This window comes from Berghia stephanieae, chromosome 4 (assembly GCF_034508935.2).
Source record: "Berghia stephanieae isolate SIO BIC M18660-M18661 chromosome 4, UCSD_Bste_1.3, whole genome shotgun sequence".
Taxonomy (NCBI): Eukaryota; Metazoa; Mollusca; class Gastropoda; order Nudibranchia; family Aeolidiidae; genus Berghia; species Berghia stephanieae.
The window spans coordinates 35,650,864-35,755,863 of record NC_088363.1 but is presented as its reverse complement, the minus strand read 5'-3'; the positions used below and the strand labels follow the sequence as shown (position 1 = coordinate 35,755,863).

Below are 105,000 nucleotides of genomic sequence, written 5' to 3'. Positions count from 1 at the left end.
ACCAATTGAGCTTTTATTTAGCGCAATATTCACTGAACGTGCTCAAAGCGCTTTACAATGGGTCCCTGACCTACAGCGACATTTAACATGTAGGACGGTACAAAAATGGAGAAGAAGAAGGAGGAGGAGAAGAGGGAGGACGGGGAGGAGGAGGAGAGGGAGGACGGGGAGGAGGAGGAGAGGGAGGAGGTGGTGAAGCAGGAATAACAGGGAGAGGATGATGAAGAGAAGGAGAATTATGAGTGGGTAGATGTAGGTGGACAGGAGGAGAAATATTGAGCTGATTTTATTTGGAGTAAAATGACATTGATGCGAGGTGAAAAAGAGCTAGTGGAAGAGGACATGGAGTGAAATGAAATCTGGACATGAACTCAATCTTACATAATATATTGGAGTTATAACAAGCCATGAAACTCACAGACTCCAAGGTAAAAAGGGTTCAGGAAGAAGAGAGAATGATGATAATGATGATGATGATGATGATGATGATGATGATGATGGTGAGTGGGAGGAGGAGCATGAGGAGGAGGAGGAGGAGGAGGAGGAGGAGGAGGAGGAGGAGAAGGAGGAGGAGGAGGAGGAGGATAAGGGTGAGGTGCTGGTGGTGGTGGTAGTGGTAGTGATGATGATGGAGGAGGTGGAAAAGAGAATGAGAAAAACGAGGAAAAGCAAGGGTAACAGGAAGAGAAGGATGAGGAAGACGAGGATAAGTGGGTACAAATGAGGAGGTGAAGACAGACAAGGAGAGAGAGAGAGAGAGGGAGAGAGAGAGAGAGAGAGAGAGAGAGAGAGAGAGAGAGAGAGAGAGAGAGAGAGAACTGATTTGGAGCAGGAGTAAGCCATAGAGAACATGGAGTGAAATTAAATGTTATCTGAACATGAACTTAAATCCTACTCACTGAATCCATACCATGCCACGAAACTCACAGATTCCAACGTAAAAGAGTTTTTAAATAAAATACATTAACCCTTGGCACTCTGTGTTCGATTGCCAGACCTGCCAACTTGGAGTTGGAAAAAAACTCATAATTTTCAGGTATATTAACATCTGGACACTAAAACTTTTTTTTTATTATTACCAATTTGTCCTTAATGTTAAAATGTTGCTTTTCACTCCTTTATATACTAACTCAGGCAACAAAACTTTGTTTTCCAGAAAGTTTATTGAATTAAAAATGTTTATACAATTGTCAGTGTGGAACCGATAATTCGGAGTTCTACGAATTTTTGTAGTAGTTGGCAGGTCTGCTTTAAGCTAACATTGTTTTAAATCGGTGCGTCTGCCCGGGAAAATCACGGGTTTGAAGGAAAAGTCGCTTTTCAAGGTATTGGTTGTATATGAATCTGCTCTATCTGCTCTTTAAGTTAAAAAAAAAAAATAATATTTTTTTTGGGGTTTAATACGGTTTTCAATTTTGTCGTACTCTTTGAAAAATAGGTAGACTCTATTTACATTTTGGCTAAAAAATTCGTCCTTCAAATATCGATCAATTAAAATGCCCCTCATCTCGGTAAAAGTTCTCAAACCTTGGAGTACGGCAGAATTATCCCTTTTTTTTAAATCTAAAAAAAACAAACAAACAAAACAACAATTAAAAATACACAAAGAAAAAACAAGACAACACCAACCCCCCCCCCCCCAAAAAAAAAAAAAAAACCCAACAAAAAAAAACAACAAAAAAACAAAAAAAAAAAAAACAACAAAAAAACAAAAAACAAAAAACAAAAAACAAAAACCGAAACAAAACAAACAAAATAAAGTAAATAAATAAATAAATCTGACGAGAGTGATATAAATTTTAAACTATTTGCGTCTTATCCGTGATGTCCACAGGCAATAATTAGGCCAACGCATTATTTTCTCTCTCTCACCATAATATAGACTAATAACAGCAATGCGACTCGCAGCTCAATGTGAAGACCACGTCGCATTTCTATAATTTAATATCGGTTCTTTACTATGAAAAACGGTAAGTTTTTAGACCAATAACAGCAATGCGACTCGCAGCTCAATGTGAAGACCACGTCGCATTTCTATAATTTAATATCGGTTCTTTACTATGAAAAATGGTAAGTTTTTAGATTAATAACAGCAATGCGACTCGCAGCTCAATGAAGACCACGTCGCATTTCTATAATTTAATATCGGTTCTTTACTATGAAAACGGTACGTTTTTCTTGCAGTTGTTACAGCTTGACAATAATAAATAGTGGAGTCATCATAATATTATTATCCCGTCTCGTCGTAAAAGGGTTAAACATGCAAATAAAGTGGGAGTATAATTTACACCATGTGCTTGGTGGAATCAGGAAGGAACGTGTTCGAAAACAGATGACGCAACTTCTCAACTTGAATCTATAGCTATGTCAAATGTAAAAAACAAAACAAAACAAAACAAAACAAAACAAAAACAAAGCTGTTCTTCAGGCAGAGCCATGAGACCAGAGTTTACCTCAGTTTCTATAGCGTGAACAGGACAATAAGAATTGTTTGCTTGACTTGCTGCCCTTTGGATTTTGGATATGACGCTGGTCTATCGTAGAGTAGGTACTTTCCGCCAGATCTAAAAGACTCGCCGAGGAAATTGTTTACATTATTTGCAAATAAGCACACGTCAGTACCTACTATATGTTTATTGGCTAATCTAGATTTATAAAAAAAAAAAAAAAAATTTAAAAAATGAGCGTTTATATATCCACTAAACGTGGTCAACAGCAACATTTAACATGTAGGACGGGACATAATGCATGTTAGGCGATATTACAATTTTTCGGACAGGTACTCATTTTACACCTGAGTACGGTGAGATAATGTGAGTAAAGAGCCTTTTTCCAAGGACTCAACTATGCGCCGAGCGCAAGGCTCGAACCCAGGACCTTCCGATCCGAAAGCGAGTGTCATACCACTAGACCATATAGCCGCACAAGAATCTTTTTCTTCTTCGTGTAAGCCGACTGACTCATACCGGAGCCATCGTTAACTTACAGCCTGACACTGACCAGAAAATGACGTCAAAAAACAAGTCTTTGGCCACAAAAGAAAACAAATTGTGAGTTGTATTCAACAGTTCCACCAATGGAATCACTTGTTTCCTTGAGCACTACTAACAACTCACTAGACGCTGCACAAGCGTTAAAAATGACGTCAAACTATAAGTCCTAGATGGTTCTAGTGTTAGCCTATAAGTTAACGATGGTTACGCTCAGACAGAGCTACACCTATCGATACTATGCGTTTAGGTAAAATACTCACATCCGTCGGTCAGATGAAACATACCAATAAAACACAAAACTGTGATTAACATTTATTTAATCTAATGTTTTCAGTCTGATTGATATATTTTAGTTAAAACAAATCACTAACAAGCGGTCTTAAAACAATAACAAAGAGCTGAGTGACGTCGATTACATTCCTTCAATACGCTTCAGCAGTCGTGTCGTCACTTCCCTCGTAATGACGCATGGTAACTTAGTAACTAGCTCTAAACTATCGGAACAATGGCGGAAGCCCTTATGAAATATTTCTCCGACGAGCATAAAAGCGTATCCAGAGGGGACAAAAAATTTATAAATCTGATCATGTTTTGACTTTTACACACTCTGATCACAAGACATATGAAAAGTTCTTGCCAGCATGAAGAATAAAAAGTACCGATTTTCTTTGTTTAGAACCACGATGGCCGCCGTTGCTGGGCGACGTGACATCAGACTTTTGAATCCAATTGTCGATGCTGTCTCCCACCCCGACTCCCCAACCCCCTCCTCACAAAAAAAGGAGAGAAAAAAGAAATTGTTTCTACATTAAAGAGAGTATGTAGCGCATCTTCAATGTTTTAATTTTGCTAAGAATAATGATAATAGCTTCCAATAATAAAATATATCAAATGTACATTATGATCGAGAATTATTCTTGAAGAATATCCGAATATGTAATTTCCTTAATAAAGCCTTTTCCCAAAACGGTTACATGGTAGGTTACAATTGACAGGGGGCAGCGTGGCTCAGCGGTATGGTCTTTGCTTCGTACCCCAAAAGGTGCCGAGTTCGATCACCTGCCGCAGCGCTGTGTGGCCTTGTAGCCCAATTTGCGGCGCTTCGCTGCCTGCTGACGCCTGGGTTATTCCAGGCTTCCCTTGGAATAGACCCTAGAGACAAATTTCCCCATATGGGATGAATATAGGGAATTTAATTTAATTTATTTATTTTTACATCCAAATATACAAACATTACCTCTCCAAATAAAGAAAAAAAAGACAACAAAACAGAGAAAACAATAAAAAGAAAAGAGAAAAACAAAATCAAAGAGAAAATCAAACAATAAAACAAACAAACAAAAATAACAAAACAAACAAAATAATTGCAGTTCGTTATAATTCATGGCTGGCGGAAAAGAAAAAAAGAAAAAAGAACAAAATAAAACAAACAAAACCAAAACAAAATAAAACAAACAAGTAAACAACAACAACAACAACAACAACAACAACAACAACAAAAAACCCAACTCCCAACAAAACAAGCAAGCAAAAAGCAGCAAAAGACACAACGAAAAAAATAAAGAAAAAGAAAAAGAAGAAACAAAAAAAAAAAAACCAAAAAAAAAAAACAAAAAACAAAAAAACCCCCAAAAAACAAAAAAAACAAAAACAACAAAACAAAACAAGACTCTACCATTTAGCAGGCCGGCCTATTCTGAAAGAAACAACTCAAAACACGTATTTGAAATTTTGTCCAGAAAAAAACTCGTCCTTCAGATACCGATCAATTTTAAACGAGCCTCACATCCTGTCCAAACTCTCAAATCTCGGACTTCCGTCAAGTCTCAGGTTTAAGAGTTTCTGGGAAGCTGAGGGTTATTTTAATAGATGGATATTTGAAGGACGAGTTTTCTGGCCAAAATCTCAAATACGTAAAACCCCAACAAAACAAGGCAAGCAAAAAGCAGCCCGGCTGGCCTATTCTGAAAGAAACAAAACAAAACAACGTATTTGAAATTTTGGCCATAAAACTCGTCCTTCAGATATCGATTAATTTTAAATGACCTACATCCTGTCAAAAACTCTCAAACCCAGAATTTCCGTAAATAACCACGTTTGAAAGTTTTTGGTCAGATAAATGTTATTTTAATAGTTCGATATGTGAAGTACGAGTTTTCTGGCCAAAATTTTAAATACGTATTTTTTGGGGGTTTTTTTTCGAGTTCTTCAGTATTATGATATCTACAGACACCTGTACACAGGAATTCTTACACTCGCCTTTTTCTTACTCATCAATAAGAATAATATTATTAGGGTTTCTAGATAGTGCTATATTATACTACTATACTACACTCTCTTGGGCATCTGCTAGTGGAAACGAATGTTCATGATAATGATGATGATATTATTATGAATCATAGCTCAAAATATCAACCATATTATATTATTATTATTATTATTATTATTATATTTATAACATTTTATCGCCATTGGCATTTTGGGGGAATACTAGAGAATTTTGAAATGTATTGAATGTTTCTACTCACGACTGACTCATCATGGCATAGATATGTGGTGAGCAATAATTTGTCTTGATCGAACCCGATGACGCATCGTTCTGTAATGGTGCCGATGGTGGTGGTGATGATGAAGATGATGATGATGATCACGACGACGACGACGATGATGGTGATGATGATGATAATGATGATGACGACGACGATGATGATGGTGATGGTGATGATGATGATGATAACGATGACGATGATAATGAAATATTTAATTTAGAAAAAAAAAAGCGAGTAGAAATCACAGGTTTCCATCCTGGGTTGAATTAAGTTAAAAAAATTATTCTGACCTTACAATCCACATAGCAGCCAATGGGTATCTGGTTAGATCTTGCGGAAAGTATTTTGTTCGATAGGCTAGTGTTTCATTCAAAAGATAAGAAGTAACCTATTTTTATATACGATCCGTCTATCACCGCAGTGGCCGAACTAATCTTCGGCTTAAGGTGTTGATAATAATAATAATAATAATAATAATAATAATAATAATAATAATAATAATAATAATAATAATAATAATAATAATAATAATAATAAAAGGCGAGGAACATTGATTTTTTTCTTTCTCTATCTATCCATCTGGTACTGTTTCATGGGCACTTCTTGTTCAGATCCTTATTTACTTCTTCGAGCTTCAAGCAGGGACATTTACAGTGCAAATTTTCATTACACTACGGATTTAGGTTAAAGGTCAAAGGTTTCAGTTGAAGGATGTGCAAATAATGAACGATCTAAGCGGCTATAATGTGGTTTTGTTGTATAGCACTCGCTTTCGGATCGGAATGTAAGGGTTCGAGCCTTGCTCAGCGCATTGTGGAGTTCTCGAAGAAGGCTCTTTACTCATATTCTTGTGATATGACCCTCGCTTTCGGATCGGAAGGTCCTGGGTTCGAGCCTAGCCTCGCCTCCCTCGGCGCATTGTTGAGTCCTTGGAAAAGACTCTTTATTCACATTCTTTCATCGTATTCAGGCGTAAATTTAGTACCTGGTCGTTAACAGCGTTGTCTTTGTATCTGAAAATTTGTAAGATCGCCTAACGGGCGTCACGTCACGTCACGTTCTATATGTTGGTGTTGGTCAGAGATCCTTTGTAAAGCGCTTTGATAAAGCTCAAGCTCAGTGCCAGCAATACTCTTGGGTTCAACAAAAAAGTAAAACAAAGGGGAAAACGCTCTTGCACAGAGTAGATCCTAGAGAGCATATTGAATTGGGTGAAAATGAATTTAACATTTTCAAGACAGGACAAACAAGAGATAGATAGCTCAAACGGTAGAGTCACGCTCTCACCGGCCAGGCGGAATTGTCGTACGCCGCGAAAATTTTTTATTCTCTATTGTCTTCTAGCACTTTCCTACTCACTTCATCTCTTGTTGTTATCAACATAAGTGTCTGCTCCACTCACTTTTCTGAATTAACAAGACAGGGCAAAATACTTTACAGGGAATGTTTCGGGGTACAAACCCTTCCAAAGCCAATAACATAAACAGGAGCTTGCAAAGTAGACGCAGGGAGATGACTTACGTGGGTAAAAATAGCATCTCTCAGATTAAAAACTAGAGGTGCCTAAATGAATCAATAAGATGGAGAGAAAGATAAAGTGAGTAAATGTGAATAAAGGAACAACACAAAAACAAACGACGTTTCGGCCTTTGACCTTCGCAGATTAACACACGCACACACACACATACGACTATTACTACTACTACAATTTAAAGTAGGCTACTGTTGCTTCCGCTGCTGCTACTGCCACTAATGATTATACTAATACCTACATCCCTGATATTTTGTATTTATTTTCCAACAATAATCTACACTTTATTTTATTTCACTTTCTATACTGCATTACACAGTTCCTCCCCGCCTCCCCTCTTTCCACTTAATTCATTACGCACTTTTTATAAATTTATATTGTTCTACTTTAATTCGTGCTTCCTCACAAAGTAGCATACTATTTCCTGCCCATCAATGTTTTTGTTTATTCATCCTAATAACGCCACTACCACATTAGCTCATTCGTCTGTTTGCTTTGCTTTTGTTTTTTAATGGTTTTACGGCGCTTGCAACACATTAAGGTCATATCAGCGCCAGTAAAAAGGAAGAAAATGGGATAGTAAAAAGTTCTAGAATTACAATTAAAGCACCCAAGAAAAAGTAAGACAAAGGGGAACTAGGAACAAATAGGGATCAGATGTAGATTCCAAGAGCATACCACCAATGTACTTAGTTTGAAAACCTACAAGTCTCATCCAGACACAAGCACAAAATCCAACAAAGAGGAACACACTCAAATGCTTACATTATACATTCAAAATAAAAATAATAATACATAACAGAGAGATGATTTACAAGGAAAAAAATATCATCTCCCAAAACCATAACTATGCATTTGACTGTTTCCCTCCCAGCCAGGACTCCGACCAGGGCCAGGAAAAAACCAAGTAATCTCATTCCAAGACAAAGGCAGAAAGCATGTTGGAAAACAGATATAAGGGTATAGAAGACACAGTATGTACCTCCCTGCCCTCTATGGGAGGTCAGGATCCCCACCCAGAAGTTCTAGAATTACAATTAAAGTACAAAAGAAAAGGTAAGACAAAGGGGAATTAGTTCAAATAGGGAACAGATGTATCTTCCAAGAGCACACCGTCAAAGTACTTAGTTTGAGATCACCTAAAAGTCTCATCCAGACACAAGCACAGGTCCAAACTAAGAGGAAGTCACTCAAATGTTTACCAATCATATAATATAATATGTAACTAAACATAATACAAAGCATAACAGAGAGATGATTTACAAGGAAAAACATATCTCCCAAAACTATAACTATACATTCGACTGTTTCCCTCCCAGCCAAGGAACTCCGACAAGGGTCAAGACAAAACTAAGCAATATCTTTCCAAGACAATGACAGGAAACAATTGGAAAACGGGTATAGGGGGATAGAAGACACAGCATGTACCTCCCTGCCCACTATGGGAGGTCAGCATCCCCACTCAGCCATTCGTCTGTAGCGTTTCATTCATCCTGCTTAGTTGATAAAGGGGAAAACCGAAACGTCCGTTTTATGTTTTCGTATATTAAATTGAAGCTTGCATTCAATTTCACATTGTTATTTTTTTCATAACTATTTTAATAAACAGAATGGAAAGGAAGATTCTTAAGATTACGGCGACTTAAAAGAGCGAGGATGGATGATGATCATTATTGACGACCAGCATATCTATATTTAGACTAGAAAATATAATGCAACCACTCTGAAACGAAAATATGGTTTTACATTTCCGAACGACAAAAGACATCAGGCAGGGTCCATATAACGACACAAAATCACATGGAAACGGCAAATAATGTAGGGGGATAGCAAGACGGTGACCCTATGAAGAATCAATCCACCTATGCAGGGACGGTGACCCTATGAAGAATCAATCCACCTATGCAGGGACGGTGACCCCATGAAGAATCAATCCACCTATGCAGGGACGGTGACCCTATGAAGAATCAATCCACCTATGCAGGGACGGTGACTCTATGAAGAATCAATCCACCTATGCAGGGATGGTGAGCCTATGAAGAATCAATCCACCTATGCAGGGACGGTGACCCTATGAAGAATCAATCCACCTATGCAGGGACGATGACCCTATGAAGAATCAATCCACCTATGCAGGGACGGTGACCCTATGAAGAATCAATCCACCTATGCAGGGACGGTGACCCTATGAAGAATCAATCCACCTATGCAGGGACGGTGACCCTATGAAGAATCAATCCACCTATGCAGGGACGGTGACCCTATGAAGAATCAATCCACCTATGCAGGGACGGTGACCCTATGAAGAATCAATCCACCTATGCAGGGGCAACTAATGGCTCCCCCCCCCCCCCCCCCGCCCATTAGAGAATTCGACACAAAAATAGCAATTAATTTCGTTAGTATCAGCTCATGATCATAGGGAAAGAAAAATAGTCGACAAGTGGAAGGAAAAAAGGAAGACAAAGAAGATTTGACGAAGGAAAAGACAGAAGTCATTCCCTGCAGCATCCACCTACCGAGGTGCCCAGCATGCGACCATCCAAAGTCTTACTCAATTGTCACCACGGGATCCGCGTGTAAAATGGAGACCTTCATAATATAATCTTTATTATACGACTGGCAACATCACTACTTCTTCGATGCCAATAATTAAGGAAAGAAAAACGTTTAAAAAAAAATTAATAACCCCCCCCCCCAAAAAAAAAAACCCAAAAAAACAAAACAAAATAAAAACAACAAACAATTGATTGTTGTCAATATATTATAATATATTTATTATGGAATTCATTCCTGATATTGCATACGTAATTAAATCTTTTGTGTGATACATCGATTTATATACCGTGTGTAAAATGTGTTATTTATAGATAGCTCTACAACCATGTGACACTATGACGTAATACAATACGATACAATATAAAAACAATAGAAAACTCGTTCTCTTACAAATTGTTTTTGTTTTTGTTTTTAAGGGTTTTACGGCGATTGCGACACGTTTAGGTCATTTCGGCGCCAGTAAAAAGGAAACAAGAAAAGGTACCCAAGAAAAAGTAAGGCAAGAAGACTGGTTAAAATAGGGAACAAATGTAGATTCCAAGAGCAGACTATCAGTGTACTTAGTTTGAGATCACCTAAAAATCTCCTTCAATCACCAACGCAGGATCTCGCTGAGAGGAACACACTCAAATGCTTACAGAATACATCCATAACATAAAACATAACCAACAAAACATAACAGAGAGATGATTTACAAGGGAAAAAAATATCACCTCCAAAAACTAATACTGAACATTTAACTGTTCCTCTCTCAACTAAGGACTCCAGCAAGGGCCAGGACAAAACCAAACAACCGCAGTATCAAGACAAAAAAAAAAAAAACCCCGGAAAGCAGCCCAGAAAAACAGATATATGGGGATAAAAGATACAGCTAGTGACCTTCTGCCCACCTTGGGAGGTCAGGAATCCCACCCAGGTTCTCTTAGGGTATCCGGCCAGGGCCAGGACAAAACCAAGTAATCTCATTCTAAGACAAATACAGAAAGCATGTTGGAAAACAGATATAGAAGGATAGAAAACACAGTAAGTGCCTCCTTACCCCCCCCCCCCCCCCCCCCCCCCCCTATGGGAGGTCAGGAACCCCATCCAGACTTAAATCTTGCTTAATTCTTAAAAATCTTCATTTGCATACACATTTTTCCCCCCAATTTTTATCATTAGGTAAGTGTTTAAGACCTAGCATTATTAGTAGCAGAACTATTTCACCTGTCAGATTAGACATATCAATTAGCACAAGAGATTTAATTTTAAAAGAATATAGGCACTGACCAATATTAAATTAAAATAATATAAAAAATAAATAAATCAAAAACAAAACAAATAATTTAATACAAATAATTAAAAACACCTCTCAAAATCCTCAAAAAAACAAAAAACCCAACAAAATACACCCCTCCCAAAAAAAAAATAAAAAAAAAAAATAAAAAGCTACAACAAAAGAAAGTAAAAATAGAGAAAAACAGCCTAACCAATAAGACCGACGTGCACTTTTGTAGGTCTGATAACCCAATTCATTATGGGCTCATTGTTGTAATGGAAATCTAAAAAAAAAAAAGATGTAAAATAGTGTCCATTACAACAATGTTATAAACTAGGTCCATAATTGCGTTCGGATGTCAGACCTGCATATATGCCCACGTTGAATAAAATCAACCACCACAACAATAGACTGCACCCAAAATCCAATGTTAATGAAATAGAATTTGTAAGAAAATAGAGATTCGATTATTACGAAAATAAATAATTGAGAAGATGCAGTAAAAAGCAATTCTAGTTTAAAGACAGTGAGAATCCATATATTCAGAGCAGAGGCATCCGCAGGACTTTTATAAAAGAATATACAGGGGTTGGAGGGGGAGAAGGGGATGGGGGGATCTAGATATATATTTTGATATGCAACCTCGATCTTGTAATATATACAGGTGAATGAGATGTCAAAAGCATATCTATAATCACACACGATCAAACTAATAAAAAATTTGAGTTTCTGGAAATTTGAGAGAAAAAAACAAAACCTCCTCATTGTAAGGATATCGAAATCAAACTCGAGTATGATATTTTGTCTTAAAATTCCATTTTCAGTATCAGAATGATCTCACAACGATACCCGATTGCAACCGTTGGTAACTGTAACACCATGTATCGATGCTGATTGGTATTCATGTTAAACTGGCCATTTGGTATCAATTTGAAAATATCAATGTTAAGATCATATAACGCAACATTTGAATTAATTAGAAAAAAAAAAGATAAGAAAAATTATGACATTTTCAATTCAAGGCCTCCCAACCTAACCCCCCTCCCTCCCCTTCCGCAAAAAATAAAAATAAAAATAAAAACAAACAAAAAACTAACAGCATTAAAAAAAAACATCAACCAAACAAGAATACAAATTGTGAGGAGATTTGGGACACTTGCAACACTTATGATCATTTCAGATCCAGTTAAAAAAAAAAAAAGGCCAGAAAAATCATTAAAAACAAAAAAATAAAAAAACAAAAAACAAAACAAAAATAATGAACAACCATATCAAATTATCACATATTGAAATAAAATATAAAACAAACTAAGTGACGACTTCTGGAAAGCTCGGTTGTAAATCACAATCTAGAAAAAATGTACAAATGTGACCCGTTGTCTCAAAATGGTATTGTATCGGGAAGAACCAGGTGCTGTGGAAATTGACTTTCTAGCCACAAATATGAAAAAAACTTGGGTTTAACTATATTCGTTATGGTGCAGAATAAAAATAATGTCTTAAACTCCGTAAAACTCGAAAGTTCAGATTTCCTTTCATTTTAAATTTACATTCAGTTTTTTGAAGGTCTGATTCATCAAGACACAAAATCGTTTTGGTCAAGTAGGCCACAGATATTTTCTCTGAAATTTGTTATTCTTTTTTCATATATCCGACAAGCACAATTGTTTGTTGTTTTGTTTTTAAGGGCTTTACGGCGCTTGCAATTACTTTTAGATCATAATATCCAGTATAAAGGAAGAAAATTGGATAGTAAAAAGATTCTAGATGTTCAATTAAAAGGACTTCAGGAAAAAGTAAGACAAAGGGGAAATGGTTCAAATAGGGAACAGATGTAGATTCCAAGAGCACACTATCAGTGTACTTAGTTTGAGATCACCTAAAAGTCTCACCCAGACACCAGCACAAGATTCCACTAAGAGGAATACACTCAAATGTTTACAAATAAAATGTTAAAAATTAAAAAAAAAACAACATTCCATAACACAGAGATGATTTACAATGAAAATAATATCTCCCAAAACTATAACTATACATTTGACTGTATTCCTCCCAGCCAAGGACTCCGGCCAGGGTCAGGACAAAACTGTCTCATTCCAAGACAAAGACAGACACCAATTAGAAAACAGATAGAGGGGTTTATAGAAGACACAGCATGTACCTCCCTGCCCACTATGGGAGGTCGGGAACCCTGCCCAGACAACCACAATTCTTTGTGAACATAAGTCTTGTTTCCACAACCAATAAATAACTTTGTTAAAATCTTTCAATAATCAAAATATATTGAATAAATAAATAAGATACATTTATAAATAGATATTACAATAACCAACTAATATAATAAGTAAATTTCAAATAAAGAAACAAATAAATTATCAGATCACAAAAACGCTTTCTTAGGCCATTCATCAAATGAGCATTTTTGTGAGAAAACAGCTTTCATGACTAGTACAATCAAACTTCAAATTGAGGATGATATATATTTATGTACAGTGTAAAGTCAGAACCTATGAGGACATCTCAAGAAATATTCCAAAGCAAATTTTGTTTTTTAGGTTTCGTCTCTGTTTACCAATGAATACCAAAGGCATTTGTTTGTTTTTTTTGTTTTTCTTCTTGGTTTCGGTTTGGCTAACCGATCAAAAATGCAGAAAAGTGAGTGGAGTAGGTACTTGTGTTGATAATAACAAGAAATAAAGTGAGTAGAGAAATGTCACAGGACAATAGAGAATAAAAACTTTTGAGGCGATGAGGAATTGGAACCCATGACTTACTGTTACGGCACCTCCGCCTGGCCCTGAACAGGATGGTCTACAATCGACACTATTTGTTTTTGTTTTTATGGGTTTTACGGCGCTTGCAACACATTTAGGTCATATCAGCGCCAGTAAAAAGGAAGAAAAAAAGGGGAATTAGAAACAGATGTAGATTCCAAGAGCACACTATCAAAGTACTTAGTTTGAGATTACCTAAAAGTCTCATCCAGACACAAGCACAGGTCCCAACTAAGAGGAATACACTCAAAGTTTACAAATCATAAATAATATGTAAACAAAACATAATACAGTGCATTTCAGAGAGATGATTTACTAGGAAAAAAACATCATCTCCCAAAATTAACTATACATTTGACTGATTCCCTCTCAGCCAGGGCCAGGACAAAACCAAGTAATCTCATTCCAAGACAAGGACAGAAAGCATGTTGGAAAACAGATATAGGGGGTAGGGGGATAGAATACACAGTAAGTACCTCCCTGCCCACTATGGGATGTCCCGAACCCCACCCAGCAATCAACACTATCCACCACTCAAAAAATGGTTTCAAACACAGTACCTATTTTGAGTCCTTCTTGCGACTTCATTTCATGTCATCAAAAATGCAGTATAATTCAATATACTTTAAAATCCAACATTCTGATTGGTTAGTCAAATTGATTGGTTTGTAAATTTAGACCTGTAAATGAGCTCTATAAAAATTGACTGAAACTCTTCGACAAACTGAAGATTCAATTATTTTTAAAAAAATAAGGGCATCATTGGAGAGGAGAGTGATAAATACAATATATCAAAATAGTGGGTGTTATTTCTTACTGGAAGTATGACTGCCATAATTTGATGTAGAAGGAATGCTAAATAAGCATGTCATTCATATAGGTAAAGATGACTTCATCAAAGTCATATTCCTGCCTCTGGAATTTTTTTGACATAGAAAAATAATCACCATTATCATCTTTAACTTCTAGCCATGACCAATTGAATTTATTCCTCACGGGACTCACATCTTTATCGATGCTCGACAAGTCTGAATTGCGATCCACGAACAGCTCAGCCATTGTGAGAACATTAGAATAATGTAGCAATGAGCAAACTTGATTTTCAATCAGTAAATGACAGAGAAAAAAAAAACTTAAATAAATATGACTTCAGGCCAATACACTGAATTATTAAGTAGAAGTGAATTCAAGTAGAAACTTCGGCAGGCGTAGCGGAAAAATTCAAAGAATTGAAATGAAGGTAAATCGCCACAAAACAGCAAGCTCGCTTGGGCTTGAGCAAAACAATGCCAGAAAACGTCCTGATTTGCACGGGAATTAATTAGGCTACTTACCATTGTTCCTTATAATTAGGTACCCAATCAGTGAAGAAACGGTCAACCAGTTTGTTTACAACGTGAGGCAATCGAAAATGTGCTTGTAGCAATCTATCCTAACTTTCGATTTGAAGATGTCTACATAACGGACTTGCGGTATTCGCAATTTACTTTATCATACTTTTGAGACTCCCCAGGTAAATGTGGTCAATTTTGGCCTAGATGAAACAGTGAAATTTATCGCTCGGTGGCTCAGTTAAAATTGGCTACAGTTGGGATCACGACGGTTTGGAAAGTGAAAAATAATTTAACGAAGGATGTGTGAAAATACCCAGGGAAGTGTTCAGACACGCCTTTTAAAAAAAGCGTCGCTTTGTCTTGGCAATATATACATCGTTAATATAAACGGTCCCCATGAGCTATGCGTAGCGCTGTGGAACACTTCTAATTATTTTACGGTCATTCGACTACGATTTGTGAATTCTTTCTTTTTTTATTTCTTTCTTTCTTTCTTTCCTTTTTTAAATATTTGAGTTTGACAAATTGACTGATTTCAGTTAATTGACTGAGAATTTACAGGTCTATAAATTGCCTTTGGGACATTATCATAGGTTCCAACAGTACCTGCATCACCCCTATTAAGGCTAAGGACAGACATAGAATGCTGCACAACATCATGGTTGTGTTCTAAACAAGGTGCACATAACAGCAGGCCTGATGACTGAATGCAATTAAAGGTTTGATTTAACATTGTTGTAATGGACAATACTTTTTGAGAGTATTTCCATTACAACAATGAGCCCATATCAATTTGGGAAATCAGACCTGCAAATAAATTTATGTCAGTTTTAATTCTTGACAGGCGTTCGATTTTACTTTTAACTGCCATCACATTTTACATCTTAGGAAAAACGGGTTAGAAAAAAAACCCAAAACACGACATATAATTGTGTAGCATTCTATTTGTGCCCGCTATTAAAAATCACAGATTTGCTGACTACTGACAAATACAGAAAATCTTTACTTTTATCAAGTAAAAAAAAGGGGGAAGAACTGGATTAATTTACAGAACTAACTCCTTACAATTGTTGATCTTTGTTCCCATGCCCTAAAAGCTTTACAATAATTACTTCTCTGCAGGACACAAAAAAATAAAAAAATAAAAAGGATATAATAAAAAATTCAGAAACAGACTGACAAATGAAACCTATTAGGTGCTTGAACATATTTTTGAACAGAGACAACAATCAGAGCTGCCTACTATTACGAAAAATTCGTAGCATTACGAAATTTTGGTTACAATTTCAGAACTTCATGCGCATCTCTTAGTCCTAAAAATTAATTGAAAATGAGGGCTGATGCCATAGAATATATACTTTTTTTTAGTATCTTAAACTTCAAGTTGAAGTGTTATTTAATTCTTGTGAGGGTACAGTGTTTATTTTTAAAGTTAACCAAAGATAAAGCGAAGTTGACATCACTCTGGTCTTTGTTATTGTTTTTTTGCCATCCACGTTTATGAGTACTTCTCACTAAAATGTATGAACCAGACTATAACGTTCATTGTTACACATAGTTTTGTGTGTTAGTCCGTTATACTTAAGGATGGCAATGTTTTGAGCTTCTAAGCCAAGTGCATACATCTATAGCGACTACCATTTTTATCTCCTAAAAATGACGAATTTTACTGAATTTTCAAGCAGGCAGGTCTGCAACAATGTGTCACATTAGAAGAGGAGTGAGGGAAAAACTCCTGTAACAGGACAATGGTTAACAAAGCGTGGGCAAAGATTATATGAAATAATATACTAGGAAGACACTCTTTCTTTGAAGTGAAAGCTATGAATGATACCATTATTATCATTCAGAAAAGTGAGTGGAACAGACACTTATGTTGATAATAACAAAAAAGAAAGTGAGTCAGAAGACAATAAAGAATAAAACTTGCGCAGCGGCTATGGGGGCTCGAACCCGTGACCTTACTGGTACGACAACTCTAATTGCCGGTGAGAGCATTACTGTATCCAGGATAGCTCAGCCGCGAAATTGTTTTTCTCTATTGTCTTCTGGCACTTTCCTACTCACTTCATTATTATTATTGCATACAAAGTAGGATTTCTTATGTGAAACATTCCTTAACATCCAATCCAGTTATTTAATTATAAATATATCACACAAAAAAAACAAAAAACATCCATCAAACATTCCATTGCATTGAAAATACGAACTTCAGTGATTCAATGTATTAAAATAAAAAGTGACCTAGAGCTTCAATTAAGAGTTAACTTGGAGTGAAAGATGAGATTGTTTGTTTGTTTTGAAGGGTTTTACGGCGCTTGCAACACATTTAGGTTATATCAGCGCCAGAAAAAAGGAAGAAAAAGGGAAAGTAAAAAGTTCTAGAATTACAATTAAATCACCCAAGAGAAAGAAAGACAAAGGGGAACTGGGAACAAATATTTTTTTTGTTTGTTTGTTGCTTTAGGTCTCTTCCAACACAATTGAGGTTATACGAGAGACCGCTGAAACAAAAAAACAAGCAATCTAACAAAAATAGTACAAATGTAAATCAAAATCATAACCTAAAGATATCATAAGCTAAATTATAAATAACCAAGAACAAACAGGCAGAAGATTTACAGAAAAAAAAATATCCCTGTCAAAAATACAATCACAAACCAAAGAAGCAGGATAGGCTAGTAAAGAGAAGAAGAAACGACATCACTATCGGATCGTACATCCATGCGAACATCATAGGTATATGATTCAAGGGTGATGCTCCCATCCAACCACCCGCTGGGAACAAATAGGAATCAGATGTAGATTCCAAGAGCATACCACCAATGTACTTAGTTTGAGATCACCTATAAGTCTCATCCAGACACAAGCACAAAATCCAACAAAGAGGAATACACTCAAATGATTACCTTATACATTCAAAATAACAAATACAATAATACATAACAGAGAGATAACTTACAAGGAAAAAAATATCTCACAGAAACAATAACTATGCATTTGACTGTTTCCCTCCCAGCCAGGACTCCGGCCAGGGCCTGGACAAAACCAAGTAATCTCATTCCAAGACAAAGACAGAAAGCATGTTGGAAAAAAGATATAGGTGGATAGAAGACACAATGTGTACCTCCCTGCCCGCTATTGGAGGGAATTCAATAATTGATGAAAATTACACCATAAAACGTAGTGAACAAAAAAATTAATATAAACAGCTTCCAAAAAAACCCCAACAAAAACAATATTAAACAAAGCGTTTTGTTTCAAAACCCTTCTTCAGCCATTAACAAAAGCAATAAAAGCATTTATACATCCAACGTTCAAAGGGACATTAAACTAGTTTGAGACATTGGATCTCAAATGTGTGGCTGGCTGAGAAAACCCGGGAAGATGCGCAAATGTCACACGTTGAGTTATGTATGCAGTGGTGTATACTACATCTTTTTAATCATTTACCACATTAAATTTTCTTTCTGTCTATTAGAGCCTTAGTTATGAATTTTTTTAGAATACAGGAAACACTTTATCTTCGATTTTGGCTCATATTTCGAATCGAAATTTGCCGCATCTTCCTGGGTTTTCTCAGCCAGCCTCACAAATATCAAATAAAATCTTATGATCGTGTGTGTGTGTGTGTGTGTATCATATTATCATCATAACAATTTAGTCGTAGGAAAGTAAGGGATGTAATCTCTCTCTCTCTCTCTCTCTCTCTCTCTCTCTCTCTCTCTCTCTCTCTCTCTCTCTCTCTCTCTCTCTCTCTCTCTTATATATATATATATATATATATATATATATATATATATATATATATATATATATCTATATATATATATATGAGGTGACAGTTCAATAACTGAATTGAAATATGAGGAAGCTTCTTGTAATATAATATTGTAGTATATATATATATGTATACATGTGAAGGCAGTTTGTATAATGTAATATATATATATATATATATATAGAAAAAAACAAAACAAAAATATCATAGATGTAAATATAACGAGATTAAATCCTATATTTTGTATAAGGCATTGATATTGCTTGTAGGTTAGCTGGGGGTGTTACAAGGAACAATAAGTCATAAGGAAGATATACATTAAGAAAAACCAAAAAAAACAAAAAAAACCCACACACAATTTAAAAAAAACCCTAAACCCCAACCCCCTTTAAAAAAAAATAAATCCCAAAACAAACATTCAAAACACTTCTTCAGACAAAAGAAATAAAAAGGAGATAATTTCAAAAAAGATAATTAAAAATAATCAAATAGCTACTACTTCACTGATTATATTTAATGTCCTGGAAGGTCGTGGGTTTGAGCCTCAGTCAGTGCATAGTTGAGTCCTTGGAAAAGGCTCTTTACTCACATTCTCTCACGGTGCTCAGGTGTAAAATGAGTACCTAGCCGTTAACAGCGTCTATGTCGGAAAAAAATTATAATATCGCCTAACAGGTGTCATGTCTCGTTCTGCATGTTACCTGTTGCTGTTGGTCAGGGACCCCTTGTAAAGTGCTTTGAGCACATTTAGTGGATGTTGCGCTGTATAAAAGCTCAATTTAACTCATGGTCAACAAAATTATTTGAAAACTTTCATCTCATCATAATGTCCTGTGGGTTTCGTTGTAATGATAGTTAAATAAGAGTATTCAATGAATTGTTTGTTGATTTGTATTTAAGGGTTTTATGGCGCTTGCAACACATTTTGGCGTGTACAATTAAAAGGACTTAAGGAAAAAGTAAGAAATAGGTGAAATGGTTCACATAGGGAATAGATGCAGATTTCAAAAGCATACCATCAGTGTACTTAGTTTGAGATCACCTAAAAGTCTCACCCAGACACCAGCACAATATCCCACTAAGAGGAATACACTCCAATGTTTACAAATCATATGTTAAAAAACAACAGTCCATAACAGAGAGATGATTTACAAGGGAAAAAAATATCATCTCCCAAAACTATCACTAGACATTCAACTGTTTCCCTCCCAGCCAAGGACTCCTGCCAGGGTCAGGAGAAAAAGTAAGTAATCTCATACCAAGACAAAGACAGAAAGCAATTGGAAAACAGATATAGGGGTATAGAAGACACAGTAAGCACCTCCCTGCCCACTATGGAAGGTCGGGAGCCATTGAAAAGGTCTATAATAATAAAAAAGAAAATTCTATTTGAAACAAGCTAGTCCCATTGGAGACATAAAAATTACTCTATCAATATCAATAAAGTTCCCATAGCATTAAAAAGTTGGACCCTCTTTTAGGAAAAAGGAGGATGGAGCGAAACACAGATCACAAGTTTCAAAAGTAAAGTAAGCTAAAGAGGGCCAGTTTCTATAGCATGAAACGGACAACAGTAATTATTTGCCACCCTTTGGATAAGACACCAGTCTATTGCAAAGGACTTTTCACTAGATCTAACGGACCAAGCTACCCAATTATTGCTGGGTGGATAGAAAAAAAAAATCTCTACTACACACAGAATCAATCTCGGTCCTGTTGCATGTGAAGTGAGTGCTCTACCAATTGAGCTATCAGGACCCCCCAAATATATAGGTCAAATGATATTTTTTACCCAAAATTTTAAAATCTTAATATATAAATAAATACGTGAAGTTAAAAAATTATAGCTCCTAATACGATATTGGCACTTGACTTACGTTTCTAAAATAATCACAGAAAAGTGAGTGGAGCAGGCACTTATGTTGGTAACAACAAGAGATGAAGTGAGTAGGAAAGTGCCAGAAGACAATAAGAGAATAAAATTTTTTCGCGGCAGTGATGGGGGTTTGAACCCGCGACCTTACTGGTATGACAACTCCGCCTGGCTGGTGAGAGCGTGACTCTACCGTATGAAAAAAAATAAAATAATTTTTTATTCTCTATTGTCTTCTGGCACTTTCCTACTCACTTCCTCTCTAAAATAATCACAGTTGGCTGCTCTGCAATGAAATATTTTGAACAAATTGTCTTGGCACAATCAAAAATTGCAAATGCTAAATTTCCTCTAAAAAGTCTCCTTTTTTAAAAAAAAAACCCTCTGAAAGTCTGAAAACAGAGACGGAAGCATTAATGAAATTTACAAAATGAGATACATAATATTTTTAAAATCAATAAAATGGTGCAATCAGTAGCTTCTGATGGCAATGAAATAGATCTAAAATATAAAGGAAAAAATAACAAAACAACAAAAACATATCAAAACTAATCAGTTTGCTGTCTGTACATCAATCAATGAATGCTGTATAAGAATGCTGTATTGTAACAAATTAATAGTCTTGAGAAATGAGCTAAGATGGGTTAGACCAGTTAGATAAATTTCATCACCAAAAAAAAACAAAAAAAAAACAACAAAACAACCCCAAAACCCCCAAAACAAAAAATAGCACGAAAAAAACAAAATAAAAACTAAAACAATAAAAGACAAATGAAAAAAAATCCCACAAAAAACCCTCCAATTTAAAAATAAAAACAACAAAACAAGAAAACATAAGATTCTGTGACGGTGACAAATAACAAGAATAAGTTCAAGTTAAATAAATGCAATATTATAACACCAAGCAGTAAAATTTGACTCACTTATCATAGTTGAAAATCAAATTCATTCTGGCATTTCAAAATAGAAATGGATAAGAATGATGGGTAAAATTAACACTGCTGTATCACGATGATACATATTTTCTTTTCCGTCTGAGTTGCGAGAAATGTGTATTGTCGTTGTACAGTAAAACAAGCAGATTACATATTTTCAATTTGTATTTACATGGGATTTGTTACTTATTGAGAACATAAAGTTCAAAATAAAAATTAAAAAACCAACAAAAAAACAAAACAAAATTTTTAAAATTTCAATGGACGGCATTTGATTTTAGTATATTTATGTGTTCGTTTTTAGGGTGTTTAACTGACACCTACAACAATGTCAAGCCGTAATAGTGTCAGGGGGGAAAAAAGAAAATTATTGAGACAGACAACAGATCGAGAATTCCGTACCGAATCAAAAGTAGAATTAAGTGGACTTGTTTCAAAAGAGAATAGAAAACAGAACATCTCAGTAGCAATATATCTTTTGACTTTGACTAAAAGCATTGTATCAGGCATTTATATGTTACAGTGAATGACATAATCAATCGGATGGTGAAAAGGTTTAAACTGCGATATTGCCAAGTTTAGTTAGAAGGTCAATTGTTATCAAAAACGAATTTTTGTCATAAATGACTAAATCAACCCTTTTTGTACATCTTTGGGAAACATCAAAGCCTAATTTCACCTCTAAATATTTTTTACAGCTGGTCAAGTTGAAAAAGTATGAAATTTGAGAAAAGTTGCTGGATATATTTCCCATACATCTGACCATAACTTCATGAAAAATCACCCGATTTCAAATAAAGATTAAAATGCTCTGGTGAGCATATTCTTTCAGAAAATGCAAAAAATGCAAATCCAAAATTTTCACCTTCCGCCTGATTATGTCATGCACTGACACATATAACAGAAAGATCATTATCACAATGAGAAATGAAATCTACCAAATAAAAAAGCATTGGTATATACCGTTTCCTATTGTAGAAAAGGATCCGAGCCAGGGCCTTGGTGAGATGATATTACTTGAATTCCAAAACAAAGACATAGAGATATGCTCATGGGGGAAAAGTCAAAGGCCCCAAATCAGCCGTAAGTTTGTGGAATGAGGACGACATTCAGACTAAAATCTTTGTTACTGATGGAACAATTAATTTTGTTAAATATTAACCAGTTCTGCTTAGTTGTATGCTCTTTGCAACAATGTAAAATGATTAGTTTTGTGTTGAAGGGTGTACAAGTTGCTTTCAACAAGTGAGGTGCCTTGGAAAATGTAAGACAATTGATATGGACAGCGCGGCTCAGCGGTATGGTCCTTGTTTCGTACCTGAAAGTACTGAGTTCGACTACCAGTCGCGCTGTGTGGCCTTTTTCAAGTCACCTAGCCTCAGCTCACTTTGCGGCGCTGCACTGCAGCTGATGCCTGGGTTATTCCAGTCTTCCCTTGGAATAGATCCTAAAAAAAAATTTATCCTTAGGGATAAATAAAAGGAATTCATTTTTATTTTCATAAATCAATGATTCAAAGTCGGCATTGTTAAAAAAAAAAAAGAGAGAAAGAAAAAAACTCTAAAATTGGTATGTCATTGATGTTCTACTGATACACTCACCCAAAATATCTCCAAAACCCAACTCACCCAACACATATGTTGAAAGCCCAACACTATCCAACAATCTCCAAAACCCAAAACACTCAAAATATGTCCACAATCCGACACACCCAACGTATCTACTATACTCCTCAAAAAATTTAGGATGAAATAATATCAGTGTTTTGAGTCTTGTTAACATAATAAGCATAGCATTAGAGGTTTTAGTTTAATAGAAAGTTATACTAGGGATAAAAATCTCTTAATTGAAAGATGTTGAACAACATACCCCACTTATGAGTAGAAATTGTATTGTGAATATTCAACAAAACAGAAAAACAAAACAAAACCCTATATTTTCTACATATCACATGTAATGTTCTCACTGCTTCCATCTTTTCATAGGGAATGTTTTACAAGGACTACAGACTTTCTATGCTTTTACCCATTGTGTTTGCTGTTGTAAGGTGTAGTTGACTGGCATGTTGTAATAAAATCTCTGACAAATTCGTCAATTCATAAATATTAAAATAAAAAAAAACCCCCATTATGGCTGGCCCAAAATCATGTTTTGATATTTCATACAGGTTTGTAAAAGTAAAAACGTCCTTTTCCATTCTTTATGGAATTGAATAAAAAGCTTCGATAAAGAATACAACATATAACAAGGAAAAAAAATAATCTGGCAATATGAACTTTCTTCAGCTCAAAACAAAATCAATATCTAACCTATAGTCTGCAAAAACCAAGAGTGAACAAGGAAGAGAAGATGACGTATTTCCTTCCTTCTCTCTAGATTATACAACTACTATAACTTCCCTCACAGTCCTCTGGCCAAAGGAGCTGGAGTTTATCCCAGTTTCCTGAAGCGTGAAAGGGGCAATAACAACTGCTTGCTATCCTTTAGATGGGACATTACTTTATAACAACTCTAGATTATATTGTGTCTAAACACTGCTAAATTTTGTATTTTGTTCGCTGAGGAATGAGTTTGAGCCAGATTGCTCCCAATCATACGTTTGTTCTTCAATAAAGCGACCTCATCCATTTTTGACCTTTAAGGTCTAAAGTAACCCGAAGCAGAACATCTTGTATTTACTCTCTCTCGCTCCATCCTTCAGCCTACATACCATGCAGTAATTTTCTCCTATCCTTTATAAAGGATTAGTTATCGCCTATATCAACCCACTTTCTTTGTAATCACCTTTCCTTGGGGAATGTTTTTTGAGGTCTTTCGATTTATCAGGCTTTTCACCACTGCTACTGACTTTCCTTTGCTTGTTTTCCTGTTGTGTTTTTTGATTTTGCTGTTGAGAGATATGTTTCTGTTGTTGTGATTGCTGAACTCCATGTTGCTGTGACTGTACATGTGCAGGTGGTGGTGGTTGTGGTTGAGGTTGTGGTGGTGGTGGTGGTAGAGGTTGTTGTCCAGTGTCTGGAGTAGGCAGTCGAATGAGTGGTGGTGGTGGTGGAGGAGGTGGTTGGTTGTTGGACTGTTGTTGTGATGTAGAATGATGACCGTTGTCACCGTTTTCTTCTTTTTGTGATGACTCTTGTGGGATGGAGGGTGGGGAGGACTGTGCATTTGTCTGGTGCTCCATACAGGATACAGGGTGAGTCCAGGTTGTTGTTTGATTCAAATGACTGGGAGGAGAAAAATAATACATGTAAGCTTACAACTCAAAACAGTATTACTTCTGTGAATTGTAGATGCTAAAAACTGAATATATCGTAAACATTTATAAATTGAGTTAGGTTTTCATGATTTTCATACTTAATTGAGGAAAAAGAATATGATTCTTTCACTTCTTTGTATATATCAAACAAGTAATTCTTATAGTGCCCAATAATATTACGAGCATGCGAGTATTTGTTATTGCACGATAAAAATATAACAGTTTAATAAATACAAAGAAATGAAAGAATACGTTTATTCCACCCCTCCAAGTAAGATTCTTAGATATTTCGTGACCAAATGTATGTTATTAGTACTTCTATTCACTATCATTTGTATTTTCTCCATCTACTTGAATGGCAATTTGACCCAAAAAATAAAAATGTATTCATGCGCACCAAATGATTATTTTTAATTGCCAATCAGCTGTCTTTAACACCATATTGCACACCACTGACATGTGCAAAAATATTCTGCAATCTGCAATCGTTGAATAACATTTTCATTCAAGGCATTCAAAGCATTATTCAACGATTATGTATTTACTAAGGAATGACAGGGTTCTCCAATTCCGAGGGCTGGAATAATATAATTTCTTAAAGTGACAAAAAAACTGCAACTTCATGTTCCTGGTCGTTTTAAAAATCAAAACATAGAAGTCGTCCTCCAGATTCATAAGACCCATTGAGTCTGAGTTGTCCCAATTTCGATAGTGTTAAATGAACAGTACAATTGCTCGGTTCCTTTTGGATAGAATACCAGTCACAAAGTATTTTCCATAGGATCAAAACAAAACCATCTAACCGATCACAAATTGGGTGGACAGTTGAATGAAGGAGGATCAGAAAAACAATATTCTGGATCTATAATTGTCCTTTTATTTGTGGGTAAATGCACTGACATTGAGATATCTGGACACAATTTGATCAAAACAAAACTTACACATATAAACTTTTGTCTTTTAAATGAATCAGATTTTCATTCACACTTTTTCTATGTCTTACAGTCTAAAAATGTAAAGAATGGCATATGAGACAATGTAAGACTATGAAGAAAGTAAATTTAATTTTAAAAAAAGAATACCAGAAATCAAATTGTGCAACTATGTGGTCGTGGTATGACACTCGCTTTCGGATTGGAAATCCTGAGTTCGAGTCTCACTCGGCGCATAGTTGAGTAATTGGAAAAGGCTCTTTACTCATATTCTCAGGTGTAAAGTGAGTACCTGGCCGTTTAACAGTGTTGTCTCTGTCTGAAAAAAAGAATTGTAATATTGCCTAACAGGCGTCATGTCCTGCCCTACATGTTAAGTGTTGCTGTTGGCCAGGGACCCCTTGTAAAGCGCTTTGAGCAAGTTTAGTGGATATTGCGCTATAACATAAAAGCTCAATTAAAAAAAAAAAATATCTGTGAGTGGGATATTTTTATTTTCCAATGGTGTGTGTCTGCCATTGGATCATGCACCACTTTTCAGAGCTCATCTTGCACCTCTGCCTGGTACATCATTTTTCATTATTTTTTTTCCTTCATTTCATTTTTGAAGCACAATGGCCTTGCTTGAATGTCAACCTCTTGAAGACCTGAGATGCACATTCCTCCCACCAAATCCAAGCATCAGTAACACACTTTATAGTCACCTGGAACAACTACAAAAGACGTCTAACTTCTACGTCATGGCACAAGACCGAAGAACGAGAGCTCAGGTAGTCGCTGGTTCGGATAAGTAAGTAAGTAAGAAGCACATTGGCAAAAACATTCAAGATGTCCACTTACTTGATGTAATAGCGTACACCTTCTGATGTGTAGGCCTCCTCCCAGCCAAAGGGCAACGCTGGGGTCAAAACATTAAGTAAAATGGTTAAGTTCATTTCAACGAAAGAAAATCTTAATTTTAAAAAAACAATGGAAAAAAGATGCTATGAAGAATTTTATTTTAAACTCTGACATGTCAAACCACACACAATAATATGCATTATAAGCTTTATAGTTTGGATCAATAACCTTTATATCATTCATCTGATATTACATACATCAAAACTGATGTAAATGATTTTTTAAAAAAACAATATAAAAACAAAAAAAAACAACAAAAAAAACCTCAGAAAACAAACACAAAACACAAAAAAAAACCCAAAAAACAAATCATCTGTATCTGTATCTGTATGGTTGGCGCTGAAGACACCAATGGTCTGGTTGTATTTCAGCGGCGTCCTCATTGGGCGCGGGCCCATGTCAGTCGGGCATTGAAATCGTTTAGGTGTGGCGCCATGATGACCAGTTCATCCAGCCCATAAAAAACAAACAGTACAAAATAAACAAAACAAAACAAGTAAAAATTTTCCACCAATTCTGACTATTCTTCTTTACTGATATTTGTAAAAGGAAAACACAACCTTCTGTCGATGGACAGACCAACTACACATCTGATAGTCTCCATTTTGGCAAAGATGTCAGTGAATACGACATACCAATGACTTCATTGTAGTTACCTATCCTAAGTTTTATTTTTTCCTCTGTGATCTACAACCATTGTAAAAAAAAATTTAAAAAAACCCAAATGATTCAACTTCCATTTTCATTAAATTATTTCTGCATTTTCGACATGCACAATGTGGATTACAATTCAGAAAAGTGAGTGGAACAGGCACTTATAAAAATAATAATAATAATAATAATAATAATAATAATAATAATAATAATAATAATAATAATAATATAATAATAATAATAATTTATTTCATCCTTTCGGAAATTCTTTGCCCAGACCTGTGGTGTATAATAATACATTGATATTAACAAGAACTGAAGTGATTAAGAGAATGTTCAAAGTAAAATAGAGAATAAAAACTTTTGCAGCAATGGAGGGTCAAACCCATGGCCCGACTTGAAACATGGTAACTATCTTGAGTCCCTCTTGAGACTTCTTGAGGTCATGAGGTCAACACACAAATATGTCATTTTTATCTTGCTATTGTCAGTGATGGATTGTTTATTATTATTATTATTATTATTATTATTATTATTATTATTATTATTATCAGATGTGTAGTTGGTCTGTCCATATTATTATTATTATTATCATTATTACTATTATTATTATGATTATTATTATTATTTTTATTATGATGATGATGATGATGATTATTATTATTATTATTATTATTATTATTATTATCATCATTACTATCAGTATTATTATCATCATTATTACCACTATTTTAATTACTTTTTTTTACAAGAGCTGTAACCTAACAGTAATTGCCTATTTGGACAATAAAGATTATTATTATTATTATTATTATTATTATTATATACCACGAAGTGTCACATATCCCTCCAGCAGGTCATATGGAATCAATCACAAAGAACATGTTAGGCTGTCAACTGACTGAGTGCAATCAATTTCCTCTCCGATTCGTCTTGCCCTCCATTTGACCTTTCCTCTCAGTCGGTATCTTGTTTTATCATAACAAAGTGAGTGCAACTGACTCATTTCAGTTGTCGAACGGTACAGGAATCGAATGCGAACGTTTTATCTCAGAATTAAAAATTCCTTTTAATTTCCTACCAACAATGTGAAACAATACAGGGAGTTTCTTTGTTGTTTTTAGAACACCTTTGGATGATCAGTTCTCACTAAATAAATGTTTGAATAGTAATATAAACGTTTTAGGTTACACATAGTTTTGTTTGCTGGTATGTTTCATGTGTTTCTTGTGAGTAGATTACAGAAATATATGGCGTCTATGACACACTCATTATTCACGAACAGGAAATGGAATGCACTCAGTTTACAGTCTTACCTGTTTGCGGCCCTTTTTGTTTTGATGCTCTTATAATATCTATCACTGACAATAGCAATTTGAAAAGGATGTTAGACTATTGCAAAGTACTTTTGACCTGATTTAACAGACACAGCTACCCAATCACTGCCGGATAGACATGGGATTGGGGGGGTCAGAAAAAGTCTCGACTTCACCCGGTATCAATCTCGGTACCTTTACGAGTGAAGCGAGTGCTCTACCAACTGAGCTAACGGGATCATCCATCCCAAATTTACTCTATTCGTTATGGGATATGTTATGAGATAAGGCAGCTATTCATTTTTCAAAAACTCTTTGATAATTTTAATGATAAATAAATTCCAAATAAAAAATATATCCGCTTACCGACAGTTTCCATGAGGGATCGTGCAAGCTTTATCACATCCCTGCCCTCGCTTGCTAGTGATGATATGGCTTTTTTCTTCTGGGCCTTTGCCTTTGCTACATCTCCAACTCTATGAGACAAATTGGGATCAAATCAAGACATTGATAAACAAAGGAATTCTCTCTCAAATTGTTTTTTTTTCTCCATCAAAATACTGGGGAAAACAATCATTGATACAAATAATAAATGCATGGAACATAAAACTAGCTTTATACAGTTCAGTTAAACAGTTTATTTAACTCATTGAACACAATTCACAAGTAGTAGAGTGAAAACCAGCATATCTTTCACTGCATTATAGCAGTCTTGTTTTTCCACATTTTTATTTTTAAACAACTTATCAGAAATATCAATGGTAGAATACGTTTTCAGAAGCTCCATCATCATCCATCACGGCTTGTGCTCTTGAGCACGTTGCCGGTCAGCTGTCTCCACGAATCACGATCCTCTGCGGTGCGCATTAAATCTGTGTTGCTTTTAAAATCACATTTGGCCATTCTTAGGTTATTTAAATAAGTCATTCTTTGTCTTACTCTAGCTCTCTTTCCTTCGATCATCCCAGATGTTACCAACTTTTCTATTCCATCTCTTCTCCACACATGTCCCAGAAACCGGTTTACGGTTTCAGAAGCTTACAATTCAGTGAATTTCGCCACTTTTTGCTGTTAAATTTTCTCCAACTGGCATTTCACTCAACCCAGAGCTGCTTAGTTGAAATTTCAATAATTCGTAGTTTCCAAGAGAAAACAAGAAAACTCCACTTTAAATAGCATTAGAAATAAATAATTTGCCCTCAGCATGATTCAAAAATGCTCCAAAGACCTTTTAAAAGAATCAAAGGAACTAAACTTTCCTTTTCAACAAGATTTACTGATTCAAAAAGCAATACACTTCTGTAGCTGGAGCCAAAAATCGTATTTCTACGAATTTTTCGTTGTACTAGACAGGTCTGCTCAAACCCCTATCTCATGAGCTACTTACTGTGGAGACTTCTCAAGGCTTGAAAGGACTTCCAAAGAGTACTGGGTGGGGAAAAAAAAGCAAAATATTAAAACGCTTCTTCAGCCAACAACAAAAACAATCTCACTTTGACACAAAATAGAGGTAGTTATGCGGCTATGTGGTCTAGTGGTAAGACACTCGCTTTCGGATTGGAAGGTCCTGGGTACGAGCCTCGCGCTCGGCTATGGTTGAGTCCTTGGAAAAGGCTCTTTACTCACATTCTCTCACCGTACTCAGGTGTAAAATTAGTACCTGGCTGTTAACAGCATTGTCTTTGTCCGAAAAATTATAATATCGCCTAACAGGTGTCACGTCCCGTCCTACATGTTAAATGTTGCTGTTGACCAGGGACCCCTTGTAAAGCGCCTTGAGCACATTTAGTGGATATTGCGCTTTATAAAGCTCAATTATTTTTTTTAGTTGATCTATGTATGATTAATTGAATCTAATTGAATTCTATGTATCTGTTGTTTGATGCATGTGAGGGTTCACAGCGTAAAAAACGCGCAATCTTGTGAAGAATACACGTATTAAAAATGTCTCAACTATCAGGAGCCTCTGTGGTGAAGAAGGTCTGAAGTTCAATCCCCAGTCGAGGACGTCTGATTTTTTGGGATTTTTTTTTCTTGTATTTTTCTTTCTTCTTTTGTCTGGCAACTTTCATACACACTTGTTCAGTTCTTTATTTTAATACTCTATATAATGAAATGCCTATCCTAACAAATATTGTAAGGAAGAATAACAATGAGGTGGAGCCTCACTTGCTATCCTACTTACCTCTAACAAGAAATGAAGTGAGTAGGAAAGTGCCAGAAGACAACTGAGAATAAAATCTTTGCAGTGGCAATGGGGGTTCGAACCCGCGACTTTACTGTAGGACAACTCCACCTGGCCGAGGAGATTGTGACTCTACCATATGAGCTATCCATGACCCCCCCAAAAAGTCGCTTCAAATTCTAGTCTATCTAGAGCCACTTGAGGTCACGGATTCAACACATACAAACGCCTGGAAGCTAGTTCACCAGCATTTAAGCTAAATAGCCAATACTATAGTTATGGCCTATCTCAATTTATCAAATTAACATATAAAGTGTTGCTATTGGTTCTTGGTTGTATATTTTTACATTTTTGTGCATTTGCATATATTATATATGTATACATTGTCGCCATAGATTCTCAACTTATACATTTTCATGCATGCCACGTCTGTAAACGAATTTCCATTTTTTAAAAATGAATAAAGTATATTTTATCTTATCTTATCTTATACTTACTTCTATGTGTTTGACAAGCTTTTCTGTGGCAACTTCGTAAGTTTTGATACCAGATTCCGCCTTCTTGAGCTGACACACCAACACTGCCAGACGTTTCTGCATATTCAGGGTGTCCTGTGATGGTAAGAAACAGATTCATGTCAGACGAAGCAGAAAGAAAAATGCAAGAAAAAAAACAAAAAACAAAAAAAACCATCCCAAAAAATCAACGTGCCTTGACTGGGGATCGAACCTCAGACCTAATGATTACAATCAGACATGTAACCATAACACCACAGAGGTTACCCGATAGTCGGGACGATTTATATTTAAAAAATTAATTGAGCTTTTATATTGGGCAATATCCACTAAACTTGCTCAAAGCACTTTACAATCAACATGCCTCGACTGCAACACATAAAATGTAAGAAGGGACATGACGTCTGGTAGGCGATATTACAATTTTTTTTGACAGAGACAACGTTATTAACAACCAGGTACTCATTTTACACCTCAGTACATTGAGAGAATGTGAGTGAAGAGCCTTTTCCAAGGATTCAACTATGTGCCGAGTGAGGCTTGAATCCAGGTCCTTCCGAAAGCGAAAACGAGTGTCATACCTCAATCACATATTGCTTATATTGTTCTGATTTCTCTGGGAGGGTCGATTTCTTGTATTTCTCTCTCTCTCTGCTCTGTCTGGCATACACCAGACTTGCTTAGTTAAGAAATTTTACAAAATACGACGATTCACTTCAAAACACTGAAGTGAACCTGATGCTAAAAATTCAATATTGAGCTTAAAAAGTAGTCCATCAGACCCATGGAGCCGGAGTTTATCCCAGTTTCTATAGTGTGAAACGGACAATAGCAATTGCTTGCTACCCTTTGGACAGGACACTGGTCTAACATAAAGTACTTTCTGCCAGATCTAAGAGACACAGCTACCCATTTACTGCTGGGTGGACAGAGTGGGGGGGGGGGGAGTCAGAAAAAAAAAAAAATCTCGACTGCACCCGGGTTCAATCTTGGTCCCTTTTCTAAGTAGTCTCATTTCAAGACAAAGACAGAAAGCGTGCTGGAAAACATATGTAGGGGGATAGAAGACACTGTAAAGTGTCTCCCTGCCCACTATGGGAGGTCAGGAACCCCACCCAGGAAATGGGTTATAAATAGGTAACAAGCCTACACCTTGTACCAATTAAAATCTATATAATTCCTGATAACTCTCTAAGACAAGCAGAAGTAAAAATGTTACAGCGTTATCTGTTCCGGTTTAAACTCCTTGGAAGTGTGTGACCAGTCCTCTGGAGGACTAACAATGAATAGATTACATATTGAATCATAAGGTGGCATAACTATTTTAGTACAAGGATGTATAGGCAGCTTCTTATGATTACCGGGCTTAAAAAGGCGAGGATGGATGGTCTTTATGATGATCAACACTTATTTAGGCTAGAAAATAAGCAGCCATCAGTCTGAAACCAGATCAATTGTATACAAGGTATGTATCCAGTCCTCCAGAGGACTGCTTTCACACTTCCAAGGAGATTGGAACCGGTATTTGACATCACACTATTTCTCCCTATTGAAACTAAAGTAAATCTACCCCATGGTTCAATGCAAAACTTACAGACTTGGCCCCCTGGAGCCTGAGCTGTGCTACCTCATTCTCCAGCATAGCCACTACCTCCTCATAGTCCCTCTCTGTTTGCTGGGCCCTGAGCTGGGCCTGCTCTGCCAAGTGGAGCTTGGTGCGTAGAGTTCTGCCTTCTTCAATCACAGTTTGGGCTTGCTGCATCGGGTCGGAATAAATAAAAAAAATAGAGTCACGAATAAGAAAAATGATGATGTTGGAAGTTTTTGTTTAACAAACTGATTGCCATAGTTTTTGCAATCAATAAAAATTAATATAACAGCTTAAAAAAAAAGAACAAAATACCAAACATGGAACATTTCGGGCTCAAAACCCTTCTTCAGCAAACAGCAAAGAAGACATAAATACATTACTTAATTCCAGATAGACGACAGAGATCATCATTCTTTCTGTTTAAAAAAAAAATAATTTTTTAACCTAAAGCGCCAATATTTGCATCTTACGGGGTAACAGTAATAATATATTACTACCCTGTAATCTCATTAGTTTTAAATTCAATGAGAAAAAAAAAATTAAACATTAAATTTTTTTTTTGATTTGCTGTCTTGATTAGCTTGTACACAAATCACAACTTTAATGATAACTGTAATAAAGAATTATTTCAAGAGCCAGGAAAAATGTACATTAATACAGACTAAAAGCTTTCTAGCAAAACTGTCACGCTAAGTAAAAATGTCAAATAAAGTACCATACCTTTCTTATAAATAACAATTGCTCCTCTGATTGTTTGGAAGATGAGTTCCTGGTCCTTAATTCTTCTTTTAGTGCTGCTACCTCTGCTCGGAGTGCATCTCTCTCCTTGACAACGTCTTCGATGCTACCATCATTACCAATGAAAGTTACACTGGCTCCCTAGAGGAAAAGATGTTAAGAGGAGGAGGAAAAAAAACCCCAGAAAAATAAATTTAGATTACAGTATAATAATAATAATAATAATACTAATAATAAATAATAATAATAATAATAATAATAATAATAATAATAATAATATAATAATAATAATAATAATAATGATAATAATAACAATAATAATAATAATAACAATAATAAAAATAATAATAATAATAATAATAATAATAATAATAATAATAATAATAATAATAATAATAATAATAATAATAATAATAATAATAATAATAATAATAATAATAATAATAATAATTTATTCATCCAAAGGAAATTTTTCGTACATAATCTGCACAGACTGATAAACAGAAATGAAACAGCTTCTTTTTTTTGAATGGTAACACTTGAACATAGTACCAATTAAACATATAATATTTAAATAGCACCAACATCTTAGTGCTGGCTGTTTGGTGGGAAGGAAACTTGTACCATATCTTAAACAAAATATATTAAAATATACAAATGAGACCATTTCACTAAAAGCTAATTTTCCAGCAAACCCCCCCCCCCCCCACTTTTGCCCTGAAAAAACAAACAAACATACACCCACCCCAAAACAAAAACAAAACAAACAATCCCCCCCCCCCCCTTACAATCTTAAATCTAGAACATCTATATCGTTTTAGAGTAAACACAAACCCCAGAAAAATTTAATCCCGAACCACTGGATGTCCAGCTTGGGAAGAACCTGTCAAGTTTTAAAGGCCTTTAGAAAATAATGTATTTTTTAAATAAAAACTTCTTACCTTATTCAGCCATATATGAGATTTACATTATATCTGTATTATTTATCACGTTTTCCATAAAATATGTGTAGTTGGAGCGAAGTGGTCAAATGGTTAAGGTATTGCACTGTGACCTGATCCTGGGGTTCGAGTCCCACTTCAGACACTTTCATACTTTTTGTTGGACAAGATTATCAACACCCAATTTGCACACTTGGACAACAAGGGTGATTCCTGTTCACATCAGACATCTTGTTTGATGAATTATCTATATTCTTTCCTGAAATGCCTAGGCAACGGTATCCTTTTATGTCATGGTGGAAGGGCATCATTTTTTAAATGTGTAGTCGCACAGGCAAATAGTGTGAAATATGAAAACATGACTTTTCTATATATTTGTTTCTTTTGCCTCTGCTGGCAACTGTGCCTTTAAAATTTTGATTTTAGCTAAATTAGAGGCACAAATTAGACCTTTTAAATCCAAGAATAACACATAGAGGAATATTACCTGTTGAGAGAATCCTGTGACGTGATGTGCCAGGGGTGTCATTCTGCCTTTTAAGCCCCCCATCTCACCACGGAACAACGTCTTGGCCATTCTGGCAAATTCTGGAAATCAAAGCAAAAAATATGTTTGTTTTTAAGAGTTTTACGGCGCTTGCAACACATTTAGGTCATATCATTGCCAGTAAAAAAAGAAGAAAATTGGATAATAAAAACAGTCTAGATGTACAATTAAAAGGACTTGATGAAAAAGTAAGACATAGAGGAGATCGTTCAAATAGGGAACAGATGTAGATTCCAAGGGCACACTATCAGTGTACTTAGTTTGAGATCACCTAAAAGCCTCAGCCCGACACTAGCACAAGATCCCACTAAGAGGAATACACTCAAATGTTAACAAATCATATGTTAAAAAAAAAAAAAAATAACAGTACTTAACAGAGAGATGATTCACAATGAAAAGAATTTCATCTCCCAAAACTATAACAATACGTTCAACTGTTTCCCCTCCAGTCAAGGACTCCGGCCAGGGTCAGGACAAAACCGAGTAATCTCATTCCAAGACAAAGACAGAAAGCAATTAATTGGAAAACAGATTCAGGGGGATAGAAGACACAGCAAATACCTCCCTGCCCACTATGGGAGGTCAGGAACCCCACCCAGAAATAAAAATGTAATAACAATAAGCAAAAAGACCCTCTTAAAATTTTTTTTATTTATTACAACTTTGGTGAAGACATAGTACCAATTAAGACAACCAAGGTTACATTCATTTTACACCAGTTTCAAGTATTTATTGGATTTTTATTGTGTACCACAAGCCTCTACATGAATTTCCGAAAGGATGAAATAAAGTATTATATCATTGTTAAATTTTTATTTAAAAAAGGGTTCCTAACTCAAAGTTATTTGTGCTGTGAATAAAATTCTTTTAAAAAAAAATTGAGCTTTATATAGCGCAATATCCACTAAATGTGCTCAAAGCGCTTTACAATGGGTCCCTGGTCAACAGCAATATTTAACATGTAGGACAGGACATGATGCCTGTTAGGCGTTATTACAACTTTTAGGACAAAGACAACGCTGTTAATGGCCAGGTACTCATTTTACACCTGAGTACGGTGAGAGAATGTGAGTAAAGAGCCCTTTCCAAGGACTCAACTATACGCCGAGCGCGAGGCTCGAACCCAGGACCTTTTGATCCAAAAGCGAATGTCATACTACTAGACCACATAGCCGCAGTATAAAACTATCAAATAGAAATACAAAAGGAATGTTGTTCCCCCCCCCCCCAATTCTACAAAAAAATTAAGAGAAAAGTAATGCTCAATAATATATTTCTTCACATACTCTTGTTTTAGTAAATAATAATTTACTATTGTATTCACTTGCCTTCAAACCGAACCATTCCATCTGCATCGACAGTCAGACTTTCTCGCAACAGCTGGTGCTTATGGGGCGTCAACTCTAATCCTAGCTTTGACAGAGCCTGCGATAGAGAAAGAATGGAATGATGCTGGGACTTAAGTTAGAATACTGTTGGAAATGAAGTGAATAGGAACGTGCCAGAAGACAACAGAGCATCAAAACTTAATGGCAGCGATGGAGGCTCGAACCCACGACCTTACTGGTACGACAACTCCGCCTGGCCGAGGAGATCGTGACTACCGTATAAGTTATCTACGACGTCGTGGATAGTTCATACAGTATATGTGCTAAAAGCACTTTATGACGAGTTCTAATCCAATAGCAACACTGAACATGCAAAAGACATGATGTCTCTGAGGCTCTATAAATTTTTATTTTTCTTTCAACAAAGACTGCTTTTAACGGCCTGGAACTCATTTACATCTGATAACTGCAAAAGAATGTGAGTATATAATCTTTTCCGAGGACTCATCTTTAAAAATGAAAGGCCTCTAAAGGAAAATGACAATATGAGTTATTAAAAAATCGGATATATAAATCGATGGTCCAGCGCCTGTAAATAAGGATAAAGACCAGATCGGGAGAGAGGTGCAAAAGCTAATTCTATTTGCTCTGCTCTACTAATGCTTGATTCAGGCTTGAATTGTGAAAGATTTAAGAATATCTAACAAAGAACGTGTTCCTTATGAAATGAAAATTTGGCTTTACAATGGTATGCTGACATTGAATAAGTGTAGTTTGGTCAACAACAGACCTGAAACAATGAGAAATAAAAATATTCTTAAGAAAAAATTCCAAATTTCAAGAAAAAAAATCAGTATGAACTAAAAAATATATCTACTAAGCAACTTACAGCTTTTGACATTTGAATTTGACCAAATTTAGCTAAAAAAACAACAACAAAAAACTCCCCTGTATGAACAAATTATATCTTTGTAAGCAGTAGGTCTGTAAATACATTGATTAATTTGGAAATTGTGGCAACATAAAGCAAATATAAAGATTTAATTCTTATATCCTATCTGTTAAGCAACTTACAGCTTTTTGAATTTGACCAAAAAACCTCTAAATATAACAACAATAAAAAACCGCCTTGTATTATCTTTGTCAGCAAAAGATCTGTAAATACATTGATTAAGATGGAAATTGTGGTAACATGAAGTAAATGTCAAGATTTAATTCTTATATCCTATCTGCTAAGCAACTTAAAGCTTTTGAATTTGACTAAATTTGGCTAAAACTAACAAACAAACAAAAAAAAAAAAAGAAATTGAGCTTTTATGTAGCGCAATATCCACTAAAATGCTCAAAGCGCTTTACAAGGGGTCCCTAGCCAACAGCAACACTTAACAATGAGAAAAGACACCTGTTAGGCGATATTGCATTTTTTTTTTGGACAGAGACAACGCTGATTACGGCCAGGTACTCGTTTTACACCTGAGTAGGTACAGTGAGAGAATGTAAGTAAAGAGTCTTTTCCAAGGACTCAGCTATGCGCCGAGTGAGGCTCGAACCCAGGACCTTCCGATCCGAAAGCGAGTGTCATACCACAAGTCCACATAACCGCACAACAACAACAAAAAAAAACCCTTATATTATCTTTGTCAGCAGCAGGTCTGTAAATACATTGATTAAGTTGGAAATTGTAGCAACATGAAGTAAGTGTAAAGATTTAAATTCTTATACCCTATCTGGAAAAACTGGCAACTCACAGCTTCTAACTGATCTATGTGTAATTTCAGATTGGGATCTTTCATCAGTTTCCTGGAAAGCATGGAGTCCAGGGTATCGACAGGCGTCTCTCTGTCCACAGCCAATCCTGCTGCAGTCAGACTACGATTCAAGTGAGAATTGCTGGAGGCAGACGCATCCATCAAATGGTTGGCTACCTCACTGCTGTGACTGGACGTCGGACTTATATGACCGTTGATGTTGGTGGAGGACAGACCTGAGTATATTGAGTTAATGGACAGTAGAGCTGGTATGAATGCTGATGTAATGTCAAAGTTCGTTGTGTGAAAATGTGAAATACTGTTATTTCCATCAATCTGCCCAAACAAGATTATTTTAATCATATATCCATAACTGACGAAGGCCTTGGGCCTTAATATAATTTGTTTCAAGTTGCTTTCAGATATCAGTGAGCAATTGTTGTATTGTTCTTTTATCAATTAGTATATGGTCTTTTTTTTATAGGAAGCATCAAAATGTTAAAAAAAGAGTAAGGGTGAATTTTTACTAAACTGGCACATTGATGGTGACTACAGTACCAAGAAATGTAAAAAAAATAATCTTTTTATCTTATCTAAGGCTGTATATAGGACTTACCTTTTAAATTGGCACATTGATGGTAACTACAGAACCAAGAAATGCAAGAAAACAATCCTTTTATCTTATCTTATCTTATCTAAGCCTGTATATAGGACTTATCTTTAAAATGTCTAATACAATAGCACATAATTACAGAATCTCAAATCGAACAAGCAAGACCAACGATTTTCTGAAAGACTTAATGGGGGCAGCATGGCTCAGCGGTATGGTCTTTGCTTCTTACCCAAAAGATACAGAGTTCGACTACCCGCTGCGCAGTGTGGCCTTGAGAAAGTCACCTCACTTTGGCTCACTATGCGACGCTGCACTGCGGCTGACGCCCAGGTTATTCCAGTCTTTCTTTGGAAGAGATCCTAAAGACATATTTCCCCTTGGAGATGAATAAAGGGAACTTTATTTAATTAAATTTCTTAATAATACACTAAAGCGGAATGAGAAATGAATTAACCAGGTGATAAAATCAATGTGACCTTTGGAGTGTCAAAAATGACCTTACTCAATCAAGTCGTAAAAAAGTATGTAAATATCCAGAAAAAAAAATATTTAAAAATTCAGCTCACCTCGATCCATGGAATCAGGGAAGTCTAAACTTGATTGCTGTTAGAGACATATGATGACAAATATATAGTATTAACTTTTTACTTATAAATAAATTGAGGTTTTATAAAGTGCAATATCCACTAAACGTGCTCAAAGCGCTTTATAAAGGGTCCCTGACCAACAGCAACACTTTACATGTAGGACATGTTAGGCGATAATACAATTTTTTTTCGGACAGAGACAACGCTGCTAACGGCCAGGTACTCATTTTACACCTGAGTACGGTGATAGAATGTGAGTAAAGAGCCTTTTCCAAGGACTCAATGATGTGACGAGTGAGGCTTGAACCCAGGACCTTCCGATCTGAAAGCGAGTTTCATACAACTAGACAACATGCCGCACTTAACACCAAATAATACAACGTATAACTCACAACTTTTTTGAACAAAGCAATAAATTAGGTTATTTTAAAATCTTGATAATTTAGCATCTAAAAAGACATTTTATCATTACAAAGGCCCTTCAATAAACACAAGTTAACTATAATCAATTATATCTTTAATAAGGTCCACAATAACTTTTAAGCAATAATATTGTAAAGGGTTTCAAAACATCGCAGCTTCAATAAAAGTAATCCAAGCATTAGTGGGAAAAGTGTGGTATGGGGAGTCAACAACAAATCAGCCACTGCTAGGAATAAGATCGAAGTAACATTTAAAAGATACTGGGGAGCACTGTGGCATAGCGGTATGGTCTTTGCTAGATAAAGAACTGAACAAGTGTGTAAGATTTGCTTTGTCTGGAACCTTTCATATACACTTGTTCAGTTCTTTGATCTTACACCAGTGACTGCTCCTTAATTTCTTAATTTGATATGGTCTTTTCCCTGTACCTTGGAGGTATTGAGTTCAAATCCTCCGCTACACAGCGCAGCTTTGAGTGAGTCAGCTTACTCAGTTCCCTTCGTGGTGCTGCATTGAAGGTGATGCCTATGTCATTCCAGACTTGCCTTAGAGTAAACAATACTCAAAAATTCCTTCTTGGGGATAATAAAGGGAACTTTCTTTCTTTTAAATCTTTTTTTTTCTTTTTTCTTTCCTCATCATCATCATCATCATTCATGTGTATTCTTGATTTGCCTAAATAGCGCCAGTCCCAATTCATAACAATGAGATAAAAAAAAAAACCGTTTATCCATATAACCAAAATTCTTTTCTACCAACCTTGAAAACAGGATCTTTCTTAGGAAATTCAGTGCCTAAAATGATGAGGAAAATAAGACATTTCAAATACAATATATTATACCCTGCTTTTCAAAATCAGGGGTATTTGAAAAATAAAAAAAAACACAAAAATGATTAAAAATTATACATAAAAACAACTGAATCAAACTTTAACAAAATTAAGTCATTTAGAGTTGTCCGATGTACTGATAGTTGTAATTGTCTAAATATACCGCTGGACTGTGGCTGAGTACTTTCCACCACTGAATTATTATTTTTAATTTTTTTTTTCTGAATATTCACATACTTTTTCACGACTTGAATGAATAAGGTCGATTTTGACAATAGAAAGGTCCATTGGTTTTATCGCCTGTTTAATTCATTTCTCATTTTGCTTTAGTGTATTAAATCTTTCAGATCATCTTTGGTCTTGCTTATTTGATTTGACATTATGTAATTAATTGTGCTATGGTATAAGACACTTAAAAGATAAGTCTTATATATACAGCTTAAGATAAGATAAGATAAAAAGATTGTTTTGTTACATTTCTTGCTACTGTAGTTACCATCAATGTACCCTTACCCTTATTTTAACATTTTGATGATTCCTTTGTATTATCTATCAAAAAGGACAATGTGCTAATTGATAAAACAACTATGCAACAATTGCTCACAGATATCTGAAAACAATTAGATTACATATTAGACCCAACTACCTGGTTGCTGCTGTGTGGGTAAAAAAAAACAAAATTCTTACAAAGTTGGGAATCAAATCATATTTGCTTGTGTGCGAGTCTGGTACTCGCATTATCAAACTATATTAACTCACTCAACCCTAACACCGATTATATCAATATTTTACCCGTGTTACTTTTGCCTTTGTACAGATGTCCTTGTCCCATGCCTATTTATTACATTTTTCTGAGACAAATTATCGACTTAGTATCAAAGCTAATGTTTTCAATTTTTGCATGTTAATGATAGTTGAATAAAACTATGCACATGCTCATTTTCAATACACTTTTTTCCCAATTTTTAAAAGAAGCAAAAATCTCTAGGATTGAGTGAGTTAAACATATAGGAGTTATTACAAAAGAACAAGACATAAAAGTAAAAATTCTTGACATAAAAGTAAAAATTCTTATAAATCATACTAGCGATCTATTTATTATCTACAATCAGCTGAATACTACAGTATTATGTGATTGTTAAGTGAATAATTTTTTTTTTTAATCCTGCACAATTTTATTAAAACATCCAAAGAACTGAGAATATAATAATTTAAAAATAGAAATAAATCAGAAAAGCAGTGGAGTTTAAACACAAGAAAACTGACCTATTTCAGTCAAATTACTTGCATTCTTACTGGAGCTGGTTAGGGTGCTATACTTTGACTGGAACTCAGCAAACTCTCTCCTAGGATGAAATTGAAATTAGTGATACGTTAAAATCCTTCTCATTTATAGAAGTTATTTTGACATATCAATAACACCAGGAAAAAACAAGCAAGGTGGGATAGCCAAAAATTTAATAGAATTAGTCATGAGTTTAGACCCCAAGAATAGTAAGACAGAGATGGCAAACTCAAATTAAAAAAAAAAAATGAAATTAGAGGTTAAAAAAAGCTTTCTAGGTCTAGTATGAGAACATCCAAAAGATAAACCCCCCACTTATGAACTGGATGTGGATGCTCAAAAATCGTTATGGTTGTACATAACTAACAACAACATATCTTTTATCTAGCCATAACCTACAAAAGCTTAATGGTCGTCGTTAGGACAGCTGGCACCATACAAAGAAAACTGAATGTGTTTGGCCATACTCCAAAAGAGCGGATCTCTTTTAGCCAACTCTGTTTGACCATACCGTATTCCAGCATATTTTCTCGTACCAACAAACCAGGAAACATTAATGATTGCATTTTATTGTTTTGTTTTTAAGGGTTTTACGGCGTTGCAACACATGTAGGTCATATCAGTGCCAGTAAAAAGGAAGAAAACAGGTTCGTAAAAAGTTCTAGAATTACAATTGAAGCACCAAAGAAAAAGTAAGACAAACGGAAATTGGTTTAAATAGGGAACAGATGTAGATTCCAAAAGCACACTATCAGTGTACTTAGTTTGAGATCACCTAAATGTCTCATCCTGACACAAGCACAGTACTCCACGAAGAGGAACAGACTCAAATGTTTACAAATCATATATTATATATGTGAAACAAAAATAAATACAACGCATAACAGGGAGATGATTTACAAGACAAAAAAATATCACCTCCCAAAACTATAACTGTACAGTTGACTGTTTCCCTTCCAGCCTGGTTATCTGGTAATCTCATTCCAAGACAAAAATAGACAGCACGTTGGAAAACAGATATAGGGGGATAGAAGATACAGTAAGTGCCTCCCTGCCCACTATGGGAGGTCAGGAAACCCACCCAGGATTGCATATTAATACCTACAAATTTATACAGAATCAGCTCAATGAAAATCATAAAGACACAATCAATTTTTATTTTTGGCCACAAATCATCAAAAAGTCATTAAAACAAAAACAAACGATAACATTAGGAGGTAAAAAGTTCATTAATTTGGAAAATCTTGAAAATTATGTTAAAAAATGATGCCTTCAATTAAAAAACAAAACAACAAAAGATGTAAAAATGTGCATTCTACAATTGATAAGAACAGGAAATGAAGTAAGGAAAGTGCCAGAAGATGATAGAGAAAAAAAACTTTGCGGCCTTGAGGGCTAGAACCCAAGACCTTACTGTTACGACAACTCTGCCTGGCCATGAGAGGTTTGCTCTAAGGTCGAAGCTGTCCACCAATCAAAACAAAAGTGGTATCATGCCTCGTGTCTATCTTGATCAAATTTCCCGCCTTTTTGAGGTCATGGGTTCAACACACAATCACAGCAAAGTTTGTTAGCCAGCATTTAAGCTTAATAGCCGTATTCTCAACAGAAACATATGATATAGAGACGATAGAGAGATTGATTAAGCTCTTATATTGAGGTTGAATATTAATTCTACAGTTGGGACATTCTTAATTGTCATGGACCCAAAGCAATACAGACAACTAATAAAACCATGACCTCATTCTGAGTTTTCAGCAATTGAAAAGCAGGCTAAGAACATCAAATAAAAAGCAGAAAATAAATGGATGAAAACTAATTTAGAAATTTTTCACCAAATCTACAATTACTATGAGAAAAAGCTAAGAAAAATGATGTCAGAATTCTAAAAGTAGTTATTTTGATAGCACATTGTATGAAATAATAAAAAGTTGCAGGAAGACATTTTGATCAACTGTCACAGCTTTAGAAGAAAAAAAGATAAGAATGAGATTATACTAAATATTAAAACAAAGGGATCCCCGAGGATTTATATTTTTGGTCTGCTTTGATGGTGAAGAAAATGATATCCCCAATACATAACCATGGGTGACAGCAGGTTGAAGTGCTGAAACCTGAAACTATAATCTCGACACTTTGCCAAACCTGAAAAAGTTCCTACTGAAAATGCGGCCTAAACTTTACTCTTATTTCATCACCGTTTTTATACCATTATGACCTGCATTGGCTGCCTGTTGAGAAAAGGATTAAATTCAAAGCTTGTGTTTTAGTGTATCGTTGTCTTGAAGGTACTGCCCCTTCCTACCTTTCGGAACTAATTGAAAGATATTCAAAACCCCGCCCCTTACTTTCGGCCAGTGATTCCACAAAACTATTTGTCCCTCGAATTCGGAAAAATGCTGGAATGAGATCCTTTTCTCATTTCGGACCCTCTATTTGGAATGCCTTACCGCAGAGCATTCGTGAAAAAGAATCTTTGTCTATTTTTAAACGTTTGCTTAAAACATATCTGTTTCGATTTTAGTAGATGGTATGAGAGGCAAGATAGGTTTGGTTTGTGTTGTGTGTTGTGTTGTGTTGTGTTGTGTGTGTGTGTGTGTGCTTGTGTGTGTAAATGATTATGTTTCAGCCTAAGTAATTTGTAATTTAAGCGCTTAGAGTCTGGTGTCTCTGAGTTATAGCGCTATATAAGTTTTCAGCATTATCATTATTATTATTATTATTATTAAATGATTACACAGCAAATATATTGACACAATGAGGAAATTAATTTGATTTTAAAACCAACTTATAATACACCGAAACTGGAGGTATTTGACTTCGAGATATCAAGAAACCGGAATTCCGGCATGAACCGGAAAACTGGCACCCATGTACATAACGTCAACTCAACAAACCTTAACTGATGATTATATGTTCAAAAAGTAGTCCATGAAGCCAGTTTCTATAGCTTGAAATGGACAATAGCAATTTCTTGTTTGCTACCCTTTGGAGATCTCGACTAAACTCGGGATCTATCCCAGTCCCTTTGAGTGTGAAGCTAGTGCTCTAACAACTGATCTATCAGGATACTGTGTTACAAAAGAATTGAGTATTAAAATCAGTTCAGAGAGGTATCAGAAGATAAAATGTTAAAAAATATTTTGCTGATTTCTGTTAAAAAACTTTCAGCTAAATATACTTGACAAATTACTGAGATAGCGTAGAGGAACTTGCACATATATATATATCATCATCCATCGTGGCTTGTGCTCTTGAGCACGTTGCCGGTCAGCTGTCTCCACGAATCATGATCCACTGCGGTGCATATGAAATCTGTGTTACTTTTAAAATCACATTTGGCCATTCTTAGGTTATTTAAATAAGTCATTCTTTGTCTAGCTCTCTTTCCTTCGATCATCCCAGATGTTACCAACTTTTCTATTCCGTCTCTTCTCCACACATGTCCCAGAAACCGTAACTGCCTCTTTCTGATGATATCAATCAATATTCGTCCCTTTCTCACCTTCTCCAACACTTCCTCGTTCGTATACCTGTCTGTCCATGATAACCTCAACATTCTTCTATACACCCACATCTCAAATGCCTCTAACCTCCTCGTACATTCTTTGTCAAGTGTCCACGTTTCACAACTGTATAAAAGGGTACTTATAACATACGTTTCTACTACTTTCATTCTGGTCTTCAACTTTAGGTTGTTGTTTGACACAACTGGTCGTATTTTGTGGAACACGTTTTTTGCTATTGCTATTCTTTGTTTTATACATCCTCTATGTACGTGCGTCATGGGTAATGATAGTGCCTAAATATATAGAAGATCGTGTTGTTGTCATTCTTTGAGTCCACCATGCATCCGGTTTTCTTAACATTTAGTTTTAGGCCTATTTCTTCACTTTTGCACACCAGTATATCTAAAATTTTCTGCATGTGTTCTGGAGAGTATGCCATCAGAGTACCATCGTACTTATCTTATGCTATTCATTTTCTGCCCTCAAACGACGATGCCTTTCATATCTTCAATTTCTTTGAATATTATTTCACTATATATGTTAAAAAGGTCTGGTGATAAGACGCAACCTTGTCTTACTCCCTTCTCGATGATAAAGGAGTCTGATGTTTCAACATCAAGTTTTACATATGCTGTTTGATTCCAGTATAAGTTTTTCACAAGTCGAAGGTCTTTACTGTCTATACCGATCTTTTCTAAGATTTTGAATAGCGTTTCGTGCTGTACTGAATCGAAAGCTTTGGAATAATCAATGAAGCATAGATAAAGTGATTTTTGTTTTTCAATTGACCATTGCATTATTGTTTTCAATGTAAAGACTGCATTTACAGTACCCTTTTCTTTAACAAAACCAAACTGCTCGTCACTTACCTCCGGAGAGATCTTGCTCCTCATTCTTTTCATAAGTATTCTTAATATAATTTTTGTGGCCTGGCTCATTATGCTTATTGTTCTGTGTTGATCACAGTCAATAGTTCCTTGTTTTTTGGGTATGGTAATGAATACCGATTGTCTCAAAACATTAGGCAATTCACCCTTTTCGTATATGAAATTAAGGGGGGGGGGGGGTAGCGACATTAAAAATGATGAATTTTGACCCAGCTTGCTAAAATTAGATTTTGGTGGGATATTGTCACGTGACCATTTGTCTGCATAAAAAATTGCATGAGAACTTCATCTTCAGGATTTTTCGACTCAAAATAACGTATTTTTTGCCCCATAGCATGGTTAAACCCTGCCCGTTTTTAGTTTCAGCGGACTGATTTCATGAAAGAATATCAAATAGTCTTTATAGCTAAGTAAAGGCAAAAACATATCAATGAATAGTAAAAACTCTCCTCTATCTTCAATAACCAATCACTTTGTTCTTAATGATGTCATGTGGTCACAATCCAATCAGAGAGAGAGAGGAGAGTTTTTCCCTAAACTCGTTTACTTTGATTTTTAAATGCATTTTTCTCAAAACTGCAATTTTCGTCACTAAAAACCTATCTCCTCCCTCAGTTTTCAACCAATCTTCTTCAAACTTTCTACAAATGAGTGTCATACAAATACGCAGGTCGTCTAGGAGCCGGATTTTTGAAAAAAAATTTTTTTTGGAGTAATTTGAAATTATGTAACTTTTTTCAAGGGGAATAATCGAGTAATAACTTTGAACTTAATTTTTAAAGTTTCTAATTAAAAAATTAAAAATCGGGCCTCTAGAGCCTCTTTATTTTCCTTTTTTCTACCTGTGACCAAAATATTGTGGTAATCGGTTGATAAACAAAAAAACCTTTGACTTTTAAAGATTTGTTGTTTATTTTCCAATATGGCGTCGTTTCCATAGCAACGGGCAACTTTTTCGAAAAAAATTATATGCAATCATCCTTCCCAAACAGGTACATTATGACTGTGCATAAAAGTTAAGGATATTTCATCAAATAAAAAAAATGACCCTTTAGTGTCGCTCCCCCCCTTAAAGGCTTTTGTCAGAATGTCTATTCCCAGATTGTCGAGGGCGTCAATCAATTCTAATGAGAAACTATCTTGGCCTACCGCTTTCCCCCTTTTCATCTCTTTGCAAGCAGCTTCTACTTCTTCTCGCATAATCTGGGGACCCGTGTTCACAGTAGAGATTACTTTATCCAAGCACGTCCCTCTTTTGTCATCTGTGTAAAGATTTTTTATGTATACTGCCCAACGTTCCAAAATTTCGTTGTTGTCGATTAGTATATTATCATTTGCGTCTATATATAAAACAGTTCAAGTACAATTATGATCAACTTCTGCAATATTGTTTCATCAGGAAGTGGAAGTGAAAGCAGATTGTTGTGTTTTCCGTATTTTTCTAGATTCATGTTTATGGAGGTTCACAATTACATAAAAGGTGTTTGTTTCTATGTCTGCATGAGGATGTTAGTTCGTTTCTTCTGTCGAGTGTTGCCATGTTCAGTTTGTGATGATGAAGAATTTTTCTTCTTAGCAGAGGTTGCAAATCTTAGAAGAGGGGGTGTACAACTGTGCTCTAGAGATGATTTTCCATGTAATGCTGTGTTGTATGTTTTTTCTTTGAGGATCCAAATGTGTTCGCTTAGTGTAGTAGAATGTTGTTTGTGTATGTTTATATATATATATATATATATATATATATATATATATATATATATATATATATATATATATATATATATATATATATATATATATTTATTATATGTATATTCTCATACCATTTCTACTTCTTACAGCTTTTGAAAAACATCTTTGAAAAATTACCTTTTCAAATCTATACCCAGTCTCATACTTGCCAGCCTTTCCTGCATTGGAACAAAAGGTCTCTGACAGCTTCTTCCTCATCTTAAATTAACACTTATGATAAACGAGCTCAGACTAACTAATCCAAATAATTTGCAAATCAATATGCCATTTCATTTTTTCAAATTAAGAAAAAATTTAGCCATGTTTTCTCACCTTGATTCAGCATCTCTAGTGATGATCATTTCTACATGGTTAGAAGCTGAGGCCTGACGAAGTATTGATACAGCCCTACGAAGGAGAGTTAAAATTTAAAATAGATGCATTATAAACAAAGACAGATTATGTGTAATCATGCTGCATTCATATCTGACTAAGTCAGCTAACTTCATCTCCTGCAAACAGGAAAAAATAATGCCCTTGCCCTTGAGGATGTATATAAGGTTTTAAGTTAGCCTTAGCGCAAGAAGAAGAATCCATAATGGCACATGCAATTTATATTACCCGATATTTAAAAAAATTACAGACCTCATTTGAGAAAGGGTTGAACAGCAATATAAACATTACTCTTGATCTTTAACTCTCTTGAGTTCATATGCATGGAAATCGAACAAATTTGTTCGGCAGTGATGATAACGATTATGGTGACTATAATGATGATATTATTAAGCTTTGTTACAACGAGAGGTTGAGCCAGGATATACTGAGTCAAGAATAAATAAAAAGAAAACAAAAATGGAATATTGAAACTCTCTGTGGGGCAAGATGGCCAAGTGGACAAGGCATTGCACTTTCACCCTGGTGACCCGGATTCGTGCCCCACATTCGGAATCTCGCATATTTTGTTGTTGATTATCTCAGTTTCATTCCTCAATATAAACTCTAAAGAAAGAATTTCCCAAGAAGATGTAGAGGAATCTCTATTTATCTTTATGTTAATTTGCTTCCTCATCTCATGCATGTAAAAACATAAAAAATATAAAGAGGGAAGATATACTTTGAACAAACACAAATTAAAATTTGAAATTAGTAAAACATCATACCTGTCATAAGTGATTCCTTGCATGCTCTGCCCATTGACTTCCAAAATTAGGTCTCCATTTCTTATTTCATCATCTATTTACGATAAACAATGAAATAAAATGATAACTTACGATATGAAAATAAAGCAACATGTGAATTTTTATTGCAATAAATATTGAGAAACTATGTAAAGTTAATTGGCCATTTTCTGAATTCTTAAACTTAAATTATATAATAATAATAATAATAATAATAATAATAATAATAATAATAATAATAATAATAAATAATAATAATAATAAAATAATAATAATAATAATAATAATAATAATAATAATAATAATAATAATAATAATAATAATAATAATAATACAACCTATGAATGAGGAAAAAATTCCCAAAAAGTTAGCAACCTCCGTAAAATGCACCTCTATGTAAAAAAATTTCCACCTGTGTGACCGTTGACATTCATTTAATAATTAACTACAACATATGGTCTATAACAATATTTTTTTCATCACTATACCTCTTGCCTCTGCCAGCCCGCCTGGCAACACTCGTTTTATGAATATTCCATATTCCTCTTTACCATCTGGAGAACATCCTCCACATACTTTGAGACCTGTAAACAAATAAAAATATTTTAATTAAGCATGCAATTGTATTTTCTTTGGGCTTAATATAGAATGTATGAGCCATATAATGAGGTGTAAGATACGACAACAGTAGTTCTTTGGCTTAAGGAACTAGATTAAAATATTATATTACCTTTGCATAATGCGACCTTGAAAAAAACAAAACAAAATACTAGTGCTTTTGTAAAGCGCAATATCCACTAAACGTGCCTAAAGCGCTTTACAAATGTCCCCTAACCAACAGCAACACGTAACATGACATGACCCCTGTCAGGTGATATTACATTTTTTTTTCTGACAGAGACAACGCAATTAACGGCCATATACTCATTTTACACTTGAGTATGCTGAGAAAATGTTGGTAAAGAGCCTTTTCCAAGGACTCAACTATGCGCTGAACCCAGGACCTTCTAATCCAAAAGCGAGTGTTATACCACCTCGGTCTAACTTGATATCCAAGACAGCAAACTGATTAAAATAAATAAGTGTTTTTATGCATAATTTTATGATTTGTTGAGGTAAAAAACAACATGCTTTTAGGTTAAATTTAAATCTACAATGGAGAAGGGTTGCCGAATTCAGTTGTTCTCCAGAAATTCTTCTAGATCTACCTTAATTTCACGTTAGTATAAATAATTAAAATCTATAAGTGCCTGTGTATGAAAAACCTTTATTTAACTGCAAATTAAGATAAATTAAATAAAACAGAACACATCTATTTCTAAATATCATAAAAGTCTTAAAATAGTGGAATGAGCAAGGAGGGAGGCTTCCGAAAGCTCCTACATCCCCAGTATTCTTTGTTTTTTTTTATAATGTTCTAGTAGGGGGTTTGGGAGGGGGGAGACTTAAAAAAAATAATCCCCCCCCCTCCCAAACCCCCTACTACAACATTATAAAAAACAAAGAATACTGGGGATGTAGGAGCTTTTGGAAGGCCTCCCAGCAAGGAAATTCTTCACCCAATCTCCATATGACTTACATCTGTTTTCAATTCACATTTAGACCACCATAATCGTTTCTTCGTACAAATCTCATATAAAAAATAATATAAACAGAAAAGAAGCAATTTTATCTGCTACTTACCAAGCCCCTGTGTTGTATTTTCAAATAAAATCACCTCTGATTCTCGGGAATCCTGCAAATCTTGTCCATCACTGACCATATCATTTTCTCTGTTAGAAAAAAAAAAAGAGATGAAATATGTTACAGTGAGTGACATAATCAGTCGGATGCTAAAAAGGTTTGAACTGAGATATTGCCGAGTTTAGTTAGAAGGTCAATTTTGATCAAAAACGAGTTCTTGTCATAAATGATTAATCAAAATCAACCCTTTTTTTACATCTTCGAGAAATATCAAAGCTTAATTTCACTTCTAGATATTTTTCACAGCTAGTCAAGTTGAAAAAGTATGAAATTTGAGAAAAGTTGCTGGATACCTTTCCTACACATCTGACCATAACCTCATGAAAAATCACCCGATTTACTTCAAATAAAGATTAAAATGCTATGGGGAGCATATTCTTTCAGAAAATGCAAAAAAATGCAATCCAAAATTTTCACCTTCCGACTGATTATGACAAATATGATAAGTTTAAAGGACAAAAGGGCTGTCTTGCAATATGAAAAGGGTTGACAAAGTTAATTGGAGGCTGTTTTTTAAAATATTTGTCATGTTCTTGTTAAATATCATTCATTTTTTAAGATTAAAAAGTATAAAAAAACAAAAGTGAAATTTTATTTAGAGTAATCTCCACTAAACGTGCTAAAAGCGCTTTACAATGGATCCCTAGTCAATAGTAACACTGACACGTGGGACTACACATGAATTATGTTAGGCGATATTTTATTCTTTTTGGGGCAGAGACAATGCTGTTAACGACTAGGAACTCATTTTACACCTGAGAACGGTGAGAGAATGTGAGTAGAGCCTTTTCGGGGGACTCAACTATACACTGCTCGGGACTCAAACCCTGGACTGTCCAATCCGAAAGCGAGTCTCAAACCACTAGACCACATAGCCTCACATGAAACTCTGGAATTGTGTGTTGAACAAAACTTGGCTTGAACCCACCAGGGTTCAATCAGTATTATGTCCGGCCGGATGAATTGGACCCTCAAACCTAACTTTAAAATTAAAGTTATAAGGAATAGGAATTGTAAAGATTTTTACAACGTAAGAACCTGTGTGCATTCTCCACCATAACGAAGATAAATATATAGGAATTGTAAAGATTTTTACAATGTAAGAACCTGTGTGCATTCTCCACCATAACAAAGATAAATATAGGAATTGTAAAGATTTTTACAATGTAAGAACCTGTGTGCATTCTCTCCACCATAACGAAGATAATTTCACTAAAAATTCCGTATTGAGGCTATAATTAATAAATTCAATTTCCGGAAACTAGTTCATCCCATCATAATACCAAGAAGAAGAAGAAGAAGAAGAAGAAGAAGAAGAAGAAGAAGAAGAAGAAGAAGAAGAAGAAGAAGAAGAAGAAGAAGAAGAAAAGAAGGAGGAGAAGAATAAATTTCATCATGAACACCTTTCTTTTTCTCAATATTTATCAGAAATAAGATAACATGCAGTGAATCTGGGAAATCACCAGTTCTGTTGAAAGAACACTCGACTAACGTCCATACTGATCTGGTCCAAATCTTTTAGTTTCATTTTCTCGTCTAACAGGCATCATGTCTTTTCCTACATGTTAAGTGTTGCTGTTGGCTACGGACCCATTGTAAAGCGATTTGAACACGCTTAGTGGATAATGCCCTATATAAAAGCTCAATACCCATCCCACAGATTACTTACCTCATACGGTTCCCTTTCAGGTCCTCAGAACACACAGGGTCAGTCAAAGTCAGGGTGACAGACATCGTAAGTTGCTGATTTATTTCACCATGAGCTGTTTTCATTTTAAAGGAACCAAAATTAATAAATTGTTATCATATTCTAGTAACTGTTTAATAGCGAGACTGAATTTCTTTTAAATAATATCTTTTATCAGTTTTTAACTTAAGGTAGTTGCAGAAATCACTGTTTTTACACATAAAAAAAGGACGCTGGTTGAACTGGAAACCATTTTATTGCACAACTCTCTTGGTGAAAACCGTGACATGATGGCAAGTTAAAGATAAAATCGAACCATGTCTCAAGTGCTTTATAAAATTAGCCAAATGCTAGGCATCACAAGAAGTTGTCAGAGAATTTCCTGGAATACTTTTTAGTGTTTGATATTATATGTTGATTCCATACAATGTTTATCACAATTATTGCTTGATCAACAGTAATAATGGCATCTGAGAACAATGCTTTGGAATTTGTTTGACAGCAAATGATGAATATGAAGATTTATATGAATATAATTTATGACGGCTTCATTAAATCATAAAATAATGAAATGAGATACGGGGTGATTTCGTTATTGAAAGTTGGTTGGCTTGATTCCATTTAAAATTGAAGAATAATATATAGTGATTTGGATTGGAGTGAAACTTTATAGGGACCACACCCAACATCAGGCTTAAGTTGACCTCAAGTGAAAACTCAGTGTGTAAATCTCTGCCGTCGCAGTGGATTGATTTTGGGGCGGGTGCAATTTAAAAAGTCTTTCCAAGAACTAAGCGGGTATGAAAGATAGAAAGTGTAATAAAAATTATAGGACTAGGACCTCTTAAAGAAATAATTGGAAGTATTTCAAAATTAATTAAATGAACGGTTCAAGTTAGATTACGACGGCACGACGGTGATTTTGATACCAATCCAATACAATCTCAATCACTATCTGAGACTGAGCCCTCAACAGCTGAAAACATCATTTTGAAAAGGATTGATTAAAAAAAACGAACATCAGAAAAGAAAAGATGGTTTTGTGAAACAAGACAAATATCTAGTTTAAAATTTAAAACACAAACCAATACCAATATAAATATGTAAGTCATGAATCACAACAATCAACAAGATTTCTTTCTAAGTTTTCTATCTAGCAGACAGCTGACGAGAGTTGAATGAAGGACTTGAGTGAGAAAAATGAACAGGAGTAAGAGAAACATGATATATCATGTTTGTACGACTATAGTGCATTTTATGCTTGCAAAATTGGCTCCTAAGAATTGAAGACTGAGTAAATAAACATACAATCATATTATTTGCTTGACCAGTTGACATCGAATATTATTCCACTTGTCGCTACGTTGCTGGGGTTCAACATTTTCTTGTCTCCACTTCTGTCTTCCTGTACGATTTCATTTGATCGGAAGTTATTGTATGACGTCATTCATTTCCCAAAGTTCTTCACGATCCGCCATAGAAAGTGGCTGTAAAATTATCGTTTTTTTTGGAACACCCTTTTCATTTTCAGTCGGAAAATCCTATTGTTTTTCTCTCAGTAATTTGGAATTTTATGATTATTGATTATTCGGAGTAATTTGTATTATCGCTCTTTGTGGATTAAGTATTTTCAAATGATGTCACTTTGCTATGGTTGGTAAGTCTTGTTTGTTATGTTACTGAGATTTCATCGACCCCTCTCTGCTCTGCTGTTTGTTGTCTGCAGGATTTTATATCGAGTTGTTTGGGTGGTTACGTTAACAAAATAATATGTAAATAATTATGTAACCACTATGATATATAAATTATATAAGGCTCTCTTTTAGGTTAAGTGGTTTTCATAGAAATACATTTGTCTTTTAAGTAAGTACATCAGGGTCGCAATCGTAATTGCGAAATAATTGGCAAAAGAATAAGAAAAGAGCAAATTGCCAGCTGTAAGAAGAGCAAGTTGTCAAGTTGTATTGTAATTGTAAACTGAAACTTCATGAAAATTCCTCATCAGCAGTGCAAAGTGTCTCCTCTCATGCTTAAATGCATAAACAGTTCAGTTAATGAACATGTTGTACTCTGTCGATCAGAAATTAAAACAAACAAATTATTTATTATTATCTCATTAATTAAATCCGAACAGTATCAATAATAACAATACAGTGACAGTGGCAGTTCATCAACTAAAAGTAAAAGGAAAAACAAATACCCTAGGACCTTTTAAAAAACAAACCAATACCAATGAAAATATGTAACTACGACCTATTACTATAGGTATAAGTAACCCTAGCAGAAAAATAAAACAACCCCTGAACTCACCCTAACTAAACAAACAAAAACAAATCCTAGTCTAGACCCTAGGACCAGGACTGCTCTTTCAGTGTTCAATATTTCCAATGACAAAAGCGGTGGAGAACCAAAACTATGGTTCTATTAGGAAATTTTAACTTTTACCAATCAATCAAGGTTTGTTCTACACAGCTTTTAAAATGCTACTGAAAAATGACAAATTGAATAAATAAAAGTCTGACACAAGATCCACAATATAAAATGGAGCTACCTCGTGGAACGTGCGGAAGGTCTCCTTTGGTTTTAGTAGAGAACAAATGCCGCTTAAAACTGTCGCAAATAAAATTTACAACCGTTGAATTGTGGGGATGACCCCCAAAACTTACCTTCCTAGCTTTTTAACCAATATTTTAAAAAACTCCATCTGAAAACACAAAATCTGTTGATTTGCGACACCAAATAACATAAAAATAATCAGATTTGTGAAAGCTTTCTGGGTTTTAAATAAATATTAAATTATATTTACCATCGTTTTGAAAGAAGAAAAGTTTCCACTTCATTAATTTTCTGCCATTGTTTTGCTCAAGCGAGCTTGCTGTTTACTATTCGTTTAGATTCTTTGGATTTTTCCGCTACGACGAATTACAAAGAGTTTCAGTCAATTTTTATAGAGCTCATTTACAGGTCTATAGTATAAAACGCCCCTAAAATCTTGTACTGTTTGCAAACTAAAAGTGTGGTTCCATATGACCTGCTGAATCATTGTAACAAGCATTGAGCATGATTAATCCCTGCAACTATTCTATAGGGAATTTACTTCCCAAGGCTATTCTTGGAGCATCAAACTTAAGATGCTTTTAAATAAAAACCTAAACCTTACATTTACATTTGCTTTCTTACAAAATCGTATTTTGAAGTCTATCAATACTTCACATGACTGAATCTCCAGTCAATAACAATTGCTGTCAGCTACCCCAGCAAATTTGCATATTTGTCAATGAGCAAATGAGAATTGGAAATAATAATAATAATCTTTATTGTCCAAATAAAAGGCAGTTCATGTGAGGTAAGCATACCCTGAGAAAGGAGGGACCCTCAGAAATTTGAAGGCACTTGATGAAAACCTTTGAAGAGGCATCATGTCAAAGCCTAAACTGTGGAAGTTTAGAACCAGGTCCTTTGGAAGGGTATCTTATCTATGGGACCCAAAGAAATAAGTCAAGTTTATAGTATAGTTTATTCATCATGCTCAATCTGCATCACAATAATGCAATTATTCTTCCAACATGCCTTATGGGAACTGACACTCTTATACCAGATCTGTCACTGGCTCTAGGCACGCACTAATTAACAACTGAATTGAGTGAAGTAATACCATGTGTGAAGTACTGTACTGATGGACACGTAGGGGCCAGAGTTATGCAATCATCATCCATCTGGTCACTGTCTATGTCCAACATCTCTTAAAGTTGTTTTCAAAGACGCAACATCTCACAATTTGACAAATGACAATTTTTTAATCTGTCATGACCATATTCAAGGAGCTAAACAGTTTATTATCACTTTTTGATTTAGATAACCGATTAACTCCTACAAGGATCAACTTTTCAATTATGACAATTCACAATACTTTTTAGTTATCAGAAATGAGTTTTTTTCATGGAGACTTTTATCTTTATTTCAAAGTATCATTAATTCAGCTGATGAAGCAACTTAACTATGTCATGTGAATACTGCGTTACTCTGAAAAAAACACATATTGAAGATATTGGCCAGAAATTCGTCCCTCAAATATTGATCAATTAAAATGGTCCTCGTCTTGCCAAAAACTCCCAAACCTGGGACTTTGTGAAGTCTCAGATTTTATAGTTTTTGTCAAGATGGGGGTCATTTTAATCTATCGATATTTGAAGGACAGGTTTTCTGGCCAAAATTTCTAATATATATATTTTTTTTTAAAGAGTAAGTAGAATACTGGGTAGCATGACTGATAATTATGTAAGTCAAGTAGTGTACTTGATGTTGATAATAAATACTATCTGACTGTGTTGAATGATTTATAGATACCACTTCCGGAAAGGGTTGATTTTTGTCATTATGATTCAAAGACTAATACAATACAAGTTGCTGTAGATATGTACTGTGAATCTGATTCTTCTGTAGTTTTAAGGCACTTTGATTAATTATGAGTTGGATGTTCAATGCTTTAAAAGAATTTTTTTTTTATTTTCATCAGTGCAATGGACATTTCACATTGTTTTATTTGTTTATTAACATGCTATTCATTATTCATGAAACAAAATTTCAATTGCAAACAGTACAAGTTGCCTGATGGGCATTTTTTTTGTATGCATGCACTCTTTCTCTTACAACATCACTCACTGCATGTAGCCAAGTACCCATTCATTCCTGAGTGGTGTAGGTTAAGTAATGTGTTGAAGTGCCTTATCCAATGACATTAAGTTTAGGGATCAGTTTGATGATCATTGTCTCATGATGAGACCTTGACTCGCAATAAAGGACCTTTGGTATTTTGAGCCATGTCAGACAGAATGATAATAAATGTATTTTAAAATGCTTTTTTAGTCCCAAATTTTGCAAAAAAAAAAGTTGATATGATCAAAATGAGCCCATTTAAATTAAGTCCAAGAGAAGAAGAACTAAGGGGGCATTAGATATCAATTTATCAGTAAAAATAGCTGACTTGATTATGATGATTTTATCTTATGAATGCTCAGGCCTTAAGTGAAACTGAAGCACCAAGAGGATAAATAAGTAAGTAATAGCTCAGGTCAAATCAGCTCATTTTAATATCTCTATTCATAGATAACATAATTGTTTTCATGTTTTTTGTTTTGTTTTGCAGTGTTGACAATAGCCGAGGATCTTCGAGATGAAGTTGTCCAACTGACAAGAGTTTGATAAGGACTCTTTATCTGTTGTCAACATCCACTCATTATCCAAGTCCCAACCTGAAATTCGTCATTCAGGAACAACCGTTGAGTTTTCAGTTTTTGAGTTGAATAACATCAAACAGTCATGGGAACAAGGCACATACCAAATGACAAGGTAACAGTAATTTATTTTGTGTTTGTTTATTGTGACTAATTGATAATTCACCAATGAAAATGTCTGTTTTCATGGAGTATTTGGGGAGAATTTGGCTGAGTTGATTATAAGTTGTTTGTTTTGATTAAATGATATAACTCATCGGGGAAAAAAGGTAGAACAAAAAATAAATGATTAAGTGACGTAGATGTTAAATTTATGGATTTCCTAAATCAGGATTTGACAATCACTACACTTAAGTTTGGGGAGTTACATAGTTACTTGCATGCAAAGCTATTAACCTAATGATATATATATATATATCGCCCCTTTTACCTGCAGTTGAATATATTTAGCTGATTTGCAAGACTATTGTTCATACTTTTATTCACAATTTATTTATTTATTTATTTATTTTTTGCTCAACAGATCAATTTGAAACTGATTTTAGTCAGTGGTAAAAGTCACTCCTTCTTGTTTTCCCCATCTGATTCAGCTGCTGACATAGCAGAATATGTCTACACTCACTGGCCTGATGGTGAGTTAATGACAATAATTAATGTACAGTACAAGGTTGCCAGTTTTCTGTATATTTACGGAATTCAGTATATTATAAACCCTCAGTATATTTTCCCATCACCTCCTAAAGGGGGGGAAAAAAAGTACATAATGCCTTTTTATTGGAGGTTAGTACTCAGAAAGAGTTCAGTCTATGTGTTTGCGTAAAAGTTCAGTAAACTTTTGCCTCCTGAATTGGCAATGCCGAATGTAGAATGAATAAATAGACTATAACTTGATGCAGGTTCTCAAATATGATTGGGAATTTTTTAAAGAGTATTTATGTACAAATATGAAGCATCAACAGAATAATGTTCTGTTCATCAGAATACCCATCTCTTGTTATATAATCTGATCAGTATTTTTGTTTTACGAAGTTTCCAATTGTTTGTGACCAAATAGAAATATAATAAGCTTCTCCATTCTTTATTGTAAGTTTTTAATAAAACAAATTATTTATGTAGGATTTGAAATATTTTAATTCATTTTTAAAAATTGAGCGTTTATATAGGGCAATATCCACGAAGTGTGCTCAAAGCGCTTTACAATTAATTAATTTTTTTTCTTTTCTTTAGAATGGGCAGATGAGAATATCCCCACCACAAATATACTAAGACTCATTTACCAAGGACGGTTTCTACATGGGAATATTACACTTACAGGTATGATAATTGAATAATTTTGTGTGACTAATGCAGAAAGGGGGTCCCGATAGCTGTGTTGGTAGAGCACTCGCTTCACCCCCAAAGGGACCAAGATCGATCCCAGGTGCGGTCAAGATTTTTTTCTGCCCCCTTCTGTCTACCTAGCAGTGAATGGGTAGCTGGGTCTGCTAGATCTGGCAGATAGTAGTTTGCGATAGACTAGCATCCTATCCAAAGGGTAGTAAGCAATTGCTATTTTCCATTTCACTCTATGGAAGCCAGGATAAATTCTGGCTCCATGGGCCTAATGGCTCTAAAACGACTACTTTTTAAAACTTTTTATTTAAATTAATGATGAATCATTCAGACTTTGGCTTGGCTGGGACATGCACTTACCTTATCATTACATTATCATTGCTTGACATAGTGTCACGATAATACCTCTTTAAGGTTATGTATGTGGTATGCTAAATGTTGAAAATCTGTTGCCTACATGAGGAATGATTATTTCAAAGATGATGATTCGAATTTAAAAGGATTTGAAACCATGTTGTTGATGGATAAGGGCTTTGATATATTATGATAATAATGATAATGCATGGCATTTATATCACCCAATGCACATTACAAATAAATATACAAAATTTACATAAATAACACGTATACCACTGCAATATCAATAGCAGCAGTGTGTGTAATACCGTATCAGTATCATGAAAGTGTAACGATATAAAGATAGTGCTTGAACACTGATTAAAAGCTATCAATAGATTTTGCTTCTCCTATCATTCTGAGCAGGTCATTCCACATAAGTTATAATTATTTCTAAGAGAAAGCTTTGTTTTGTCAGTCGAGGGTCGTAAATTTCTATTTGGTTCATATATTTCTAACATGCTTTTATTGTAATCAGGTGCTTCATCATTTAGCCTTTTTAAACAAAACAGATAACTCTTATAAATCATCCTTTCCTTGACAGGCAGCCAGTGCCGCTTATGATACAGAATAGACAGGGAGTGTGCCATTCTCTTTTGTCTTGTCACTAATTTAGCTGCACTCTTCTGTATGACCTGCAGGCGTGAGGTTTTATCATGGCTTATGTGAGATAAATGACCATTGTTATTATAGTCAAGACTATATAAAACAGGAGTTGTGAAGAGTTTCATTGTTACATCTTTAGTAAGGAAATCTCTAATGGTGGATATTATATGTATGCAATATGAATAAGTTAAATGTATCATAATTTAATTTATATTGCTGAGGAGCAGGTTTCAAGACCATTATGTATAGACAGGCCTGTAAATCTTCCGTCTATTGTCGGATTTCCGACAGTACGATTTTGCTCTATAAGTGCTAAAAAAAAAATAAAAATAAAAGATAATAGTAAAAATAAAATTCGTAACGCCAAAGAACAGAACCAATAAAAAAGAAAATAAAAGACTTTTATTTCGTTCCTCGAAAAAATTAGATTTTATTCCGTTTCAAATGCCGACTTAAAAAAAAAACAAAACAAAAAAACTTTTTATTTGTCGCATCAAAGACAAAACATGCCGTCTATCAGTTAGCTATAATATTATCATGCCACCTACACGCTCCGCTAGATGTTTATGTATTCATTGCTTGGCTACTGTGCCACAGCCAGCGAGAGAGAGGTCGCGAAGTTCGCGCGAGTCGTCTTCACACACACACACACACCTAGTCAGTAAATAACGCACACATAGAAGTGTGTCGAACCGGACCGGAAGGTTTCTCTCTATTTTGCTACCGACTCACGTGCATATCTCCGGTTCTTATTTCTCAGTCTATATTTCTTTGGTTCTGTCCCGATGTGAGACGGGGAAAAAAATAATGCGAAATAATTATTTTTCTTCGAAATATATATTCTTCTTCGAAAGCTCTCACACCACCGCACCACTTCCTCTTCTTCTTCTTCTTCTTCTTCTTCTTCTTCTTCTTCTTCTTCTTCTTCTTCTTCTTCTTCTTCTTCTTCTTCTTCTTCTTCTTCTTCTTCTTCTTCTTTTTTTTCTTCTTCTTCTTCTTCTTCTTCTTCTTTAAAAATTAATCCAAATAAACGAAAGAATCAGCGTAAACATTTAACACAAACAGGAGCGAAGATGCGCAGCTTCCTGTGTCGAGCACTAGACGTCTAGATACACATCCTTCAAAAGGGTAGGAATTGTTCTCTTCCTTTCATTTTACAACTAAATCAGACTTGGGACCTGAAATAATTGGGATTTTATTTTTGATACCATAAAATAAGGACCTCGTTATAAATAAGTAGGGGAAAGTGACATGATTTGACTAGTCAATTGACGTGTCATATCTGTGTTGTGTCCATATTTTTGTCCTGTTGTGTCTATTTTTGCGTGTTCAAAAAGTTCCGACAATTTTTTCACCAACTATTTACAGGCCTGTATAGATTCCTAGTTAAAACTTAAAACTTATTTTTTTTCACTTTCCAGCTCTTCAGTTGCCCACCGGCAAAACTACTGTGATGCACCTTGTGGCCAGAGAAAATTTGCCAGAACCAAATAATCACGGTAGGTCTCGTAAAAAAAATTTATTGCTGTATTTGAATCTGTAAGTAACCTCATAATCTAGTGGTATGGCACTCAGCACGTGACATGTAGATTCTGGGTTTGAGTCCCGCTGTAGGTAATAATGCAAAGATGAGTAATGAGAAAATGCTTTGCTCACATTTCATTTCGTACTCAGTTGTTATATAAAAAGGGGGGCGAAGTGGCCGAGTGGTTAAGGATATGCACCGTGATCAGGCACTTTCGTTTTTTTCCTTGGGCAAGATTATTAACCCCCAATTTGCTCACTTGGACAACATGGGTGATTCCTTTTGACATCAGACATTCTGGTTGATGGATTATCTGTATTCCTTCATGGAATGCCTAGGTGTAGGGTGACGGGATCTTATGGTGCCATTGCGAAAGGGTGTCATAAAAAATTTTTTTCTTTTGTTATCTTGTAATTGGCTTATAACAGCATTGAAAATAAATAATTATAAGTATATTATAGAATCTTACGGGACCACATCTCATTATTCTTCTTCTTCTTCTTCTTGTTGTTGTTGTTCTTCTTCTTCTTCTTCTTCTTTTTCTTCTTCTTCTTCTTCTTCTTCTTCTTCTTCTTCTTCTTCTTTCTTCTTCTTTTCTTGTTCTTCTTCTTCTTCTTCTTCTTCTTCTTCTTCTTCTTCTTCTTCTTCTTCTTCTTCTTCTTCTTCTTCTTCTTCTTCTTCTTCTTCTTCTTCTTCTTCTTCTTCTTCTTCTTCTTCTTCTTCTTCTTCTTCTTCTACTTGTTGTTGTTATTGTTATTGCTGTTGATGTTAAGAAGTTAGTCTAAATTTTATTTCTTTTTCTATTTTGTTTTTCTAGGTCAGTTAAAGAAAGACAAAAGTGGAGAGTCGGGTTGCAGTAATTGTTGTGTAGTTCTGTAGACGTGTTGTTTTGTCTGCAGTCTAATATGATGATAAAACGAAGCAGTCTGCTCAGATTACATTGTGTCGTTATTTCTCCGGAACAATCTTGTGGTATTCATCTTGAGCCTGAGCAGACTGGCTTTTCTCAAATTCTATTTCAACAGGATGTTGTTGTATCATTACACTTGTACTTCAGAACTAATTTTTAAAGTTAAGTCAACGTGCAGCTTTTGCACTGTCGTCGTTAACTAACTGCCCTTTGTGATTTACGCATTTCATGGAGTGCCAGGAGATCAAATTGGAAATTAAGCTGTGCTCAGTGTGATGAAAGTCAATATTGGATGTTTCTGAATCTGGTGATTGAAAGTTTTTGGTAATTTAAGACTTTTTTTTTTTGGTTTTTATTCTTTTCTTTTTAAAGTTTGTTTTAAATTAGAAATTTTTTTTTTTTTTTTTAGAATTGTTCAGTGTGATTTCTCATTTTGGCCAAGCATTTAGTGAAGTCAAGCAAACAATGCCCCTCATGACTAAGAAACATTTTAGTCTTCGGAAAATTTCTAAGAAATTAATCTGGGTTATGAAATGGGTGATTTAGGCTGAAAACCTACACACTCCATTTTTAGTTGGCCCTGTACAGATAGGTTTGATTTTACTTTAACTTGGAGAATTTTCACCAAGAGAGCAGTAAGATTGATGCAACTTAGGCTTTCATGCATTAAGTAACAATGCCATTTCTGTTGTCTTGGTGACACCGGTTTGGTCTGCAGTCATTAGATAATATTTAATTGAATTTGCACAAGCCAAAAATAAACCTGCCTATTAGCAGAAGTGATTTAAAAAATTGACAGGTTCATGAATATTATTATTAAAAAGAATTGAAAGTTGAAACTTTTATACTCTTGTTTTAACCAACAAGGCCGATCTCGATAAAGCCTTATGAAAAGGTTTTCCCTTTTTTAAAAAAAAATCTCTTTAAATGTTTGTTACATTCTATTTGGCTTCTTGTATCAAATGCATTAAGGCCAAATTGGGTAATTTTATCTCAAGGGAAAATACCTTTTCTTCCCCCCCCCCCCCCCTGCAAATATTTTTGATTTAATAATAAAATTGGAATCATGCCCTAGACTATACTGCTATTATATGTTGTGCTATAACCGGTTTGCATCAATCGAAGTGCTTTCAGGGTTTAGGTTTTTTACTTCTTTCGTGAGTTCAAAAATTCATATTAGTTCATTTTGGTCTCTTTTTTTTTTTTATATGTTAAAGAAAATGGTCTTGGTAGATGTCATGAATTTCAGAGTCATTTTGCTTGAGCTTGTGTAGATATAATAAATTTCAGTCATTTTGATAGTTGGACCAAGAGTCTGTACATAAATTTGTGGCTTTGGGTAGATTTTTTGTTAAATGTTAACACCGAAACCGTTCCTTTATTTTCAAAGCACCTATAGTTATAAATTGAATGTATTTATTTCTTCATAATCCTATTACGGACATTTCTGTTTTTACTTTCTGTAAAAGAAATGCTTAGATGACGACTCTCACTATGAAATTCATTTATTTACTGTGTTTTTATCAAAATGCAGTCTCATTGAGAAGTGCACCAATTTATGTGTAAATTTTTATTTTGGTTTATTTTTATTGTTTTTTTAAGACAATAGTTTTTTTTTTTTTTAATGTATCAATTCTTTTTTTTTTTAAAAAAAATGTTTGTGGTGTTTTAAAAGGAAATATATTTTAAATTTCTGATCTCAGATCTGTACATTTTAAAAATTCTAGCATTTGACTAATATTCCTTCGACTGATTTGTAGGCTAGTGTTTACGGGTTTGCTAAATGATAGAATAAATATTCTTGTTTTATAGAATGAAGACGGAGATTGGTCGATGATTGTTTAAGTAACCAGTTTCCTTAAAAAAAAATTTGGTGAAATTATCAGGTACATAAAACATTAAATGAGTTCTTCCTTTTTAAAAGAAAAAAATTTTTTTCTTTTGGTCTTGTGCTATACTTTTTTTAAGTAGCAAAGGGCGAGTCTAGACTTAATTATCATAGAAAGCTGATGTGTAAATAAGTTAGCTTTATATCAAATATTTTCAAAAAGTAAATAATTCCATTGAAAAATAAAATGTGGCAAAGAGAAGGATGGCCCTCATTAACACCGCCTGGCTCAATGAAAAGTGTTCATCCGAATTCAGTAATTAGTTCAATAATAAGGGGAAGCAAGCGCTTTATCTTCAAAATTTATCTTAAGGATAAAAGAGTTCGATAGGCTTCATGAATTTCTTTTATTATATAAGAAATGTGTCTTTGAAGAACTCAAGAATACTTCAGATTTATTTTTTTTAAAAACTAATAGTTGAGTGGATACTCCAAGCAGTTTATAACTGCAATTATGTATGGTCGTTTTAAATGCAATTATGTTTGGTTGTTTTAGACTTACTACTAACCGAGGAAGTAATGATTTCAAACCTTATTATAAGAAGTTTTAAAAACAGAGGTGCTTTATTGAGGCTATATTTTAGGATACGGAATTTATCTTTTCATGATGGTGTTCATATTTTGCTGAATTCCTTTTATTTCATTTGTCAGGGGGGCTTATTTAACATTATTCCACAATTTGTTTTTGTTTTTTTAAATTACAATTTAAAAAAAAATAATTATTTTTGATTTACATCATTGAGTAAATCTCGTGTCATGAGATTTTACGTTTACATTATGTTATAATCGTATTGAGTATGTGTGTGTTATACAGCAGATCATATTCATTAAAAAAAAAAAAGCAACATAGGACCTGAGACTACTTGAAACAAACTTAATAGTAGTAGTACTACTTACATCATATTCTGCTCAATCATTTTTTCATCAGTTTTTAACAAACTTTTTTTTTTTTTGCTCATTTGTGCAGATTTGTTCTAATGCTCCCTCTTCTATAATGGATTTGGTTACATTTATCTTTAGAGAAATGTGGCTCTTCTATAATGGATTTGGTTACATTTATCTTTAGAAACATGTGGCTCTTCTATAATGGATTTGGTTACATTTATCTTTAGAAAATTGTGGCCAATCCCATCAAAATGGTATTATGTCAGGGTAAATTTGAATTTGAAGCTAGCCTATTAAGATTTTAACTGATATAAATGCATTCAATGAGGATAATTACATTTGTTTCTTAAGCTTGGGAAAAAAAAATTAATTTATCTCTTCTTATAATCTTTTACTTAAAAAACTTACGTTTTCTCACTCCATCTAAATAATAAGTACAATAAATAAAAATAAAATTCCCTTTATTCATCCCATGGGGGATACTTGTCTCTTGGGTCTCTTCCAAGGGAAGACTGGAGTAACCCAGGCATCAGCCTCAGTGCAGCGCTGCAAATTGAGCTAGGGCGAGGTGTCATGCTCAAAGCCACACAGCACAGCGACGGGTAATCGAACTCAGTATCTTTCGGATATGAAGCAAAGACCGTACCGCTGACCGCGCTTTCCCCTAACTTGGACATAATACCAAATTGACACAGTGGATTACATGTTAAAACGTGAAAGGTAAAACAATGGTTAGATTTTAACAAAAAACATGTTAGGAGCCAGGTGTAGAAGCAGCAAAGTTTTCAAATTGAGAAATTACTGAGCAGGCATCACAGTACGATACAAATCTGACAAAAATGCGTATGAAATTGTACCACCAGACAAACCAAGGAAGAAAATAACTTCAGAAAAAATCACATTCTTCCTTGAGGAAGACTGATTTTTAGGAATTTAAAAATTTTTCTTGTATTTTATTTGTTGCTTTGATGCTGTTTCATACACATATTGTTAAGATCTTTATCAAGGTTTTCAAGTAGTGTCACTATGCTGCTACTTCCAAAAGACTATGTTTTCCAACCATCTGGTGATCACAGTAATAATAAGTCAATACTATTAGGTGCTCTTAATGAATTACCCCCCTCCCTCCCTCCCCGCCCCCCAACACACACACACATATTTTCCCACTTATTCTACCATACTCTGACAACAGAACATAAGGTTTTCTTTATTTTGGCCAGAAAACTTCTACTTACTTCGAGCATCGGTTGGTTGAGAATTGTCCTCAACCGTCAACAAGTCTCAAACCTGACACTTCTTGAAGTCTCAGGGTGAGAGTCTTTTTTGAATGGATCAATATAAGAATACCTTGGAATGGGGAGACAAATACTAGCCCCCAAATGTGCCCCTCCCCCCCCCCCCCCCCCCCAGATAAATGTACGTCATTTGTTTGGCAACTTTTGACATTGAAATAACGCGTCTGATGCTCTTTTTCTACAGTGTGGGGAAGGGTGATGTACATTTTACCATATTTGTTTAACAAATCTTTCAATCTGGGTGGGGAGGAGGTACATTTGGTGGCTGGTCTTAGTGTCACCCCATTCTACGACAAAAGTTTTCTGGCCAAATTGGACAAATTGTGTATTTTTGTCATAGTACATCCGCATTGATTCATTGAATGGTATGGAGAGCTCAGTTTTATTGTTGTCGGTATTTATTTTAGTCGATAAAAGATGTTTGATGGCTGGAAGATTATAATTTGACTTATCTAGTCTCAGTTTATTTTGTGATTGTGCGATTCTACAAGAAATTATATAAAGTGTGCATGTACTGTATGATATCATATTTAAACTTACACTCATCAAGAAACAAACAATCATATATATATATATCAAGTCATTGGTCACTTCACTACGGGCAGAGCATTGCTTAATTCAAAACTTTTCTCTAGTATTAGATGAAATACAAACAAAATAAGTGGTACTAGTAATAACTTTGCTGTTGAGGGATTGAATCTCACACCCACTTTTAAAATTTATTTTTAGGAGATGTCGTGTTTGTTTATAGGGGGTCCCGATAGCTCAGTTGGTAGAGGTAGAGCATTTGTTTCACACGCAAAGGGACAAAGCTCGATCCCGGGTGTAGTCGAGATTTTTTTCTGATCTCCCTGTCTACCCTGGGTAGCTGGGTCTTTTAAATCTGGCAGAAAGTACTTGGTGATAGACCTGCATCCTATCCAAAAGGTAGCAAGCAATTGCTATTGTCCTTTTCACCCTAAAGAAACAGAGATAAACTCCAGCTTCATGAGCCTAATGGCTCTGAAGGACTACTTTTGTTAGTTGATTCCACTTTCTCACCCCTTTGTCTTCCTTTCTCTTGGGTACTTTAATTTTAATTCTAGAACTTTTTTAACTTTCCCATTTTCTTCCTTTTTACTCGCGCTGATATGACCTTAATGTGTTGCAAGCGCTGTATAACCTTGAAAAACGAGCTCAACTTGTCACCAAAATTTTTCCGATCATTTTGAATAAATTTTATCACATCTGATTTCTTCAACCTTGAGTGCGAATATTTTGAGCATGACATTTTGAATAACACAAAATAGATTGGGTTTTTTATTGTTGTTTTTTTTTTTTTTTTTTTTGTTTTTTTTTTTTTTGAGATTGGAACTGTTATGGTATTGCATGCAGCCAGTGAGAGTGACCTTTTGACTTGGTTACGCTTACTATTTCACGTGTCAGCAAATGACCTTGTACCATATGTATATGTATATCATGTATCTATTTACCAGCTAAAATGTATAAATTTGACTTGGAATAATATATCATATATATCATGAATATTTGAATGCGTGGTTATCATGAAGGAATGAATGAACAAATCTCACCCTATAAAAAGAACTGTTCTTTATGACTTCTATGCTTAACTTTTTACCAGTTTTTGAAAAAAAAGATATCGTATAATAATGATGATATACTGTATATCTTCAAGTTTTGCCATTTCTTTAAAACTATTTAGTAATGTTGAATTAGGTATTAATAGTGGTAGTGTTTTCTGCCTTTGTATTGTAATGGTGACACATGGGGATGAGAATGAGTCACAAAGCTATTCTCTCTATTATTATAACCTTGTAATTATTTACTTGGCATTAAGTCTATATTTAAGTATTGACCTCTGTTTTGGTGGTGTTGGCCCGTTGTTGAATTAAAGGTGTTTGTTATGTTTATGTAAATATGTGGCCATTGATTCTTTAGTGACTTACTATTTATATTTTGTTCTCTTATTATATATTTTATCTCTGCTAATTTAATTTTTGTCTCCCTGAGAATAAGATATGATCCTTTTTTTTTTGTAAAGATGTCAAGCAGAAAGTAGAGAGTAACTTAAATAGTTAGGTAACCATAGTACCATACTTAGTAGTAGTTCTTCCATCCTGAGACCTATCCATTATTTTATATTGTCTATCCACATCTTCCTTTGTCTGTTAAATATGTAGATACCTTTAAGAAAATATTGTGTGTACAACACACTTGAGTTTTAACTGTTCAGTGTGTTAGCAGATGGTGTAGGGCAAGTCACACACGGAGATTGTAAGGTTAGGGATTAAATCCAAGGGGAGAGAGATGCAGATTTTAAATGCCGGTGTCACGTATAGATAGTCTAACGCAATCTGACTTCATAGCGTAGACACTGCCTCTTAAATTAAATAGATTTCGGTTGATAAGGGTGGTGAATCATATCTATGAAACTTTCTAATCCACCCTGTATTTTTGTTTTCTTTCCTTCATTTTTTATAGGCTTCCTATGAAAAATTTTTGCACACACAGCGAACAGATTCTTTTGTTGATTAAGTGAAGATATTTTACCAACAAAACATCGACTAAGGATCAAATGTGGAAAAATATCTGCATTAAATTATATTGTTAATTTAAAAAGAAAAAAGTGATCAGTTAACATTATAACATTATAATCAGTTATTAAAATTTTATAATCAAAAAGTAACGAAAGATTTGAAAGCAATAAGCTCAGAGTTTTAAGTGCCTGAATATGAAAAATAAAGATTAAGAATTGAATAAAAAGAGGATGGGAAAATTCTTTGACAGTTTATTCTAAATCCTGAATACTTATAAAACATGATGTTGTCAATACTAGGCTTTGTGATGATGGCTGTTTTATTTGGACACCTGTCAACTTGATGTTATCCAAATAAAGAAATTCAAATATACGATAAACTGTGAGAGTATGTGATTCTATTATTATGAATGGCTGTGCTTCATAAAAGACAAGGTCCTTTAAAATACTGTAGAAAATATAAATGTGAGGCAGAAGTGAATTGAGAAGATAAGATAGGTTTACATTACAAGAGGACAACTCTGTAACTAATCCACAGAGATCTTTAGTCTTAACTATCTAGACTGTCTAGACTAACCTTTTTCTAGTGAACAATGTCTTTAATACATTTTTTAGTCTATAGTCATAGAGACGATATTTTTAAATTGTTTCATCTTCATGTGCGAGTGTTGTTGGCTTGTAATTTGTTTGTTTTAAAAGTCACATCTCATGTTTGTAGTTTGAAAATATTCTTTACAGATGTAATGTATTAAATGATGTGTTGTTTGTTTTTCTTCATCAGCATGGGAATGTGCAAAAGATTATTATATATTATACATATAGCCTAATGTCTTCTACATGGACAAACTACACTTTGTACTTAATGGGAATTAAAGAGAAATGGCACTTTATCTTCCTTGTATTTCAAGGGGTGTTAATAATAATAATAATAATAATATGAATTAACCTTTACAGTTTGACTCGATTTTATCAAACGGGAACCATATTTCACATTTTTCTCCTACAGGGCCAAAATAACGATAAGTGTTGTATTGTAAGCTTCAATTTATTAGACAAAGACAGATACTGTGGACGTCCACAGATTATCTGTCGTTGTCTAATAAATCAAAGATTACAATACATCACTTATCATTATTTTTTCCATCGAGCTTTAAGCAGTAACATTTTCACCATCCTACAGGGCAGTGGCACTGATGAAAGCCCATGATCTTGGCAAAATCTCTCAAACGCGGGACTTTACCAGGTTTAAGATTTGAGAATTTTTGACAAGATGAGGTTCACTTTAATCGATCGATAATTGAATGACAAGTTTTCTATCTGGCTAAAAATTTTTAACACAGGTTACGGGGGTGTAGTGGTGGAATTTTGTTTGATTTGCAAATAAACAATGGAAGAAACTATGATCTTAAAAACTAATTCAGTTTTGCGGTCACAAGAGGTTGAAGTTATACAACGTTTATAATTGATATCATTTACCATTGGTTGTCAAATCAAAGCCTTTATCTTGTCATTGGATTAACCTTTGCAGACAGCACGCGCAACGTTTTTTTTTTCTTAACACTTCACTGGCAGATTCATTATAATTACACTTAACTTCAATTATACTCTTAACTGGATAATCTCACCTGTTTTTTTAGCATAAGAGCAGTAACGGCAATTGACTCAGAAGTGTATTGCGGATACAGCTCTGCTTTTGAAAATATGTAGTTTTGTATACAGCAGTTTGGACTCTATGAATAAAGAGGAGAAATTTATGCTTTGAAGTTGAAGGAACTTGAGTATTACTGTTTGGGGTTGGTCTATCTGTTGGGGGGGGGGGGGGGGGTTGTTCTTTATAAACTGTGTGTACCGTTGGTTTCTCCCCTATCAAATGTAAGAAGAATGCAGGGTTAATTTATAGATTTTTCTAAATGTTCAAATATATACAGTCAAAAATATTTGGCTTCCATGTTGCAGAGCAACAAGATGATTATTTGATGAATTGCACACAATTATATTGTCAATCATAATTAGTGTCAGTGTGATAAAGTCTTTCTCTCATTGTTATTATTATTTTAAAAATCCCTTTACTTTCATTTTCTCTTTTTTTTTCGTATTTACTTACTCATGTTGGAAATCATATCCGTTTCATCAACTCTCTTAACTGTTATCAACAAAGGATGGTTGTGCATGAACAAAAGGTTCTTCTCATTTTGATTACGGTGGAGTCCGTTTAAGATATTGTTAACTCCTTGGGACCAGAAAAAAAGTTAATCTGAATATAAAGTCATCTATTTTCAAGGGAAACAATCTCTCAATTCAAAATGAGTGATAGGGAAAAGTATAGTAGCCTCCCCTGTTCGTCAAAATGGAGCGTGTGCATTTGGTAGCCTACATGTTTTTTTTCTTTTTTGATCTAGGAAAAGAAGGTCACTATAGTAGAGGACAATTCACTTTAACCAGACTGACGCTTAATCATTATTATTTAAACCAGACTTTGATTATTTTACTCATGATAATATAAGGAAAAATACCAGACCGAATGAAACATTTATTTTAAAATAGATTTTATCTTAAGCGAATTTATCTTATCCGGACTCCACTGTAATACGTAACATACTTTTCTCCCAATGATAATGATGATTATTGTTTTAATTAATTCAAATGATGAAAATGATGATGGTTACAACATTCAAAAATATAATGTATTTTTTGGCTTTTTTTTTTTTTTTTTAAATTTTATGTTGTGCACTTAAAGACATAATGTTATGTTGTTGTCTTAAGCTTGTAGTCTTTATTTTATGTTGTTTCATTTCTTGTTTGCTTTGCAACAGTTTTAAAATTCAATAACTTCGTAATGTTCTTCGCATTTATAATTATTGTTCTGATTATTATGAAACGATTGAGATAAAACTACCGTTTGATTTTTGCATTCAATAATTTGCTGCTTATAATAAGATTAAGAAGTAAATAGTCTTAAAAAGTGGTTATATTAATGGCGAAAATAAGAAAAGCTCTTTGAGTTGACCTTTTTAGGGGGTGCTTCTTATTATAATGGAGTTGGAGCTAAGCCTGGGTGGAGTTCCCGGCCTCCCATAGTGGGCTGGGAGGTACTTGCTGTGTCTTCTATCCCCCTGCATCTGTTTTCCAATTGCTTTCAGCCTTTGTCTTGGAATGAGATTGCTAAGCTTTGTCCTGAACCTGGTCGGAGTCCTTGGCTGGGAGGTAAACAATTAAATGTATAGTTATTAGTTTTGGGAGATGATATTTTTTTCCTTGTAAATCTCTCTCTTATGTAGTTATTTTAACATATGATTTGTTAACATTTGAGTGCATTCCTATTAGTGGCATCTTGTGCTTGTGTCTGGATAAGACTTTTAGGTGATCTCAAACTAAGTACATTGATAGTGTGCTCTTGAAATCTACATCTGTTCCCTATTTGAACCATTCCCCTTTGTCTTACTTTTTCCTCAAGGTCTTTTAAGTGTACGAATAGACTGTCTTTACTATCCAATTTTCTACCTTTTTACTGGCACGGATATGACCTAAAGGTGTTGCATGCGCCGTAAAATCCTTAAAAACAAAAACAATTTTGTTGATAACTCATATTCCATGCTGTGTGATGACGCGGTATGGAGAAGGGAAACCCATAAACTAGACGTGTACACATTAGCAGGTCTGATAGCCGAACGCAATTACGGGCCTAAATTAACATTGTTGTAATGGATACTATTTTGTCTTGTTTTGAGAGTATTTTCCATTACAACAATGAGCCCATAACAATTTGGGTTATCAGGCCTGAAAATTAGTACACATTGCATAGACTCCATACCTTACACATTGTTTACTTAATTATTAGTTACTTCTGTAATACAATTTGGATGCACACAGCGAGAACTGCAGTGTTTTTTTTTTAAATAATGATTATCAACATATCTTTAGTCTTTCATCTAAATGATTTACTTCAACTGGAGCACCGCATGCTACACACTGACAAACATTTCATGCAACACACTGACAAGCACACTGCATGCTACACACTGATAACACGTTTTTTTATTCCATTTTGGCAAAAACACTTTTAATTTGTATATTGTTAATAAACAAGAATGAATAGAACAGCTTCAGAAAAGAACAAATTACCAGACACGTAACGTTTCGGGCTCAAAACCCTTCTTCGGCAAACAAACAAAATACAATGAAAACATAAATCTCATCTCATGTAGTTCCATATCTGAAGCAGACGTCGGAGGTCATCTTCCGCCAAGCTGATCTATCTCTTGCCAATTCTATTAAAGCAGCGCCACCTTTCTCAGCTTCATCTGTCCAAGTTCTTATCCCTTTCAAATACGTTATTCTTTGTCTTCCTCTTATTCTTTTTCCATTCATCTTTCCAGTCAAGGCGAGTACTTCCAAACCAGGGTGGCGGATAATGTGTCCTAAAAATTCCATTTGGCGTTTGATGATTTTTATTATCAGTGATCTTTTTCTGTTTGCCATTTCTAAAATTTCTTCATTTCTTTTCCTTTCCATCCATGACACCCTCATCATTCTTCTGTAAAACCACATTTCCACTGCCTCCAGTCTTTTAACCATGGTCTTGTTTATGGTCCAGCTCTCACAACCATATAGCAGCACAGAAAACATAAATACATTACTATAAAAAAAACCCCATATCAACGACAGAGAGTAACAGGACCCGTATCCAATCTTGACACTTTAGATTTTCAATATTACGTTCATCCAAGCTCTCACGCGCTGCAGTTGTCAACTTTGGATACTTTGTTGTATTTAATTTACTATGTAAAAGTATAGAATAAAGATAAAACTGTTTCTTCCTACCCCTCCTTCTAGCTTTGTTCTGCTGTATAAAAATAAGGGAAAGACAGACAAAACTCTCCTCTCCTCCATTTCACTAGTACTTTTTCTGCAAAGGAAATGCGAATGACTTGCGATATTTAAGTGACATATTATATTTTTGATAAATAACTAACTAGTTTTATATAAGTATACCGGATAAATAATTATTTTTTTCTTTTCTTTTTTTCTTTTTGGTATTGGACAGACTACAGGGTTGTTACAAATTTCTTCAGTTTTGCTAAATGAATCTTATGTTAAATTATATATATATATATATATATATATATATATATATATATATATATATAATATATAAAATTTTATTCTGATTGACAATTAATAATGGTAATCATGACAATAACAATAAAATGATACGAAAGATGTTCAGTTTACAAATTATGGAGATAAGATCACTCGATTTCTTAATAGCAGTTGCTGAAAGGAGATTTTGCACGACACGGAAAATTTCTAATAAATTCTGAAATAGGTTCTAGTCGTTCTGAAAGGAATGTGTTGGCAGTGCATAGTTTGCAGTATCGAAAATTATATTTTAGATAAATGAATATTTGTGTGGCTGGCTGAGAAAACCCGGGAAGATGCGGCATGATTCGATTCGAGATATGAGCCAAAATCGAAGATAACGTGTTTCCTATAGCAACAAATTTTATTCAGAAAAAATAATAATTCATAACTTGGGTTCTAATAGACATAGAAAGAAAATTTAAAGTGGTAAATGATCAGAAAGATGAGGTCTACACCACTGCATACATAACTCAATTTATGAAATTTACGCATCTTTCCGGGTTTTCTCAGCCAGCCAAAAAATTTGCTTAACAAAATATTGCATTAGAAATATTTTTTAAAAGATATGACTACATCATACCTTCCTAAAATTTTAATCGAAAAAAAAACCCCAAACAAAACTAAATGCGAATTAGTTTGGAATTCACAAAACAAATTCTGTGTTGGACTCTTTCATAAACAGGGCATTTCTTGTAATAGTAATAATAATTATTATTATTTTGATTGTAATAATAAATATTATTATTATTATTATTATTATTATTATTATTATTATTATTATTATTATTATTATTATTATTATTATTATTATTATTATTATTATTATATTATTATTATTATTATTATTATTATTATTATTATTATATTATTATTATTATTATTATTATTATTATTATTATTATTATTATTATTATTATTATTGAAGCTGTTAATATATACCCATTGCGTATTTCATTTTTTCCCCCCACTGAAGTTTTAAAAAAAACCAACACACTTTGTTCAACAATTCTTTATGTTCGCCACTTGAATGTCTTCGCCCATTCATTCATTAACAATAGTAATAATAATAATGATAATATTTTAAAAAATTCAAATGGTACATTAACAAATCACTGATATCTTCATTACAATTCATGTTACAATAACGATGATTTATTGCCACATTCTCATTACTATGATTATGTATGTATGTATATGTAGGTGTAATAGACTACTGGTGTCAAACAGCACCAAGAGCGTGATGATGATTGACGATGATGAGGATAATAATGAAGATTATGTATATTATTATTATTATTATTATTAATTATTATCATTATTTTGATTGTCCTTGCCATGATTCAATGTTCTATTCTTCTTGACCACGTCTACAGTTTCGACAATACAATGCAAACTATCTTACCTCGTCACTGTGTTCATTTTTTTTTTTTAAATATTTTTTTTTTTTGGTTTGTTTTTGTTTTAGAATGTTATACGGGGCGGGCGACTCACGGGTGGAGTCTTAGACCTCCCATAGTGGGCAGGAGGTCAAGCTGTGTCTTCTGTCCCCTTATATGTTTTCCAATTTTTTTTCTGTCTTGGAATGGTATAATTTAAGTTTTGCCTTAGCGCCGGCGGGAGTCTTTTCCTTGTAAAGCATCTCTCTGTTATGTGCTGTTCTTATTATTATTATTATTTTTTTTATCTTTAACAATATAATTTCTAAAGATTGGAGTGTATTCATCTCAGTGGGATTTTGTGCTGGTGTCTGGGTGAGACTTAGTTTTAGGTGATCTCAAACTGAGTAGGTACACTGATAGTGTGCTCTTGGAATCTATATCTGTTCCCCGTTTGAGCCATTCGCCTTTGTCTTACTTTTCCCTCAAGTCCTTTTAATTTTACATCTAGAATCTTTTCACTATCCAATTCTCTACCTTTTTACTGGCGCTGATATGACCTAAATGTGTTGCAAGGGCCGTAAACCCTTAAAAATAAAACCCTAAAAGCACAACAAACCATAATGAAATTGAATTATGTCAACCATCAATTTACCCATCATAGCACCCCATGTTCACATTTTTTTTTTGGAAAAATGAATTCACAAAAATCAATATAACTTAACAAAATACAAAACACGGAACGTTTCGAGCTCAAAACCCTTCTTCAGCAAAAAAAACAAAACAAACAAAAACAGTAAATACATAAATTACAAAAAAAACCCCCCCAAAAAACCCCACAAAAAACCCGAAAAAAAAAGCAAGAAAAACAAAACAAAAACAACAAAAACAACAGATAGACGACAGAGAAATATTTAAAGTAATTTATTTAGATTTGAACTAGTCCCCTTTGTCTGACTTTTTCTTTTGTGATTTAAACTTCAGATTTACAGCTACAACTTTTCCCCTACACTCTTCCTTTCTTAATGACGCTGGAATGACCTTTAAGTGTTGCAAGCGCCGTGAAACTCCTAAAACAAAACAAACAAACAAACAACAAATGACCTAAAATTGTCTTCAGTGCTTTAAAATCATATATAGCGCACAAACAATTTGTAAAAAAAAGATTACGATATATTATTCTTATGTATTTTTATTGAGAAAAAAAAAAGGAATGGCCATGAAAATCATAAATATACAGATAAATAGTGAACAATTTGCTATAGATGTGTTGGTTAATATCTTTTAGCCTGGCTACCCACTTTAGCTCCTGTGGATTAGAAAAATATAAAGAGAATAGATAATTCTTTTTCAGTGACCAGAACAAACTTCTTCGCCAAAGATGAGTGATTGAATACATAAGAAAAAGAATGAATGATGATGGTAATAATAATAATAATAATAATAATAATATAATAATAATAATAATAATAATAATAATAATAATAATAATAATAATACAACGAGTACTACTACAGCTACAACAACAACTACTACTACTACTACTACTACTACTACTACTACTACTACTACTACTACTACGTGGACTTGTGGTATGACACTCGCTTTCGGATAGGAAGGTCCTGGGTTCGAGCCTCGCTCGCACCATAGATGAGTCCTTGGAAAAGGATGTGTACTCACATTCTCTCACTTTACTCAGGTGTAAAGCGAGTACCTGGCCGTTAACAGCGTTGTCTCTGTCGAAAAAAAAAATTGCAATATCGCCTAACAGGCGTCATGTCTCGTACATACATGTTACGTGTTGCTGTTGGTCATGCTGGGTGGGGTTTCTGACCACCCATAGTGGGCAGGGAGGTACTTGCAGTGTCTTCTATCCCCCTGTATCTGTTTTGCAATTGCTTTCCGTCTTTGTCTTGGAATGAGATTATTTGGTTTTGTCCTGGTCCTGGCCGGATACCCTGGCTGAGAGGGAAACAGTCAAATGTATAGTTTGTTTTGGGAGATGATATTTTTTTCCTTGTAAATCATCTCTCTGTTTTGCACTGTATTATGTTTTCTTTATATTACATACCATTTGTAAAACATTTGAGTGTATTCCTCTTAGTTGGGACCTGTGATTGTGTCTGGATGAGACTTTTAGATGATCTCAAACTAAGTACTTTGATAGTGTGCTCTTGGAATCTACACCTGTTTCTTTTTTGAACCAATTCCCCTTTGTCTTACCTTTTCTTGGTTGCTACTATCCAATTTTCTTCCTTTTTACTGGCGCTGATATGACCTTGTGTTGCAAGCGGCGTAAAACCCTTAAAAACAAAACTGTTGGTCACGGACCCTTTGTAAAGCGCTTTGAGCTTGTGCTGGTGTCTGGGTGCTGCAAGCACCGTAAAACCCTTAAAAACAAAAACACCAAAACCTTAAAAGCACGGCTATTTGATCTTGTGGTATGACACTCGCTCGGATCGAAAGGTCCTGGGTTCGAGCCTCGCTCGGCGCATAGTTGAGTCCTTGGAAAAGACTTTTTACTCACATTCTCTCACCGTACTCAGTTGTAAAATGAGTACCTGGCTGTCAACAGCTCTGTCGGAAAAAAATTGTAATATCGCCTAAAATGCATTATGTCTCGTTATACACGCTACGTGTTGCTGTTGGTCAGGGACCCTCTGGGAAGCGCTTTGAGCACATTTAGTGGATATTGCGCTATATAAAAGGTCACGTTTTTTTTTTCAAATAATATTAATAATATAATAATGGGATGCGAAGTGGCCGAGTGGTTAAGGTATTGCACTATGATCCGGAAGGTCTCAGATTCGACCCCCGTTTCAGGCACTTTCGTTTTTTTTCCTTGGGCAAGATTATTAACCCCCAATTTGCTCACATGGACAACGTGGGTGATTCCTGTTAACATCAGACATCCTGTTTGATAAATTATCTATATTATTCGTTCGTGGAGTGCCTCGGTGACGATAATATCTTATGATGTGGCAGAAGGGCATAATAATAATTATTTTTTTAAAATATTAAAAAATTCTTACCAATATGATAAGCGACCACTGGGTCGTCGCAATGAGAACAAACGTGTATCTTAGCTCTGCCGTCACCGCCAACTTGAATCGAAGATCCGGTACAAGCGCCGTTCTCCAAATTCCCTGATATCACATCACAGTAGGTACCACTCGGTAGTCCAGTCTTGAAAAAGAAATTATTGAGTAGCAAGAAATTGTTCATGCTTAACTCATTAGAAGTTTTTTTTTTTGCTTTATGATTCTAAAATCTGTTTATGACTAATCTTTATCTTACACCTAAGTTACATAGACGTCTTTAAAAAAAAACTTTTATAGGCAAGCATTTCAAATACTGATAAAACAAAAACAAAATACAAGACACTCACTCACGCGCGCGCGCACACACACACACACACACACACACACACACACACATATATTATATATATATATATATATATATATATATATATATATATATATATATATATATATATATATATATATATATATATATATGAAACAGTTTCAGACAACAGAGAGAAAGATTCAAGACAAAACAAAAAAAAAAAAAAAAAAAAAAAAAAAAAAAAAAAAAAAAAAAAAACCCAATCTGCCACTCTTACTCAGGAGGTCTGAAGTTCCATTCCCAACCCAGGCAGGGGTGTTTTTTGGGGTTGTTTTTTTTTTTTTTCATTTTTCTCTCTGCTTTGTCGGGTACTGTTTCATACTCACTTTCTTTCTTTCTTTCTTTGTTTCTTTCTTCTCTTAATTTGCAAACCGCATCTTGTGTATTGTCGCAAATGTAGGTAGGCGTCTTGCTGTTTTACACTTCAGGATGTACTATTTGAGTCAGGTTGTTAGCCTTGATTTGAGTGCTATAGTATTTTTCAGATCCTTATAATTTAACAAACAGCATAATGATATGTTTACTGTAAAGTTTGGTTAAGATCATAGTCTTCTAGAATGAAGGCAATGAAGGCATTGCTGCCCCGGGAGAATGCTATTTGATAATCAGCCCCCGACCACCAATTCATGACGGGTGTGTTCTGAGCCATGTTATGGAACGCAACCATGTTGTGGATATGTCGCCATCTTCAACAAACAAACGAATCACAATATATACATAAAATATACGGTTAGATAAAAAAAAAAATAATTGAGCTTTATATAGCGCAATATCCACTAAATGTGCTCAAAACGCTTTACAATGGGTCCCTGGTCAACAGCAACATTTAACATGTAGGACGGGACATGACGCCTGTTAGGCGATATTACAATTTTTCGGACAAAGACAACGCTGTTAACGGTCATGTACTCATTTTACACCTGAGTACGGTGAGAGAATGTGAGTAAAGAGCCTTTTCCAAGGACTCAACTATGCGTCGAGCGCGAGACTCGAACCCAGGACCTTCCGATCCGAAAGCGAGTGTCATACCACTAGACCACATCGCCGCACAAAGATAAGTATAAATCAAGACTATTGCATTAAAATAGGGTTTCCTATTGAAAGGCTCGTCTTTCATTGTTATAATGCTCCTTTACCTGCAAAGTTTGGTTAAGATCATAGTCCTCTAGATTGAAGGCAATGAAAGCATTGCTGCCCCGAGAGAATGCTATTTGATAATCAGCCCCCGACCACCAATTCATGACGGGTGTGTTCTGAGCCATGTTACGGAACGCAACCATGTTGTAGATCTGTCGCCATCTTCAACAAACAAACAAATAATAATAATATAGATAACATACATAATATGCAATCAACAGGGAGCTCCATAACTTAAAATATGAATTTTACGAATACGTTTTTAATAGGCTTCAACAGTTGGAACAATGGCGGACGCCCTAATGAAATACTTCTCCGACGAGCATAAAAGTGTATCCAGAGGAGAAAAACATTATAAATCTGATCATGTTTTGACTTTTATACATTCTGATCACATGACATGTGAAAAAGTTCTAGCCAGCATGAAGAATAAAATATTCTTTGTTTAGAACCAAGCTGCTCGTTGCTGGGCAGACGTGACAGACTATTGAATCCTATTGATATATTTTGGATTACTTATGATGTAAATGATGATCATAGTTAATATGATCATATCTGGGATTTTTTGACTTGAACCTTTTTTTTACAGGGTATTTAAACGCCTTTGGCTAAGCAACCCCTATTATGATATGCTTAGTTTGTGTTACATGCTTTAACTCTCTCCATACCAACTACAGGAAAATCGTCACATTTGTTACGGTACAGTGACCATTTTTTCTTAATCAGATGTGTTTTGCACATCACAAAATTGTATCACAAATCGTTGTTTTATAAAGCTTGTTAAGCTACACAAAAATGTGCATATCTGTGTGTATGTACCCATTTCTCATGAGTTTGAGTGTAAAATGTCGTTCTGTGTTGGCTAGGTATAGCATTTCTGGAAAAATCATGAAAATTTGCGGGAAGGAGAGAGTTAATCAGTATATATCAACAATATTGCACTGAAATACTTTAATGTTCGTCCATCATCGTTGTTATCGTCCTCTGAGTCAGCGCAGAGAAAAGGCGATCCATTATTCAGCCCTTGTGAACCAATTCAAGATAATATGAATAATATTATGCATTTTATTTATGACCCTTCGCCTCCAAACGGTATTAAGTCGGGATGGTAAATATGTTGAAAATTGAATTTATAGCCAGCAATATCAGACTTGTGTTGAGTTTGTATGTTTTATTCAGGAGAATGGATACCATATTTTAGGGTGCTAATGCCAACAGTTTATATTTTTGACCAGTTTAACATTTAATTCGGCTTTTAAGAATCTGGTTCGTTCCGACATAATACCGTTTTGAGACGATGGGTCACATTATAATGTAGCATAATATTTCCACATTTTCTTCTTGATCGATTTTGATATTCATCACACCGTAGGTGCACACATTTGCGGGTCTGATAACCGAACGCAATTATGGGCTTGATTTAACATTATTGTAATTGACAATATTTTGTGAAAGTACTAACGAAAGAGTGAAAATGGAGAGGCTTCGTATGGGAACATTACGGACAATGGACGTTTCGGGTACAAACCCTTCGTGTCCAACCACCATTACATACATACGGTACACGTTATTTTGCATTTTATTTTAGTTGTTTTCCACGTTAATTTGTTTATTGTTGTGCTAACGGAGGATTTGTACCCGAAACGTCCATTGTCTGTATTGTTCCCATACGAAGCCTCTCCACTTTCACTCTTTCGTTAGTACTTTCACGATCACAGACTTCAGGCAGCCTCTACCGTTCTCTACAATATTTTGCGTTGGTTTGAGAGTAAAGGAAATCTCTAACTTTTCAATGGTTTATGAATTATGTCAACGTGACTAATAGTAATAGTAGTAAAATATGGGCTGTTAATCATTGACCAGTTTAAATTGATGCTCAGTAATTGTAAGACAGTTTGGATGGATAATTTCAAGGAATGGAGAGGAATGAAGATGGAAGAACTCTTGGAGAAGGCCAACAATAGAGAAGAATGGCGGAAAGTGGTGGAGCTGCATCTCGTGTCCCCCCCCCCCCCCCTACGATCATCAGATCATGGGATGAATGAATGAATGAATATGTAAAGTAAGAAGTTAAAAACAATTTTAATGGTTTGCAGAATGTGTGTGTGTGTATGTGTGTGTGTGAGTGTGTGTGTGTGTGTGTGCGTGTGTTTGTGCATTTTGATTATATGGATGTGCATCTAAGATAATAAAATTCCCTATATTCATCCCATAGGGGAAATTTGTCTCTAGGGTCTATACCAAGGGAAGACTGGAATAACCCAGCATCAGCCGCAGTGCAGCGCCGCAAATTGAGCTAGGGCGAGGTGACTTGCTCAAGGCCACACAGCTCAGCGGCGTGTGCTCGAACTCCGTATCTTCCGGGTACGAAGCAAAGACCGCACCGCTGAGCCACGCTGCCCCCTAAGAGAGAGAAAGAGAGAGAGAGAGAGAGAGAGAGAGAGAGAGAGAGAGAGAGAGAGAGAGAGAGAGAGAGAGAGAGAGAGAGAGAGAGAGTTGTATTTTATTACCTATGCTCACAAACCCATCCATCTTTACAGACCATCCCATCAAACGTCACAGATTTTGTAGTCATGTCCCCGTTGTGAGGAGGTCCCTCCCATGCATGGGCATAGTTTTAGCTGCTCATTATACGGGCCACGCCGTAAGGATGAGCTAACATGAAAGCTGTGGCCATCTGTGGGTTTTAAAAAATGAACGTCAACAAGTGCGACTATGTGGTCTAGTGGTATGACACTCGCTTTCGATCGGAAGGTCCTGGGTTCGAGCCTCGCTCGGCGCATAGTTGAGTCCTTGGAAGAGGCTCTTTATTCACACTCGGGTGTAAAATGTGTACCTGACCGTTAACAGCGATGTCTTTGTCCATGTATATATATATGTATACACACACACACACACACACACACACATATATATATAATATATATATATATATATATATATATATATATATATATATATATATGTGTGTGTGTGTGTGTGTGTGTGTGTGTATACATTGTCGCCATAGATTCTCAACTTTGTGTTTATACATTTTTATGCATGCCACGTCTGTAATCGAATTTCCATTTTTTTTGATGAATATATATATATATATATATATATATATATATATATATATATATATATATATATATATATAATAAATAAATATATATATATATATATATTATTATTATTATTATTATTATTATTATTATTATTATTATTATTATTATTATTATTATTATTATTATCATTATTACAACAAGCTCTTTATCCGATAAGCAGACCTGCCTACAATTTCGAAACATTCGTAGTATTACGACATTTTGGCTCCAAATTCAGAACTTTATGAGCATCTCCAAGTAATTAAAACCTTTTAAAAATGAAAGTTGATGCCAAATTACACTATTTTAAGGATTTTGAAGGGTTAATCAATCATGAGAGGTAAATTGTTGACAATTAAAGTTACACATTGTGACTACACTGTTTTATCTCCCCAAAAATTACGAATTTTTAAATTTTCAAGTTGGCAGATCTGGAGAAGCTACTGGGGCCACTGGGGCCCCCTACTGTATGCAAACATCGTTATTAATAAAAAATTAACGGTCTTTGAAATCTATTTCGTTTAAACATCAGTATTAAGTATTTTGCTTTATGTCAAACCATTTATGTCAAAATTAATCATAATCATCATTGCCTTTTTCACTCTGGGTCAGGGTATAGGTGACAGACAAACAGTTTCCATCCTTCTCTATCTTGAGCTTTCTTTTAAAAAAAACTCGTTCCATGCTTATCACTTCTCTGTTTATGAGCTTCTTTAATTCTTCTCCATTTCCCCCGTGGCCTTCTCCTTGATCTTCTGCCCTGAGCGTTCGGGTCCAATAAAAGTGGAGTCATTCTTTATAAAGGTGTGCCCAATCCACCTTCATAGTCTTCTTCCTATTTCCTCTCCCTCTGGTTTCTGCTGTGTTATTTTCCATACTTCTTCGTTCTTCATTCTTAACTCACTCAATCCTAGACACTTCTAATGCTTTTCAAAACTGGAAAAAAATGTATTTAAAATGAGCATGTGCATAATAGTTTTATGCAACTACAATCAACATGTAAAAATTAAAAACATTAGCTTTGATACTACGCCTATAACTTGTCTCAGAAAAAAATAATAAATAGGCATGGGGTAAAAGTAACCCGGGTAAACAACGGATATGTTCGGTGTTAGGGTTGAGTGAGTTAATTGTCAAAATTGGCTTTTTTTCAAAACATGACTTCTCCCTGACTTATATGACCCGACACGAACATATTTGCAGGTCTGATAACCAAACGCAATTACAGGCTTGGTTTAACAATGGTTGTAATGGACAGTATTTTGTGATGGCTTGAGACGACGTGCTCTTATTTGCAGGTCTGATAATCCAATTCCATATGGGCTTATTGTTGTAATGGAAATCTCAACAACAACAAAAATGACGCAAAATATTGTTCATTACAACAATGTTAAACTAGGCCCATTAGTGGGTTCGGATGTCAGACCTGCATATATGTACACGTCGATTTGAGTCTATTTCCACTACAACAACTCTGACAAACCCCTAACAATTTGGGTTATCAGACCTGCAATGAATACACGGTGATTTGACCTTATCTCTTTACCGATGAGAGCAATTATTGCGATGCGACTCGGGAGCCCCATAAGGGTTTATATATAAGAATGGCGAATGAATCATCAGCAGAAAACAAGGGACATCACTCACACACGGATCGAGGTTATCTGTTATAACCGAGTTACTTCCCTTACACCGGAGGAACAGAAAAGGCCACACTATAGGTAGAATAAAGTTGACGTCAGTCGGGACTTTGTTATTGTTTTTTTTTTTTTTGCCATCCACGTTTATGAGTAATTCTCACTTAACTGTATTAACCAGATTCTAAAAGTTCATGGTTACATCCTCATAAACGTGAATGGCAAAAAAATAAATAAAATAAAATAAAATAAAATAAAATGAGAAAGACCCGAGTCATGTCATCTTCGTTCTATCTATATAAAAACCCGAGTTTGTTTTGGTTTGTTTGTTATATGTAGTTTGTGTAGAATAGAATAATACCACACCTTATAGGGTTTGGCATCTCTATGTGTGAGCACATCTCCGCCTCCTCCATCGCCACGCTGGTTGTCGTGATTGTCAATAAAATTGATCACGTCCCCGGAGTCCCACATGCTCCAGCCTGGGCCCCAGTTTTTCAACCATTTCATCGCATTCTTCTTTCTGGTAAAAAAAGACAAACTCTGAATATAGATAGTATGCTGTGTGTAACCATGAACGTTTATAGTCTGGTTCATACAGTTTAGTGAGAACTACTCATAAACGTAGATGGCAAAAAAATAAAAATAATAACAAAGTCATGAGTGACATCATCTTCGTTCTATCTATAGATAGAATGCGCTTGGCCAAGGAGTTCACAACATTGCCATCCGGAAGTATAACGGACCAACACACAAACTCTGTGTAACCATGAACGTTTATAGTCAGGTTAATACTGTTTAGTGAGAACAACTCACAAACGCGGATGGCAAAAACAATAACAAAGGCATGAGTGACGTCATCTTCGAACTATCTATTGGACTAGTATAGATAGAACGAAATTGACGTCACTCAGGTCTTTGTTATATTATTTTGCCATCCGCGTTTGTGAATTATTCTCACTGAACTGTATTAACCAGACTATAAAAGTTCATGGTTACACACAGTTTTGTGTGTTAGTCCGGTATACTTACGGATGGCAATGTTGTGAACTTCTTAGCCAAGCGCATACTATCTATAGATAGTATGCAGATGATGTCACTCAGGCCTTTGTTATTGTTTTTGCCATCCGCGTTTGTGAGTTGTTCTCACTAAGCTGTATTAACCAGACTATAAAAGTTCATGGTTACACAGAGTTTGTGTGTTGGTCCGTTATACTTACGGATGGCAATGTTGTGAACTTCTTAGCCAAGCGCATTCTATCTATAGGACAAGTATAATGGCAGCGTGGCTCAGCGGTAAGGTCGTTGCTTCGTACCTGAGAGGTAATCAGGTTCGAATACCCGCTGAACTGTGTGGCCTTAATAATAATAATAATGATAGTACTGGTAATAATAATAATAATGAAATGATAATAATGAAAACAATAATAATAATATAAATAATAATAATAATAATAATAATAATAATAATAATAATAATAATAATAATAATAATAATAATAATAATAATAATAATAATAATAATAATATAATAATAATAATAATAATAATAATAATAACAAACAAAAACAAACAAAAAACAAATACAAAAAAGCCCCCAACTCCAACTAAACAAACAAAATTAAAAAACAAACAACCCCCACCACCCAAAAAAAAAAAACCAACAAAAATCTCCCCAAAAAAAACAACAAAAAAAAACAAAAAAAAACACAACAAAACATACCCCCCCCCCCCCCCTCCCCCCCCCCCCCCCCCCCCCCCCCCCCCCGAAAAAAAAAACAAAACAAAAAAACTCCAACCCAACAAAGCAATAAAATAATTTTTTTAAAAATAAATTAAAAACAAAACAAACAAATCCTGAAAAAATCACCTGAAGACTTGAGCGAGAGAAAGGCCGAATTTGAAGTTGGTGATTCTTCCCGAGTTGAGATATTCCTCTCCCTTGATGGGTTCTCCCCCTTGGTCTATGACCTCTTGAGTAACCAGGGGTTTTCCGCCTTGATGGACATCCTGAGATAAAAATAACGTCCAATGATTGACGGCCAAATAAAAAAAAAGATTTTTGCTTTAATTTAATTTACTATCTTATGCTAATCTGAATTAATTTGGACTAAATGACGCGTTTGAGTTCTAAGGCAACGTGCACAAATTTGCAGGTCTAATAGCCGAACGCAAATATGGGCTTGGTTTAACATTGTTGTAATTGGCAATATTTAGCGTTGGTTAGAAAGTATATTATAATGTTTCCATAACAACAATGAGTCCGAGGCAATTTGGGTTATCAGACATGAAAATACGCACACGTCGGCTATGGGTTATCAAAGAAAGTCACTTAGAAAAGAGAAAAAGATTTTAAAGGTAAATTCTAAAGAGACGGATTACGATGATGTTGATGGTGATGATGATGATGATGATGATGATGATGATGATGATGATGATGATGATGATGATGATGATGATGATGAGTGATGAAAATAACGATGTTTAATTTTTTTTTGAACTTAAAAATGCAACAAAAAATTGGGAAAATATTTGGCAATTAGGGAAATAGAGAATGGGAAAAAATATCCGGAATTTTCTGACAAAATCAGTTGAAGAGACAGTTGGCAGGCCTGAGGAAGACACTGAGACACTGCTCATTGAGATAATATATGAACCGCAAGATGTCTTCGTTCCTCTTCCGATTCAAAAACTCTAAAGATCCCTAAAACTAGACTTAAAGCCGTGAAAAAAAAACAAAACAACTTTGCTTTTTTCGGCCCTAGAATTCGGAATAAATAGAAACATTAAAAAAGAAACTGAAAACTCATCTTTTTCGGTCATGTTTCGGTAGGCAGCTACCTCAATAAATCATAAATGACTTATTATTATTATTATTATTATTATTATTATTATTATTATTATTATTATTATTATTATTATTATTATTATTATTATTATTATTATTATTATTATTATTATTATTATTATTTTATTATTATATTATTATTATTATTTATTATTATATTATTATTATTATTATTATTATTATATATTATTATTATATTATTATATTATTATTATTATTATTATTATATATTATTATTATTATCATTATTATTAGTGTCCACCAACCTTGACTCGATTCATGATTGCTACAAAGTCCCCGGGCCACATGTGTTTGACGGCGTCCATTCTAAACCCTGCTACGCCTAGGTCAACCAGGTGGTTCATGAACTCTGTAACTTTCTGACGGACGTACTCCTTTCCCAGCTGCAGGTCTAACATTGACAACAGACGACAATTTCTAGGATACAAAATTCCAAGTAAAACAAAATTTACGAAAAAATAGTAGTGTTAATTCAGATTTTAGTCTATTTTAGAGATTTTGATAAATTTCGAGTCGATTGGTATGTATTGGTAAACGTTTTCTGGCTGAAAATGCAAACAATAATAAGTAATAAATATAGTTTTATTTAAAAAGTTAGTCTTTTCACCGATATGCATCCTCAAATAAGACGGTCCCGGTCGCCGAGTAGGTAGAGTAGTCGCTTCACAAGCAAATGGACCAGGATCGATACCGGGTGCAGCCGAGATTTTTTCTAACCCTCCCTGTCCACCCATCAATGATTGGGTAGCTGGTTCTGTTAGATTTGTTTTCCAAATGGTAGCACGCAATTGCTACTGTTCGTTTCACGCTATAGGAGACGGGCTACACTCGGGATCTATGGGCCTAATGGCTTTGAAGGACCACTAAACAAAATCCTCAAATGGAGTAATAATGATATAGATAGTTCGAAGATGACGTCACTCAGGCCTTTGTTATTGTTTTTGACATCCGCGTTTGTGAGTTGTTCTCACTAAACTGTATTAACCAGACTATAAAAGTTCATGGTTACACAGAGTTTGTGTGTTGGTCTGTTATACTTCCGGATGGCAATGTCGTGAACTCATTGGCCAAGCGCATTCTATCTATAGATAGTTCGAAGTTGACGTCACTCGGGTCTTTGTTATTGTTTTTTACCATCCGCGTTTGTGAGTTGTTCTCACTAAACTGTATTAACCAGACTATAAAAGTTCATGGTTACACAGAGTTTGTGTGATCAAATTGGGGAACGGCTGTTTGAAGTGGGACTCAGCGTCGCCAATGTGAACTTATAGATAGTATGCGCTTGGCCAAGAAACTCATATCATTGCCATCCGGAAGAATAACGGACCAACACACAAAACTGTGCAATCATGAACGTTTATAGTCAGGTTAATACAGTTCAGTGAGCATTACTCATAGACGCGGATGGCAAAAAACAATAACAAAGACCTGAGTGACGTCATCTACGAACTATCTATAGCCTGACACTGACAAAAAAAATGACGTCTAAAGACAAGTCTTTGGCCACAAAAGAAAACAAATCGTGAGTTGTATTCAATAGTTCAACCAATGGGATCATTTGTTTCCTTGAGCTCTACTAACAACTCACTAGGTGCTGCACAAACCTAAAAAATGACGTCAAACTATGTCTTAGAAGGTCCTTGTATCAGGCCGTAGCCATGGTTTACTTATAGATAGTATGCGTTTGGCTAAGAAGCTCACAAAATTGCCATCCGGAAGTATAACGGACCAACACACAAAACTGTGTGTATCCATGAACGTTTATAGTCACGGTAATACAGTTCAGTGAGCATGATTCATAAACGCGGATGGCAAAAAAACAATAACAAAGACCTGAGTGACGTCATCTTCGAACTATCTATAGCCTGACACAAGAACCGTAGCCATCGTTAACTTATAGTGTGTAGCGTCTAGTGAGTTGTCGCAAAGAGTGTGTAGGGTAACGTAGTTACCAAGAGCTCTCACTTGTCTTAACCGCAATGCTATTGTCGCGTGCCAGGCTAGACAGCGAGATGAGTGTGCTCCGCGTGTATCATGCGCTCGGCTTACTGATACAATGAAGAAAATACGAGGAGAAGACGGGAGATGCTTGGCTTCACCAAAAGCGGGAAGTGAGAGCTCTTGGTAACATAACAATCGTTACCTACGCGCTCTTTGGTTGTCGTTAGTAGAGCTCAAGGAAACAAGTTATTTCATTGGTTGAACTATTGAATACAACACACAATTTGTTTTCTTTTGTGGCAAAATACTGACATTTTGGTGTCATTTTTTGGGCAGTCTCAGGCTATAACCAAAGAGCGTGTAGGTAACGATTGTTATGTTACCAAGAGCTCTCACTTCCCGCTTTTGGTGAAGCCAAGCATCTTCCGTCTTCTACTCGTATTTTCTTCATTGTATCAGTAAGCCTAGCGCGCATGATACACATGGAGCACACTCACCTCGCTGTCTCGCCTGGCACGCGACAATAGCATTGCGGTTAAGAGAAGTGAGAGCTCTTGGTAACTACGTTACCCTACACACTCTTTGCTATAACTTTACCATGGCTACGGGACAGCCTAGTGAGTTGTCTTTAGTAGTGGTCAAGGAAAAAAGTGATTCCATTGTTTGAACTGTTGAATACAACTCACGATTTATTTTCTTTTATGGCCAAATGACTTGTCTTTTTACGTCATTTGTTGATCAGTATCAGGCCGTTGCCATCGTTAAGTTATAAGCTTACACTGAAACCCAAAAAGACTGGCATTTTGACGTCATTATTTTTTTTTTTTGCACCGCCAGTGAGTTGTCGTTAGTAGTGCCAATGGAAACAAGTGATGCCATTGGTTGGACTATTGAATACAACTCACCGATTTGTTTTCTTTTGTGGCCAAAGACTGGCACATTGACGTCATTTTTTAGTCCAAAAAAAACAAAGAAAAAAGAAACCCAACAAAAACAAAACAAAACAAAACAAACAATGAACTCCAAACCCAACAAAAACAAAACAAAACACAACAAACAAAATACTTCAAACCCCAACAAAAACAAAACAAAACAAAACAAAACAAAAACTCCAGACTACCTGACTTCTTCAACGTTGCTGTAGTCATGGATGTCCCCGTCACTGCTATGACAATTGAATCCCCCGTTGAAATCTGTAGGGCCGTAAGGTACCCCCGGAAACTGCATGCTTCCCGCATCGTAGTAGGATCCACCCGTCCCGTGACCTTTGCCCCCGTAACCTGTCATATGGTTCACGACCACATCCACGATGATTCTGACCAAGATAGAAGAGAGAAAAGGGTATGGAGGGAATGGACTTAACGTCATTCAGCTCATTGTTACTATCTTTGGACAGCCTGTTAGTGATTCGTTCTCGTTAAATTATATCGATCAGACTGTAAGCGTTTAAGGTTACACACAGAGTTGTGAGTTGATACGATAAAATTGGCTGGCGGATGTTATGAGTATTTTACCTAAACGCATGTCATCAATATATATGGGGCGCATCGTCTCAATCTAGTATTATGTGTGGCTATGTGGTCTAGTGGTATGATAGTCACCTTTGGTTTGAAAAGGTCCCTAGTGTTATGACACTCGCCTTTGGTTTGAAAAGGTCCCTAGTGTTATGACACTCGCCTTTGGTTTGAAAAGGTCCCTAGTGTTATGACACTCGCCTTTGGTTTGAAAAGGTCCCTAGTGTTATGACACTCACCTTTGGTTCGAAAAGGTCCCTAGTGTTATGACACTCACCTTTGGTTCGAAAAGGTCCCTAGTGTTATGACACTCGCCTTTGGTTTGAAAAGGTCCCTAGTGTTATGACACTCACTTTTGGTTTGAAAAGGTCCCTAGTGTTATGACACTCACCTTTGGTTTGAAAAGGTCCCTAGTGTTATGACACTCACCTTTAATTTGAAAAGGTCCCTAGTGTTATGACACTCACCTTTGGTTTGAAAAGGTCCCTAGTGTTATGACACTCGCCTTTGGTTTGAAAAGGTCCCTAGTGTTATGACACTCGCCTTTGGTTCGAAAAGGTCCCTAGTGTTATGACACTAGCCTTTGGTTTGAAAAGGTCCCTAGTGTTATGACACTCGCCTTTGGTTTGAAAAGGTCCCTAGTGTTATGACGCTCACCTTTGGTTTGAAAAGGTCCCCAGTGTTATGACACTCACCTTTGGTTTGAAAAGGTCCTTAGTGTTATGACACTCACCCTTGGTTTGAAAAGGTCCCGAGTGTTATGACACTCACCTTTGGTTTGAAAAGGTCCCTAGTGTTATGACACTCACCTTTGGTTTGAAAAGGTCCCTAGTGTTATGACACTCGCCTTTGGTTTGAAAAGGTCCCTAGTGTTATGACACTCACCTTTGGTTTGAAAAGGTCCCTAGTGTTATGACACTCGCCTTTGGTTTGAAAAGGTCCCTAGTTTTATGACACTCGCCTTTGGTTCGAAAAGGTCTCTAGTGTTATGACACTCGCCTTTGGTTCGAAAAGGTCCCTAGTGTTATGACACTAGCCTTTGGTTTGAAAAGGTCCCTAGTGTTATGACACTCGCCTTTGGTTTGAAAAGGTCCCCAGTGTTATGACACTCGCCTTTGGTTCGAAAAGGTCCCTAGTGTTATGACACTCGCCTTTGGTTTGAAAAGGTCCCTAGTGTTATGACACTCGCCTTTGGTTCGGAAAGGTCCCTAGTGTTATGACACTCGCCTTTGGTTCGAAAAGGTCCCTAGTGTTATGACACTCGCCTTTGGTTCGGAAAGGTCCCTAGTGTTATGACACTCGCCTTTGGTTCGGAAAGGTCATGGGCTCGAGACCCGCTCTGAACGGCGCATAGTCCTTGGAAAAAGCTCTTTACTCACATTCTCTTACCGTGCCCAAGTGTATAATGAGTACCTGACTGTTAACACCTTTGACTCATGGGTGCCAGCAGGAAGAAGTGCTGAAACCTGAAACTAAAATCTCGACACTTTGCCAAACCTGAAAATGTTCCTACTGAAAATGCGGCCTAAACTTTACTCTTATTTCATCACCGTTTTTATACCATTATTAAATGATTACACTCACAGTTTGACTCTGTCCGAAAAAAAATTGTAATATCGCTTAACGTCATGTCTCGCCCTACATGTTAAGTGTTGCTATTGACTATGGCCCCCTAGTAAAGCGCTTAGAACACGGTTAGTGGACATTGCGCTATAAAAATGCTAAAAGATACTCAAGGGTATAAATATGTGACGCATTGTCTCAATATGGTATTATGTGTCCGGGTACTGCTTTGTGACCTTGTGGTTTGACACTTGGTATGTGACCTGAAAGTCAATGGTTCGAGGCCTATTTATCGTGGCGTCAAAGTTGAGCACTTTATTAAAAAGAATTTACATACGTACTCTCATCTCACTCAAGTATAGATGAGTACCTGGCTGGGAACTGAGCTGTCTCTGTAGAAAAACAAATTGTATTTGCGCATATTACAGGCGTCAAGGTTGATCTTAATGTAATGTGTTGCTGTTGGCTTGGAACTTACTGTAAATTGTTTTAAGCACATTTTAAAAGTGAATATAACTACATAAAATCTTAAGGATCAGGATCACCCCGACACAATACTGTTTTGAGACAACCGGTCACATTTTAGTTCAAAAGGTTTCAAGTTTCAAAAGGAGAAACAGACATGTGTGAATACGCTTCAACAGTCGTAACGTCACTTCCCTCCTAATGACGCATGGTAACTTAGTAACTGGCTCTAAACTATCGGAACAATGGCCGACGCCCTTATGAAATATTTATCCGACGAGCATAAAAGCGTATCCAGAGGAAAAAAAACCATTATATATCTGATAATGTTTTGACTTTTACACATTCTGATCACAATACATATGAAAAGTTCTAGCCAGCATAAAGAATAAAAAGTACCGATTTTCTTTGTTTAGAACCACGATGGCCGACGTCACTGGGTGACGTGACATCAGACTATTGAATCCAATTTGGAGAGGGAAGTAGAATGCCACTCATGTTTTGCAGGACTGTACAAAGTACAATGCACAAAGAGCGATCATTTGGCCTGAGAAGACTACACTGAAGTGGAAGCTCCATGGGTCTCAGGAGGAGCTTGGGAAGACCACAGCATTCCTGCATCTTGTTGACTTTCAGCCATAAAGACATCACGAAGGGGAAGGCAGAAGAAGACGAAGAAGAAGAAGAAGAAGAAGAAGAAGAAGAAGAAGAAGAAGAAGAAGAAGAAGAAGAAGAAGAAGAAGAAGAAAAAAAGTGAGGTCAAAGCTCTATTGGTCTCAGCACGAGCTTGGGAAAACCACAGATTTCCTGTATCTTGTTGACATTCAGCCATACATGCAGCATGAGGGGGAAAGTAGAAGGAGGAGAAAAGTGAGGTCGAAGCTCTATGGGTCTCAGCACGAGCTTGGGAAGACTACAGCATTCCTGTATCTTGTTGACTTTCAACCATCAAGACAGTATGAGGGGGAAAGTAGAAGGAGAAGAACAGTGAGATCGAAGTTCTATGGATCTCAGCATCAGCTTGATAAGACCACAGCATTCCTGCATCTTGTTGACTTTCAGCCATAAAGACATCACGAAGGGGAAGGCAGAAGAAGAAGAAGAAGAAGAAGAAGAAGAAGAAGAAGAAGAAGAAGAAAAGGTTTCAGTCAGACCTCACCTGACTCCATGGTCGTTACAAGTCTTGACCATGTTCTTGAAGGCAGCCTCATCCCCGCTCCTGGTCGATATCTTGTAGCTGACTGGTTGGTATCGTTCAAACCAAGGTCTGTTGGGATTGGTAACTATGCGGTTCTCTTGGCCGGGGACGTCTGGTTGAATAAAATGATAAGATTCAACATTTACTCGTTAACTGCAGTATTCCGGAAAAACATGTATTTAAAAATGGCTAAAAGACTCGCCTCTCAAACATCGACCGATTTAAACGTCCCACAAATTGGTAAAAACTCTCAAACCTGGGACTTAAGGAAGACCTCGCGAGGTCCCGGGAATGAGAATTTTTGCTAAGATGAGGGTCATTTAAATCGATGGATATTTGAAGGACGAGTTTTATGGCTATATTTGTAAATGCGTATCTCTCCAGAGTTCGGCTGTTGACTGGTTAGACATTGGCCTCGACAATTCTGCCCATCTTCATAATTGACTCTGGATTCCATTTTGCCGAGAGAATCAACTCCCATTCCGAAATTGGCTAATCCAAAGTGTACTTATTTGCAGGTCTGATAACCCAAATTGTTTGGGCTCATTGTTGTGATGAAAATACTCGCAAACCAACGCAAAATATCGTCCATTACTACAATGTTAAATCAAGCCATCTGTTATCGGACCTGCAAATATATACACTTCTTGATAATTCAATCCAGAGTAGTGAGACTAAAACATTAAAGATGACTTTTTATCAGAATAAAGTGCGATGTGTATTTCACCCAAAAAACTGTGACATCGGATCAATGGCATTTCTGAAATGATTTATACTTTTTGAGTAGCCTATTTGGTTATGAATCCATTTATTAACTACTGTTCTTACAATGATTAAAAAAACAAACAATTGTGGACGAATGTGTGATTTTCAAAAAGATGTATTTGTCTCCTTGGGTAAATTTTACCCGGATGAACTTATGTAAAAAGTGTTTCGTAAAAAGTGTATGGTTAACACTAAATTTAAAGGGATCCCAATAGCCTTTATTAAAGGGAGTGAGTTTTGATTCTCTGACAATAATTTAAACTCCCTAATGGGAAGCAGAGGTCGTGACTTTACATCTTCCTTTTTTACTGTTCAAAACTCCTTGGAAGTGTGTAGCCAGTCCTCCGGATAATGCATAACCGACGAATGGGTTACATAACAGTAACAGGATATATAAACAGAGTCTATTAATTACGGGGAGTAAAAGAGAGAGGATGGATGATTTTTATTGACGACCAGCATTTAGGTATTTAGGCTAGAAACTAAAATAACTTCACTCCGAAACCAGAAGATCAGTTGCACAATGTATGTATCCTGATGACTGGTTTCACACTACCAAGGAGATTGGAACCATTATTTTGACATCACACTATTGCTCCCTATTCTTATCGGCAATACGTGCGCTATGCGGTCTTGTGGTATGACGCTCGCTTTCGGATCGGAAGGTCCTGGGTTCGAGCCTCGCTCGGCGCATAGTTGAGTCCTTGGAAAAGGTTCTTTACTTACATTTTCTCACCGTACTCAGGTGTAAAATGAGTACCTGGCCGTTTACAGCGTTGTTTCTGTCCGAAAAAAATGTAATATCGCCTAATGTGAAGGATTCTCCTGGCCAGGAACCCTTTGTAAATCGCTTTGAGCACGTTTGGTGGATATTGCGCTAAATAAAAACTCAATTGGTTTTAAAAAGGTCTTATCATGTCTATCTACTTAAAACGCTGTTTTCCTCATCTAGATAGTAGCGATTTAATACCAGCTTCACACGGTAGGTCAAACCTGACGTACCAACCCACCTGCACAGCACAAAATCCGAAAGGCCCCAAGAAGTTCTTGCACTCGTTGGCGATGTCGTCCCACTTCCATTCCATCAGATGGACAATGTCGTGACGATTACCCTGGCAGTGGGTGTCCTTGAAGTCACCGACCACAACATCTGTAGAAAAGGATTACAGTCATCTGTCACTCACTCACTGCACAACGGTTTTTCCAAGTCCCCCCCCCCCCCACATACTTTGGGGCGGGCGGGACGTAGTCCTCTCAAAACTGGAAGAGAAGTTGCTAGGCATTGGAGCTTTGAGCTTTTATATAGCGCAATATCCACTAAACGTGATCAAAGCGCTTTACAAGGGGTCCTTGATCAAAAGCAACACTTAACAGTTAGGCGATATTACAATTTTTCGGACAGAGACAACCCTGTTAACGGCCAGGTATTTATTTTACACCTGAGTAAGGTGAGAGAATGTGAGCATTTTCCAAGGACTCAAATATGCGCCGTGCGAGTTTCTAACACAGGACCTTCCGATCAGAAAGCGAGTGTCCATACCAAAAGACCACATAGCCGCATTTGGTGGATGCAAACAGACTAAGGTCTAGAACCTGTCTAAGAGCGTCCACATCAGTGGAGTTCTTTCCATCTGTCCCACATGTACACGTTGTGTTGTGGCCAAAAATCCGAAACCACAGAGCATCTGGTTAGAAAAATGCCAGAAGACAAAAGAGAATAACTTTTTTTTTGCAGTTGTGATGGGGGTTTTGAACCCGCGACCTTATTGGTACGACAACTCCGCCTGGCCGATGAGAGCGTGACTCTTTTGAAAAATTTTATTCTCTATTATCTTCTGGCACTTTTATACTCACTTCATCTCTTGTTGTTACCAACATAAGTGCCTACTCCACTCCTTTTTCTGAATTAAGAACATCTGGTAGAGAGTTGTGTTGCGACGAAGCGACCCGGCTGTGCACGAATGCGGCAACCTGGATAAAACGTCATAATATTTATTGTAGCTTGAGACGAAACCATTGGAGGCAGCTACACCCACATATTTGGGCCTCTCACTTGTCTGTTGCCGAACCGAACCCCACAACAACGGAGCACCCGTCTTTTTTTTTTACTTGTGACCTAAAGTCTCAATTCGGTAGTATTCCAGAATGAACTGGATTCCGAAAATTGTATTTTATAATGACAACGCCGATTGCCGATTACACAATTAATTGAGAATAATATTGAGTACAGCAGGCACTTTGGTTGATTAGATCGTCTCTCTCGTAGCCAGGCGGAGTGTGTCGTAACAGTTCGGTTCTGGGTTCAACTCCCGATCATCGGAAACCATTTTTTATTCTTTATTGTCTTCGGGTACTTCTATACTCACTTCATTTCTTGTGATTAAAATTTAGCCCAATGAGAAAATATATTCAAATTTTTCAATCGATGCATTGGATCAAAGTTCGAATTCCAAAATGGAAGAGTGTAAGAATCTACTTTTAGTGAAATGTAACATTTGATAATCATTTGAAATTATTATCGTAAACTTGGCATCATTACGCGTTGCTATTTAGGGAGAGGGGTGGAATAATAACGAATATAACAGCTTCGAAAAAGAATAAAAATAGCAAGCAAGGAACGTTCCGGGATAAAAATCCTTCTTCAGCAAATAAAGATACCCCGATAAAACATGAATAATTCATTCGTTGAAAACTTGAATTTTATTTGTAATAATCTTAGTGGCTAACCAGGTTTCCGCGTCATCATCATCATCATCATCATCATCATCATCATCATCACCATCATCACCATCATCAACATCATCATCATCATCATCACCACCATCATCATCATCATCATCATCATTATCATCATCATCACCATCATCATCATCATCAACATCATCATTATTTCATCATCATCATTATCATCATCATCATCATCGTCATCATCATCACCATTATTTTTATTGAATTTCTTCAACATCAACAACATGATGATGTTTATGATGCTGTTTTGCTACTGCTCCTGCTGCTGCTGCTGCTGCTGATGCTGATGATGATGATGATGATGATGATGATGATGATGATGATGATGATGATGATGGTGGTGATGATGATGATGGTCATGATGATGACGACGACGACGACGACGACGATGATGATGATGATGATGATGATGATGATGATGATGATGATGATGATGATGATGATGATGATACTAATGACGTAAATGCCACCTTACCGGGAATCACTCCAAAAATGATTGAAATAGCAAAAATCCCCAAACCCATGTTGGCTACCTTTGGTTGCAATCCATGCACTTGTCCGTCTTACAGGAGCCAACACCCGTCTTACAGGAGCCAACACAACGCCACCAATGGAATAATAGTCTCACATTAACCCTCTCCTTACCAACCATAGGAAAATCGTCCCATTCGTTACGATCCAAACAGCACTTTTATCATTCAAATTTCTTTTGTAAATCATACAATTTAAAGACAAATGTTTTATTTTAGTTATAAAAATGTGACACTGTGTTGTAGAGTTTATTTTGCTGATCAATAAATAGTATGCATAGAATGTATTTGTTGCTTTTCTGTTTGAGTACGAAAAAAACTATTTTTGTGTTGGGTGGGTGTGAAGTTTTGTGGAAAATTCTGAAAATGGCTGGTAAAGAAAGGGTTAACTAGCTACCTGGCGCACTTTGGAAAAACGCGTATTAAAAAATTTGGCCAGAAAACTCGTCCTTCTAATATCGATCTATTTAAACGACCCTCATCTTGGCAATAATTCTCAAACCTGAGACTTGATGTAGGACCTCGCAGGTCTCAGGTTTGAGAGTTTTTTTCAAAGATGTGGTCATTTAAATCGATCGATACTTAAAGGACGAGTTTTTAGGGCCAAATTTTTTAAACCATGTTTTTCCAAAGTGTGCCAGATAATTAGTTAACCCTTCCCTTACCAACTTTAGGGTAATCATCATATTATTCGTTACGATACAAACGGCTTTTGTCTCATTCTGATTTGCTTTATAAATCACAAAAATTGAAGAAAAACCGCTGTTATATTTACAAATGGGGGTCCCAATAGTTGGTAGAGCACTCGCTTCACAGGCAAAGGGACCGCGATCGATCCCGGGTGCAGTCGAGATTTTTTTCTGACCCCCCTCCCCCTGTCCACACAGCTGGGTCTCTTAGATATGGCGGAAAGTACTTTGCGATAGACTAGCGTCATTGTTATTGTCCGTTTCACGTTATAGAAACCGGGATAAACTCCGGTTCCATTGAGCCTAATGGCTTGGAAGGACTCCTCCTCCTCCTCCTCCTCCTCCTCCTCCTCCTACTACTACTACTACTACTACTACTACTACTACTACTACTACTACTGCTACTACTATTACTGCTACTACTACTACTACTACTACTACTACTACTACTACTACTACTACTACTACTACTACTACTACCTGACTACTACTACTACTACTACTACTACTACTACTACTACTACTACTACTACTACTACTACTACTACTACTAACTACTACTCTACTACTACTACTACTACTACTACTACTACTACTACTACTACTACTACTACTACTACTACCACCACCACCACCACTACTACTACTACTACTACTACTACTACTACTACTACTACTACTACTACTACTACTACTACTACTACTACTAATATTTACAAATACTTAATGGTGTGTTGTAAAGTTTGTTTTGCTCAACGATATTATTTATAGCGCGATGTAACATAATTAGCAAGTCCGATAACCGAACGCAATTATGGACTTGATTGGCCAGCTATGTGATATAGTGGTATAACACACGCTTCCGTATCGGAAGATCCTGGGTTCCAGCCTCGCTCGGCGCATAGTTAAGTTCTTCAAAAAGGCTCTTTACTCACATTCTCTCACAGCATTCAGATGTAAAATGAGTGCCTGTCCGTCAACAGCGTTTGTCACTGTCGGAAAAAAAATTGTAATATCGCCTAACAGGCGTCATGTCTCGTCCTACTTGTTACTTGTTGCTCTTTGTCAGGGACCATTTATTGTAAAGCGCTTTGAGTACGTGTAGTGGATATTGCGCTATATAAAAGTTCAAGTTTGATTTAACATTGTTGTAATGGATGATATTTTGCGTTGCTTTGAGAGTATTTTCATTACAACAATGAGCCCATATTAACTTGGGTTATCAGACCTGAAAATATGTGCACGTCGGTAGAGCTTGTTCCTATTGCTTTTAAAGATGTGTTATAATATTCAACATGTGTGTTGAATCAGTCTGGATTTGTGACCCTTCGTCTCAAAACGGTATTATATCGGGATGAACCAGATGCTAAAAAGTCAATTTAAAGCTAACCTGGTCAATATTTTGAATTGTTGGTATTCATCGCACTACATTATAACATTCATTTTCCTCTATAAAACATACAAACTCAACGCAAATCTGAGATTTCTGGCAATAAATTCAATTTTCAGCATCTTTATCATCCCGACATAATACCGTTTTGAGGGCGAGGGGTCATATTTCAGTAAACACGAGGAGAGGGTTAAGCACAATGCAAGCCACAACACAGTGACCAGGGCAATCGACTTTCCACTACGCTATCGGCATGATTACAAAACCAATTTATGTAATACCGAGCCACGGAATATGGGTTGTGTTGTGGTCTAGCAGTAGATAGTATGACACTCGCCTTCGGATCGGAATGTCCTTGGTTCGAGTCCCACATTTTTAGATAATATTAGATGGGGTGAAAACTAAAATCATAGCCTTTGTCTATTTTTGCATATTTATAGCCAATGCATTTTAAGCGCTAAGAGTCTGGAGTTACAATGCCATAAAAACTACTATTATTACAACACCACCACCACCGCCACTCTCAACATCATCATCAACAACAAGAAGAACAACTGCTACTACTACTACTACTACTACTACTACTACTACTACTATTACTATTACTACTACTACTACTACTACTACTACTACTACTACTACTACTACTACTACTACTACTACTATCTACTACTACTACTACTACTACTACTACTACTACTTACATACTACTACTACTACTACTACTACTACTACTACTACTACTACTATTATTATTATTATTATTATATAATAATAATAATAATAATAATAATAATGATAATGATAATAATAATAATAATAATAATAATAATAATAATAATGATAATAATTAATAATAATAATAATAATAATAATAATAATAATAATAATAATAATAATAATAATAATAATAATAATAATAATAATAATAATAATAATAATAATAATTATTATTATTATAAAAGAAAACTCCCCAAAGAAAAAAAAGCCAAAAGATTTTTAGAGCAGAAAGAAAAAAACCCCAATAAAGCAAATACAATTACACACACATACACAATCACATACACAGACACACACACACGTACACAAACACAAAAATTGTACAATAAAACAAATCACCTTCCAAATAGCAACACCAGCTATAACGAGATCACTTATAAAAAAAATTAATGGATAGTTTACAACGATGAGCAATTTTAAAATAAATATTTATTTTTACTTCGATAGATACAGCAGTTTATTTAAAGATCACAGATTCTCTTATTTTAGTTTTACAGTCAAGAAAGAGTTTTATATTTTCACAGTGTAACAATGTTAATATAAATTGTAACAATGAAGAAAAAGAATAACATACAGAAATAAGAAAGATAATCAGTTCCAGATTTGCATCATATAAGTCACGTGACAGTAAAACACATTGCCAATCACATCCATTTGCGTTTGCATAGCGCATGCAATAAAAAATAAAACACGAACATTTATATAGAGCATTTTCATGCGGCGCTTCACAATGTTTCATTTCAATGAGGCGCCGTCTTTTATTTTTTGGGCACTCAAATCGAATATAAATTTGTCTACACTTAAAGAATGTTTATTTTGGTAGTGCAAAGACTGAAACAAAAATTAAAAAATAAATTTAAAAAAGGAGAAAAAAATCGACAATTAAACTAATATTATTTATTTATAATTTCATGTTAATCCACAAACACCAAAAGACCTGGACAGAAACGTCTGCAACAATGGGCATGATCTATCTTACAATGCCATGTGCTCGAGGTCATTGGTCACATTGCAAAGTGTGCTCAAAATGACCCACATAGTGAAACGTGTTCACAGTTTGAGTAATATCAAGCGTTACAATGGGAGCGATCTTTATTCGTGTTTTCGTCCAATCAGGTCATCAATCAATCACATGATTTGTTGCTGTCCAACGATTGGATATTTCTTAACAAATGTAAACACGCAGCTTTGTTTACAAAAATTATAAACATACACGTGTGTCAAGTTGAACATATTGACCAATCGTGATGTGAGATATTTCAAAAGATGTGAACACTTTTCACTAAGTGGGTCACTTGGAGCACATTGTGCAATGTGACCAATGACCTCGAGCACATGGACAGTTAATATAGATCATGCCCATTTGTCATTTTGCTCAGCATGACTCATGGGTATGTTTACAACTTTCATAAACAAAGCAGTGTGTTGAGATACGCTGAGGAATATCCAATCGTTGTTCAGCAACAGATCATGTGATTGATGACGAGGTTGGACGAAACATGGATATAGATCGCTCCCAATAGATGGAGTTATTCCATTTCATGTGTGTAACACAACTAAGTCGACAGGACACTTTTTGTTTAGTATTATCCAGACTATAAAAGTTTATGGTTACAAACAGTATTGTGTGTTGGTCCGTTTTACTTCCGGATGACAATATTATGAGTTTCTTAGCCAAGCGCATACCATCTATAAACGTTTTAGGTTACACATAGTTATGTTTGGTGGTATGTTTCATGTGTTTGTTGTGAGTAGATTACAGAAACGTATAGCGTCTATGACACACATTTAAGCAGGGATCTGATTCATGGAGCGGGACTACGACGATAGTCCTAGACTAAATCCGTTGTCTCAGACTAAAAGGCGTTGTAAGATATTCATGAAGCCGGACTACGCGAAGTCTTAGACTAAACGAGGGACTAAACGGGTGAAATTTACACCCGCGATTTAGCAGGTGTAAATATCGTAGTCTGAGACTAAATTTCAAAATCATAATATGTCCTCTACGCTGGGGGAAGTAATTGTACAGCGATTAGAACAAGAATACCCGACAGTTTTTGATTTTATATTTATTTTTATTTATTTATTTATTTATTTTTTGGTTTTGTTTATTTTATTTTCTTTACTTTTCTCGAAGATTCGACAATCGCACATACACTCCTCATCTTGCCCATTCAAAACACTCTGCAGGGACTCTCCTCCCCCCCCCCCAACACACAGTTTCATAGTAACTTCCTCCTCCTCCTACTACTACTACTTCTACTACTACTACTACTACTACTACTACTACTACTACTACTACTACTACTACTACTACTACTACTACTACTACTGTTGCTGCTGCTACTTTCACTATTATCATTACTCCTACTACTACTACAACTACTACTACCACTACTACTACTTCTACTACTACTACTACTACTACTACTACTACTACTACTACTACTACTACTACTACTACTACTACTACTACTACTACTACTACGACTACTATTACACTTCTTTTATGTCTTTTATCGTCCATTATTTTCTAGAAATTTCACGTCTCTCACTGGCCTTATCATTTCTATCACACCGCGCTAACGATTCGTTCACACTCCAACCATCGTTGAGTACAGACGATGCAATTTATACTGCATTTCATCTTATTTGTTTTCAACGTTTATTTGTTTATTGTTGTGCCGACGAAGGGTTTGTACCCGAAACGCCCATTGTCTGTATTGTTTCCACCGATTCCTCTCCATCATCGCTCTTTCGTTAGTATTTTCGGGACCCCATGCTTCAGGCAGCGCCCACCGCTCTCTACTTAGAACAATGCTACACCGTGGATAAGAATCATTTAAGTGCCATCGTTATTTATATTTACTAAAAACATTACACACACACACATTCTCAAACAATTTTTACACCCCTAAACTTGTCTCACACTATTTTTATTTGTGGGGAAAAAACAACAACAAAACAACAACAACAAAAAAACGATCAAAACAACACGAAGAAGAAATAGATATATGATTTCTGTGCCACTTCGTATGACGCATGCGCAGCTGGAAAAGTAACACATTTCTATGACGTGTTGTGGTACGTTTCCGAGGAATCCCCAGTTAAAAATAGATTGACCTCTGTAGTCTGAGACTTCGCAAGCGTTGTCAGAGACTTGATAGTCAGGGACGAAGTCTGACTCCATGAATAGCTTACTTTCCGGAGTCTCTGACTTCCCAAAGTCTTAGACTACAAAGTCTCAGACTTTGCTATAGTCTGAGACTACCATAGTCCCGCTCCATGAATCAGACCCCAGGAGAGGAAATTGAATGCACTCAGTTTACAGCCTTTCCTGTGTCTTTCTATCCAATTTTTGTTTTAAATTGGATTCAATAGTCTGATGTCACGTCCGCCCAGCAACCAGCAGCTTGGTTCTAAACAAAGAAAATCGATA

General features: G+C 35.4%; 3 protein-coding genes across 3 annotated transcripts; 1 reads left to right on the top strand and 2 right to left on the bottom strand.

Annotated features, from left to right (window-relative positions):
* Window positions 1-21,075: 21,075 nt before the first annotated feature.
* LOC144970480 (syntaxin-binding protein 4-like) lies at window positions 21,076-54,127 on the bottom strand. Its single transcript, XM_078910174.1, has 19 exons — window positions 54,019-54,127; window positions 52,693-52,786; window positions 50,964-51,052; window positions 49,769-49,864; window positions 49,263-49,335; window positions 48,436-48,510; window positions 41,957-42,036; window positions 40,621-40,655; window positions 39,418-39,454; window positions 38,239-38,474; window positions 36,491-36,587; window positions 35,103-35,203; window positions 33,657-33,815; window positions 32,940-33,101; window positions 31,328-31,441; window positions 30,033-30,073; window positions 29,012-29,121; window positions 26,616-26,673; window positions 21,076-24,811 (listed from the first exon to the last, which is right to left on the bottom strand). The coding sequence occupies exons 2-19, from the start codon at window positions 52,755-52,757 to the stop codon at window positions 24,343-24,345; spliced, it is 2,097 nt and encodes a 698-aa protein (XP_078766300.1). The 5' UTR covers window positions 52,758-52,786; window positions 54,019-54,127; the 3' UTR covers window positions 21,076-24,342.
* A 28-nt stretch (window positions 54,128-54,155) lies between these two features.
* On the top strand, window positions 54,156-65,941 carry LOC144970478 (ubiquitin-like protein 3). Its single transcript, XM_078910173.1, has 6 exons — window positions 54,156-54,367; window positions 57,857-58,059; window positions 58,468-58,576; window positions 59,172-59,258; window positions 61,700-61,777; window positions 62,621-65,941. The coding sequence occupies exons 2-6, from the start codon at window positions 58,030-58,032 to the stop codon at window positions 62,680-62,682; spliced, it is 366 nt and encodes a 121-aa protein (XP_078766299.1). The 5' UTR covers window positions 54,156-54,367; window positions 57,857-58,029; the 3' UTR covers window positions 62,683-65,941.
* An 11,168-nt stretch (window positions 65,942-77,109) lies between these two features.
* On the bottom strand, window positions 77,110-98,696 carry LOC144971754 (alpha-amylase-like). Its single transcript, XM_078912827.1, is given in 12 exon segments — window positions 77,110-77,144; window positions 78,868-79,021; window positions 80,383-80,545; window positions 82,894-83,060; window positions 85,476-85,632; window positions 86,980-87,119; window positions 88,224-88,395; window positions 91,040-91,234; window positions 94,621-94,771; window positions 96,431-96,574; window positions 97,005-97,109; window positions 98,648-98,696. Coding segments are annotated over 12 exon segments (1,632 nt in total).
* Window positions 98,697-105,000: the final 6,304 nt, after the last annotated feature.

Bases quoted from the DNA above. Each gene is read 5' to 3' on its own strand.
- LOC144970478 (XM_078910173.1), top strand. From the start codon at position 58,030: ATGGGAACAAGGCACATACCAAATGACAAG. The intron at 58,577-59,171 runs GTGAGTTAATGA...TCTTTTCTTTAG, and splicing joins CTACACTCACTGGCCTGATG to AATGGGCAGATGAGAATATC. The intron at 61,778-62,620 runs GTAGGTCTCGTA...TTGTTTTTCTAG, and splicing joins GCCAGAACCAAATAATCACG to GTCAGTTAAAGAAAGACAAA.
- LOC144970480 (XM_078910174.1), bottom strand. From the start codon at position 52,757: ATGTCTGTCACCCTGACTTTGACTGACCCTGTGTGTTCTGAGGACCTG. The intron at 51,053-52,692 runs GTAAGTAATCTG...TTTTTCTAACAG, and splicing joins CTGAAAGGGAACCGTATGAG to AGAAAATGATATGGTCAGTG. The intron at 40,656-41,956 runs GTCAGTTTTCTT...TCATCATTTTAG, and splicing joins AAGTAATTTGACTGAAATAG to GCACTGAATTTCCTAAGAAA.